The 114,276-nt window shown below is 37.8% G+C and overlaps 4 protein-coding genes across 6 annotated transcripts in view; 2 read left to right on the forward strand and 2 right to left on the reverse strand.

The window, feature by feature from the left end:
• Positions 1-8,419: 8,419 nt before the first annotated feature.
• Positions 8,420-26,133, forward strand: LOC121376375 (kynurenine/alpha-aminoadipate aminotransferase, mitochondrial-like). Its single transcript, XM_041504220.1, has 11 exons — positions 8,420-8,585; positions 18,246-18,345; positions 18,676-18,744; positions 19,136-19,268; positions 19,685-19,759; positions 20,893-21,168; positions 21,772-21,854; positions 22,829-22,925; positions 23,392-23,518; positions 24,458-24,666; positions 25,631-26,133. Exons 2-11 carry the CDS (start codon positions 18,284-18,286, stop codon positions 25,676-25,678), a joined length of 1,179 nt encoding a protein of 392 aa, XP_041360154.1. The 5' UTR covers positions 8,420-8,585; positions 18,246-18,283; the 3' UTR covers positions 25,679-26,133.
• Positions 26,134-31,537: 5,404 nt separating this feature from the next.
• Positions 31,538-75,241, reverse strand: LOC121375337 (transmembrane protein 232-like). Of its 2 annotated transcripts, none has more exons than XM_041502746.1 (14): positions 75,192-75,241; positions 74,241-74,444; positions 72,290-72,401; positions 69,494-69,599; positions 65,192-65,349; positions 59,344-59,443; positions 58,269-58,438; positions 49,251-49,596; positions 46,375-46,919; positions 43,737-43,971; positions 42,977-43,158; positions 42,094-42,311; positions 40,630-40,723; positions 31,538-33,585 (listed from the first exon to the last, which is right to left on the reverse strand). In XM_041502746.1, the coding sequence occupies exons 2-14, from the start codon at positions 74,375-74,377 to the stop codon at positions 33,331-33,333; spliced, it is 2,658 nt and encodes an 885-aa protein (XP_041358680.1). In that variant the 5' UTR covers positions 74,378-74,444; positions 75,192-75,241; the 3' UTR covers positions 31,538-33,330. The 2 variants fall into 2 exon arrangements, with proteins under 2 accessions (XP_041358680.1, XP_041358679.1); XM_041502745.1 differs by having other exon boundaries at positions 43,737-43,974.
• A 1,352-nt stretch (positions 75,242-76,593) lies between these two features.
• Positions 76,594-91,236, forward strand: LOC121376462 (complex III assembly factor LYRM7-like). Of its 2 annotated transcripts, none has more exons than XM_041504336.1 (5): positions 76,594-76,730; positions 82,629-82,701; positions 85,427-85,497; positions 86,730-86,811; positions 90,793-91,236. In XM_041504336.1, exons 1-5 carry the CDS (start codon positions 76,713-76,715, stop codon positions 90,882-90,884), a joined length of 336 nt encoding a protein of 111 aa, XP_041360270.1. In that variant the 5' UTR covers positions 76,594-76,712; the 3' UTR covers positions 90,885-91,236. The 2 variants fall into 2 exon arrangements, with proteins under 2 accessions (XP_041360270.1, XP_041360269.1); XM_041504335.1 differs by lacking the exon at positions 76,594-76,730 and adding an exon at positions 76,778-76,917.
• A 6,555-nt stretch (positions 91,237-97,791) lies between these two features.
• LOC121374773 (carbonic anhydrase-related protein 10-like) overlaps positions 97,792-114,276 on the reverse strand; it is a 44,056-nt gene continuing 27,571 nt past the window's right edge. Inside the window, exons 6-11 of the mRNA XM_041501881.1 lie at positions 105,392-105,487; positions 103,446-103,512; positions 102,510-102,664; positions 100,218-100,346; positions 99,786-99,825; positions 97,792-97,970 (exon numbers count right to left, since the gene is read on the reverse strand). Of these exons, the coding sequence (XP_041357815.1) occupies positions 97,792-97,970; positions 99,786-99,825; positions 100,218-100,346; positions 102,510-102,664; positions 103,446-103,512; positions 105,392-105,487 (666 nt within the window). The remainder of the gene's footprint in view (positions 97,971-99,785; positions 99,826-100,217; positions 100,347-102,509; positions 102,665-103,445; positions 103,513-105,391; positions 105,488-114,276) is intronic.

Genomic DNA, 114,276 nt, shown 5'->3' on the forward strand with positions numbered 1-114,276 from the left:
CCCTACGAGACGAAAATATACGGTTGTTGTTTTTTCTTACTCTATATAAAACAAGATAAAAATGTGGCTTGTGCCCACTTCACTAGAGATTTCCCTCCCTCCCCTCCCCCCTCAACTACAGCTATCGTTCCAACCGGCCTGTGCATGCGCGCACACGCATACATAGGCATACATACATACATAGATACACACACACATACATACGTACATACATACATACATACCGAGGCCAGGAAGGATTTAATTATCCCCTACGCCAGTGCGTTAATATATATGTAACGGTCAACCTCGACATAACATACAATATATAGATATATATATTCATACATCAATACATACATGTATGTATCAGTGGCGTAGGGAAGGGGGTAATGCCCTCTCTCCCCCCCCCCCCCCCCCCCCCCCCCGTTCCAATATAAAATTCTGGCTACGCCAGTGGTATGCATGTACGTACGTAAATACCGAATACCCTTATAACCGGTTTAGAGGGGTTTCATTGTATGGCCAAGCCATATAACCGTAAATAAAATGTGTTGAGTGCGTCGTTAAATAAAACATTTCCTTCATGATATGGTTTACAATACACGGTTAAATAATTATTGTATTATTTCATACTGTCTTTATGGTATAGGATTTTATATCTGAGGGGGCCAACCAAGCTGTCAAATACCACCCCCACTCCCCTCCCCGAAAAAAAGAGAGTTCCATGTATTTCAAGTGGGCGGCAGGGGACATAATATGCCGCCTAGCCCGAACAGACAAAAAGAAAGATGTTTTATTTAACGACGCACTCAACACATTTTATTTACGGTTATATGGCGTCAGACACATGGTTAAGGACCACACAGATTTGAGAGGAAACCCGCTGTCGCCACTACATGGGCTACTCTTTCCGATTAACAGCAAGGGATCTTTTATTTGCGCTTCCCACAGGCAGGATAGCACAAACCATGGTCTTTGTTGAACCAGTTATGGATCACTGGTCGCATACACATTGAGGAGGGTGGTGGGGGCTAACTGAGATCGAGGGCGCAAAGCAGTTTCAAACTAGATGTCCTAAAATGCGATTTCCTGCATTCTATATGTAAAATTCATCTCGTCCTTAAGATTTACTACCAATCATATTTTTTATTCAGAATTAATCAACCGTGCCTGCTAATAATATGGTTAAGCTTTAATATTTAGATTATTAAGACTTAAAAAAAAACGTTTCTCAAGAGGTTCATCTCCTTTGTGAAACTGGTTAATTTTTCTAATTCTATAGTTAGTTCGTTTTCACTTTTTTTTCAAAATTTCTTCTTTTCACTTTTGGCGAGGGTGGGAGTATTCATATGAAATGGTTTTACGACGAATCATTAATAATAACGTTTCCCATAATAACTGGTCATCATCACCAGGGATGGTACATATAAAAGATCCCTTGCTACTAATGGAAGACTATAGTGGGTTTTCTCTCTATGATTGTATCAAAATGACTATATGTCTGACATCCAATAGCCGATGATTAATAAATCAATGTGCTCTAGTGGTGTAATCTGGTAAAATGTGTTTGCATGAACTGCACTTTTAGTTATTGCCATGTACTTCAGTCTTGTTGCGCTCGTAGAATTAGCTATAAATGAAAAGTCTGTCGGTGTAAGTATAAAGTAGAATTTATACTTCACGCCGACTTTTGTTGGTGAGTAGTTGACTCACCCATAGGGCCTCGGCTCGCCACGAGTCCAAAATATTGGACTCGTGTACTTGAGGGTCAAATTCGACCTCGATCCGTGTACCCGACACTACTAGATGATAATGAAACTAAGTAAAATATATGTATCTTAATTTCAGCGCAGAACATGAATCCGAAATCATGCTATTGAATTGCATTTAAAAACTGGTTGATGCGTTCAGTATTGTGACGGACGGACGGCCAGATTAAAAAGAGAAACTAGTGCATGATCATATACTTATTGTGTTACTTGTATTACTGGTTAGTTACTGCTGAAATTAATGCTCTACATTGTCTCATATGCACGGGTCCTGTGAACGGACTCGGGAGTCATGCTAGACTCGACCCGTGCCCGAGTACTCGTGAAGACCCTACTCACTCAGTCCTGCTTCTTTTCAAACCTAATCCCCATTTTAGCGCGTTTGTTCAACGCTTTTTAGTTTATCTTATTAAAGAAAAAATTAATTTCAGTTGTGCATGATGTCGACGATCAAAGTATAAAGCGTTTTACAAAACGTCACTTTATTAATAACTGGGATGGTATTTTTGTTTTTTATTTTTAATACTGTAATGTTTATTATATTTGTTTTATATACTGTGTATTAATAATGTGCCATGATTGTGGACCTTTAATAACTATTCTCTAGTATATGATCACTTCTCTTGTTTCAAATACTGGTTCCGTATAATCGCTCGAAATCTGCCGTGACCTCTCCCTACTTAACCGTATTTTCACGAGCTGCGTGAGTATGAATACTGCGACGACCCAGGAAAACTGAGTGTCTGGTAAATGGTCAGTTTACTAATGAAGGCAAAAGATCACCAACAAATGTTCAACTTCATCCACATTTATTAATAACAAATAGATTTTAACAGGTTAACAACTTGCTGATAGCATACTTCAGCATATGTATATATATTTACCTTAGTAGTTATATAATTATTTAATAGCTCAATTATTCCAGGGTTAAATAACTAACAATGTATTCTGCTCAATGTATTTAACAAGTCAGGTGAACTCCTTAAAGACTGAGCTTAATCATCTACCTTCACTAATTAATTAATGAACTCAACAGACTGTGTCTCTCAAATACAAATAATGGATTTTGTACTACTTTAAAGAGACATTCCTGAGTTTGCTGCAATGTTTAAGATGTTATCGACTAACAGAGACTTTTTAACGATTGTAATTAAATATCAAGTATATTTTTCTGCATAAAATATTAGTGGCTGTATATTAAACATGTTTCTGATCGTTCTAATATTTGTAATGGGTTAAATTTCGTTTTATTTCCGAAATTTTTATTATTTACGAAATTATTCGAAGACGAAACCCAGTTTGGGCATCTTACAAATATTAAGACCACCAGAAACACATTAAATATACAGACACTGATATTCTAAACAAGAAAATATATTTAATATGTAAGTTTAATCGTAGAAATATTTTATTGGTCGGAAAGCATCTTACAGTGGGGCAAACTCAGGAATGTCCCTTTAAAATCTTCCAACAGAAAATCCTTCACTAGAAAAATGCTGTAGTCTACAAATAATATCTCAAATTGTTTAGGTAAAATACTAGTGCATTAGCACTTACTTTACAGGTAAACACAATACAAACAATATCCATTGTTTACCTAATCTGTATACTTGCACTTGCCTTATATCATGCGTGCACACTATACTTAATACTCTTATAATTAAACTATAGTCAATCCCACAGAGAACTACAAGTTATTTATTTCCAAGCCGACTGATTTCTAAATTGCACCAAAAAAAGTGTTATTTCGAATACACTTTTACTTTTCTTCTTACGTCAAACCAAACTAAACTTATTTACAAGAAAAGTAGGAGGATGGGAAGGACTATAGACTTTCATATTCTAATCACGTATTTCATGTTCTGGATATCATGCACATGAATTCGTTATCCGCCATATTGTTTGTTGTTATAGTATGTTACTAGACACTGTCTAAATATGACAATAATGATAACGATATTTTGCTGTAATGATGGAATACCTTTGAAAGAACTATTTAAAAATAATAAGTTGCCTCTAACCACCTAAAATGGAAATTTTCTATTAAGGGGAAATAACTATGTTTAGCAAAAAGTGACAGAAGACCTAAATATTTGGCACAGTGAAATATTTTAAAATTTAATCCTTATTTTGGCTTAAAATACCTTTATTAGCATTTACTCTATAAATATTTACACTAAATTCTAAAACCCCCCAAGATAATTCCAAATGGGTTTTTTTTTTCAAATGTCAAATAAGGACCATTCACTTGCCTCAGGTATATGGTACATGAATTCAGTACCAATATATCCATTTTAATAATTTTTCTAAATTAATCAAATCAGTGTAATTGAATATTATATATATGTTACAGTCAATCTGTGAAACTAGTCATTACGCGTAATGTCTAAACAAATCAGTCATCTCGCGAAGTGCCTGTGACCATCAGGAAATACTCGAAATGACTGAAAATTCCAGGCATTTCACGAAATAACTGAAAATCATGGCCAGCCATTACGCAAAATGATTAAAGTGATTCAAGTCTTTATTGTTGACACTTGTATACAGGCTTTTGGTCTTAAATATTGATAAAATCACATTTTAAGAACAAACAAGGATAAGTATATTGATTATACGATTTAAAATACTACTTAATATTAATTACTTATTATTATACAATAACTTAATATTCAACTTTTGCTATAGTTTCAGATTAAAGAATCTTATAGAAAATATGCTAAATAGCACTTGAATATTATTAACAAAAGGTTAGCGTGCTGCTGAGGTCACTCATCACGTGCTTGATATATCCCTTCTCATTGGTGCCCCATCTATTCTCCAGAGTGACACCGTAAATGAATTTACAGCAGATGTTATCAGTGAACTGAAAATTGTGTAGCCCAGGCTGGTTATGGTCCATGGTAAACCTCGGCACCCTCAAAGTCAAGGGTCTGTGGAAAGGGCAAATGGTGATACCAAGGGTATGCTTGTAGCGTGGATCGGAGATAATGGCACAAATGATTGGTCAGTGGGCATAACATTTGTTCAATTCCAGAAGAATTCAAGTTATCATTCTGGAATCTAGTATACACCATATGCTGCCATGTTTGGATATGAAGCCAAAGTTGGCTTAACATCATCGTCTTTGCCAAGTGCGGATTCAAAGTGAGGATGATCTTATATCTGCCGTATCCAATTTACCGACCGTCCTAGAACATACCACTGCACCTCGTGCTGCTGATGTACACGAATCAGTACCAAGCATCTGTCAGGAACCAGTACCAAGCAGCAGTCATGAAGTCATGCCAAAACCTAATCAGGAACCAGATGAGTGGGACAGTGAACCTGATCCTGATATGCCAGTGCTCTCAGCCACGATTGATTTAGTTTCAGATTCAACACTAGAATATGGCGGTCCACCTCTGATGAGTCCTGCTCCAGTTGCTGTCCCGGTTGATTTACTCAAGGCTCGCATACACAATACCTTAAATGAGAGAAATGGTGCGAGTTCCTCCCAGATGACTCAGGCTGAGCGTATGGTCAAGAGAGGTAGACTGGAGCTAATAAGTGGACAAGTGGGAGACAACGTAGCTGTATCTTGTGGATAGGGGACGCAGTGATCCACGAAATATTCTCGGAATAATCATACAGAACGATATGTATTGTGTGAAAGCAGGGATTCTAAAAGGGAAGTTTACACGCAATCAATTTGATTTGTGCCCCCAGCGTTTACTTACTGATGCTGATGTAAACCGTACAAAGTCAGTGACCTTACGCCAAGCTGTTAATCACGAATCCAACTGTGGTGGACACATATGTTAGGTGTAACTGCTGGTCTTAAGAGATGCGAGTCCAATCGATACAAATGTTTCAAAACCAAAATTCAATGTTCCAGCCGTTGTCATGGTAGCCTTGTGTGCAAAAACAAGTGACCTTTCTATACCAATATGTTACTTTCATGGTTTGACACTGACTACTTGGTAACATTCAACTTCATCTTCATGTACAACTTCTGAAATCATTTGATTTGAGTTTAAATAAAGCGTTACATTAGGACTTGAGTGGTGTGGTGTTATAGATAGCACCTTAGTCATTTTGCGTAATGGCTGGCCATGATTTTCAGTCATTTCGTGAAATGCCTGGAATTTTCAGTGCACTTCGCGAAATGACTGATTTGTTTAGGCATTACGCGTAATGACTGGTTTCACAGATTGACTGTAATATATATATATACATATATAAAAATCAACCACGGATCCAGGGGAAGTGTTTTAACGGGGTGTACACTGTATACACCCCCCCCCCCCCTCCCCACAAACACACACATATAGACACACTTTAAAATGCCCGGAAAATCCGTTTAGTATTTAATTTGTTTTAATAGTGTGGCAAGTGCAAGGGAGTACAAGCACCCAGATCGGGGTCGTTAGTGGCCTGGGGCGGTTTCTAACGCTACTGTTCACAATAAAAATGATCATTGTTAATGATGTCAGCTCGTTGTGTGACTGTGTATAACTTTAAACACTTATCTTCAAAATTTGTATTCTTCTGCAATGCTTTTTAACAGCTCATCAAACACACCCGTCTTTGGAAATCGTGACCGCCACATAATATATATTTCCTGAGGTAACGCAAAATGTCCCCTTGTACTCTATGTGCTTGAAACCCGCTGTCGCCACTTCATGGGCTACTCTTTTCGATTAGCAGCAAGGGATCTTTTATATGCACCATCCCACAGACAGGGTAGTACATACCACGGCCTTTGATATGCCAGTCGTGGTGCACTGGCTGGAACCAGAATTAGCCAAAGGGGCCCACCAACGGGGATCGATCCCAGACCGACCGCGCATCGAGCGAGCGCTTTACCACTGGGCTACGTCCCGCACTACTATAATAAAGTAAATAAATAAAATAATAATACACACTCACGCACACTCACACATACTCACACATACTCACACACACTCACACTCACTCACTCACACACACACACCCATACACACTCACACATTCACACACACTCACACTCACTCACACACACCAATACACACACACACTCACACTCACACACACTCACACTCACACACACACACACTCACTATCACACACATACACACACACACACACTATCACACACAGACACACACACTATATCACACACACACACACACACACACACACACACTCACACTCACACACACACTATCACACATACACACACACACATACACATACACACCCTCACACACACACACACACACACACTCACACACACACACACACACACACATTGACACACACTCTCACACACGCACACTCACACACACACAGTCTCTGTCACACACACACACACACTCACACACACTCACACTCACACACACACTCACTATCACACACATACACACACACTCACATACACACACTCATACACATACACACACGCACTCATACACATACACACACGCACTCACGCACACACACACACACACACACACACACTTCGTAAATGTCAGATGTTATTTCAAATGAAGTTGTATGTATCTGATATAAATGATAGTGAAAATAAAATAAATAAATAAATAAATAAAACAAAACAAAAACGTTAACTTTATCATTACATCTCTAATGAATGTGACAGGTCTTGGTGATCAAGCTATTAAAAAACGTTAAAAGTTAGCTTTACTTAACAATACCACTAGAGCACATTTATTTATTAACCATCGTCTATTGGGTGTCAAACATTTGGTAATTTGAGCACATAGTCTTAGAGAAGAAACCGCAACATTTTGCCATTAGTAGCAAGGGGTCTTTTATGTGCACCATCCCACAGACAGAATAGTACATACCACAGCATTTGATATATTAATCGTGGTGCACTGGCTGGGGCGAGAAATAGCCCCATGGGCCCACAGACGAAGATTGATCCCAGACCGACCGCTCATCAGACGAACGCATTACCACTGGGTTACGTCCCGCCTCTGATCAAACTAGTTGGCAACTTTGACATTCACGATCACGTCTAACCTTGGTCAAAAGGTTATGACACGGACCACTCGTACTATTATCATATGTCACGAATAGTCAGTCCCATTTAGGTGAGGTGCGTCCAGAATAGTTTGCTGGCAGTGAAGTGCGTCTCAGTTATAACAATTACACAGGAAAGAAGGAAATGTTTTATTTAATGACGCACTGGACACATTTTAATTACAGTTTATATGGCGTTGGACATATGGGTAAGGACCACACAGATATTGACAGAGGAAACCCGCTGTCGCCACTTCATGGGCTACTATTTTCGATTAGCAGCAAGGGGTTTTTGTATGCATCATCCCGCAGACAGGACAGGATAGTACATACCACAGCCTTTGTTACACTTTGTGGAGCAAGAACGAGAAATAACCCAATGGGCCCACCGACGGGTATCGATCCTAGATCGATCGCGCATCAGGTGAGCGTTGTACCACTGAGCTACGTCCCGCCCCAAAGTGTTCACCACTTTCTCGTTGGTCGCCTGAAATGTACTTTGTCCACACTGATTGGTCACATGTTTCGTCATTCACTGATATGTCACTATAAACAAAATCGTACTTTTGTCTAATGAATCATTTAAAATCCTATATTTGGTTTGTGTACAAGGAATTTCTGTTCAATTTTCATTTGTTCTAGAAAGTAGTACCGGTACATTCGGAAATAAATTATATTAATTTATAGTCAGGTGTTTCCGTACACTATCGTTACACGTGATCGAAGGAACACTAGAAGTTCTTTCCACTGTCCGGCAACTTCGCTTGATAGCTTAATGTGTTAAAGCTCTGGTCTGTTCAAACCGGTTCTTGTGGGTTCAAGATTTGCAAGGTAAGTGATTAATTATAAAATTGTTAATGAATCATATTTCTTGATTTCTAAAAAGCTTTTGATGTTGTGGACCATTCAATTCTGATTTAAAAGTTAAACATTTATGGCTGCAAAGGGAATTCTCTTATTTTTTTCCAATCTTGTATGAATAACAGAACATGGCAAGTCATTTTGGAAAAACATTTCGAAAATAATAAACGAACTCTATTGGCAACAATTGTGGATGGTGTAACCGGGGAAGAGAATATTGTAGGTTTGTTTAAAGAACATTATAAAGAACTTCTAAATGTTGTGACGGGTCAGCATCATCGAGCATATATATTGCTAATGATTCAAGTTATGTTGCTGAAATGAACGTGAATCCCAATGAGGTAATGGAGTTTGTTTTTAAACTTAGCAGTGGGAAATCAGCAGGGAATGACGGCCTCTCAGCGGAACACCTCCAATATGCGTCCAAGAGATTATTCGTTCTATTGTCAGTTTGTTTCAGTGACATGCTTGTACAAGGGCATATATCTAGTAGTATGACAGATGTTATTCTTGTTCCTATTGTGAAAAATAAAACTGGAGACATAACAGATAAAGGCAATTACCGTCCAATTGCATTAGCAACTGTGATATCAAAAGTTATGGAACATGTACTGTTATCACGAACAGACCTTAGTACATCGGACTATCAGTTTGGTTTTAAAAGTGGGACATCCACCGATATGTGTTTATTTGCTTTTAAGGAAGTTATTAACTTTTACATTTCACAAGGTAGTCCTGTGTATGTTTGCTTTTTAGATGCGAAAAAAGCCTTTGACCGAGTAAATCACTGGACATTATATATGACACTTTTGAAGAAAGGCGTGCCTACTTTTATAGTTCGCTTTCTCAAAGCATGGTATTTAACCTAATTGTTTAGTGTAAAATGGGGTGCATATATTTCCTGTACGTTTAATGTAACAAATGGCGTCCGTCAAGGTGGGGGTAATGTCACCCTTATTATTTAATATATATATTGATGACCTTAATCTACAGTTGTCAAAATGTGCAGTTGGGTGTAATGTTGGTGGGGTGTTTCTAAATAACTTCAGTTTTGCTGAAGATATGTCACTTCTTTGCCCATCTATTTCTGCATTAAGAAAAATGTTAACGATTTGCGAGAAATTTGCAGAAGATTATGATATTATATATAATACAATGAAAACTGTTTGTATATGTATTGAGCCAGAAACTCTGAAGTTGATCAATGTGCCTTCGATATATTTGTGTGTTGATGTATTGAAATTTGTTGACAACTATAAATATCTAGGTCATATTATATGCAAAAACATGAACGACGATAAAGACATTAAACAACAGTATAGAGCCCTTTGTGTATGTGCAAACATGTTGTTGCGGCGATTTGCAAAATGTTCAGAATCTGTTAAAACGCAATTATTTGTGAGTTATTGTAATAATTTGTACGCGGGTGCATTATGGGTGAAATTTACACAGGATACCATGAAGGATCTTAGTATATGTTATAATAATGCACACCGATGGATGATCGGACAACGACGACCATACAGTGCCAGCAAGATGTTTGTCAGTCATCGAGTAAAAAGCTTTGGCGCTTTACTTCGCTCAACAGCATATTCGCTGAAGAGCAGAATCGAAACAACTTCAAACGACCTACTTGCCCACCTGCGGTCTACAACTGTGTACGTCAAATCTGTATGTGTAAATCGCTGGCACAAGCTGCTGTATATTATGTAATCAGTTTTGTATGTGATGTTTATATATGTTCTATGGATCTCTGATCTGAAATAAAAATCTATTATTATTATTATTATTATTATTATTATTATAGGAATGGTAACATCAAAACCTAAGTGTATTATTCATGGTGTTCCACAGGGTTCATTACTAGCACCTCTTCTTTTTATACTGTACATAAATGATCTTCCCCTATACATTGGACAGTGTAAGTATGTATGCCGATGATTCAACAATGTTCATGTCAGGGAAAACAGTTAATCAAATTCAAGATAAACTGCAGCAAGCTCTGAATAGTGTAGAAAAATGTTCATAAACACAAAAAAGATCAAATATTTGACTATAGGAACAAGACAAAAAGTTACAACCCAAAATGATATTTCTCTTATAATAAATTCAGAACGTCTGCAACACACTGATTGTGAAAATCTTTCAGGATTCAAAGTTGATAATAATTTAAAATGGACAAATCAGGTTAAACATGTGTGTTCCTTGATCTCTAAACGTGTGTATATTTTATCGAAAATCATTAGGTATATAAAGTTAGATGCAAGAAAACGTTTCTACAATGGGTATATTTTACCACTCATTACTATGTAATTTTGGGAAACTGTAATCAGGATGGATTAGAATGTTTACTAAAATTGCAAAAGAGAGCTGCAATGATGATATCAGATGTAGATCATATTACTCCATCTGCCCCACTATTTAAACAGTTAAAATGGATGACAATGGAAACACGAATCCACTATCACAAATGTTTACAAATTTATAAATGTCTATGCAATGAAACCCCAAACTATCTTTCAAACTTATTATATATATATATATATATATATATATATATATATATATATATATATATATATATATATATATATATACTACTACTACTACTACTACTACTACTACTACTACTACTACTACTACTACTACTACTACTACTACTACTACTACTACTACTACTACTACTACTGCTGCTGCTACCACCACCACCACGACTACTACTACTACTACTACTACTACTAAGGTTAAAGTCTGTTTTGTTTAACGAGACCTCTAAAGCACATTGAATTTTTAATCATTGGCTATTGAATGTCAAACATTTGGTAATTTTGACATATAGTCTTAGAGAGGAAACCCGCTATATTTTCCATTAGTAGCAATGGATCTTTTTATATGCACCATGTAGCTTATGTCAAAGAAAAATTTGATGTTATATATGTAATTTAAAGTAATGGCAAAATATTTCGTCTAGATTTAGTGATTTTTAAAAAACAAATACTTACCATCATAAGGCAGTGTGCTTAGTAGATATCAGCTAAAGTCATGAGAGAGAGAGAGAGAGAGAGAGAGAGAGAGAGAGAGAGAGAGAGAGAGAGAGAGAGAGAGAGAGAGAGAGAGAGAGAGAGAGAGAGAGAGAGAGAGAGAGATTTTATTGTCAACATGTAATTCAATTATCCAGTGACCTGGCCATTGGATTAATTTATAAAACACATCGAACCCGAGTCTGGGTCTGACGAGTCACCCACGAGATTGTTCCCCCACCCCCATCCAGATATCGTTCGTACGGGCATGGTTTTATATTGTAGTAGTTGACTACCGAAAGCTATACAGCAGCTAAGCAAAATGAGATTCAATGCATGCATCGCTATCATCTTCGGGTCACATTGAACTGTGATTGGATGGGTCAGTGCAAGAATGTCATAAGGGCAGTATTTTTTATTATTCGGTTTACGAACCCGCCGACGTATATTTTAATCAAATAATAAAAATAAAAAAGTCGTATTTTTCACTTTTATTTTTTATTTTTTTGCCGACTTCCACAAATAGCTCTAAAGAAAAGTGTCTATTTTCCCACAGAAAATGTGGGAGCTTAGAGGTGCTTTGTCAATCTTATTTTGTTACAAAGAATCCATATCTATCAAAGTAGCCATATTTAAAAAAAAAATCACACCTACTGATATACCCAAAACAGGTTGGTTTTTTGTGGGTTTTTCCTTCCTCCTACCTTTGTGCACAAAAGTTCTTGTTCGTAAACCTAAAAATAAAAAAAATACTGGCCTAACTATAAAATAAAATTGTTGTACATGTTTTTACGTTAGTTTTATATTTTTGTCAAGTTGCCAGTAAAAATTTCTCTTTTTTTCTAAAATATTCTATCATTTAATCATAATATATAAACATATATACAATATGTAAATTCTAAACTTTACTTAGTTAATTCTCGTTTTCTAAATATAGACATTTTGAAGATATGCCATTCTTGTAGGCCATTCAGCGTATTATTGTTAGTGATGACTGCATGTTTCTTTAAATAACTCACAACCTGATATGAAAAAATTATATTCAGGTATACGTGTATATAAAAATATGGTTTTCCTATCGGACGGCTCTGCCTTGCAATTCAAACAGAAGTACTTGTTTTCGAATCTCATCATTCTTTAACAGCAATTTCACATTTGAATCAGATGGTTGATGTTTTAACATTGCTTGGAAATGAAGCAATTGAAAGGATAGTTGATGAAGTAAACAGACTTGACTTGACTAGGAGTTTAACGTGTCCATATTGTTTCGAACACGCCTTTCCCGAGTCCGGCCTCCTATAAGATCGGGAGTCTGACTCGGGACAGGAATCACCTAACTACTAAGGCCAATTTAGAAAATTTGAAATTTAACGCCAAAAGAAATAAATAGGGAAGTGAGGGTTAATAAGTTTTGACCGCGTCCGTAAAACAAAAATATCCTATAAACTACTTAAAAAAGAAATTAAATTTGACGCAATTTTTTATGGGGTGGCCTAAATATATTATATAATTTTTACTATAAATAAATATAAATTTGTACCCCAAGAGGTTCGGAGGAAGGATGAGGAGGTTGACCCAAACCCCCAGAAAAGTTGGTTAATAAATTTTGAAGAATAAAATTACCAATCATGTTTCGAACATTTGTGTGACCAAATGGAGGCCGGGGGCGAGGGGAGGCCAGACCCTACACAAAAACCTAAGGCTAAACCGCCTACGCCCTATGGCCCCCCAAAACCTAACCTTTGGTATCCCCCCTCCGCAAGTAAACAGAGCCGTATTAGTGCACAGCCTGTCAGGCCGACTAGGCCCAGACCTAGGACGCTACATTTTAGGGAGTGGCAAAATCATTAACCAGACATTCTTTACTTCAAGTAAAGGTGGTCTGATTGATCAGTCAGTCAAATACGTAAGTTCGTGTTGAATTTCACCTTGTTAAAGACACTAACATCGAAAGGAAAGGTTGGCCTGGTGAGATAATGGGACGGAGGTAAAATATCTGCAGAGAAATCAGATAGTCTATATCTATTTGAAAATGCCATTTATATTCTGCCACAGAAAATACTGACTGTCATTTTACACTTTTTTTTTATGAAAACAGTCCGATGAAAACAAGTCAGTCAAAACAAAGTATATCTTGGTTGGTTTGTTATTGGTCAAATATGATTTTCAGATACCCAAATTGTTCTTCTGTGGTCTGAGGCAGATGATGGTTATATGTAGACATATGTATCTTTATCATAAAAGGTTGAGCAGTTTGGAAGGTACATATTTTTTTCCAGAATCGAAGGGTAAATGTTAGGTAGATATTCATTAAAAGTACTCTGGGTAATACTTGATCCAGCTTTGGACAATTAATATCGCTTCATATTCGTTTGTGACATCTAAGCTGGGGTTTTAAACATAAAATTATTCATATATGGTAGGCTACCATAACCTACTAGATATAATATTATATAGTTATATATTATATTAAAATTCATTAAATGTCATTAAACAAGGATTTCTTTCCTTTTCTCTTTAGTAAGTGACCCTATTACAGAGTGTGATGACCTCTCACTGTGTTACATTGAGTGATGACCTATCACAGTGTTACACTGAGTGATGACCTCTCACTGTGTTACATTGAGTGATGACCTCTCACTGTGTTACATTGAGTGATGACCTCTCACTGTGTTACATTGAGTGATGACCTCTCACTGTGTTACATTGAGTGATGATCTATCACAGTGTTACATTGAGTGATGACCTCTCACTGTGTTACATTGAGTGATGACCTATCACAGTGTTACACTGAGTGATGACCTCTATACACTATCACAGTGTTACATTGAGTGATGACCTCTGACTGTGTTACATTGAGTGATGATCTATCACGGTGTTACATTGAGTGATGACCTCTCACTGTGTTACATTGAGTGATGACCTATCACAGTGTTACATTGAGTGATGATCTATCACTGTGTTACATTGAGTGATGACCTCTCACTGTGTTACATTGAGTGATGATCTATCACAGTGTTATATTAAGTGGTGATATATCACAGTGTTAGATTGGGGTGACTCCATTGTTAGATTGAGTAATGACCTCTCACAGATTTAGATTGAGTGTTGACCTATCACAGAGTGTGATGACCTCTCACTGTGTTACATTGAGTGATGACCTATCACAGAGTTATATTGAGTGATGACCTCATCACTGTGTTACATTGAGTGATGACCTCTCACTGTGTTACATTGAGTGATGACCTGACCTCATCACAGTGTTACATTGAGTGATGATCTATCACTGTGTTACATTGAGTGATGACCTCTCACTGTGTTACATTGAGTGATGACCTAGCACAGTGTTACATTAAGTGGTGATCTATCACAGTGTTAGATTGGGGTGACTCCATTGTTAGATTGAGTAATGACCTCTCACAGATTTAGATTGAGTGTTGACCTATCACAGAGTGTGATGACCTCTCACTGTGTTACATTGAGTGATGACCTATCACAGTGTTACATTGAGTGATGACCTCTCACTGTGTTACATTGAGTGATGACCTATCACAGTGTTACATTGAGTGATGATCTATCACTGTGTTACATTGAGTGATGACCTCTCACTGTGTTACATTGAGTGATGATCTATCACAGTGTTATATTAAGTGGTGATATATCACAGTGTTAGATTGGGGTGACTCCATTGTTAGATTGAGTAATGACCTCTCACAGATTTAGATTGAGTGTTGACCTATCACAGAGTGTGATGACCTCTCACTGTGTTACATTGAGTGATGACCTATCACAGAGTTACATTGAGTGATGACCTATCACTGTGTTACATTGAGTGATGACCTCTCACTGTGTTACATTGAGTGATGACCTATCACAGTGTTACATTGAGTGATGATCTATCACTGTGTTACATTGAGTGATGACCTCTCACTGTGTTACATTGAGTGATGACCTAGCACAGTGTTATATTAAGTGGTGATCTATCACAGTGTTAGATTGGGGTGACTCCATTGTTAGATTGAGTAATGACCTCTCACAGATTTAGATTGAGTGTTGACCTATCACAGAGTGTGATGACCTCTCACTGTGTTACATTGAGTGATGACCTATCACAGTGTTACATTGAGTGATGACCTCTCACTGTGTTACATTGAGTGATGATCTATCACAGTGTTACATTGAGTGATGACCTATCACAGTGTTACATTAAGTGATGACCTCTCACTGTGTTACATTGAGTGATGACCTCTCACTGTGTTACATTGAGTGATGACCTATCACAGTGTTACATTGAGTGATGACCTCTCACTGTGTTACATTGAGTGATGACCTATCACAGTGTTACATTGAGTGATGATATATCACTGTGTTACATTGAGTGATGATCTATCACAGTGTTATATTAAGTGGTGATATAACACAGTGTTAGATTGGGGTGACTCCATTGTTAGATTGAGTAATGACCTCTCACAGATTTAGATTGAGTGTTGACCTATCACAGAGTGTGATGACCTCTCACTGTGTTACATTGAGTGATGACCTATCACAGTGTTACATTGAGTGATGACCTATCATTGTGTTACATTGAGTGATGACCTCTCACTGTGTTACATTGAGTGGTGATCTATCACAGTGTTACATTGAGTGATGACCTATCACAGTGTTATATTAAGTGGTGATCTATCACAGTGTTAGATTGGGGTGACTCCATTGTTAGATTGAGTAATGACCTCTCACAGATTTAGATTGAGTGTTGACCTATCACAGAGTGTGATGACCTCTCACTGTGTTACATTGAGTGATGACCTCTCACAGTGTTATATTGAGTGATGACCTATCACAGTGTTATATTAAGTGATGACCTCTCACTGTGTTATATTGAGTGATGACCTATCACAGTGTTATATTAAGTGATGACCTATCACAGTGTTATATTAAGTGATGACCTCTCATTGTGTTACATTGAGTGATGACCTATCACTGTGTTACATTGAGTGATGACCTCTCACTGTGTTACATTGAGTGATGACCTCTCACTGTGTTACATTGAGTGATGACCTCTCACAGTGTTATATTGAGTGATGACCTCTCACAGTGTTACATTGAGTGATGACCTATCACAGTGTTATATTAAGTGGTGATCTATTACATTGTTAGATTGGGGTGACTCCATTGTTAGATTGAGTAATGACCTCTCACAGATTTAGATTGAGTGTTGACCTATCACAGAGTTAGATTGAGTGATGACCTATTGCAGTGTTAGACTGAGTGGTGATCTATCACAGTCTTCGATTGAGTAATGACATATCGCTGTGCTAGATCAGGCCTCTAGGAATTGAATATTTGCGTAAACATTTATCAGTTACGCAAAAATAAATTCAGGTGACCCTTTTTCTTTTTGCGTAACCCATCATGTCCATGTAAATAATGTGCTAAATTTAATGTGTCAACGAAAAATAGATTATGCTAAAATATATTTGCGTCAACGACGCGCGAACGAAACGATCATTCTCGCAATTTTCATAGGCCTGTAGATTGAGTGGTGATCTATTACAATGTTACACTGAGTGGTCACACCGCTAGACTGAGTGATGTCTCCATTTAGTTTGAATACCCGATATTGTCTGACCATTTGGGTATTTTTAACCACAGTCACACACCTATTACTTTACTTTAATTTCGCTATTCATAATACCTTGAAAAATCTTATTTTGCAGTTGACTGGATCAAAATGAACTACTCAAGGTTTCTAAATCCTATTAGTCTGAGTAGGAAACCATCACCTCTCAGAGTACTGAGTAAGTTGTGTGTTCTTAATAGATAAATTAAGTAACCTTGATGGTTAAAGGGGCAGACTCTAGTTTCAGCCTGTCAAAAATGGACACCAAGTAGGCCTATAGTTAATCTAGAAACGTGCAACACACATTTAGATATGATTATAACAGAGAGTAGCTAAAGTCTGTGATGTTTAAACAGGGAAATACCGTCTAAAAATAGCTAGACTTGTCTCGATTACCATTATTTGTTAGACGAACGTGCGTTTTTAAAAACTAGGGTATGTCGCATTAAGGAAAACATCACCAATCGGAGTATTGAGCAAGTAGTGTGTTCCTGATACAGAAACTAATAGGCCTTAGTGGTCAAGGAAAACATTGTCACTCAGAGTAGTAATATTAATAGTGTGACCCGTTAGGCATAAAATACCGGCCTCGGTGGTGTCGTGGTTACGCCATGGGACATAAGGCTGGTATGTACAGAGTTCGCAGCGCGGTACCGGCTCCCACCTAGAACGAGTTTAACGACTCAATGGGTAGGTGTAAGACCACTAAACCTTCTTCTGTCTCACTATCCACTAACTAACTAACAACTAACCCACTGTCTGGACATAGCTGATATGTGTGCCCAGGACAGCGTGTTTGAACCTTAATTGGATATAAGCACGAAAATAAGTTGAAAGAAGAAGGCATAAAATACTAATTACATCCCCATTTGTTCAGGTTTGGGTTTTTTGTTTACAGTTGTTTTGGTTTTGTTTATTGCAAACCATAATAAAATTGTTTAACCAAGCTGTGTAATAATACAGATGAATAAAATTAGTTTTGTTCCACAGGTGAAATTGTGCTGAAGTCACCAAAAACGTTGATCTCCATGGCAGGGGCGTGGCCAAACCCTGAATTTTTCCTGATAAAAGACATTTCATTGACTCTCAAGTAACTGCTTTTATTCATACATGTTGTGACCATGATGTCACAGACATTAAGGTATAAATAGTTTAGTAATAACAAGTTGAACTAGTTTTCTTCAACAGTTATAGATATATATATATATATGATTAAAAACAATCACAAATATATTCACAATGGCAGCAAACAATTAAATTAATTAGTTGAATAAGAATTATCTTTGATATATACATAATTTTAAATTTATATTTCAAGGTCAGATCATAGTAATGTGTTCCTATTTATTTAATTTAATTATTATATATACTGATCAAGACTATTAATAAATCTTTGGGCATATTTATTATACATTTTCAGGGATGGTTCTAAGCTGGACGTGGACAGGTCGTTGGTAACCAGAGCGATGCAATATTCGTCCACATCAGGGTAAAATTTACTACTGTTCATTATGGTGTCCTGGTTCCCTTTTGTATTGCCAGCCCCATCCATAGTTATTTTAGGTTATTATGGGACCAATCTAAGCAGTCAAACGGGACCATCATTAATATTATTATTGCCCCAGAGGTCACTAATGCAATCACTTTGATATACTGACAAAATACGATGACGAAGCCAGATGACATAAATCACGGGACTCCACTCGTTTACGTCAGACTTGATATACGTGTACATGTTTTAGGTTATTAGTTTCATTACTTGTTTTTGTTGGATTGCAGGATAAATAAAATAACTGGTTATATTGGCTTTATCCTGCACAGGTAAAAAGGAAAATAATAACGGCAATTAAAAATATAAAATAGTACCTTCTTTATTATAGATTTCCTGAACTTATTAAGTGGGTTAAGGATCTGCAGGAAAAGGTTCACAAACCGCCAACTTTGGAAATCACAGACGAGAATAAGCAGTTGGACATCATCATTACAAACGGAAGTCAAGATGGAATCTGTAAAGTAGGCAGAGGATTCTCCATATATTTTCACTTTAAAGAAACTCTGTCATAGTTATTTGGTGCCTTGCTTATAGACTGTTATTCTGTTACATTTATATGTGAATAACAGGGGGGAGATACAGTAACTGTTTTTGGTATATTAAATCATGAATTATACTTTGTGGTTATGCATTCAAAACATGTCGTTTGTTTATGTTAAAATTAATAGTATCGGATGTTGTTTAAAAATTCCGGAATGTAAGAAGCACAAAGGGTATGGATAATATGTTGGGTGGGTTTTTTTCAAAATAGAAAGTATACATATGTGTGGATGTGGACAAATTAATTTTCTAAACTGTAAAGGATGTGTATATTGGTGAAGCTTAGCATGCATGTATGTACACGTATAGTGATCTATGACTACTGTTCTATTTCCAGACACTGGAAGCCTGCGTGTCAGCTGGTGACAATGTTCTGATAGAGGTTCCTACATACGCGGGCACCCTTGCCATCGTAAGATTGTTGTTGTTACTTGCTGCTCATCATAGCTTACAACTGACATATCAATGAAACATCCAAATAACCATGTCCTCCTAGTGAAAAACCAAATATTTGGAGATGGGGTTAAAACTGATTGTTGATACATTCAAATGAATACAATTTCTCAAATAAAGATATGAAATATGCCTATATTATGTCTGGTGGACGTAATGGGTTGTGTCAGTTTTGTCTCATTCCTGCTTATGTTTCAACACCTTTCTTCCCTCCCCATGTTGCATAGTAAACCCATATGCAAATATTTACTACTGACCCATAATGTTCAATTAGCAATCTTTTCACTCAAAAACCCCACCCCCAAACCATCCCGTCCTGGATTGTTGAGGTGTGCACACCCTCAAACCCTGCCGTATTTGTAAGTTTGAGACGTGCACTGTCCTACCCATGTACGATGTTCTATACTGTTACGGTGCTATTGTCTTCTGTGGATGTGCTTGTTTGTATAACATTAGGGGCGGGATATAGCTTAGTGGCGTACAGAGAGCTCACCAGAAGGTACAGTCCATCATAAGGATCACACAATCGCTGTCGATTTGCTCAGGTCTTTTCCGTGTCTGGTACATCAGAGGTCCTGTCTATAGAACTACATCTAAGAGACCCCTTGTAGGAATGGTCCATTGGTGGTAGATGGTTTTCCTCTTCCTTTTCAAACTGATGACATTATCACTTTAGATACCAATAAGCCATATTTTGTTTAATCTGAACGACAAAAACTATAATACAAGGTCAGGGCCGTATCTCTGCACAATGCAGTCGAATGGGCATTTGGCAAAATAATGGTTGATTCCATGAATATTTATCTAGTGCCTCGTCTATAGGAGGACAGCCATTCTCGAGGAGATCCTGGATGAAGTGCTGAGGTGTTATAAAATAAATATTCTATTCCTTTCCAGGTACATGTTTGCTAGTTTAATATTTAAAACCACAAAGGGTCAGCTGGCAGGATTCGAACCTTTTGCACCGATTTGTATGGCATTTGACAGCCCGCGACTTTAACCGTGGAAGCCCAATTGATGAAGTGTGCTGTCAAACACTGTTCGAAATTAATGTAAATTACTATTTATGAGTTTTAAGTTATCATCTTTCAGCTGAATCCGCTTAAGCCGAAGATTCTTCCAGTGGAATCTGATAAAGACGGCATCATTCCTGGAAGTATTCGCAGACACTTATCAAAGTGGAACCCAGAGGATTCCCAAAACCCAAAGAGCAGCATTCCCAAAATATTACATTGTGTGCCTAATGGTGGAAACCCCACAGGAAGTCAGTTGACGTGGGAACGGAAGAAAGCTATTTACAAACTTTGTCAGGACTATGATATCATCATTATGGAGGACGACCCGTATTTCTATCTTCAGTTCAGCAAGGTAAGGACGCAACATGTTTCTAATCCATTATAATTAATCCTTACTATCTTACAGGGGTGGGGTGTAGTTCAGTCTTGAGAGGCAGGGATTGTAGTTCAGTCTTGGGAGGCAGGGATTGTAGTTCAGTCTTGGGAGGCAGGGATTGTAGTTCAATCTTGGGAGGCAGGGATTGTAGTTCAGTTTCTGAAGAGAGATGAATCCCAGTCTAAGGGTGGAGGATGTGGCTCAATGGAAAAGCAATCGCCAGAATTTTCAGTGGGTCACTAAGTTGATCTTGCTTGGTGAACCCAGTCTGAGTAGAGATCCCCCTCATCTTAACCAGTGCCTCACAACTAAGCAGTTATACCAAAGACCATAGTATGCACTGACCTGTTTATTAGAAAGTGCATATAAAAGGTCTCTTGTTGTCTCTTGGTAGTTGTATCTTATGTTGCCATTATGAGTTAAAAAGATCGAGGCAATATTATATTAGACATCAAATAGCATACTTTAAAATGTTAGATTCGGAATACATTTTTCTTATAGAGGCATTTTCGTAGAGTATAAATTAGATCTGTTTGAAATTAATTTCCATTTATTGTATCAGGATTCACATTTTTGCAGCCCTATGTTCCAAGTTTTCTGTCAATGGATGTAGATGGAAGAGTAATGCGATTTGACACATTTACAAAAGTAATGTCATCAGGGTAGGTATTAACAGTACATGCAGGCTTCTGAAAATTGCGAGAGCCGTCGTTTCGTTGCGTGTTGCTCGTGCAAATATAATTTTGCATAACCTATTTCTTGTTCGCGCAAAATTTGGAGCACCATTTACATAGATATAACGGGCTACGCAAAAGAGAAATGGGTTACCTAGATTTATTTCTGCGTAACTGATAAATAGATCACGCAGATTTTGAATTCTGAGGCCAGAGTACATATACATGTATATAGGCTGTGTAAATAACTGCACTTTAGAACACTATAGGGCAGAACGTAGCCCAGTGGTAAAGCGTTCGCTTGATGCGCGGTCGGTCTGGGATCGATCCCCGTCGGTGGGCCAATTGGGCTATTTCTCGCTCCAGCCAGTGCACCACGACTGGCCGTGGCCGTGGTATGTGTTATGCCGTCTGTGGATAGTGTATATAAAAGATCCCTTGCTGCTAATCGAAAAGGGTAGCCCATGACGTGGCAACAGTGGATTTCCTCTCTCAATATCTGTGTGGTCCTTAACCATATGTCCGACGCCATATAACCGTAAATAAATGTGTTGAGTGTCTCGTTAAATAAAACATTTCTTTCATTCCTTGAAAGGCAATATGTAACATGACCATCGTAAACGTGGTTTTCATATTACCTGTACCGGGTTTCTTAAGTTGGTTTTATTGCAATTTGCACCTGAAGTATTGTTCAAATAATGTAGTTTTATTAAATATATGTTTTTTCTTCATTTTGTTTTATTATACAGTGTGTCTGAAACAAGCATTTCGTTTTTTAGTCTGCATTTTTAGGTGTTTTAAAATGTATTGCTCATGCACAATATCCTGGAAATTACAATACATCGTAACATGTATATTTAATATGATTGTGGTATACTGCAGTTTGTATTTTGATGCTTTATTGAACTCTGGCACAAGGGCTACTTCGATCATTAACCTAAAAGCCGTGTTTTCACTCACAGGATGCGAATTGGGTGTCTGAGTGGACCGAGGGCTTTGGTGAACAAAATCATCCAGCATCAACAGGTGTCTGCAGTTCACTCCAGTGGGCTCTCTCAGGTGACGTTAAAATCATTTAAGTCAATTTAAACATTTATAAAGTTAATCAATCAATCAATTTAAAATCTGTATGGAGATAGAGCAGGCTTTCGTTCAGTCATGTGGTTGAACAATTGTTGTTTAGCGGGGGGGGGGGGGGGGGGGGGGGGGGGTTGTATTGTTGTTTTTTGTGTTTGTTTTTTTGTTGTTGTTGTTTGTTTTCTGTTGGGTTTTGTTTGTTTTGTTTTGTTTTGTTTGTTTTTTGGGGAGTTTTGGGGGGTATTCTAACCGTTGCTCCACAACTGGTATATCAAAAGGACATGGTATGTGGTGAAAGTGCATATAAACGATTCTCTGCAGCTATTCTGTAGGAGTAGCCTATCTTGCATCAAAGGTTTCCTCTCAAACATTCACGTGTTAGTCATCAAATATCTCTGGTTTAAATATGCTGTGGTGTCGTTGAACATTCTCTTGTTTGTGTATATAGGTGGCGCTGTTTACCATACTCCAGGAAATGGGTCACACTGGATTTCTACAGCACTGTGACAAAGTGGCAGACTTCTATAAGAGGCAGCGTGATGCTTGTCTAGCCGCTGCTAACAAACATTTGTCAGGTAGGCCTACACTTTTCAATCTAAGCTTGTTAGTTTATCTGGTGTGGTTTTTAGTCTATCAGTATTAGTTTATCAGGTGTGGTTTTTAGTCTATCAGTGTTAGTTTTATCAGGTGTGGTTTTTAATCAGTGTTTGTCAGTTTATCAGGTGTGGTTTTTAATCTATGTTTGTCAGTTTATCAGGCGTGGTTTTTAATCTGTTTCTCAGTTTATCAGGTGTGGTTTTTAATCTATGTTTGTCAGTTTATCACACCACAGGATATTTACTGGAAAAAAACAGCATGGTTTAAATTTCAATTTGTGATTATCATGTTAACATTTATTTTCTTGTTTTAGTCATGTTATTTACTGGAGGCTAGAAATTAAACACGTATATTTTTTCAAGTATGGCAGTAACTTAAGATAACTTTTAATGTATTTTTCTTGAACTATATGTCACCGAAGTCCAAGGTGGTTTAGAAGTATTTCCATTGTATAATGATACAAAACCAGTTTGCCAAGGCTGTAATGTAACAAGGCCTTTGAATCTTTTCAAAATAGTGTTGTGTGACATATCACTAAATAAGGAATGTTTTAGCCAATGTTAATGCAAAATCAGTTGTTTTTACGCCCATGCACAATAATGGGTTTTTTTTTACATTATTTCTTTTATAAATACAACATTTTAATTCAATTATTTTTCAAAACTTAACAGTGGTCGTAATTTCGCCCGGCCAAACGAAAGTTTGCCAGTTGGTCGTAGCTTTATAATTTGACCCAAACAAGACGATTGAGGTCAATCAAAAACATTCCGAACCCACCCTCCAACTACTCTGGCTCATGTCATACTTGTCGAACAACCCTAAAATAAGCAGCAATTCTTCATGTTTACAGTTAGTAAATGGTGGTTTTATTAAAAATATTATGAAACATATTTTAAGAAATATTTTCCTTGATAAAGGTCTTGCCGAGTGGGTTGAACCTTCTGGTGGGATGTTTGTGTGGTTAAAATTACCACAGATCAAGGACACATATAAGTTAATATGGGAGAAAGCTAGAGAGAAGGAGGTGCTCTTCGTTCCAGGCAACGCGTTCATGATTGATTCGAGTGTTCCGTGTCAGTACCTGCGTTCTGCATATTCGCTAGTGTCTGCTGAAGACATGGACAAGGTATGCTGTGGTTTGGTAACACAGGCTAACACAGGCTAACACAGTCGAGTCCTCTTAATAGCCTATCAGTTTATCTGGCCTTCCGATTTCACGGTAACGGTCGTTTCCGGTACCGTTCGGTAAAATCACAGAACCGAAATTTCGTTCCCCATGATTATTATATGAGTACGACTATTCAACGAAAATGATATATATGATATACATGTAGGCCTATATATAAACTTGTTTTCTTTTATCATTTTTATTTATATGTATATATATATATATATATATATATATTTAATTAAAAAAAAAAAATTATGGGTTCCCATGATCACAAGCCACAGAACCGAAACAAAAGTGTTTCCCGTGAAATTTGAAATTCTATGGCCTGTTTTATGGTCATGTATATTATATTGTCGCACAGAACCAGTTATAAACCATTATAATTTATAGTACCTAATCAAATAGACTTAGAAGCTTATAGGACTACATATCTATTTTATCTTTAAATTTAGCCATACATTTTTTAAAACCTTTTCTTTATCAATTTTGTTTGGTTAAAATGGTCAAATTATATGTGAAATGTATTTTTGTTTTCTCTGGATCGTATTATTATTTATTGTTTTTGTTGAATGTTATACATTTGGACCACAATTAATTTTTCTCAAACAGATGACCAATGTAAGTTATGTACCTTTTGCACCAGATTTTAATTTATTTTGAAGCGATCATTGTCATTTTACACAGTCTTCTGAAGTTGCCAGCAACTAGGGTGAATTATATATTACACTCGGGGAGGGGAAATTCATAGTTTTTAGTTGGGTTGGTCCCCCCACCCCACTCACTTCCAATTTAAATGGAGGACAAAACTAAATCCATAATCATCAAGGTTATTAATAATCTAACTCAATTTTCAACATTTACTAGACATAAAATAAATGTTAAATTTTTTTTTCCTATTTATCTTTTCGTTTTCTTTCAGGCCTTTGAACGTCTTTCGGCAATTATTAAGGAAGAACTGAAACAGTAGTGAATTAAAATACATGTTTATTACACACTTAAGAGACAGATCACGGCTTAATAACATCACTGGTCACTGAAATGAGAAATATGATTTTGAGCAACATACATCATGCAAGTCATCACGTTATCATGCTGATTGTTGACACACAAATCTGCTGAGAAAACCGGTAGTCAAATTCAAGTTTAACTTAGCCATGCTACCAAAATAGTGATAGATCTACATAAATCATATTAAATTAATAATGGAATATATTTTCCAAAATCACAGATTCTGATGATTTGGCGAACAATAGCTTAAAGCCTGAAAGTGCATGTTAAAGATTACATTATTACTGTTAACCAATAGTAGTCAAAGTGGCAGCAGCAATTTGCCTCGCTATACATCAAACAAAACGTCTATAATGTGCTGAGGTGTCATTAAACACACCTGCAACAAGTTAGCACTGGGATACGAATTCAGCACCTACCAGTTTTAAACGTCTATAATGTGCTGAGGTGTCATTAAACACACCTGCAACAAGTTAGCACTGGGATACGAATTCAGCACCTACCAGTTTTAAAGATGAAGTCCTGAAGGAAGGAAATGTTTTATTTAACGATGCACTCAACACATTTTATTTACGATTATATTGCGTCGGACATATGGTTAATGTTAATTGTATAAACTTGTATGCAGAGATTAAACGTTCGACCTTTGCCCAACAGTTTCAGATTTCTTATCACCCAAAACTGTGTAATAGCCCAAAATATACCCCCCGCCAGACTATACCCGGGGTATAAACTGGACTAGCCCAGAATATACCCCGGGGTATAAAACAGGCTAGCCTAGAATATACCTCTCTAGTCTGTATTTCAATGTCCAAAGGGTTTTTTTCCATCATAATTTATATATTTTGGGCTAGAGAATATCGAAATATCTTCTAAAATGACTAATCTGTGATAGTTTTAGTTTTATGAAAGCAATAGTTGCTTTTCTTTTAAAGCATTTATTATTATTTATTTATTTTGTATACAGATTAGTAATAAAAAATTAGGGTTAGGGTTAGGGGTATAAAACAGGCTAGCCTACTTTAACCCAGGGTATAGTTTGGCGGGGGGGGGGGGGGGGGTATACTTTGGACTGTTACACCTGATATGAATAGAACTCTTTTCTGGATTGTGTTATGTTCACCACTGTTTGTATTTAGTGAACAGGGTACAGTTTCACTACACATCGTAAGCCTCGTTTTCCACGTTAACGTAAATCTACGACTAAACCACAATTCGTATTACTGTTATAGTACAACAACTACAGTTAGAAGTACACATATTTAATTTCATTTCGTCCTCAAAATGCTCCATCATCTGTAATGATGTAAATTTCTTCCTGAAATATATGCCGAACACTTGTAAATGTATGTCTTATATAGCTGCTAGTCGCAGACGTAAACTTACGATGTTTTGTGAAATTGGCCCCTGAACGGAGGGGTGGTATTTGTGTTATTTTTACCAATTAATATGTATGCTGCTATTTAATTTTTACTCAGTATTTCTTATTTTGTTTTTAATTTTTAACTAATGTTTGACGGTAGTTTTAATGACAAGTTGATTTGTACAATAAAAACAGTATTCTTTTTTTTATTTTTGAGATTTTGTTTGATTTATCAGTTTGCAGTAAATTGTTCAGTATGAAGGAAAAGTACTAGTATTGTTTGAAAACTAGCTAATCTGATGCAGTGTTTGTGAGCTTAAAGTTTCCAAAGTAGGGGAATGAAATTTAGTCAAAAAAACTAATTATTCTGATTCACTTTGTAGCTTACAAATTATTTTCATTTACAGTTAGTCCAAATCTTGAAACCACTGATATTCACATATACTTGTATCAGCTCGAAGAAGAAAGGAAATGTTTTATTTAACGACGCCACTCAATACATTTTATTTACGGTTATATGGCATCAGACTTATGGTTGAGGAACACACATATATTGAGAGAGGAAACCCGCTGTCGCCACTTCATGGGCTACTCTTTTCGATTAGCAGCAAGGGATCTTTTATATGCACCATCCCACAGACAGGATAGCACATACTACGGCCTTTGATATACCAGTCGTGGTGCACTGGCTGGAGCGAGAATAGCCCAATGGGCCCACCGACGGGGATCGATCCCAGACCGACCGCGCATCAATAGAACGCTTTACCACTGCGCTACGTCCCGCCCCTGTATCAGCTTGAAGCCCAAGTGAATAGATACATTTCTGTGACAATGTGTAAAGACACAACACTGACATCCCACTTATTAACCATTAGCATAGCTCCTCAACAGACGGCCCATATAGCTGACGTGTGTTCATCTTCGTTTATTTTGTGTCGAGAGAAACAAACGAGGTATATCGGCCTACAGAGCTCTGCTGTTTAATTTTCAATATTGTCAGTAGTAGATAATTATAATTTATCTTTATTAGTAAAGACAACCCCAGAATATCCCTGTGTCAAGTTTAAGAATTATTGAATTAAAAGTGTATGAGACATATTTTGAGATTTGTAAAATATTTTTAATTTTAAATAATTTTTATGAAATATTTATCTTTGTTCGTTTTTTTAGACTTTCTCTATAGGATAAAGTAGACTTTGAAAATTATCTATGTTAAATTTGCATTTAATGTTTTAAAATTTAATACAAATTCAAAAATCTCTCTGTACATATTAGTTTGTGAAGACTGCCCCAGAGAATCATAGTACTAAGTTTTAGAACTGTTCGATAAAAACTCTAGAAGATGAACTTTTAAATGTTCAATCTGGTTCTATTTTTATTTTTTTTAATAAACATTTTAAATGCTAAATTTCTAAAATATTTATTAGTTTGTGAAGACTGGCACTGAGAATACTTATTTACTAATTTTCAGAACTTTTAAGCCAAAACTCTACAAGATAACTTTTAAATTTTCAATGTTAAATTTCTCTTTAAAATGTTTAATTTATATATTATAGGGGACCAGTTTCGGTGAGCATAAGCATTCGGTTCTAAAGCATATCTATATTTATAAACAGACAGTTATTATCCAAATAGCTACCTTTTTATTAGTATTTCTACGCTTCAAATGAGTACTAAACTGACCGCTATGTAGCAACGGTTATCGCACGTGCGTCAAAAACTAGCATGCGCCAGGCGTAAATATTGTTAACTGCGTTGCCCGTTTCGGTGACTGAAACATTTAGTGGTATAGCTTACAGCCAAAACTTTCCAACATAAAACTTTTCAGTGTTTTATAAAAACATGTATGTTGTTAAACAAAACATGTACTTATAATAATTTATAAAATTATTTTAAATATTTTAAGCCAAATTGCAAAATGGAGTCCTCGAAAACCAATGTTAACAGACAACATTTTTGGAAAACGAATATAGCAGTTCTGATGTCATGCAATCATGTTATAAGCTGAGAATATGAATGGTTATAATGGTAAAAACTGTGTGGTTAAAAAATATAAACTGCATTCTGAATTTTAATAAATATATAAACAGACCTCCAGAAATATATTTATCATAGAACATATAAGGACTATATATTTTCGGCAAGTATCTGTAAAGATAGTTTTGCCAGCGGACGCCGTGACAGTCATGTGATTTCAGTAACTAGATAGCAGGACAGCGGAGTATAGACGAAAATGGTTTTAAAATTAAGTTTTCTGCGTTTATGGGTGGATTCATTTCAATCTTGCTTTCTTTTCTCGTTTTAACTTTATTTTTACGAACATTTCTATGAATGTGACAGACATGCAAAAGTCAACGATGTCAGATAACTTCAAATGTAAGTACTATTGCACACAAACGACGCAATGGCCGAAACAGGGCAATGGGTAATACAAATTCACAAATTCAAAATATATCTCAATTAGTTTGTGACGCGTGCATAAGAGAATCGTAGAACCAAGTTTTAGAACTATCCAATAAAAATTCCAGAAGATAAGACTTTTAAACTTTCAGTATACATTTTAAAAACATTTAATTAAAATTTAACAGTTTAAAATGTTTTAAAATATCACTTTATTACTTTGTGAAGACTACCCCTGAGCATATTCATACTAAGTTTCAGAACTATCTAATCAAAACTCTAGGAGAAGTTAAACTTTTAAATGTTCAATGTTAAATATTTAATAAAAAAAAGCACAAATTCAAAATTTCTAAAATATATCTCTATTTGTTTATTGAAGAAGACTACTCCAGAGAATTACAGTACCAAGTTTCAGAACCCTCCAATCGAAACCCAAGGAGAAGATACTTTCAATTTAAATTTTAAAATCATATACATGTAATAAAAAACAAAACTCAAAATTGAAAATTTCCAAAATAGCTCTATATTAGTTTGTGGATTGTGCCTCGGAGAATCACTGTACTAAGTTTTAAGACAATTTATTCAAAACTGTAGGACTGACAGATGAAAAAAAAATCGGTATTAGTAAAGCTTCCCTGACGAAAATCATAGAAGAGCTATAAAAATAACGGCCACTGTCGCCACACATGCAGGCCATTTTAGGAGGATCTCCCTTTGTCCAATCTGCAACACACTGTTGAACAGTGATTCTAACTTAGTAATTATGTTTAGGTCCAGTGCTGTATTTGGCCTTGACCATCTTCAGACCTTTTTGTTTTCATTTATTCACTTTTTAAAAACTTTTTTTTTTGTATTATTTTATTTATTATTATTATTTATTTTTATTATCATTATTTTATTTTATTTTTCTATTTGTTATTTACTTCCTTGTATTAATTATTATTTCCTTATAGGGGTAACGAGTTTATTAGTCATAACATATTATTTGTATTCTTGTGAACCGGGATCTGTGACGCAGTGGTTAAGCCATCGGACTACAGGCTGGTAGGTACAAGGTTCGCAGCCCGGTACCAGCTCAATGGGTAGGTGTAAGGCCACTACATCCTCTTCTCTTTCACTAACCACTAACCGACAAACAACTAACTCACTGTCCTGGACAGGCAGCTCAGATAATGTGCCCAGGACAGCATGCTTGAACCTTAATTGGCTATAAGCACGAAAATAAGTTGAAATGTATTCTTATATATTGTTTATCCTATAACATTAATGTAAATGTAAAGTAGTGATACCTGGGCAACACTGGCATCACCGTATTTCTTTTCTGGGGATAATATACTAAACAAATCTAAAAACGTTTCAAAAATATTTGAAATAGTGTTCCAGACAGGCTATTTCTGCTGTAGGAAATGACTTAACAATGTATACTTTCCCATAGAAAGGACAGTACCATGTCACTACCTACTGTATACTGTATCAGTCGTGGGGCACCAGACATTGTTCCACACACACACACACACACACACACACACGCACACAGTCCATAAAGAGCATTCAGTCCTGTAACTCGTCAGACCTCGGGCAAGCACTCTAGAACTGAGCTACATCTCACCCACAATTGTGTTCTGGAACAGAACTGTAGCATGATTGTCCCTTAATTGTGTTCTGGAACAGAATTGTCCCTTAATTGTGTTCTGGAACAGAACTGTAGCATGATTGTCCCTTAATTGTGTTCTGGAACAGAACTAGCATGATTGTCCCTTAATTGTGTTCTGGAACAGAACTGTAGCATGATTTTGTCCCTTTATTGGAAAAAAGAACAAAAATCAGTTAATAAATTTAATGGTTCCTGAGAACATTTAACAGATTTCCCACAACATTCTTTCAAACGTCCACACAGGAATATACTTTCAAATGTCTACAATGAATAATTGGTTCTTGACTTCATAAAACACAAAAAATACTTTTCCATTTTTAAATCAAACCAAACCATATTACTGTTGTCATCATCATCATTATTACTATTATTGTGTAATAAAAGAAACAAAACAATAAGACTTAACAGTAACTCTGTTTATTACAAAGAATGTGACTCGCAAACAATTATAGCAGTGCTTTTACATCTAGACACGTCATTGACATATATCTAACTTAAATACAAATAACATGTTCCAAACACTGAATAATAACAAGAAGATATGTTAAAGAGGAAGCAAAAATAGCAATGTTTAATTCTGGAGCATCAGTTGATTATTCCTTTTGAAAATTGTACATGTACAATGGACAAAAATGCTTACAATTTTTGCACTAGATGTTTTAAATATTATTCTTGAATTAACAATTATTACATGCATTTAGGTATGCTACTTTATGAAGCATGAGGGTCAGGAGCTATTTCATTACAAAGATTAACAACAATTTAACTACGTTTTTGGCAAAAGCGGACACTAGCTTCCTTCACTTCTGATAGCCTGCTCAAATAAAAACCCGATAAATTGTTATTAAATTAAAATTTGTGTATAAGATCAAGGCAAAATAAACAGTTTTGGCGGTCTGCAATCATAAATCGAGATAACAACAATGTTTTTAAGAAGTCTGTATTCTGTCTCACCAAACTGAATGAAGGTGGGATTTTTTTTACTCCCAAGGTTGTTTTGTTTTACCAAAATGGTGGAACTGAAAATGTTTTACTAAATAGGGCAAAGTATTTAAGTCAGTGAAGCATCAAATCATAAAATGCTCTCTGAATATACATGAGTATCTTCTACATGTGGAACCCGAATGCCTTATTTCTGAATATTATAAATCTTCATATAGTACACGTATTATAAGAATGAAAATGTTTTACATATGTTAAAATTTGTTAATGCATTTAAGGAATGTCTGTTAATTCTTTTAGGTTCATTCGGGTTTGAAGGTTTGAACAAACAAAAAAACACGTGCAAATTGGCAAAGCATATACAAGACAATATTTTATTTTGAATTCTCTTGGGGGTTTCTTGAACAATAACATTCAATAATTCTATGTAGCAAAATGAAATTATTTCATGTTATGTGACTTCCTCAAACTATTTCAATTTTATGCTCATCGAGAAATGAAGAACTCAGAAACAATGAGATGTTTTTTATTTAAATGAATGTAAGGGGGATTTATTTATTGGTATATGTATCAACTGCAGAAAGAATACTAGTATCACCTAATCTAAATGAAACATTGACCACAGAAAAGTTGGAAGAGTCCGTTTTAGTTTCACAACTTCAGTGAAAGTCCATTTTATTTTTAATAAACAAACTCACCATAACACCCTGTAGCTTCAGAGGCTCAGTGCAAACAAACTGTATATTGGTAAATATCTTTATTATGAAGTGATTTGGAAGCAGTATCACAATACAGATTCCTAAATATTTCATGTGCACAAAAAAGTATAATCCTAACTAGTTTTTAGTGACAAGCTTGCACATAAAACCACACAATCAATGGTAATTCATGCAGGATGTCTCCACAACTACTATCTACTTGGCTATAGGAAAGAACACCAGAGTGGAAAGGTAATTACATAACAATTGCAGCAGGAATGGATTCAGGGGATGAGGGTGTAAAAATGCCCCCACATCCCCAAATCAAGTGATTAATTGTTTGTCTAGATGGGCAGGGAGAATGCTATATCTGGGTTTTGGGGGTTTTCTGGGATAAATTGTTACATATATAACACGGATGTTAATTTACTTTGGAACATTATAACTGGTAGGTGCCCTTTTTACAGTTGCACTCCATCCTTTGAAAAATACTGCATCCGCTCCTGTGCAGAAAGATGCACAAATGTAATCAGTCATAACTGAAAGTACACTGCCTAACTTTCAAGTGTGTCATTCAATGACACAACTGGTTTGTCAGCTGTTACGCTCTGCTGGTCTCTCTTGATGGATTCTTCTGGGAAGGACTGTTCTGACACATTGACCAAGTTCTGCATGGCTGTTTTGAGTTTCTTCTCGCGATTGGTGGCCATCTCCTTCTGTTGCAGCTCCTCTGATTTCTGTTTCTCCTTCAGCCCCTCCTCTCTCTCCTCCTCCTCCTCATGTAGCTGCTGCTGGAGCTCCTTTCTCCACTGAAAAAGAAAAAAACACACTTAAAGGTGCAAAATCCTTCCTCCATTAAAGGACACACACTTAAAAAATGCAATATCCTATCTCCATTTAAAAAACCCCACTTAAAGGTGCATTTGACTTCCTCCACATACTTAAAGGAATACTAAAGCAAGGCTTTTGGACTGATGTGCATATTCAACGATACATAATGCACATTATTGCTTAATATCAACTAGTATAATCACATAGTTAATTACTAAAACGGTTAAATGTGACGGCTATTATATTTAACGCGCGCAGCCATTTTGTACCATCCCAGTGAATACGCCCTCTGGTGAGTTGGTGGTTACGTAATACCTAACGTGTCACGTCAGGAATTAGTCTTCGAACTGAAGAAACAAAACATACCTGATTTTTGCGGATGCATCGCAGTGTTCTGTAATAATATCTATCCCAGCAACACAGCAACATGTATATGTGGTTTATATTTCAGTACAAAATAAACCAGCATTGTCAGAGTGTTGAAATAACTATTATATTTTGTATATAAATTAACCCACGTACTGAAATAATACTCAAAGTGTTTTCTTGTTTAATTGGTCTTTTCTTTCCGTGGCCTGTACCTGTGGCTCTTGTTTGGCAGGTGTATATTTAGACGGTCCCTAGACACTGTGTCTAGACACACTAAAAATACGTGCCGCTTTTATTAAGATCACAGGGTATTGTGTGATAACCTCAAATCGTAATGGACTTTACCAGTTTTATTACTGTAAGTAATTTTGTAAAATCCTTGATTAAGTAGACTTTCCCATCTAAAATCACAAAACTGACCAATTACGTAGTCCCAGAGAAAAGAAAATTATCACTTGGGTATCGTGAGTGGTCATTTTTACTCGAACATATCCTACCAATAGGCCTAATAATATTCATTTTTTCTTTGGATTTTTTAAAAGAAAAAAGTACTATAACTCCATTTCGTTATATTGATGCAAATTAAAATATATTTAGTTAAATAGTTTATTATACTATCAAGTCATTTATGTGGTTTTACAAGTCAGGTTGATGAAAGCGAAGCGCCTTGTTGTAAATTAGTTATTTTCTTATTTGTATAATAAGATGTGTTTATACACATACACCAGGTTACCATTTACTACCCCAAGTACAAATTACAAACAGTACTTAGAACGGCTGTGTCTACAGTATCTAACAGGCTATTAATAGCACATGTTAAGCCTACAGTATCCAAGGTTCTCACGAAGTGAGCTCTGTGCAGAGCTATTAATAACTCATCCCTGGGACATCTTAGTGGAGCCTGTATCACGATTGGTTGCCACAGTCACGTGACTGGGCAGTTTCATGGTTTTCTAAGGGTCGGTGCTTGTTACTTTGTGCTTGTTACTTTGGGCGGGGGCTTACACATAATTCCAGCCTTTTTTGGCCGACTTTCAGTTTTATTGTAGTGATCTGTTGTCAGTGTTTATAAATAAAGTTGTTGTCTGTGCACAAAACGATGCTGTACAGTGCCATACAGTAACAGCCAAACAGCTTTCACTATCTACTAAGGGAATATTTCGTTTTGATGCTATGTTACTTGTTTGCGATGTACAAAACGTGAAAACTGAAATCGAGGATAGTACGGAGAGAAGGCCGAAGCGAAAGGCGGCCAGTATTGCAAAGGGGAAAATATTGAGTATGGTTTCTAGCAATTCTCCTCTCACAAGATCAGGTAACTGACTCGCACACTATGTGGGAATATCTGAATGAAACATTTTTGGAAAATGTTTCTGGGTTCTCCACTCCAGTTTCACGTAAAGTATCATTTCTTGTGGGAAGGACAAGATTGCGACAAATAAGGATACACAAAGCAAATGGTTATTATGCAACAACAGATGACGGCAATGCAACAGCTTCTAATGCAGAGCAACACAAACGTTAATGCCACGGTCAACATTACAGGAGCACCAACATTAGCGACAGCGTATGAAGAGATGTCAAGTGGAAACCCCCCAACTACCAGCATCAGCATGAACGAGGAAGTGCCTATAAGTAGTACGAGTCGTGGATAACATACAAGCATTCCGGATATGTGGAAAAGGAACATGGGCCCGAACGGCATACCAGCAGACCTTATTCCACACATGGATATAGTGTCAGCTTCGCTAAGAAAAGCTATCTTGGAAGGTAAGCATATAAATATGGCTTCCCTTCTAATTCCTGGATTGGAATTTGACAAACAGGATCAGAGGTTGTCAGAACATTTAACACTGTCAGAATTTCTCACAGCGTATGGCAAATATAAAAGAATAATGGGAGAGGTGTTTCCCCAAAGGCGCAATGAACTTGATCACTATGAAAGTTTGCTGGTAGACATTCATAATACACATGGCAAAGTATATTATGATTACCATCAGCTGTTCTCTACAAAATGTGCAGAGACATTGAGACTGACTGGCATAAAAATTAACTGGTCACTTTTGGATATCAAGTTGTATAACAGGGTGACATCTGGTCAGAATCAAAGCCTGTGAACTTTGTTCAAGTTTGACACACACAACTTGGCAATGTGAACGATCAACAAATCACAAAGCTAAAAGTCACATGTATTTTGAGAAATCAGTGAAAGATACTGATAGACGGGGCAGAAAAAGAATGTACTGGGGTGATAAAGAAGTATGCAACAACTTCAACGGGGAAACATCATGTACACGCCAAATCTGCCCTTACCTGCATGTATGTGCAAAATGTAAAAAGCATGGACATGGTCGCCATGGTTGTCCAACCAGTTCAGTGGCAGCTACAGCACAGAAATGACCAGCAGCTGTTTGTGACAGTGGGCATGTTACTTCTATGTCACCTATCGATGTCAACAGACTAAATCTAGAATTAAGACACCATCAAAATACCAAATTTGTTCAATATCTTTGCAATAGTTTTGTGTATGGTTTTGACACTTTGGTCAAGGAATGCAACATCGGTCACAAAGAATGCAAAAATTTGCAATCAGCCATGAAACAAAGGGAAGTAGTTACAGAGCTTATTTCACAAGAAGTAGAGAAGGGTTTTGTAATAGGACCCTTGGTAAATCCACCTTTCTCACAGTATAGAATTAACCCTATAGGTATTGCCGAAGGGAAGTACTCGGGCAAGAAAAGATTGATAGTTGACCTCTCTGCCCCTCATGGCGATGCAGAACATCCCAGCATTAACGAATCAATAAATAAAGATGACTGCTCTTTGGAATACGTGAGAATTGATGATGCAATTAAAATAATTCAAAAATGTGGAAAGGGGGCATGGCTTTGTAAAACAGATATATCGGATGCTTTCAAATTATTACCCATCAAACCAGATCAGTGGCATTTATTTGGCTTTAAATGGAACAGTAAATATTATTTTTACAAACGACTGGCTTTTGGGTGCAGAAGCAGTCCCAAATTGTTTGATCAGTTGTCGGATACTATCTGTTGGATTGCACACAATAACTATGGTATTCAGCACATACTTCACTTGTTAGATGATTTTCTCACAATTGAGCCAGCAGATGCTATGGACGAGAGAACTATGGCTCTTTTGTGCACAGTGTTTCATAGGCTCAATATTCCTCTTTCAAAACCCAAAACAGTGGGTCCAACTACCTGTTTGGAATACTTAGGGATAATTCTGGATACACAGACTATGGAAGCTCGTTTACCAATGAACAAAATAAACAGAATAACTGAATTTTTGAAGCACATATACAACTCTAAATCTTGTACTAAACGTGAACTTCTTCAGTTGTTAGGTCATTTGAATTTTGCTATGCGTGTGGTGGTGCCGGGCAGAAGTTTTGTATCTTATCTCATTTCCTTATCAACAACAGTACAACATTTACATCATCATGTACACATTAACAATGAATGCAAGCAAGATATAGATATGTGGTATACATTTCTAACAAACTGGAATGGCATTTCAGTATTTTATGATCAATATCTAACTCAGGCACCAGATATGGAACTATATACAGATGCAGCGTCTACCATTGGTTTCGGTGGATACTTCACAGGGAAGTGGTTTGCCTCTGCATGGCCAGAAGAATTAAAGAAAATGGTGTTAAAAAATGAAACAACCTCAATGGCCTTCTTAGAATTGTATCCAATTGTAGTAGCAGCCATCTTGTGGGGAAAACTGTGGTGTAAGAAAAAAGTTTGGTTTCATTGTGACAATTTGGCTACGGTTCATATAATTTCTAAAGGGAGGTCAAAATCACCTGTGATAATGAAACTCATGAGAAAATTAACTTGGCAAGCTTCAATTTACAACTTTTGTTGTTATGCTAAACATGTACCAGGCAAAGATAATTTAATTGCTGATCATTTGTCTCGTCTTCAGATAAGCAAGTTCAGACAAGCAGCACCACTAGCTGACGGCCAACCACACCTGTGCCCAGAACCCTCGCAGGTAATGTGGCATTGACAGAGGCAGTCGATGAACTATGGCAGGGAGCCATATTAGAATCAACACACAAGATATACAAAGTAGGGTTTGATGCATACAAAAGATTTCTACATTTGAGCAGTGTGACTTGGAATGACACCAAACTACCACCCATTTCAGAAGATATTCTGATATACTTCATCACTCATTGTTATTCATTTTTAAAACTAAAATTAGGAACCATCAAATTGTACTTGTGTGGGATTCGATACTATTTTCTACAACATGGACACAATCCGATCATTACTCCTGAAGGGAATAACCTGCATAGGATGCTAACAATTTTACAAGCTGTTAAACGAATGCAAACGCAAACAACACGTCCAAGACTTCCTATTACAGGTCAGATTTTGGTAAAGATGTGTTCGAATTTGGAAGCATTATTCTCACCATTCATGGCTACTATGTTGAGAGCAGCATTTACTACAGCATTTTATGCATTCTTGAGATGCGGAGAGTTTACAGTGTTAAATAAATACAATTCAAATGAGAACTTGTCTTTTAGTGATGTGGTGTTAGATTATGCTGGTGGAAAAGTAACAATAACACGTAAGACATCTAAAACAGACCCAGGAAGACGAGGTGTTAAATTGTACTTGTTCAAAAATGGATTATCTATATGTCCTGTTGAGGCAATCAAAGCATACATTGATAGCCGCAATAGGCAAGTAAATACAATTTCCCCTAGTGACCCCTTTTTCGTGACAGATGCAAGCCAGCCTTTATCAAGGCAGACATTTATCAATCATATGAAATATGTGCTGAATGTGTTGAACATTGATTCCAAACACTATAATGGGCATTCCTTCCATAAGGGAGCAGCAACTTCATGTGCAACAAATAGAATGGAGGACCATTTAATTAAAACTATGGGCAGGTGGAGTTCAGACTGTTATAGGAGATATATCAACATTGATAGCAATACTCTTACAGCTGCTCAGCGGTCAATGTCAGCAAACTTGTAAATGCATTATTCTCTTAGTGTACCAGTATATGAACAGACAGTGACTTAAAGTAGCATGTTATTTGTAATATGATTTGATATGTACAGTGTCTACAGGTACCTACATGTACAATGTACATACACTAGCAGTGTCATATAAACAATTATATTTCTTAGTTATATACATATTACTTTCTTAGTTATATACATATTACTTGGGGGCAGTCGGCTTACACATAATTCCAGCCTTTTTTGGCCTTTCACATACTTAAAAGTATTGTGTTTTACCCCCAAGATTCAGTCACATATACAATGTATATATTATTGCGGGTTTATACATCTATCGTTATCAACCTTCAGTGTTCATGCAGGGGAATACCCCTTAATGTGTATGCTAACAGGAAGCTTGCAGCCCGGTAGTGTAGCACTACCTACTACAGGTAGTCACAGGCAACTATCAATGTAGTGCACACCTACTGCTGTGGGCTTGTGGGTTTTTGTCACGGGTACAAATTTGATGTCACATATTTACTCAATATTTCAGGCAATATACAATGTAGGTGCTACTGTCGAAGTTCACACCAATCTGTAGTACATGCAGGTACATCTTGTCAATAACAAGTAAACTAGTATGGGGGTGCTACTGCTGAAGCTAGCTGAACCGCAAGCCACAGCTGCCGCTGAGGTCATACCAATCCGTAGCTCAAGGCTGCTGCCGATGCTCTGGCTGAACCGTAGCATTTTCACACCTTGCTAGTCACATTATACTTCCACAGGCACCTGTCACTGTACTTTATTCCACATACAGTACACGTGATGGAAATGATGTACTTAGTGCTGACTGACCCCCAAGGCCAAATGTTATGTATTTTATGTTATGTATATTGATAGTATTATGTTCATGTGTAGTTTTTATAGTCATAATAGTATTGTTTTCATATAATGTATAGATACTATGTTGTAGTACTTTTAATTATAGTCTGTGGACAATTTCATTCATCCCGAGTTGGTGTTGTGTATAAACATTTGTTTACACTGTGCATAATAGAGAAGCTGGACCTGAGCTGACGTCACTTCGCCCCAAGCTGTACCACCAGTCATCACAAAAACGAAACAAAATGGCTGCCCCCAGTTAGCAGGAATAATCACGTTTTTTTATTAATTCTAAAATTATGCGTTTTTCATTTGTTAAAGTGTCAGTATGTGTTGGTGGTCCGGGTATGCATCTTTCCAACACATAAGGCTCTTGTTGGAGTTTAGTCAACCTTTAAAGGTGAATAAATGTTGCTCTATTAAACCACACTTAAAGTTGCATTATCCTTTCTGCACTAAAACACACAAACACATAAAGGAGCATAATTAATAATTTTTCCACTATAAAAGGTGCATTATTATTTGTTTATCATTTTCATTATAATTTTCCCACTAAAACAAACACTTAAAGGTGCACTATCCTTCCTCCACTGAATCAAATAAACACTTAAAACTGTTTCTTAGTACATCTGACAATTTCCTATATTCAACAAGCAAACATGTTTCTGTAAAACAATTTAGTTTCAAGCTTGGATGAAAAACATTTACTCAGCTAAGTATGTTGTATAGAAGTAAGAATGCCCAAGAAGTCTGTACTCAAAAACATACAAACCTGATCCTCAACAATTCTCCTTAAGTCAAACATTGTGCGTTTGTGGTAGTCTATGGGTGGCTCATATAGAGCTGTGGCCAACATGATTTCATCTCTGCAATACAATTAAATAAATTTAAAGTACCGTATTTAAAATTTATATAATCTATTTTTTATGTCATCAGATCATTATCATATTCATAATTCTAAACATAAATTCTAAGCATAAAGTTTGATCAATAACATTATGATTCTATTATTAATACTGACACTGGTAAAGCGGCATTCTCAATATGCGATTAGTCGCTCCAACTTGTTACATGCTATTTGTCGGCCCTACAAAAATGGGAACATATAAGAAGTCATTCCAATTTAGGTGTTCTCACATTACAGTTTCTTCACATGCAAATAATCCCATAATGTTAAAGACGTTTTGTTTAACGACACCTCTACAGCACACTACATAATTAATCATCGGCTGTTGGATGTCAAACATTTGGTAATTCTGACAGTCATCAGAGGAAACCTGATATATTTTTCCTAATGCAGCAAGGGATCTTTTATATGCACTTTCCCACAGACAAGGAAAGCACATACCACGGCCACTGACCAGTTGTGATGCACTGGTTGGAATGAGAAAAAAATCAGTTGAATGGATCCACTGAGGTGGTTCGATCCTACGATGCAAGCACCTCAAGGGAGCACTCAACCAACTGAGTTAAATCCTGCCCCAATCCCATAATAAGAACGCCCCTTAAGACAACTTATGATGTTTGGTTACTGATATTTAATACTAATAACAGAACTTAAAAATTGAACTATGGCTGCCAAACTAACCCTGGGAGAAGATAAATATACACTTAATCAATAATGAAGTGTAGAATCATTCCACAAGTAACACAGATAAGCAGATCTTTATAAATAAAAAATGGCACAGCCGGAAATGGGGTTATGCCAAAATATTTACAAAATGATTTCATGAAAATTGAAAAGTAAAATAAAGATGCATTGTTCACTCAGTAAATGTTATACATCCAGTAAATTGATTATATAATTTAAAAGTGCATAACTGATGAACATTCGTGTAATTTATGGAGGTATGTGTAAGAGCAAAATTAGAAACTTCCACTGTTATATGGTTTACTCTATTCTGATTGGATGAAGTCGCCAAAAAACTAAATGTTATCCTTCAATAAACTTTTAAAAAACTACATCATTAAATAAAACGGACATGGTTTTTTTGTAATTATAAAAATAGTTTTTCAGTTTTTTGTGAATGTAATCTATGTATAACAATCACAAATTTAGTATAAAATCACTTTTCTACACTATGCGATTTTATACAATTTGTGACTTGTTATACACCGATAAATTCACACAAAAAAGAGAAACAATCAGGAATGAAAGTTAACTGTCTTTCGACGAAATTCCGCCTTTTTGACAAGGGCCGCTTTCATCCCTGAACAATTTTTATTTGAGCCTCACTTGAGAGACGTTCTCATTGGGTGTCTTGCTGTGTACGTGGATGTTGTGTCTTGCTGGACAAACACTCGTCTCCTCGGTTTTACAGGAGTCACCGGTTCAACCGGTGGTGGTAGAGGGGGCAGGTAAACCGCCGCCAGTCCCTCTGCAATACGTGACCCAATAGTGAGAGGAGAATCCCGCATAGAATGTTCTACCAAGCATCGCAGATCTGTGTTTACCTATAAGAAACAAAATAAAGTTACATCCGTATTCATTGATAAAACAATAATAATCAAGTAATTCAGTGAAAATATGATATGATTAATGAAACAAAGATAAAAGAAAAATATCCTACTTCATAAGTCATTTAGTTAGCATGTGAGTCACATTCACACAAAAATAACACTTCTGTGTTCGCTTGAATCAAATATGTTTTTCATTTCAGTCAAGTGTTGTGTTTGTTGTAGTCATATATTTTGAAAGCAGTTTGATAACATTTCAGAATATTCACATAGTGGTGTTCCAATAATATATTATAATACAAATATTTATGGGTTAGGATCAAACATTTTTGTGATGATAGATTCTGAAATTATTATTCCTACAATCTAGATGTTGAATTTATTTTTATGCATACTTCAAAAAAAAGAAAAAGAAAATGAGTAGGTATTAAGGTACAGTTAGCAAAGCAAAATTTGAAGGGTATATCCCTGTGAACATAATAAAAGGTGTTTAGGTGTGTAGTTTTAATAATTCAAATCCTTCTAAAGTTCATATAATTCTAACCAATTGTATGATCTAAAATTGATGAGATGCTGTAAACCATTATAACCGATGATCAATGATGAAAATTCAACCAATTCCCAAACTTCACGTTTCTATTATTTCTCTTATGACCCTGTACCTGCCCAACTTTGAGAGCTTCAAGGACTCTGTCATCTTTCTCTGTGGAGTGAGATTTCAGCAGAATACTCCAGGCTCCGTTCCGGAAACCTTCCTGAGCTTTGTTATCGGCAAGACATCGGCAAATCTTTACCATCGACTTGATCGCCCCATATCGAATACGCCAACTCCAATCATTAGGACCTATAGAGAAATGGACAACCCAAAACTAACTAACAAAGACAGAAAGGAGAAAATCCTCACTATTCTTTCTACAGGTCAGTAATAGCCAGTGGAGCTGGGAGAGACCTAGCTTTGCCCTCAACTTTAAGACAATAAAATGTAAAACAATTCTACTGGATTAGGCCATTAAACAATTTTTTTTTTTTTTTTAATGCCATCTTCCCACCCTTGTAATGTTTTGTAATTCAAGGATCACTCCTAATTCTAAAATTACAATCACAAATGCATATCTCATGATACCCAACCCCCACCCCCCACCCCCCCTTCCTAAGAGCATTACATAATTAATAAACAGACCATATCTCATAACAATAACCTTTAAAGTATCCAAAAATTGTCATTTAAAACACTGCTAATTGGTACCAGGGAATTGTGTTTGAAGCCATCCAAATATAAACACTTTGCATGTTCATATTTTACAGACAACAGCAATGGCTAGGTTTTTAGTTAATACTAGTTATCTAGACATTAAACTTCAGATAAACAATATAAAACAAATTAAATTTTTAAATCTCTGTAATTATTGATATGAAACTAACCTCCGTCCTTGACCTCGTTGAGAGGGTGGAAGAAGGCGAGGTCGATAAGACCGGCGCTGGGCAGTGGCACCGTGGTGAAGAGCCGCCTCACGGGATCCATCAGATCCTTGTTGTGACCAACCAGGGCCATCTTCTGAATGGTGGCACTTGTCCCGTGCAGGCAGACATCACACAGGATGTCGCAGTATGTGATAGCCACCTCCCAGTGCCAGCCGCTGATTCCTGACATCTCCGACTGCTGGGATATAGACAACAACAATCATTTATAACAGACTAGCATACAGGATACCAGGCATCTCAGACTGCTGGGATATAGACAACAACAATCATTTATAACAGACTAGCATACAGGATACCAGGCATCTCCGACTGCTGAACACAGACAACAACAATCATTTATAATAGACTAGCATACAGGATCCCAGGCATCTCCGACTGCTGAACACAGACACCAACAATCATTTATAATAGACTAGCATACAGGATACCAGGCATCTCAGACTGCTGAACACAGACACCAACAATCATTTATAATAGACTAGCATACAGGATACCAGGCATCTCAGACTGCTGAACACAGACAAAAACAATCATTTATAACAGACTAGCATACAGGATACTAGGCATCTCACACTGCTTAACTCAGACAATAACAATCATTTATAACAGATTAGCATACAGGATACCAGGCATCTCAGACTGCTGAACACAGACAAAACCAATCATTTATAACAGACTAGCATACAGGATACCTGGCATCTCACACTGCTTAACTCAGACAATAACAATCATTTATAACAGACTAGCATACAGAATACCTGGCATCTCACACTGCTTAACTCAGACAATAACAATCATTTATAACAGACTAGCATACAGGATGCCTGGCATCTCACACTGCTTAACACCGACAACAACAATCATTTATAACAGACTAGCATACAGGATACCTGGCATCTCACACTGCTTAACTCAGACAATAACAATCATTTATAACAGACTAGCATACAGGATACCTGGCATCTCACACTGCTTAACTCAGACAGTAACAATCATTTATAACAGACTAACATACAGGATACATGGCATCTCAGACTGCTGAACACAGACAAAAACAATCATTTATAACAGACTAGCATACAGGATACCTGGCATCTCACACTGCTTAACTCAGACAATAACACAATCATTTACAACAGACTAGCATACAGGATACCTGGCATCTCACACTGCTTAACTCAGACAATAACAATCATTTATAATAGACTAGCATACAGGATACCAGGCATCTCCGACTGCTGAACACAGACAATAGCAATCATTTATAACAAACTAACATACAGGATACCTGGCATCTCAGACTGCTGAACACAGACAAAAACAATCATTTATAACAGAATAGCATACAGAATTCCAGGCATCTGTAATATTCAATTAATAAATAAATAAATGAATGTTTAACAACACCCCAGGACAAAAATGCATATCGGCTATTGGGTGTTAAATAAAGGTAATCATTTATAACAGACTGGCATAGAGGGATGTAATCACCAGTAAAGGATCACTTCGGGTGTGGCTGTTCTCCTATAAACTAGGCACTAGACAGAGATTCATGGAATCAACCCCTATTTTGACATATGCCAATTCTACTCTGATCGCGTATTACAGTTTTGTGGTTCAGACTGAGGATGCCACAGTTGTATCTAATTTAAAATAATGGGGGGGGGGGGGGGCGTAAAAATGGAATCTGAGTATTATAGTCTTCTGCAGATAGACAAATGGGTGCACTTCAAAACTAACAGAACATTTTTTTATTTTCTGGGGGTCGTAACAACCCCTCTTTAAGTAAGGCCGTGGATATATCTCCAACCTGTTTGTGTATCAACATGGCTTGAACTGATAAAAAATTTACATATGATTTTATTTCATTACAGGTTTTACTGCAGTATTTTCAGTGTTAATGTCACATTATCAATGTTATGCACAATTATAATTTTTGTTGTTATTCCCACAATTAAAAAAACAATACTGCCCATTCTCTTCTCATCTGAATATATTTCACATGAACTATTGTTCTATTCACAGGTTTTAAATGCATATAAATAGACAGTCAGTTACAGTAAACCGTTACACATTCTAAAAATATCCATTGCAAACATCAGAAAATAATGAATTTCAATTGATGCATGCAAATATAATTAATAAACAAAACAATTGATTACTTATAGTCCGTCCAACAAGGAATACCTTTTTTCATACTATGGAATTTACAAGTTATGTATAGCCAACTGATTTGTAAAGTGCATACAATTTAAAAAAATAATAATTCAAAAACACTTTTACTTTTCTTCTTACATCAAACCAAACTGAAATTATTGACAAAATTGTTACAGAATGATGGGACGCACTAGAGTTAAAAAATCCTATGAATGAATTCCAGTTACCTAAGAGTTTGAAATAATGTCTCCAATATATACCCACTAAAATTCTAATACAAACTTAGTTTACATTACTTTTTATAGCTCTATTAAAGAAAAAATAACACTGCAAAGACAGCTCACAGAATTATGTAAGTAAAACTTTTTTCTTTTTTTAAAAAAGCTTTAACAACATAATATCAAAGTATATAACAACTCACTGGCATGTTGGTGAATGTCGGAACGGAGCTGGCATCCGACCCTCGTCCACTCGGGAGGTCAGTCCCGGCCTCGGCCTTGTTCCCCGTCCCCGGCACCCCCTGGTTATAGACACTCGACTTGCTCTTCATCGAATCCACACCGCTCGCCTTTCCTGACATCCGAGATGACGTCTTGTCAGTCTGCTGACCTTCCTGACCACCCGACATCTCTCTGTTCTCATTCCTATCCTGCGGTGACCCATCCTGAGCGAAGTTCAGCTGGAACTCGTGCGACTGTTTGAGCGGGGGCCTGTGAGGTCGCATCTCGTCGAAGTACTGCAGCGACCGGTCACTGTATCTCTTCTTGTCAGGCGAGTCCGGCGGCCATGACAGGTCTGTACTGCTCTCCGTCGTGTTGTCCGACTGCTGCAGCATCACGTGTTTCCGCGGACTCGTGCTGTCCTCACTGCGCTCGTAGATGTCACTCAGAGATTGCTTCGAGCTGAACGGAGTTCGACACTCGGACTTCTTACCAGCTTCACCTTTGCTGGAGAAGCTTATTACATCTGTAAAATAGATGTAGCTACTGATGGCAGATGGTATAAAGTTAATCTCATACCCAGTGCATGGAACAACTAGACTCGGACTTCTTACCCGGTTCACCTTTGTTTCAGAAGCTTATTAAATCTGTAAAATAGACGTAGCTAATGATGGCAGATGGTATAAAGCTAATCTCATACCCAGTGCATGGAACACCTTATGTTATCCAGGGTATTACATCTGTAAAATAGACGTAGCTAATGATGGCAGATGGTATAAAGTTAGTATCATACCCAGTGCATGGAACACCTTATGTTATCCAGGGTATTACATCTGTAAAATAGATGTAGCTAATGATGGCAGATGGTATAAAGTTAGTATCATACCCAGTGCATGGAACACCTTATGTTATCCAGGGTATTACATCTGTAAAATAGACGTAGCTAATGATGGCAGATGGTATAAAGTTACTCTCATACCCAGTGCATGGAACACCTTATGTTATCCAGGGTATTACATCTGTAAAATAGACGTAGCTAATGATGGCAGATGGTATAAAGTTAGTATCATACCCAGTGCATGGAACATCTTATGTTATCCAGGGTATTACATCGGTAAAATAGATGTAGCTAATGATGGCAGATGGTATAAAGTTAGTATCATACCCAGTGCATGGAACACCTTATGTTATCCAGGGTATTACATCTGTAAAATAGACAATCATTTGTCTGTGATGCATAAGTAAAGTTTGTTTTATTTAACGACGCCACTAGAGCACATTGATTTTTAATCTTATCATCGGCTATTGGACGTCAAACATATGGTCATTCTGACACTGTTTTTAGAGGAAACCCGCTGTCGCCACATAGGCTACTCTTCTTTACGACAGGCAGCAAGGGATCCTTTATTTGCGCTTCCCACAGGCAGGATAGCACAAACCATGGCCTTTGTTGAACCAGTTATGGATCACTGGTCGGTGCAAGTGGTTTACACCTACCCATTGAGCCTTGCGGAGCACTCACTCAGGGTTTGGAGTCGGTATCTGGATTAAAAATCCCATGCCTCGACTGGGATCCGAACCCAGTACCTACCAGCCTGTAGACCGATGGCCTGCCACGACGCCACCGAGGCCGGTGTGATGCATAAGTGCAAGGGCTGTAAATAACTTTTAATCCAAAAAGGATGTTAAAATTTGCTTAAAACCTGGTTTTTGAGGATATGTAAGAAATAGAATATGTGTCTGTTAAGATACCATTTATTTTACAACACGATGTTTAAAAACGTATCAAACCCAGTTTTGCTCATTAGATACATTTGAATACAACTCGTAAGGTAAGTGGTATCTAACAGCCACTCATGTAGTATTCTCTCTGTAGCAACTCATGGAAGATGGTATACAATTAATCTTATAGGCTACTTGGTGCATAAAAAACCTTAAGTTATCCAGGTTATTCATTATCTTTAAAAGTATGAGTGTTCGAGAAACGTGATTAGGTATGTCTGTAGGTGGTGGTGGTGGTGGTGGTGGTGGTGGTGGTGGTGGTAGTAGCGATAACAGAAAACTGGAAGGACATTACATAGAGTACCTGGCATGGAAGCTGTACTGGATTAAGCAGCTTCTGAGATCATGGCAAAATGGTAGTATATTACACATACACCACTCTCATATCATAGTTTGACAGTTACAAAAATAATAAGTTGATCTCCAGGATCCCTGTAAGTGCGGGGCTATTAGCATTTGCTAGATCTGCTATTTTAATCCAGCACTGCATGGAAGAGGTACAGTGCAATGATATCACAGGCCTACCCAGTATAGCCTATTCTTCAACACATGAACATTATTGTTTGACATTCTTTGTACATGCTTTTTATCAGAAATGCTTAATTTTCTAAATGCAGAAAATTTATGTGTATTGTATTACTAGAATGATACAGAACCAATGCTACGGTAAAATATCAATGGATAGGATAGCATAGGAAATGTTTTATTTAACGACACATTTTATTTACGGTTATATGGCGTCGGACATATGGTTAAGGACCACACAGATATTGAGAGAGGAAACCTGCTGTCGCCACTTCATGGGCTATTCTTTTCAATTAGCAGCATGGGATCTTTTATATGCACCATCAAACAGACAGGATAACACATACCACAGCCTTTCATATACCAGTCATGGTAAATATCAATGGATGATTATTTATAACAGAGCTCTGTGTATAAATAGTATAAGCTTTGCTATCGCTATTTGTGAGATCTAAGACAATATTTCAAATTAATTCAATTTTAGAGCATTGCATTTCAATTATTTCATTTTGAACTACAATGCCATCACGACACTGTGGTTCCTCATTACCGGAATCTGTTCCGTCACTCATGTGCGGAGCATCCTCGGTCACCCTGATCCCCTGGGCGAGGCATTGGAGAACCTTGAGGGCATCAATATTGGATTTAGCAGCTTCAGCCAGGATGGGAATCGCGATGATGCCGTCCACCCAGCTCTCGTTGGCCAGACCGAGACCACACTGTGACAGAGCCCTGAGGGCGTCTTCAAACCCCCCGCTCAGCTGGTTGGTGCAGCGCCACACATCCAGGGAGTGCCACAGGGTGGGGCTCAGGTCGTGCACACTGCTGCTGATAGCACCACTCCGACTAGACTGGATGTCGTCATGGGCACGCTTCTCATACAACTCCTTCGTGGCCTAAAATTTAAAAAAATATTTTTTTAATAAACATTGTATATTAAAAAAATTCCAATTTTTGGAATGAGATTTGTGAACAGGCAATCAACTAAAATTAAAGAGTTTTATTCAAGAGTAAGATGGTGGTGATTCACTGTAGCAGAACTGCTTTTCTTAAAACAGAAAGAAGCTCTCACACTCTCTCTCTCTGTCTCTTCATCCTACACCCCCTTCCGTTCTGCCTCTCTCTGACAGTTTGTCTCTTCCCACCTCATCATCTGTTTGTCTCTATCTGTCTCCATCTCTCTGTCACTCTATCTTTCTCTGTCTCTGTCTCTGTCTCTCTCTCTCTCTCTCTCTCTGTCTTCTATTTTCTCTGCATCTCACACATACAAACTACATGCACGCACGCACACACTGTTACATAACCACACACACACGGACATACAGAGGTAAATGTATGTATTAGATATATATTTACTTACATCACTGATCTCTTTAAGGTTGTGCTGGGGTGGAATCCGGTCTGCATCTCACACATACAAACTACATGCACGCACACACTGTTACACACACACACACACAAGGACATATAGAGGTAAATGTATGTATTAGATATATATTTACTTACATCACTGATCTCTTTAAGGTTGTGCTGGGGTGGAATCCGGTCTGCATCTCACACACACAAACTACATGCACGCACGCACACACTGTTACATAACCACACACACACGAACATACAGAGGTAAATGTATGTATTAGATATATATTTACTTACATCACAGATCTCTTTAAGGTTGTGCTGGGGTGGAATCCGGTCTGCATCTCACACATACAAACTACATGCACGCACGCACACACTGTTACATAACCACACACACAAGGACATACAGAGGTAAATGTATGTATTAGATATATATTTACTTACATCACTGATCTCTTTAAGGTTGTGCTGGGGTGGAATCCGGTCTGCATCTCACACATACAAACTACATGCACGCACGCACACACTGTTACATAACCACACACACAAGGACATACAGAGGTAAATGTATGTATTAGATATATATTTACTTACATCACTGATCTCTTTAAGGTTGTGCTGGGGTGGAATCCGGTCTGCATCTCACACATACAAACTACATGCACGCACGCACACACTGTTACACACACACACACACACAAGGACATACAGAGGTAAATGTATGTATTAGATATATATTTACTTACATCACTGATCTCTTTAAGGTTGTGCTGGGGTGGAATCCGGTCTGCATCTCACACATACAAACTACATGCACGCACGCACACACTGTTACATAACCACACACACAAGGACATACAGAGGTAAATGTATGTATTAGATATATATTTCCTTACATCACTGATCTCTTTAAGGTTGTGCTGGGGTGGAATCCGGTCTGCATCTCACACATACAAACTACATGCACGCACACACTGTTACACACACACACACACAAGGACATACAGAGGTAAATGTATGTATTAGATATATATTTACTTACATCACTGATCTCTTTAAGGTTGTGCTGGGGTGGAATCCGGTCTGCATCTCACACATACAAACTACATGCACGCACGCACACACTGTTACATAACCACACACACACACACGGACATACAGAGGTAAATGTATGTATTAGATATATATTTACTTACATCACTGATCTCTTTAAGGTTGTGCTGGGGTGGAATCCGGTCTGCATCTCACACATACAAACTACATGCACGCACGCACACACTGTTACATAACCACACACACACGGACATACAGAGGTAAATGTATGTATTAGATATATATTTACTTACATCACTGATCTCTTTAAGGTTGTGCTGGGGTGGAATCCGGTCTGCATCTCACACATACAAACTACATGCACGCACACACTGTTACACACACACACACACAAGGACATACAGAGGTAAATGTATGTATTAGATATATATTTACTTACATCACTGATCTCTTTAAGGTTGTGCTGGGGTGGAATCCGGTCTGCATCTCACACATACAAACTACATGCACGCACGCACACACTGTTACATAACCACACACACACACACGGACATACAGAGGTAAATGTATGTATTAGATATATATTTACTTACATCACTGATCTCTTTAAGGTTGTGCTGGGGTGGAATCCGGTCTGCATCTCACACATACAAACTACATGCATGCACGCACACACTGTTACATAACCACACACACACGGACATACAGAGGTAAATGTATGTATTAGATATATATTTACTTACATCACTGATCTCTTTAAGGTTGTGCTGGGGTGGAATCCGGTCTGCATCTCACACATACAAACTACATGCACGCACGCACACACTGTTACACACACACACACACACACGGACATACAGAGGTAAATGTATGTATTAGATATATATTTACTTACATCACTGATCTCTTTAAGGTTGTGCTGGGGTGGAATCCGGTCTGCATCTCACACATACAAACTACATGCACGCACGCACACACTGTTACATAACCACACACACACACACGGACATACAGAGGTAAATGTATGTATTAGATATATATTTACTTACATCACTGATCTCTTTAAGGTTGTGCTGGGGTGGAATCCGGTCTGCATCTCACACATACAAACTACATGCATGCACGCACACACTGTTACATAACCACACACACACGGACATACAGAGGTAAATGTATGTATTAGATATATATTTACTTACATCACTGATCTCTTTAAGGTTGTGCTGGGGTGGAATCCGGTCTGCATCTCACACATACAAACTACATGCACGCACGCACACACTGTTACACACACACACACACACACACGGACATCCAGAGGTAAATGTATGTATTAGATATATATTTACTTACATCACTGATCTCTTTAAGGTTGTGCTGGGGTGGAATCCGGTCTGCATCTCACACATACAAACTACATGCACGCACGCACACACTGTTACATAACCACACACACACGGACATACAGAGGTAAATGTATGTATTAGATATATATTTACTTACATCACTGATCTCTTTAAGGTTGTGCTGGGGTGGAATCCGGTCTGCATCTCACACATACAAACTACATGCACGCACGCACACACTGTTACACACACACACACACACACACACGGACATACAGAGGTAAATGTATGTATTAGATATATATTTACTTACATCACTGATCTCTTTAAGGTTGTGCTGGGGTGGAATCCGGTCTGCATCTCACACATACAAACTACATGCACGCACGCACACACTGTTACACACACACACACACACACACACACGGACATACAGAGGTAAATGTATGTATTAGATATATATTTACTTACATCACTGATCTCTTTAAGGTTGTGCTGGGGTGGAATCCGGTCTGCATCTCACACATACAAACTACATGCACACACGCACACACTGTTACATAACCACACACACACACGGACATACAGAGGTAAATGTATGTATTAGATATATATTTACTTACATCACTGATCTCTTTAAGGTTGTGCTGGGGTGGAATCCGGTCTGCATCTCACACATACAAACTACATGCACGCACGCACACACTGTTACATAACCACACACACAAGGACATACAGAGGTAAATGTATGTATTAGATATATATTTCCTTACATCACTGATCTCTTTAAGGTTGTGCTGGGGTGGAATCCGGTCTGCATCTCACACATACAAACTACATGCACGCACACACTGTTACACACACACACACACAAGGACATACAGAGGTAAATGTATGTATTAGATATATATTTACTTACATCACTGATCTCTTTAAGGTTGTGCTGGGGTGGAATCCGGTCTGCATCTCACACATACAAACTACATGCACGCACGCACACACTGTTACATAACCACACACACACACACGGACATACAGAGGTAAATGTATGTATTAGATATATATTTACTTACATCACTGATCTCTTTAAGGTTGTGCTGGGGTGGAATCCGGTCTGCATCTCACACATACAAACTACATGCACGCACGCACACACTGTTACATAACCACACACACACGGACATACAGAGGTAAATGTATGTATTAGATATATATTTACTTACATCACTGATCTCTTTAAGGTTGTGCTGGGGTGGAATCCGGTCTGCATCTCACACATACAAACTACATGCACGCACACACTGTTACACACACACACACACAAGGACATACAGAGGTAAATGTATGTATTAGATATATATTTACTTACATCACTGATCTCTTTAAGGTTGTGCTGGGGTGGAATCCGGTCTGCATCTCACACATACAAACTACATGCACGCACGCACACACTGTTACATAACCACACACACACACACACGGACATACAGAGGTAAATGTATGTATTAGATATATATTTACTTACATCACTGATCTCTTTAAGGTTGTGCTGGGGTGGAATCCGGTCTGCATCTCACACATACAAACTACATGCATGCACGCACACACTGTTACATAACCACACACACACGGACATACAGAGGTAAATGTATGTATTAGATATATATTTACTTACATCACTGATCTCTTTAAGGTTGTGCTGGGGTGGAATCCGGTCTGCATCTCACACATACAAACTACATGCACGCACGCACACACTGTTACACACACACACACACACACGGACATACAGAGGTAAATGTATGTATTAGATATATATTTACTTACATCACTGATCTCTTTAAGGTTGTGCTGGGGTGGAATCCGGTCTGCATCTCACACATACAAACTACATGCACGCACGCACACACTGTTACATAACCACACACACACGGACATACAGAGGTAAATGTATGTATTAGATATATATTTACTTACATCACTGATCTCTTTAAGGTTGTGCTGGGGTGGAATCCGGTCTGCATCTCACACATACAAACTACATGCACGCACGCACACACTGTTACATAACCACACACACACGGACATACAGAGGTAAATGTATGTATTAGATATATATTTACTTACATCACTGATCTCTTTAAGGTTGTGCTGGGGTGGAATCCGGTCTGCATCTCACACATACAAACTACATGCACGCACGCACACACTGTTACACACACACACACACACACACGGACATCCAGAGGTAAATGTATGTATTAGATATATATTTACTTACATCACTGATCTCTTTAAGGTTGTGCTGGGGTGGAATCCGGTCTGCATCTCACACATACAAACTACATGCACGCACGCACACACTGTTACATAACCACACACACACGGACATACAGAGGTAAATGTATGTATTAGATATATATTTACTTACATCACTGATCTCTTTAAGGTTGTGCTGGGGTGGAATCCGGTCTGCATCTCACACATACAAACTACATGCACGCACGCACACACTGTTACACACACACACACACACACACACGGACATACAGAGGTAAATGTATGTATTAGATATATATTTACTTACATCACTGATCTCTTTAAGGTTGTGCTGGGGTGGAATCCGGTCTGCATCTCACACATACAAACTACATGCACGCACGCACACACTGTTACACACACACACACACACACACACACACGGACATACAGAGGTAAATGTATGTATTAGATATATATTTACTTACATCACTGATCTCTTTAAGGTTGTGCTGGGGTGGAATCCGGTCTGCATCTCACACATACAAACTACATGCACACACGCACACACTGTTACATAACCACACACACACACGGACATACAGAGGTAAATGTATGTATTAGATATATATTTACTTACATCACTGATCTCTTTAAGGTTGTGCTGGGGTGGAATCCGGTCTGCATCTCACACATACAAACTACATGCATGCACGCACACACTGTTACACACACACACACACACACACACACACGGACATACAGAGGTATATGTATGTATTAGATATATATTTACTTACATCACTGATCTCTTTAAGGTTGTGCTGGGGTGGAATCCGGTCTGCATCTCACACATACAAACTACATGCACGCACGCACACACTGTTACACACACACACACACACACACACGGACATACAGAGGTAAATGTATGTATTAGATATATATTTACTTACATCACTGATCTCTTTAAGGTTGTGCTGGGGTGGAATCCGGTCTGCATCTCACACATACAAACTACATGCACGCACGCACACACTGTTACATAACCACACACACACACACGGACATACAGAGGTAAATGTATGTATTAGATATATATTTACTTACATCACTGATCTCTTTAAGGTTGTGCTGGGGTGGAATCCGGTCTGCATCTCACACATACAAACTACATGCACGCACGCACACACTGTTACACACACACACACACACACGGACATACAGAGGTAAATGTATGTATTAGATATATATTTACTTACATCACTGATCTCTTTAAGGTTGTGCTGGGGTGGAATCCGGTCTGCATCTCACACATACAAACTACATGCATGCACGCACACACTGTTACATAACCACACACACACACACGGACATACAGAGGTAAATGTATGTATTAGATATATATTTACTTACATCACTGATCTCTTTAAGGTTGTGCTGGGGTGGAATCCGGTCTGCATCTCACACATACAAACTACATGCACGCACGCACACACTGTTACATAACCACACACACACGGACATACAGAGGTAAATGTATGTATTAGAAATATATTTACTTACATCACTGATCTCTTTAAGGTTGTGCTGGGGTGGAATCCGGTCTGCATCTCACACATACAAACTACATGCACGCACGCACACACTGTTACACACACACACACACACAAGGACATACAGAGGTAAATGTATGTATTAGATATATATTTACTTACATCACTGATCTCTTTAAGGTTGTGCTGGGGTGGAATCCGGTCTGCATCTCACACATACAAACTACATGCACGCACGCACACACTGTTACACACACACACACACACACACACACGGACATACAGAGGTATATGTATGTATTAGATATATATTTACTTACATCACTGATCTCTTTAAGGTTGTGCTGGGGTGGAATCCGGTCTGCATCTCACACATACAAACTACATGCACGCACGCACACACTGTTACACACACACACACACACACACACGGACATACAGAGGTAAATGTATGTATTAGATATATATTTACTTACATCACTGATCTCTTTAAGGTTGTGCTGGGGTGGAATCCGGTCTGCATCTCACACATACAAACTACATGCACGCACGCACACACTGTTACACACACACACACACACACGGACATACAGAGGTAAATGTATGTATTAGATATATATTTACTTACATCACTGATCTCTTTAAGGTTGTGCTGGGGTGGAATCCGGTCTGCATCTCACACATACAAACTACATGCACGCACGCACACACTGTTACATAACCACACACACACACACGGACATACAGAGGTAAATGTATGTATTAGATATATATTTACTTACATCACTGATCTCTTTAAGGTTGTGCTGGGGTGGAATCCGGTCTGCATCTCACACATACAAACTACATGCACGCACGCACACACTGTTACACACACACACACACACACGGACATACAGAGGTAAATGTATGTATTAGATATATATTTACTTACATCACTGATCTCTTTAAGGTTGTGCTGGGGTGGAATCCGGTCTGCATCTCACACATACAAACTACATGCACGCACGCACACACTGTTACACACACACACACACACACGGACATACAGAGGTAAATGTATGTATTAGATATATATTTACTTACATCACTGATCTCTTTAAGGTTGTGCTGGGGTGGAATCCGGTCTGCATCTCACACATACAAACTACATGCATGCACGCACACACTGTTACATAACCACACACACACACACGGACATACAGAGGTAAATGTATGTATTAGATATATATTTACTTACATCACTGATCTCTTTAAGGTTGTGCTGGGGTGGAATCCGGTCTGCATCTCACACATACAAACTACATGCACGCACGCACACACTGTTACATAACCACACACACACGGACATACAGAGGTAAATGTATGTATTAGATATATATTTACTTACATCACTGATCTCTTTAAGGTTGTGCTGGGGTGGAATCCGGTCTGCATCTCACACATACAAACTACATGCACGCACGCACACACTGTTACACACACACACAAGGACATACAGAGGTAAATGTATGTATTAGATATATATTTACTTACATCACTGATCTCTTTAAGGTTGTGCTGGGGTGGAATCCGGTCTGCATCTCACACATACAAACTACATGCACGCACGCACACACTGTTACACACACACACACACACACGGACATACAGAGGTAAATGTATGTATTAGATATATATTTACTTACATCACTGATCTCTTTAAGGTTGTGCTGGGGTGGAATCCGGTCTGCATCTCACACATACAAACTACATGCACGCACGCACACACTGTTACACACACACACACACACAAGGACATACAGAGGTAAATGTATGTATTAGATATATATTTACTTACATCACTGATCTCTTTAAGGTTGTGCTGGGGTGGAATCCGGTCTGCATCTCACACATACAAACTACATGCACACACGCACACACTGTTACACACACACACACACACACGGACATACAGAGGTAAATGTATGTATTAGATATATATTTACTTACATCACTGATCTCTTTAAGGTTGTGCTGGGGTGGAATCCGGTCTCCTTCTTTCACCTCACCTGGCTCGATTAACGCATCGGCCAAAATAATCTTCCCTACTTCAATAATGAACCTCAGTGACAGCAGGGCATTTGGGTACGGATTATAGGCTTCCTGGCAGTCTTGCAAACCTGAACAGATTTCAAGATTCATATTATGACTTTTAAAACAAGAAATTTATTTTAATGATTTTTAGGTTAATGGTCTGCGTTTGGACATTTATCACAATACAGGATAATAAGCTTAAAAACAGTCGCATAGAAATTGTTTGTTACATAGAAGATATTTCATGTTTTTTGTCAAATAAAATTATGATTTATATCTCATCGAGTGAAGTTTACAATCATACCTCACGAGTCGTGCTTGTGTGACAAGTGTGATATGATTGCAAAGTTCACTCGATGAAATATAAATCATATTTGACAAAAAAACATGAAATTTTCTATTTATTACATAACTTTTGGCAATTTACCTTTATTTTTAAAATGCCAGCAGCAAAATAGTTCTGGCATTCTTACAGTGAAGATAACACATTCTACAGTGACGATAACACATTTTAGGCTGAAATAGTGAAATTTTCACGCTAAAATGTGTTAATGTTACAGAATGACTAATAACACTTTTATTTCACTGATATTTTAAGATATTTCACTAATTTCACTAAATGTTATATAATAATATAAAACATTAACCAGCTTGGTGGTAGTATTGAAGAAGTTATTTGTCAAGATGGATAACGAGCTAATTATTGTGGCTGCTATTTCAGATCATTACAAAAAAACAAAGACAAAGTAAGAGACTTGAAATAAAAGAAACACAAGCATATTCAATCACTTGTCACTAAATCTGATAAAACAGTAATTGTAGTGAAGACCATAACTCTACACAATGCAGAGCCAAAAGGATGTTTTAACTAAATCTTCACTGCATGAATCACTGAAAGCAGTGGTGATACCACGTGTTCCCAACATAATTCCCATTCAGTCGGCATATTTTAATTTCCTTGATCCACTAAGATATAAAGCTTGTTTCATACCATCCAAGTAAGTGAAGAGTCTGTTTTTGAAGTCTGAATGGCCCTGTAGCTGCCCAGCCATGTGGTGGTAGAACAGTCGTGTGAACACAAGCTGGCCCATCTGAAAGTGAATGTTTTAAACATTATGGCTCTACTATAAATAACAATTAAAAAATATATCAATAGATATTTATTATTAATATAAAAATGGTTACTATATTACAACATTCTAAAAATGTAGACACATCAACATTAAAAAGAACTAAAAATCTCTTCTTTTTTTTTTTTTTAAATCAGAAACCAGTTTCAGATATGAAAATGATACTTGACATAAATGGAGAAAACTTGGAGTGTTTTCTCTTTTATAGATACATTACCTGTCCTCAAACAAGGGCACCTCCCCCCCCACGCAAGTGGTCTGGTCCGAACATCCCAACAGCCAATGGGATGGCCTAAATTCTTCTACTGCATACTGCTCTCTAGTTCCGGTCACATGACTGTAACTTCCTTCTTTTTCCATGAGCGCATCGCACAGAGAACAGGAAGCGGGGAGGCCCGGGCGGGATAAAATCTTGAGGACAGGTAATGTATCTATAAAAGAGAAAACACTCCAAGTTTTCTCCATTTCTATAGACATTACCTGTCCTCAAACAAGGGCAGCATTCAACAGATGGTGGTGGGTGCCGAGATCCGTAGATGCGTGTGATAACTCCCCAACCGGAAAGAGGCTGACTAGTGGAAGAATAAGGCCAACCTTGGCAAGCTCTCCTCCTAGGGATGCCCGTCACAGACCAATGCAGGTGATGTTAGTAACAACAACCAGAATGGTGGCATCCGTCAGCAGTGGCAGGTACGGCTCCCAGAACAAGGACCAGGAGGCGGCTGCCACATCTCATGCTGGTTCTGACAGAGTGGGAAGTCGTAGCCACCAGGGATGCAGGTGTTAGGTAACCCTCACGTATTGAAGTGTTATTTTTGTAATAACAAGCGACAACCTAATGAGGTGCATCCGTCAGAACATTGAACAGAACAAGACCCCCGAGTGTTTTCTGTCTAGTACACCAAAGAACTGTTAGTTCAATAACGACAACAAATAACCACATGCAGTGCAGGGTAAAGGTTATCGAGACAAAAGTGGATGGTATAGTCTTGGTATGGTAGACGTGGATGGTATAGTCTTGACGTGGGATAAAGCAACAGATGATCCCAGTCTGGCAGCGGTAAAGGATGTGGATCGGCAAGACGTATTAGATCTGGATACCACATCCTGGATGGCCACGCCAGAGCAATGAGCAACAGGCAACAATGGTACAGCTGAAACCTCTGAAGCACCCTTGGAAGGAGGATTGGTGGAGGAAAAGCGTATGCGTCCATCTGTCCCCAGCTGATGGCCAAGGCGTCGAGATCCAGAGCTTCGGAATCTGGCACCGGAGACACGTAAACCCTCAGATGATGGTTGAATCGTGTGGCAAAGAGATCGACGTTTGGTGTCCAAAGTCTGTCGCATACCCATCGAAACGCTTCGTGATGGAGCATCCATTCCGTCGGCTGTGGAGACGACGTCCGAGACAGTGTGTCGGCTAGTACATTGGAAACCCCTGGAATATGGCGAGCCCGAAGTTGCAACGGAATCTCGTCGACCAGCTTGTAGAGATGATAAGTCAACTGCAGCAGACTGCTGGAGTGGGTTCCGCCCTGACGGTTGATATAAGCCGCTGCAGTGGTACTGTCTGTGGCTACCATGAGAGAGGCGCCTGACAGCATCTCTCGCCAAAGAAGGATGACATTGTAACTGCCAACATCTCCAACAGGTTGATGTGTAGATCGGCTTCATCTGGAAACCACAGCCACCAACAGGGACTGGACTGCCAAGGCGACTGGTAACCGGATCAGCAAATCTGCGTTATTGTACTGAATGCATGGATTCAGAAACAAACTGGATACCGCGACCTCTAAGCGTCAAATGTTGCGCCGACGTCAAAATTACTCTTGCAATGAAACTTCATGAAACAGTAATAGAGTGATTCAGGAATCAAGACATCGGAAACAGCGACTCCGTGATACAGGCAAGAGCCAAGACAGCGTAGCAACTTGCTACGCTATATGCCCGATATACCTGGAAGTGAAGCAACGCAAAACAGCAACCAGCTAAAATCCACGGCCGTCACACCACCTGGTGCGAAACAGCAGCAGAGACCATCTAGACAGCATCGGTCACGAACTCTGGCGGTAACAACAGTGAACATCAGTGAGTTGATAAGCCACAATGAGGTTGCATAGTACCAAAGAAGAGAGTACCGTGTCAAAGTTCGACATGCACCGTCAAATATTTACGGAGTAAAAGCAGCTGTGGGTGTGATTGGTAGTAATATGTGACATTGATTATTTGTGCAAATACTATTATCCATTGACAATAAATAAATACACTTTTATTTGTTATACAGTTGTTATGCAGTATATACCAGAGGTTGAAACTTAATGCAGGGTACCCCCAAAAATGGAACTGCAATTTTCAGCAAAAATGACGGTTGCTATTAAAAACATAAATTAAATCTCTTAAATGATACGTGACCCCCCATTTTCTTGCAGCTAGATTAGATGTGAGGAACCACACTTTCTATTGCTGTACTTCCTGGGTGTGTTGAAACGCTGCTTATATCAGTTTTATTAGTAAACGTTAACATTATCGGCAATAGGAATTGATTTGGTCTAATGGAACCATGAACCATAGGAAAACGGTGACGGTAAAACCCCGTACCACGTGATGGCAACTGGATAACTTCCGGAATCAGCGGAAGTAGCGACTGTCTTGCATCGCCACCGGATATAGAGAACGATCTGCCGAATGTCGCTGAACCTTCCTCGAACAAGAGAATATCGGTGCACGGGATCTCAACACAAGTGACCGGACCAGTAGACTGTCTTCGTCACCAACCCGGAACGCTTGTAACGTCGAACCCCTTCATGGCAAACAGCCGTATGTAGACCACAGGTCTGCCAAAATTACTGGCTTGTGCTGAAAGTCAAGAATGGATCGCTTCAGGCAAGTCGGTTGACGATAGTGTGCAATCGTAGTGCACATAGACGTCACGGAAGATATAAGGTAGACCAACATCAAAGTCGACGGCTAGAACAAGGCATATCCTCTGGCATCCTGCACATGAGGAGTTATGGTCGCCAGGATAACATCAAATAGGACAGCATGTACAAACATGTACGCTGAACTGAAGCCATCGACAGGACGTGCCAATCTGTAAGTTCTAGGAAGACGTATGGTCCCGCCGGAAACAGCGTCATCCAAGGCCGGCACCACACCGTTGAAGGATAGGTTGAAGACGAGATACGTTCGTTGTGACGAATGGGGAACGGCACAAACGAAGTCTAGTCAAGTAAACCTCGACATCGGATCAGTCCTCAAACGGAAACCTTCTAGAATGGTGCCAGTGGACTGTGCAATGACGAAAGCATATACACCGCAGCGAGACAATCAGTCACAGCCATGTGGGTCACTGCGTCCGGATCTTCTATAACGGAAGGTGCCGACGCATCATCTGGAAAATCGGTCAGTAACCTGGCACAGGCACTTCGATCCAATGTACTGGCTGCAATCGGAAACACGGATCGTGGACGGTCCCGTCAAGAGCCGGTGTAAACCCTGAACGCCGAATCAGCTGCCAACTGGTGTGGACTGTACGATGTACACGGACTGGCAGGAGCTGGTGGAACCCTGGACGCTGCACCACTTCGATCGATCACGGGACGACGGTACCGAACGGTGAGCCGATGACGCAATCTTCCAGTTCGTTACAGGGCTCCGTCTGCTTGCTGGAACAACGATCCGCACGGGCCGGTTACTGGTAGCCGTGTAAACCGACGAGGGCCTGTGGCAGCCAACGATCGAATGCCGACATCTGCCGGTGGAACCTCCGTGGCGATCATCGAAACCGGACCCTTCTTGGCTAAAACCGGTGGATGGGCCAGCGGCGGTAGCATATCAGATATGACAGCCCCTCAGTGACAGGTGGTCCGCCGCATCCAGATCTTCCAGCACCGCAAGAACCAATATATCATCAGAAAAGTAACGTAGCACCCGTGAACAGGCCAGTCGCTCTGGTCATGGCCCGATGGAGATACCGGAGAACCGGACCGTGGGCGGTCCCGTGTGGATACCAAGGAACGGATGACCACATCGTCGTTGGATGTGGCAAGGACGGCAACATGTCGTAGACGGCCGCCAAGCAATCCCTCAGTCATATGGTCCGTAGAGTCGGGCTCTTCAATGACAGATGCCACAGGCGCTTCATCACCTCGTAGAACTCGAGTACAGGCCAATCGATGTACCGTAATGGAAGCCGCCGATTAAACCGGACCGTGGATGGTCCCGTCTAGATCCCTCGGAGGCCTTGGAAGCCACATCAACTGAAGGTTGGCGCTGACGATCTGTGGAACCCGTAGGGAGCCGTACAGGTCGTGTGGAGCGGCTACGGTCCCGGCTCCGATGCGCCGAAGAGGACTTCCCCGCCGAAGAACGGTGAACCTTGTAATCCGTGAAGCGTCTATCTGAATGAGCCGGCTTCTTAGAGGGCTGCGTAGGGACAGCAGGCCTGTCATCCGAAGTCTTAGGTATCGGTGGAGCTGAAGAAGCCGCACCCCATGAAGAGGGGACTGGAACAGGACCTGACCCCGAACCCGCCGGTTTGGGTAAGGTCGCCATTGTTTCTTTCAGCATGGTCGGTAGAATTGAACGTAACACTTCCGCCACGGAGTCAGCAATCGAAGGCGAAGATTCCACCTTCTTGGTCCTCGCTGACACCACCTTCAGGTAAGCCGCGAACTCGACATCAGACAAGCCCGAACAAATGGTCGCATCTTGGAAGTGAGGCCACACGGAACACAACAACCTGGACATAAGTCGTGTGGGTCGCCGCCGGCAGTAAACTTCTTGCAGCGTAAACACGCTCGAACTAGTCGCTGAACATTATCAGATATGATAATAGTAATTTTTCAATCTGTGAAAAGAAAGAAAAACCAACCATAACACAAACACAAAGCCGGTAAATAAAGACGCCATTTTGCAAATGGCGTCCGACACGACAACCGGCGATATAACAACATTTCATGTAATTAACACTTGGCAAGTCAAGCGAAATACGCGAAAGACATACGAAAATTAAGGTGAAAAACATTTCACCCAAACACAAAGTCAGTCAACAAAGACGCCATTTTGCAAATGGCGTCCGACACAACAACCGGCAATATAAACAACATTTCATGTAATTAAACGCTTGGAAAGTCAAGCGAAATACGCGAAAAAAACAGACGAAAGCTAACGAAAACGAAGGTGAAAAACATTTCACCCAAACACGAATACAAAACCAAAGGTCTTATAAAAAAGTTGACTCCAAACAGAGCCAAGCAAAAGGACGACCAGACCCTTTAGCGAAGAGAAAAAGAAGGAAGTTACAGTCGTGTGACCGGAACTAGAGAGCAGTATGCAGTAGAAGAATTTAGGCCATCCCATTGGCTGTTGGGATGTTCGGACCAGACCACTTGCGTGGGGGGGAGGTGCCCTTGTTTGAGGACAGGTAATGTCTATAGAAAATCAAAGAACTGTGAGCTTTTCAATTAAAAGAATAATGACAGGAACATTTTGATATTGCAAAAAAATTCAGAATTCCGAAAAAATATTTACACAGGCTTTTTATAACATAACAAGCAATTATTAATTGCTATATTTACAGGTATGTTTGCTCATTACTAGCTCTGATTCTGCAGATACCGGGTACCGTACTAATTAATGTTTGTTTTCAGTATCTATACTCAAAGTTTTGTTTAAAATTTGTATTGCTATAATTTTGCCACCACTTACAGTAAGAAGTTTGATTTCGCTGGTGCGGAGGTACGGTTGTCGCACGGCCTCAGTTCGCAGCCAGTACAACATAGTCTCAGCGAGGAAGAACAGAGCCGGGATGTGGTATTTCTCTACAGGGGACACATCCAGGGACACAATCAACACGTCAAGGCAATCTGAGGACAATAATAAAAACTACAGACATCTGAGAGCACCTGTAACACTACCAGCTTACAGCAAAATGCCAATCCTTCAAAAACAAAAATTTCTATTTTTATTTTCACTTGTTACAATCTACAATCAAGTTAACCTACCTGCTGACTGACTACATAGACCAGGAACCAAGTGAGATTTAATTGTTGCAAGAGTTCCAAAAGGTTTGAGGTGGTTGAGGTGTAGAGGGACCCCAAATGACTACAGAAACCCAATTCTTAAGTAAATATAGTGCGGGAGTAAATAGGGGGCACTACTGAAATTACCCCCAAAATGGGATTTAATTGTTGTGAAAGCTCCATCCAAAATTCCTTTGCTACTTATTAGAGGACATCTCACTGAGCCCAAATTCACAACTTAAGAAAAAATATTTTGCGGGTAAGGCTACTTAAGAAAGACTCTAATTAGTGCTAATTAGGGATTTAATTGTTGTGAAAGTTCCATCCTTGGAACCAAATGTAAAATGTAGAGTATGCTAACCCGATTCAGAATTACCAATTTAAGAAAAAAATATTTCAGGAAAGTGCACTTAAGTAGAGGTCAAACGCTAATTAGGGATTTAATTGTTGTGAAAGTTCCATCCGAAATTCCTTTGCTATTTGGTAGAGGACATCTCACTGAGCCCAAATTCACAAATTAAGAAAAAATATTTTGCAGGAAAGGCTACTTAAGAAAGACTCTAATTAGTGCCAATTAGGGATTTAATTGTTGTGAAAGTTCCATTCTTGGAACCAAATGTAAAATGTAGAGTATGCTCACCCGATTCAGAATTACCAATTTAAGAAAAAGATAAAAAATGTGGGAAAGTGCACTTAAGAAGAGGTCAAATGCTAATTAGTGCTAATTAGGGATTTAATTGTTGTGAAAGTTCCATCCTTGGAACCAAATGTAGAGTATGCTCACCCGATTCGGAATTACCAATTTAAGAAAAAAAATAATGCGGGAAAGTGCACTTAAGAAGAGGTCAACGGCTACTTAAGAAGACTCTAATTAGTGCTAATTAGGGATTTAATGGTTCTGTAAGTTCCATCCTTGGAACCAAATGTGAAATGTAGAGTATGGTCACCTGATTCAGAATTACCAATTTAAGAAAAATATATTGCGGGAACGACAAGATAATGACTTATAGCATCAATGTGAAAGGTGTTTTTTTTTCTCTTTAAACATGGATATGTAGTATATCAATGGATAGCTTTTGGTAAGTATTGTACAGATAAGTCAATATTATGTATGAATATGGTATACAGAGTCATAAAACATGTTAATAGCCATTTTTAATTAAATATAGTTTTAAAAAGTATCTATTTTTCCTTCTAAAAACCTATGCGGATTTAGTTTATATTACCCGGTATACAATTTATATATGCCTAAATTATCTGTATTTCTTAGGTAAATTAAGAGAATATACGACATTTTGTATTATAGTGAGCATACTATATTACCTGCCCTTAAATATTATGTGTGCATTTCAACTAAAAGGTTTCACTCAATATTAACATCATCATTCAATTACAAACGTTTGCATTTTAGGACATATCTTAGGAAATATTTTTGAAATAGCAACATTGGAGATTTAATCGGTGATTGTTGTGGCAGCCATTTTCAAAATGGTCATTTTGGCTGCCATGGAAGCCAGTGTAGGTGTCAGAATTGAACATACGAGTATTTATTGCTATATACACACTTAATAACACAGATTTACATATAAAAGTCCGTTACACATCTTGTAGTTTACTGCTTAATGACAAGTTCATGTTGTTTTTTCTTTAAATAGCTAACATAGTTTATACTAGACTAGTATTACATTTATGTCACTGCAAGAAATGGTGTTGAAATGTTTCAAGGCTTTTCTATTATGCAGAGACATGTCAGTATGTTACACAAGCAAATCCTGGTGGTACAGGGTGTGTAACCACTTTTATGACATACTAGTATTTGCTGTATTGTGACACGCTGCATGGTCGAAAACTATTTGTTATTAACTCTTTTTAAAAAATCTTTAATATATTTTGCCTTGCAACAAGGGGCCATCTATAAAGTACATTTGCCCAGAAAGGGGGGGGGGGGGGGGGGGGTCGGGCATTACATGGGGAGGGGGTACATATGCCAAAATGTATTATTTTATTGGTGTCAGATGGATGCAGTCCATGCTCCTAATTGTGTCCGATGTACTTTTCAGCATCGAAAATTAATTTACACCTGAACACACGTGGGTGGGTGGGTGGGGGGGGGGGGGGGGGGGGGGGGGGGGGGGGGGGGGGAGGAGTAATGATCAAATATACAAAAGGTGATAAAAAAATCCCCAATTTTGAAAAAAAAACCCACTTTATGGATGGTCTCCAATTAGCATTCTGAAAACCCCATTATACAGTGACAAGATGGTGCACATCTCTCAGAAAAAAAATGGTTATTAACATGTGTTATGACTCTGTATACCATATTCATACATAATATTGACTTGTCTGTACAATACTCACCAAAAGCTATCCATTGATATACTACATGTCCATGTTCTAAAGAAAAAACCCCACCTTTCACATTGATGCTATAAGTCATTATCTTGTCTGAATCGGGTGAGCATTTCACATTTGGTTCCAAGGATGGAACTTTCACAACCATTAAATCCCTAATCAGCACTAATTAGAGTCTTTCTTAAGTAGCCTTTCCCGCAAAATATTTTTTCTTAAGCAGTGGATTTGGGCTCAGTGACATGTCCTCTACCAAATAGCAAAGGAATTTCGGATGGAACTTTCACAACAATTAAATCCCTAATTAGCATTTGACCTCTTCTTAAGTGCACTTTCCCACAATATTTTTTTCTTAAATTGGTAATTCTGAATCGAGTGAGCATACTCTTCATTTTACATTTGGTTCCAAGGATGGAACTTTCACAACAATTAAATCCCTAATTAGCACTAATTAGTCTTTCTTAAGTAGCCTTTCCCGCAAAATTTGTTTTCTTAAGTTGTGGATTTGGGCTCAGTGAGATGTCCTCTAATAAGTAGCAAAGGAATTTTGGATGGAGCTTTCACAACAATTAAATCCCATTTTGGGGGTAATTTCAGTAGCGCCCCCTATTTACTCCCGCACTATATTTACTTAAGAATTGGGTTTCTGTGGTCAGTTGGGGTCCCTCTACACCTCAACCACCTCAAACCTTTTGGAACTCTCGCAACAATTAAATCTCACTTGGCTCCCGGTCTAACACCATTATAAGCTCACAGCAAAGAAGTCAGGAAAAATATCTTTAATTATGAGAAAAATACAGTGGTTCTGTCAATAATTTCTAAACATGCATAAATATATATAATTTAACTTCATATCTGAAAATATAAACAATTACTGTTTCATATTTTATATCCTTTTTGAGAGAATATCCAACCTAAATAATTCATTATCATGTCTTAGACATGTAATGTAGTAGGGTCATACCTAGCCTAAATAACACAGGGAGGGTGGGGCACACCGATAAAAGAAAAGAATCAACTCAATAACACAAAATGTCTTCTCAAACTAGACAAAAGCCACTTTTAAACCAAAAAGAACACTTTTGCTCCAGCCCTCTATACTAGGTATGGTCTTTTTGGCAAACATTTTTTAAAAAGGCCAATTAAGGATTGTCTGTTATTTCTTTTACGTTCATCGGGGTATGAACAAACAAAAAATTATCTGCAAACTGTGTGAATCGGCAAAGCCATTCTCACATATGTTTGCGGATGATATTTTTTTGGTTCATACCCAGATGAACATAAAAGAAATAACAGACAATCCGTATAATTAAATTTAAATCATACTTGCTAATAATAATACTAAACCTTCATACTTTATTTTGAATTATTTTTGGTCCTTAAATGATAACGATAAGACAACTTGCCCATATAAAATGACGTCATCACATATGACGTTCCCTGACAACGTTAATTTTCACATTCATTTAGAAAGGAACAAACGTCTGGACCAATGGGACGACGTTATGCTGTAATGAATGTAACGCAAATATAATTATTCAAGCAACATACAAATGTCTGCAAATCCATGTAAGACTGTATTTGTGATATTTTCTAAACACAGTTTGACAACCAACTACCTGGTGTAGCCGCTACATACCTTCCTGTATCTTGCCTTTACACTGAGCCAGCTGTGCCATTTCTGTCCACGCCAAAGGGAGGTTTACATGATGGCCTACTCCAAATTCTTTTAACCCAGCTCGACGCTGAAAAAACACAGGCATAAATATTTCTGATCACTTATGTACTACAAACAAAGCAAAAAACAAAATAACTATTAAAACATCAATAAAGAAACAATCTTGGACTGAAAAAAGTGACTGACTGCACGTGTTACAGAAAACACTATAATTTTTTTAAGTTTGTATTACTTGACAAAGCAGGCTTTAAGCTGTTTTTTCCCAAATCGCCAAATGTGATTTAAAGGAAACATGTCACGTGACCTATATTTGATACCAACCATGTACAATTAATTATAAATTGAATCACCTAAAAAAAAAAAAAAACAAAAAATTAATTACTTAAAATATCTCCGTAAAAAAAAACCCAGATACGAGCTCTTAGCGGAAATTGCCAATCTTTAATGAGCAGGGCAATCACGAGGTCTGTGATGTCAGAGACGCGTCGCTTGATCTGAAGCCTTACACTTAAAAGCATTAGTCCGAACCACTCAGAAAGAATCTAAGACTTGCACAGCTTACCAAAACAATGAGTGTTCGTTCGCAAAAGTTTTTGCCGTATCAATTTGAGCTGTTAGTAAATGAAGAAAGACACACATTTACTTACAACAATGATACTGAAGAAAAAATGGATAGCGAGTCGGAGGGTGGAGAAACCAATGGTGCCAGACCAGACCGATCAACCAATTTACAGCCCAGAGCCCAAAAGTAACCCAGAGACAAAACCAAAACCCGGATGCTGATGCCGAGGTGTATATTGTTCATATTTAGCATAAAGATACACCTCGGTATGATGTATTTAAATATGTAAAAAAAATATAAATGTAGGACAAACATTTTTTTTTTTTTTTTTTTTTTTTAGAAAATATCACATTTTTCATGTTCGGGCTGTACATAATGAAATCTGTATGCACAGTGAAAACAAACGCTCTAATTTACAAGGCGTTTCACTTTCATTAACCTGACTTGTAAAACAACATAAATGACTAGAAAGTATAATCAACTTTTTAACTAAATATATTTCAATTTGCATCAATAGAACGAAATGGGGTTATAGTATTTTTCTCTCTTAAAAACCCCCCAGCATATTATTAGGCCTATTGGTTGGGTGCGTTTAGAGTAAAAACGACCACTCACGATACCCAAGTGATAATTTTCTTTTCTTTGGTACTACGTAATTGGTCAGTTTTGTCATTTTAGATGGGAAAGTCTACTTAATCAAGGGTTTTACAGCATTATTTACAGTAATGAAGCAGGGCGGCTGATAATGTCCATTAACATTGTACTATAGTCGCGACAGGTTATGCCACAATACCCTGTGATCTTAAAAAACTGGCAAGCATATTGTACGTATGTCTAGACAGTGGTAATCACTTACCTGGTCGATACCCTGCAATATACACCTGCCAATCAGGAATCACATGTGCAGGCCACGGAAAGAAAGGACCAATTAACTAAAACAACACTCCGATTCTCAAGTCAGCCCGTGGATTTTGTATTGAACTTCGTGTTACTTTGGGGGATGAGGAACGTTTTTGTGACGTACTCCGCCCGAAGATTAAAAACATTATTTAAAATTATTTTTGTTTTCTACATGTTTTTTTAAAAACATATTTAAATACATCGTACTGAGATGTATCCTCATGCCAAATCTCATGTTTGTATATGCCATATTTAATTACTTATTGACGTTTCTTTCTTCGGACAGTGAATACAGATTTTGTTATGTAGGCCTACAGCCCAAACATGAAAAAAAAAAAAAATCTAATTTTCTTTGAGTTAACATATATAAATACATCATGCTGAGGTGTATCTTTGTGCCAAATATGTACAATGTACACCTCGGCATTCGCAACCGAGTACTGTTTTTGTCTCCGGGTAACGTTCGGGCTCCGGGCTGTAAATAGGCTGACACCAAAGTACTATGCGGTGTTGGTGTCCAATCTTTTGTTTTGCGATAAAATACACGCGTCTTTCTTCGGATACAATCCTTTGAAAAACCATAAAAAGACAATCCCGATCGTTTAAACTGTTTATTTTTACACCCAAAGGCCGCACAGTACGGCATTGTTGGACTGGAAAGATCGTAAGCCCCTTACTCCATATATAAACAGTTAACAACAATGGAAGAGTACAGTGGCTCTGACGTCACTTCCTTTTTTTTTTTCGAACGCTCACGAATAAATATGCATAAATCGTACTTTGATACTGATTAGCGTAATTCCTTCATTTTAAGTTAACTACGCATATTTTATTGTTATAAACTTATTTGTATATTATTTTTATATCATTTTGCTTTTAAAATGAGCTATAATATGGTCTCGTGACATGTTTCCTTTAAATTTGGATTTGATGAATACATGTCATTACCAATTCGCCAAAAAGCTAATTCGAAAACCATGTGTGGTTTATGTATAGAGTTATGTTTTAAAATAATTCTGTTTAGCTAAATATTACATGTATTTGGCCAGCTAAAACCCTACAAAGGCATGTTTCTCACCCATCCCAAACAGTTCCCTATGACTGGTATATCAAAGGCCTTGGAAAGCCTTATGAGCTGTCTATGCCAAAACATCTGTTAATGGTAAAATATAGGTTTCCTCTGAAGACTAGGTGACATCAAAAAGACAATGACCAATCAATCAAGTGATCAGTTCAGTGGTATCATTACATAAAACAATTTTTCTTTTTCCATTGGCGAAACTACTAAATCTTACTTTTGTTCTTTCCAACATCTTGCGTGCCACTTCTTCCAGTTTTTCTATTTCACTTAGATCTTTAGCACTGTTAAATTGTAGCACAAATTCTTCTGAAACTTCCAAGGGGTTTCTGAATATGATAAGAAAATATTTGAATTAAATAATCATTTGAATCTGTTTATGAAGTGTTATATATGCTTCAATTGTTACTTTTGTCAAAGTAGTTTTTATTAATATCATCTCAAGCTTTAAGCAAAGAAAAAAATGAATGTAGTTCATAACAAATTTGTCCAAAAGCTAAAAAAATTATCATGTTTAATTAAGCATATATGCTTTGTATTAGGGCCTCCACGAGTCCAAAATATTGGACTCGAGTACTCGAGGGTCAAACTCAACCCAGATCTGAGTACCCAATACTTACTCTAGATGATAATGAGACTAAGGAATAAAGTCAAACAGCATTATGCATCTTAATTCCAGTGCTGAACCTGAATACTAAATCATGACATTGTATTTCAACTTCTTTCCCTCCATGTCTCATAGCCCTATAATGTAACCAGTGGCAAGCATATGGCAAAATGACATAAAAAAAATATAATTAACTGAGAGTGCTCTTCCTTGCACGGGTACTTGAGTCCTGTGAACGGACTCGAGTCTTGCTAGACTCTGCCCGTGTCCGAGTACTCAAGTATTTGTGGAGACCCTACTTTGTATTGGTATTTGTACCAGTATATTGATCAAAATTTCTCATAATAATATGCACTGACAAATATAAAGCAACAAAATGATCTGTTCTTTACATTTTTCTGTTATGGACTGTATGTTGATGACCATACCAGTCAGGGTGGTAGATCATTTTGCAACAGCAATTTAGTACAAATAGTAACAAATGATAAAAATGCTGATAGAGATCAAGTTTTCAACAGAATTTTGTGGTGACACCGATGATTGCCATCGCAAATTTCAAGGACTATATTTTTGTTTAAAAGTGTCTTTTTGGCTAGCTAAAGAAAACCCTATATTACTTCTCCATAGTTGTTAGGATAGGTCAGGACTGCACAAATTGGAAATGTGTGGAATTAATGGATTACGCTAATTATTTTTTCACAACCTTTTTTGTTTGCATACCGTATTTTCAAATATAAAACATTACATAATTTATTAATATTAATTTATAAATTTTTACAAAAATATTTTAATAAATAATTGTTTTGGGGTTTTTTTCCCTAATTTAATGCATATAACTTTCATCTAAGGTGTTTCATAATGCTTTCCAGACGGTTCATCCTCTGGACGTTTCGTCCACGTACAATTCGTCCACCCACCTCGGACAATTCGTCCACTCGATTACAACATTTAGACCAATAAATCTAAAATGATATTTCTTAGCCATTGAAATTGTCAGTTATTTTTGTGGTAAACTACTATAGTATATGAAACAAACTAAATTTTAGTGGCATTATCAACTCGTTATTGTCTGTCTGTGTCCATTATAGTACTGTATTGATATGTTGTTATTCAAATTGTTCTTCAATTACACCTATAATTCTGACATACTATTTAGAAAACAAAGCTAGTAACTAAACTATAATTTCGTCATTTATGTCAAAAAAAACGTGATGTCATACGAAGAAATCAACCAATAAACAACGATATTATCTCCATTTCGCTACCAAGTTCCAGCCAAGTTCTAAATTAACTATAAAAATTATAGTGGATGAATTGTCCAAGAACAATTTTTGGTTGTAGACGAATCGTTTCGAGTTCAACAGTGGACAAATTTTTAGTGGACGAAACGTCCAGAGGACGAATCATCTGCATGCCTTTATAACCATGACAAGCAACATATCATTTAGCACTGTACAAATTGTCAGTGAACAGGAAATAGGTTCTGCGCAACCCACACAAGAACAAAAACAATCATTCACATAACCTGTGCAGCCCTATAGGTATAGCCCTGATGTCGAACCTGTTAGAAACAACTGCCTTCCTCGTCTTCAGACTCTGGAGATATGACTGTTTGAGAAGTCTCTCCTGCAGCTCCAACCTCTGGCTGTGAGAAATAATTCCAAACTTGTGGACAATGGGAATCTTTGTGATAGGCATTGTGAAGACAGAGTAGTGTTGCTGCTTGTTCCAGCCTTAAAATCAGATCATATCCAGCTCATATCACCTGTTAAATAATATAGAAATTTCAAATCTTTCTATAAAGCATGATGCAAGCCAAATATTTAAACTATTTCATGCCAATAGAGAAAACTTACAGTGAAATGCAAAATGTTAACTGCACCTCAGTAGAATCATACTATGTTTACATACTGGCCTATTTCAGCTATAAAACACTCAGCCGAACTTCAAACCCTGAAAAATACTTTTGGGACTTCTTGACACATGAAAAAAAGCCTAAAATTATTTTTAGTAAATGCATATTTATAGAATGCAAAACACAGATTTTAGTCCAACTATGGAAGCATTTTACATGTAGATCCAGGCTTGTGTGCAAGGAGGTATTTTGGGAGTTACTCCCTCCCACTCAAAACAAATGGGTTTTTTTTTCAATACATTTTCCACAGGAGATCGTCTCAAACACCCACCCCATAAACTTAGCTCGCCACGGTCTAGAGCCCCTGCTAAAATTTCTGCATATAGACCTGAGATCTTCAACTGCATATCTAAAAATACAACCATGGTCAATTCTATAATGTTGCATGTAGTACCATGGTAAATGTATTACTGAATTGTCGAAAACATGATAATAACGAAAACACATAATAAATATCAAATATAAACATTACGACTAAATTACGACACCGATATGCAATGAAGAAATACTGGAGACAAGTTCATTAAAAGCAGAAACAAATTAACCATCTAAAATTAAAAACATAAACTATGTCGAGTTTAATTTTATAAACCATACCAATTTTATAAAAAATAAATGTTTCCTTTTTGTTTCTATGGATGCTCAACTGACACCCTTTAATATTGCGCTAGCTGTTGGATAAAATCCAGACCAAGAAAGATAACGGACAAGTGTACCTTCTACATCCGGAAAGATATTTTGTATGTATTTTTTTATATATATATATATATATATATATATATATATATATATATATATATATATTATTTAAGTATGTTTTTAAAGAAGTAAACTTTCATAAACGTTTTTATGGTAGCATCTTTATATATTTAAAATATTTAAAAACAAGGGGCGGGGGTACAGTAAAGTAGTGAGGGGTAGTAGGCAGATTTGCCGTGTAACACTGTAAGTCAGTGTATTCATATGTAGGCCTACTTGGGTTAGCGCTGAACATGGCTGGACCGTTTTTGCACCACTAATCTGCTTAAAACGGGGAATAAAGCCCAGAAATTATTCCTCTTAGAGTCAGATGGCGTTATTCTGGTTAGACTTTAAATTCTAAATGGTTTACTCCCATGATAATTACATGTATTAGGATTTATGTGTAAAATACTTTAACCAAAAGAATCCATATCCCAGCAGTTTTGATAAATAATAATAATAATAATAATAATAATAATAATAATAATAATAATAATAATAATAAACACGTTTTACAAAGATTATCCATTTCCGAAACGCATCCCGGTTGACATCATTCTTTTTACGAGAGTGCTCGATTGTGCAGTCGGAATTCAATGAGAACTATTCTTTAAAATTCCACCATCAACAGAAGCCCTATGTTTGTTGGTGAAACAATCGCCACCGTTGGTTTTAGAGCTCTGCATAAATATCGGATAATACTGATAATCGACGAATTTACTTATGTTAGCAAAATATATTCGCAAAACATCCGTTATCCCCTTCTCAGATGTAAGCAAATCTCTTATATTACCTCTCCCCAGCCAAACATTGTAGTTAGTTAGACCACACACTAATATTTGCTACCTGCCATTTATGTAGGGTACGGGGTAGGGGCAGACTGATTTTTGCCCGAATTAAACACAAAATGCTAAAATCTGGATAAGGACATTTATTCATTTTAGAATTACTGCCACATGAATCACTACGCATTTTTTTACATGGATTACAATTAATATTGTGGATAGAATGCTAGAAATACATGGTGAAAAAGTTTTATTTTGCCCGAAAAGACCTTGATTTTGTGCCCAAATTTTAGGATTTGCTACAACACTAGGGAGCAGTTAGCCACCGACCCCGACCCCCACCCCTACCCCGCCTTGTACGCTTAGGTCCATCTGTGATTCTGCTCACACCACATCCAGGTCGGAATCCAGACGGAATTTTAACTATTTTGCGTCGCTCTTTTGGGAATCCAATTATTCCGATTTTTAGAATTGCCAAACGAACGTACCCTGCTATACTGTTGCTCAGTGTCTAGTATAAGTAATACCAGTTAACTTTTAAATAGATTTATTTATTGTAGCTTTAAATAGATTTATTTCTTGTAGCTTTAACATGTCCTTGAGAACACGGGTATGTACTACTTTAATATTTACCCCTTCCCTCCTTTTAGTGTGAATTCTTTCAGTTCAATCGGATGTTCTCGTGCGATTTCGACTTATTGCCGAAAATGGCCGAGCAAATCTCAGAAAACCTTCGGGATTATCTTTTGGATGTACTACTACCGGAACGTACATCTTGTGACCTAAAAAACATAAGTGTACGGGACGGGGGTTGAGGTTTGGGGGTGGGACGGGGACTGGAGCAGTTTTTAGAAACATGTTGGGGTTTTGCTTGTTTGTTGTTTTGGTTTTGTTTGGTTTTTGGGGGGTTTGTTTGGGTTTTTTTTTTTTTTTTTTTTTTTTTTTTTTGTTGGGGGGGTTTGGGGGGAGGGGACAGTCTGGAGGCAAAATCCACATTTTTAGGATTTCGTTCTACCCGAGAGAGTCAAAGCTACCACCATGGTTATTCCATGTATGATGATGTGCTGCATCGTATTCCAGTGGAGGCCAACTTTCAAGTGTGTGTGTGTGGGGGGGGGGGGGGGGGTGGGGGGGGAGTCACCAGAGATCATTAAAGTCAAGGGGGTACACATTTGAAGAAAAAGGTTTGTTTTGATTTATTTTTTCTTCATAAATAGTATCTTCATAGCCATTACGTTTATGTGGGATTACTTTTAAAAACACAAAATTGCTGCATCATATTCTAGCGGAGGTCAGCTTTGAAAAGTGTGTATGGGTCACCAGATGTCATTAAAGGTCAAGGAGTACAAATGTGAAGAAAACAGTAAATTTTACTTTTTCATAAATATTATCTTCAGTCATACCTTTTATAATGGATTATTTATAAACACAAACAACACATTCAATTAGTCAAACTATTGCTTTAAAATTTTTATTTGCATAGGCTTCAATACAAAATGTCAACTTTAATGTAATTTTTTTCAGTTTGACTGATCTCTTTTAATCCAAAAAGGTGGTTTAATTTAGGATTTAGTTCTGTCAAAGACAGATAGTCAAAGCTACCACCATGGTTATTCCATATAGGATAATATGCTGAATCATTTTCTAGTGGAGGTCAAGTGGAACTAATTTGAACAAACCCAATAAATTTCCATTTCCTTCATAAATAGTATCTTCGCAGTCATACTTTTGAAATGGGATTACTTTAAACACATATGTACAGCACACTAAAATGGCCAAATTATTGCTTCAAAATGTCAGTTTTGCATATTAATCAATACAAAATCTCAACTTTAACGTAAGTTTTCTCAGCTTGGCTGATTTATTATTTTTATCCTACCATACATGTTTATCACATAAGCAAATTTAATACAAATATTTTGAAATATTTTAAGTAAGTTTAGGAGGTGCAAAGTGACAACAATGTAGGATCAAAGTCTATTGAAATGGTAATTGCGGGTTTGTTATAATAGCTCACTATTTAAACTATATCTGTATAAATATAGTTTAACACATTAAACATTATTGAATATATACTAACTCCTAAAATTTACAAATAGCTGCCATTTTAAAGAGAGTCGCTGAAGGAAGCAACGTGGACACTGCCCTGCGCCGAGATGAGTGGAAAACCATGGATGAGGAATTGATTACATGCCTACTCTTTGTAAACATGTAAACATCGCCTGTTGCTACTTACTGGTTGAATCGTTTAGAGAGATCTTCGGATTTGTTCTTTCAAGGCAGGCGACTGCCCCGGTGATGGCTTTGAGGTCCAATTTGGTAACATAAAGGAAATAAAGGTCGTAACAAGATTTCTGTAGGTGAACCTGCGGAAGGACCATTATAGAGACTGCAAGACACACTTATTGTCAGCTCAGGGTGCCCTATGTAGTCGCTGCTCGTCGGTCGAGTGAGAATGCCGATCTCTTCTCCGAATTCTTTTTGGAAGGTGACCGACTCGTCATAGGGCCTCATGAGGAGGAGGGGTTTTTTGGCCGCTGTTTCCCGTTATAGCGATGGCCGTGCTAAGCATAATATAACCATCTGCATATACCACGGTACCCAGCGGATAGTCTAACGAACTACCGGTCACGAACCTCCACCATTTCGGAAAACGAGAGGGGCCATTATGGCCAGAGCCATCCCACAGTATTTTCCCACAGTATGTTTGGTCGTCTGTGTCAACATTACGTGCCACCACGAACAAATAAAATGAAATACGCAAAATATTACGACACTAGGTGGTGGATCACTCGGCTCTGGGGTCAATTATGAGCAAATCCAGTTGTGTGAATTAATGTAAATTGCAGGACGCATTCAACATCGATACACTGAACACATCACAACCTCGGGTTACTCCTGGGGCCACGTCTGACTGAGAGTCGGCTGAACAGTACGTTAGGATAGAGAGATCTCCGACACACTTGGCTCACCCAAGGCTTAACCTTCACTTGGTGGCATGGAGTGCATACAGCATGCATGTCCAATGCCTAGTGGCCACAAATGCAGATCACCCACTCTTGCTTAACTGACGGGACAAAGCACACAGAGAAAGCGTTGTTACGCCGTCGGCATGTTGCACGCCACGATGATGGAATGGAAAGACTCATTGAGAAGTAGGGTCAGCCATGCCCATCCTTGTTACCTTTCATGGGAAAAATGATGCCCGTTGAAATGTTGGCCTGTGTTTAGACAAGACCACCTGCTGAACGTACATATTACTAAGTGTGTGTGTGTGTGTGGGGGGGGGGGGGGGGGGGGGGGGGGGGGGACTAACAAGAATTTTCTCAATAACGGTAAATAAAGCGAGAAGACCTCAACACCGAATCTCACAAACTTGTACTGCCAGGACCCTTGGTGTTAGGGATGCCAACCGTCGACTGTTCATAACTTGCTCTCTTGTGAGTCATTGTCAGGTCCTCTCCTATCAGGTCAGGTCAGGTCAGGTCATAGGGCTTAACGTGCACATTTAGCGCATGGTGGGTGTCAGGCCTTTATACCGGCGCAGGACTCATCGGCCCCAAGCTTCCTAAGAATGAGATTGTTTTGGGAATGCAGCCCAGTGGGTGGTAAACTTCAACTAAAGCTAAATACAGTTGCAGCACATCATCCTATATGGAATAACCATAGTGGTCGCTTTGATTCTCTTTCTGGTAGTAACAAAATCCTATTTTAAACCACCGTTTTGGATTTCTTTTAAATCTGTTGACTGGGAAAATTGACATTAAACAGGGCTTCTAGATTATGGTAGCCCCACTCCCATGGCTAGTGATATTCAATGTTGGGCTAGTAAATAACTACTATTGCCATGCCGATGGCTAGTGAAAAAAAAACAACGTTAAATGTTGCAGTTAAAGTCTGTTTTGTAAAATATGAATATCCTTCCAACACTCCAACCCCTCAATGCTAGTATTTTTAAGTTCTATCTCTCTCTTTAGGTGACATACCAGATTATTACTATTATTTAGTAAAATTGTATTAAGTTAAAGTAAAGTAGGGCTAGTGAATTTTTAATTGTGGCTAGTAAATTTTAAAAATCACTGATCCCATGGCTAGTGGATTTTCTAAAAATTCTAGAAACCCTGCATTAAAGGTAATATTTTGTGTTGAATACTATGTAAATCAAAATGTTAAAACAATAGTTTAGCTAATTCAGTGTGTTATTTGTGTTTACAAGTAATCCAATACAAAAGGTATGACAGTGAAGATAGTATTTATGAAGAAAATAAAAATTTACGTTTTGCTTTAAATTTAATTTATACCCCTTGACCTTTAATGACCTCTGGTGACCCATACACACTTTTCAAAGCTAACCTTCACTGGAATATGATGCAGCACATCATCCAACATGAAATAATCACAGTGGTTACTTTGACACTCTCTATTTGAAAACCCATTTTTTAATTGAAAAATCAATGAACTGAGAAAAGTTATGTTAAAGTTGAGATTTTGTTTTAAATACTATGCAAATCGAAATTTTAAAGCAACAGTTTGACTAATTCAATGTGTTATTTGTGTTTATAAGTAATCCCACATAAAAGGCTGGACTATGAAGATAATAGTTATAAGAAAATTGAAATTTAATGTTTTGTTTGAATGTGTACCCCTTGACCTTTACTGACCTCTGGTACCCCCACACACTTTTCAAAGCTGACCTGCACTGAAATATGATGCAGGACATCATCCTACATGGCATAACTATGGTAGTTGCTTTGACTCTTTATTTGGTAAACGATATCCTACATTGTGTATTTGAAACCACTTGTTTTATTCGAAAAATCAGTCAAATTCAGAAAATTGACGTTAAGGTTAAGATTTTTGTATTGAATACTATGCAAATCAAAATTTTAAAGCAATAATTTCAATGTGATATTTGTGTTTAAAAGTATTCCCACATAAAAGGTAGGGTATGAAGATAATATTTATGAAGAAAATGAAAATTTAATTTTTGCTTAAAATATGTACCTCCTTGACCTTTAATGACCTCTGGTGACCCCCACACACTTTTTAAAGTTGAACTCCGCTGGGATATGATGAAGCACATCATCCTACATGGATTAACCATGGTGGTAGCTTTGAGAATCTCGAGTAGAACGAAATGGTTTTCTAAGCCACTTTTTGGATTCTGCCTTTAGACTACGGGGGTTGTAATGCATGCATAGAATCATCATTTTGTTCAGTTTACAGACATTAAGGAATTGGAACAGTATTTCTTTTAGAGCCAAACAATCTGAAATTTTTATTTTAACCTATTGCTAAACATACATACACACACGCATACATTCCTGTGATAACATTTGCAGTTCTAAAATGCATGGCATTAGCTCGAGTGTCCTCTAGCCAGTAAGTAGACCACGGTTAGAGGACATTCGAGCTAGCTTAGTGTGGCAATTAGCCTACCTGTCGCGGTCAGCAAATGGTGAAAGAGGTCGTGGTAGTAGCATATATACTCCTATCACTACGATTTACAATAATGCTGCATGGTAAATAGTCGCTGCTTAACAATAACATGTGAGAAGGTAATGAAGAGTCAGTCATTGGCGTACATCCGGTTTCAAAAGTGGGGGGACGCGATCGACAACCATGGAGTAAGTCGTTATGTCATGGTAGTTCTAAAAGGTGGATCTAGGATTTCCAATGTGTGTGTGGACAAGAATTCTAAAATGGATCCCTTGGAGGAAACCAACAACATTTTTTCCATTAGTAGCAAAGGATCTTTTATACGCATCATCCCACAGACAGGATAGCACATACCACGACCTTTGGTATACCAGTCGTGGTGCACTGACTGGGATGAGAAATAGCCCAATAGACCCACCGACAGGGGTCGATTCCAAACAGACTACGCATCAAGCGAGCGCTTTATCACTGGGATACGTTCCGCCCCCTAATAGTGAAGTAGTTTACAGTATTAATGCAATAGGTACATCAGCATTCGATTCTGTATTGCGCTATCGATCTAGGATCGATACCAGTCGGTGGGCCCATTGGACTATTTCTTATTCCAGCTAGTGCTTGACAACTGGTTTAACAAAGGCCAATCAGTGTTTTTGCCAGAAAGACATTTTTGGGTATGGCGCTATGGAATTGAATGCAACCACAGTTAACAAGGGATATGAGGGGCCTCCCCAAGAAAGAAAATGGGCTACGTTTAGGGTTAGGGTTACGAAACCCATGCAGTAATGATAAGAGTAATTAATTTTATTAAAAGGTTAACTTTTAAAAAAAACAATCTGCAAAAATATTTGGGTATGGCGCCATACCCGTTTTACCCTCTGGCAGAAACTCTGCCAATGTATGTACTGTCCTGTTTGTGGGATGATGTATATAAAGATCTCTTGCTGCTCATCGAAAATCATTTCAGCGATTTCCTCATTATCTGTGTGGTTCTTAACCATATGTCTAACGCCGTATAACTTAAAATAAAAATGAGCTGCATGCTTCGTTTTAAATTATTTCCTTTTTGCAGGTTCTTTCAGCTTTTCGCACCTTACACAAAACTAGAATAAAGATTTTTAATGGAGACGAAGTTGCATTAAATGGTAAGTATTGATAGTATATAGCTATTGAATCTAAAATAATTGAACTATTGTCTTTTTCAAGAAAGGTAATCCGTCCAGGAATACTTCAACAGTGTCATTGTATCTTATACCATATACTCAACAACAACAAAAATCAAGTATACATATTTATACATATTGTCCCTCAATGATCTAAAACACATCTGAGCGCATATCCCCTGCTACAGCACATGATGCACCTTCATCCTGTGTCGAAAATGCTGTTGGTGACGTCACGGGCTAAAGGGCAGCACAAATGCAGGATTTTCACATGTTGCAGGCTCTCTGCCAGAAAACATTTAATGGTTCGCAATAAAAACAAACCAGACCATAAGTGCACCTAATAATAACGTTATGGGTTTGAAATTGGACACTGCATTTCACATACTTTGACAAATTTTAAACAGTAGTTTAACTTCTATTACTATCATTTCTCTAAAAAAAAATATATATATACATGTATATCCATTAATACAACAACAAGCATATGTTTGATGTCAAATACCTTTTAAGTTTACTTCGATCATTTTAGTGGTCCTTGATAAAAAAAAAAATCCACATATTAATGGCTAATACATATACTACAGGGATAAAAACCGTCAGCAATTACGTATGTAGGCTAACCGGAACATTATTGAAAGGGGGTGCTGTCGGATTTCTTCCTATAGTGTATCAAGGAGCTGGAAAATGATCAATATAAAGGTACTTAACGTCCAGCATAGGATTCGTGTTGTAATGAGCGGATAACTGATACGTAATTTTATCCTCAGTACCCTCTGGCAGAAACCCTGTGTTGGGAATGTTTTCTTGCGCATGTGAGCCCAGTGTTTTCTTCGAATGTTCAACACTATTTAAAAACAACAATAACATCCATAACATTTTAACAATGCCTGGAGGTTTAATCCAAATGGCCGTGAGAGAGCATTTGAAATGCTCCAAGCAGGCATCAGAATCGGCGACGTTGCCAGACGTTTTGGTGTGTCAATCGACTAAATATCACTGGATTCATCAAAGAACCACAACCCTCCAGTCACGATTATAGCTGATCAGTTGCATATCATTGCCAAAACTAGGAAATCGACCGAGATCATACAACATCTGGAGACGACGATCAGTGATGATGATGATGATAACTAGTTTAACGTGCCCATATACCACTAGGGTTTCGAACACGCCCATCCCGAGTCCGACCTCCGATAAGATCGGTGGCCTGACTCGGGATGTGTGTGTGTAAAAAAAATTACAAGCCAAAAAAAAAAGAAGAAAAGAATTGACTGCTCGGCCGAATATTTATATAATTTGGAGCATTTTAGAAGGACAGTCCAAAAATAAATAAGAGAAAGAAGAGAGGATCGGACTATTTAATAATATTTAAAAAAAAGAGTAATTTCGATATAAAATTTTGAACGAAGGTCTAAATGTTTAAAGTCCAATCTATATGTCCACGTGAGTGGCCTCGTTAAGGCCGTTAGGGTGTGGAGGTTGGCTTACGGCGAACTGATGAGCGGAGAACCGACAAAGGTGGGGATGAAGTGCTTCCATCTCTGGTCGGCGAGGATGGTTATAACACTCCGGTAGTCGTTGCCGAAAAAGGCCTTGACGATCCTGTGGATGGTATGGCTATCCATCTCTCTAACTAGGACCGCTTGTCGGTAGACTCCTTCTCGGCGCTGAGTTAGTACCAACCCCGTCTTGCCGGCTGTAGACTTGATGGTGTGTAGCTCGTAAGCGCTTCCATCAGGCAGTTGTTTCAGCTCTGGTTCCACTAGTCCGCCCATCAGTAATGCCGGATTCGAGGTGTCCCCCTGCACGAACTTCAGGAAGCCGGACCGGTGCCTGTGAAGGTGGAGGCCTTGCCTTGTCAGGCTGGTCGCTCGGCTGAGTGACGGCCTTCCTCTTCGCAACGGCTCCTGCCCGGACCGCCGCCTTCCGAACTGGCAAGACTGGTGACAGTGGCCAGTTACGTGTAGGCGGTGGCGTAGAGGGAGATGGAGGTCCGTCTGCGGGCGTCTCGCACATCGGCGCGTTGAGAGCATCCCTCGGTGTTGACGGCGGGTCCGGATGAGCTGGTCCTTTCGTCTTGGGCCGAGCCGGGGGCGGCGACGCAGAAGGGACCGCCGCTGGCGGTTGAGCCGCCAGTTTTGTTCCCCCCTGAGCCGCTCCTGGCGCACGTTTCTTCTTCCTCCGTCCTCTTCCCTTCCTCTTCTGCGAGTCCGAGTCGCCGTACACCAATGTCACGGTTGCCCGTGACCCAGTGTACGCGACTTGAAACTCCAGCAGCGATCCAAAGCTTGCAATCAATCCCCCCAGGTGTTGGGGGGGGGGGGGGGGCAAGTCGAGAGCACAGGCGACAGCGTCCAGCTTCATCGAGAGTTAGCTTGGAAGTGACGATCAGTGAGGTGATCCATTCTGATACAACCGAACTCATGTCTTTGTCTTACACAAACACGTCCCTTCATAATGGTGCATTCCCCCCCCCCCCCCCCCCCAAAAAATGGCATCTATGGGGTGTCTTATATTAGGTTGATGAAATAAACATATAAGAATAAGTAACTGAACAATATTTCATTCCTTTGCTGATCATAACTGGTGTTAGATTTTTTTAAATGCTCTTGTTCGTGTACTTCGACATGGGGTCACTGCGCACGTCACGTGCACGGTTATTTGTGAGGATATTTAAATCATGTTTACATATATTACATTACAGCTGGACGAATGAAGATTAACGATCAGTTCAAACAGCACAAAAACGAAACTGACGTCGCTCAAATTGAACAGGTAAGACCAAGATTACTTATATACTGAATGTATTATTATTAAAAAAAAAAAATTGGCAATCAGGTAACAGACTGTATATTCGTGTTAAATATTTGTACAACACTATTTGGCTTTTGTTTCCTTAGCGGACGTAACATTTATAACAAATGTTATTGCTGGGCAGTACTTTTTTAAATTAAAGTCTGGTCTGAGCTGCTACAAGCATTACGACATCCAATAGGCATTGGTTATACAGAGGTTTGTGACTGTGCCCGTGAACTGTAATGCTAGGTTTTCAAGCACACCCATCCTGGGTTTAGCCTTTGACATCGTCAGTGACTAAGTCCGGGTCAGGAGGGGGAGGGTACGTTTTAAGTGGGCGGAATTTAGAATACGAATTTAGTAGTTAAAATGGAGAACCGTAACACATTCTATTCATGTCTGGAACAAAAACACTGAGCGCTCGATCGAAAACGTTTAAGGTGATTTGAGCAATTTTGACGGGCTGCCAAAATAAAATGCGTCAGACTGTTTACAAACAAATAAACATACGTTTTTGAACAGGAGCCGAAAAAGTCCGACTAAGCACTTATCTGGAGGGGAAGGTTCGTTGAAATGTTGGCGCAGGATCATGGCCTGTAGTCTTCTTCCCAAACATGATCCTAAGCTTGGGGGAAACTGTGGAGAGGTCGTTGTCTCGCGGGAAGGCCTGTAGTCTTCTTCCCAAACATGATCCTAAGCTTGGGGGAAACTGTGGAGAGGTCGTTGTCTCGCGGGAAGGCCTGTAGTCTTCTTCCCAAACATGATCCTAAGCTTGGGGGAAACTGTGGAGAGGTCGTTGTCTCGCAGGAAGGTCTGTAGTCTTCTTCCCAAACATGATCCTAAGCTTGAGGAAAACTGTGGAGAGGTCGTTGTCTCGCGGGAAGGCCTGTAGTCTTCTTCCCAAACATGATCCTAAGCTTGGGGAAAACTGTGGAGAGGTCGTTGTCCCACGGGAAGGCCTGTAGTCTTACCCAAACATGATCCTAACATCGTCTGGACCGTCCGACCCCACCAGCGCCTGTCTGAAGACTCCATTAACTTGCTTAGTGATGTACAATCCAACGAGTCTTGGGTTCTTGTCAGAATGGAACTTAGCCGCATACTCTCCCCTCCCCAGAGGTTTGTAAGCAATAATATATGATTAATACATATTAGTATACGTATTAGTAACCTGTATTGTACTATCATTCTGCTCTGTTTTATTGTATCAGCTTGTACAATTGGCTGAAGACAGCGAGAAGGTACTGAGGACCACAGTGGTTCAGGCCAGAGAGAGAGATGATGGGATATTTGGTGAGCTTTACTCAATTAGAGTTAGAAAGAATAAAATATGTATTAACTGTTTTAAAATTGTAGTGTATGTGGAATGCAATTTAAAACATCCGGTTACATTTGGTTAATATTTTGTCATTCAGATTTATTGACAGTAAATTTTCTCGGAGTCTTTTTTGTATTATATAGTTTTCAGTAGATACGATCTTGGTTTTGATAGCAGTATTACTGATATGTAGAAGACTTCTCTGTGGTCGGATGATTTAGAGGACATGCGTATACATACATTTTTAATAGCTCACTTTTATGTCATTAAGACTTGAGCAAACATTTTCCATGTGGTCCTTTCCATTGCTATATCACCAGATGCTGTACATACACTTGATGGATAAAGGAAAATCAAACCACAACGTACCTTGCCCCCAATCGTCACAACCAGACATCTGTAGCCCTCAATGTTATCGCACCAATAGATGATGACATGACAATTGTATACGGTCAGCGTCCATTGGCTGCAACGACCGCAACACCACGTTCTTTTGATAAACGACAAATGATTACAGTCTCAAATCTAGTCTTGCTGCTAGATTTATACTCTGACTCAAGGAGACTAGTGGTTGTATCTTGCTGTTATATGGAACATTATGGTTAACTGACAACTTTAAACTGTCACAATATAGAACTCCGTGGTATCAGGGCAGCGTTCAGCCAGATCGAGCATAAAAACGTCCACTAGACTGGTTTAGGCGCCTCAAGTTAAACCAAATGGCCACGTCGGGAACCAGTCAAATAGTTCGCGAACATTAGCGAAACGTTCGCTGGCTGAACATAGGGAAGGTGTTCGCGAAAGTTGAACGTATCTTGCCTCACCAGTGGTATGTGTATGAGCGCAGTCTACAGCTGTCTGTTGTTTCCATCTTAATGTTGAACAGTATGTAAATCGTTTCACCAAAAATATAAATAATTATGTACAAGATAAACAATTTAAATACGGTATAGCGACAGACATCATTTTAGTCGGTGATGGTGGGCGGGACGTAACCCATTGGTAAAGTGCTCGCTTGATGCGCGGTCGGTCTGGGATCGATCCCCATCGGTGGGCCCATTTGGGCTATTTCTCGCTCCAGTCAGTGCACCACGACTGATACATCAAAGGCCGTGGTATGTGCTATCCTGTCTATGGGATGGTGCATATAAAGATCGTTTGCTACTAATGGAAAAATGTAGCAGGTTTCCTCTCTGACTATATGTGAAAATTAATAAATATTTGACATCCAATAGCCGATGATTAATAAATCAATGTGCTCTAGTGGTGTTGTTAAACAAAACAAACTTTAACTTTAGTTTGTGACGCGTCATATCTGAAAATAGCTTCTAATGTTCTTAATAACCCTGTTAAAACACATTTTGTGCCAAAATTATATGACGTTTGAAATCTGCATGCAATAAGCAGTCCGTAACGTATTTCAGAATATGTTATATGTACTAGTAGATACCGAATTAAGCCTAGAGCAGAAAACATAAAGGGAAAACAGACTACTGGAAAGTTAAAGCACCCGTTTTGTCATACAGCCTAGTTAGAAAACTGTTGCCATTTTGAATTGGACTGCATAGATCGAAGTATGAAAGTGAGTTTTACCTCAGTATTTCTTGTTGACTGCAGAGCAGGTGGGATGTTGACTTGGATCATCAGGCTTTCGCAATTTCAGAAACATGTTTGTGGTCGTGATATTAAACCACTCTGGCTTACACACAGTGTTCGTTCTTCAGTCATACTGTTGGTGACGTATTACCTTACATCTCCTGTAGTTAGCATAATTTCGAGCGTACATATATCATATTCCTTAAATTAACAAAATGTTACTTTAATGCAATTCATTATAGATTTTGTAGCAGAATAAAAATAACTTTTGTTTTTGAAAATTATCAATGAACATGATTAAATTACAAAGTTATAGCAATTCTCAGAACAGTGCGTAAAGTGGTTTACATCGTTTCTATACAGGTTGGCCTTCGTGTAGAGAAAAAAATATCTGAGGTAATAAATAGAATAACAAACTCGGTACCAGTTATTATCAAATGTATGTCCCTCGTGAACTAATTTTCATTTGTCGTTAAAGCTCGTTAAAACTGAAAATTATTTGACTCGGGATATAAATGTGATAATAACTGGTAACTCGTTTATTATCCTCTATAACATTAATCCATCCACATTAATTATTTGTACAGTATTGTACTGTCAAACAAGTGGTTCTCATGAATTAACCATTCTGGTCTCTTTTGACCTTCCCTACTATAAGTATAATGACCCACCCTGGTTTTAGTTATCTTCACCGATGTGAGGCCGGCAACTGAGGTAATGACCCACCCTGGTTTTAGTTATCTTCACAGATGTGAGGCCGGCAACTGAGATAATGACCCACCCTGGTTTTAGTTATCTTCACCGATGTGAGACCGGCAACTGAGATAATGACCCACCCTGGTTTTAGTTATCTTCACCGATGTGAGGCCGGCAACTGAGATAATGACCCACCCTGGTTTTAGTTATCTTCACCGATGTGAGGCCGTTAACTCGGGTAATGACCCACCCTGGTTTTAGTTAAATTCATCGATGTGAGACCGACAACTGAGATAATGACCCACCCTGGTTTTAGTTATCTTCACCGATGTGAGACCGGCAACTGAGATAATGACCCACCCTGGTTTTAGTTAACTTCACCGATGTGAGGCCGGCAACTGAGATAATGACCCACCCTGGTTTTAGTTATCTTCACCGATGTGAGGCCGGTAACTGAGATAATGACCCACCCTGGTTTTAGTTATCTTCACCGATGTGAGGCCGATAACTGAGATAATGACCCACCCTGGTTTTAGTTATCTTTACTAATGTGAGGCAAGTAATTGACATAATGGTGCACCCTGGTTTTAGTTGATATTCACTAATCTAAGGCTGGTAATCTTTTTGAATGAATCACTCTGGCTTTAGTCGATCTCCACTAATAACTGGTATCTAAGACTGGTATTTAAGATGAATCAAACACCCTGGTTTTTAATCTTCTTTAAGCTGAACTATATGATTAACTGTTGAGCCATATTCGTCCCTGTAGTGATGGCTAATTTAATATTACCGGCAACACAGCGTTGAGTGTGTGAATCATTCCAGATGGTAACACTTTCACGTCATTACGAGGTCGGATTACATTTCAGAACATGGAAGTCTTGGAAATTCTACAGGGCCGGAAGTTGTTGATTGATGGCATAGGAAAGCATTGCTGAAATATGGCCACCTTGCAATTCATTTATGTAGTTGTAACTGTTGATGGAATAAATGTTTGTGTGTCCGGTTATCAATTAGGATGCGAGTTGATAGGTAATCGATAGCAGTGTTATTATTAATATGTATGGATTGTGTATAGTATTTATTTAGATACCAATTTATGTGGACATCTGTATATTCACTGATTTGTTTGGGGAAAATATAACAGAAGAATGAATAACTGGAAAACGAGTACAATTAATCATTAATATTGCTGACTTGATGATGATGGTGGTGGTGGTAATGATGATGATGGTGATGATGACTTGGTGAAGATGATGATTATGATGATGACAATGATGGTGGTGGTAGTGATGATAATGATTTATACCTACGGATGGAAAGACATCAGGCAGCACATGATGATCATGATAATCATAATTATCTCTAGTCATGAACTTTTGATCACCCAAAGTTTAAGCAAGAGAGGTCAGTGTGTATATCTTCTAATGGAAAGAAATAAGGGAACACATGTAATTGTAGACCAAATGTAATTTACCATTAGCATAATGATGTCTGTATTTCGTACAAAGTTGTAATGTAGGATTGAATGTCAGTAGTGTGGAATTGACATCCAGTAACATGGCCAAGTATGGACTGACGGCTTTAATTGTCACTGTTCGGTATGTTTTTGTTGTGGATGTGTTTGCTATTTAAATTGAAAGACGTCTTCATTTTACTTTCAGAAATGCACGTGACACCAGACACAAAATTTGGCGTTAATACCATTTTTGATCCGGAAGCAGAAATTCCTACTCCGAGGAAGAAGAAGTCTTGATATTTTTATTTATTTATTTACATTATGTTTATTGTTTGTCCAAGACCGGGGTTTAGCACAAGTTTAATTTTAATTATTAGATGGTGTGGAGTGAACTGCGTTTTTGGCATTGGATATTAATGTGATGGTATGCCATGAACATATTATAACTGTTATCAATTTAGCAGATTGTGTTGTCATACAAACTCAGTTCAGTGATGTTTTACTATTACTAATATAATAAAAGTGTATTATAAAGTTTGGCAGGTGTTTATAGGGTACAGCTGTGTCAGAAAGGTATAGTTTCTGTGAGTGGAGTTGTTTTCATGTGAAAGTGTGTAAAATATGTCTTGATAATAAAATGTAACATGTGGTATTGTGTTAAATTATTGTGTTCTTCACCCTTGGTTGTTGAATTAAAAGAAAAATAAATTAAACGAAGGTCAGATAGACGAGAAATGTTGATCGGGTCATCATTACGTCAAATACATTTGGTAACGCCCATGTCTAATGATTTGCCATACTTTTGACTTGAGAATCATGTGGAAACCCTAGGCAGCTCATGAATTTTACCACGAATTACAGATATTAATTGAAAGTTCATAAATTACAGATATTAAGTAACAATTCATAAATTACGATATTAAGTGACAGTTCGTGAATTACGTATATTAAGTGACAATTCGTGAGTTATTGATATTAAATCACAGTTCATGAATGATATATATTAAGTGACAGTTCATGGATTACAGATAGTAAGTGACAGTTCATAAATTGCATATATCAAGTGAGAGTTCGTGAATTATAGATGTTAAGTAACAGTTTATGAATTGCAGATATTAAATGACAGTTCATGAATTACAGATATCAAGTGACAGTTCGTGAATTATAGATATCAAGTGACAGTTTATGAATTACAGATATTAAATGGCACCATGTTCTAATGTGTAGACACAAAGGCACGTCTCCTAACCCCACCTCTAACTCAACCTCCTGGCAAGAATATCAAAGGTTATTTTATGTCGTTAGTGTGTTGCGATTGCGAATTTCTTAAATAGCATCTTTCACCATTTTGTTTTTGTCATCATTAGTTACCTTGTCCTTTGCGAGGTGAGGTTTTAACTCGGTGTTATAACAAGGGTACAGTAGGTCTCCAATAAATTCACCTGTGTAAAATTTGATACTATATACATTCAAGTGAAACGCGTTCAACTGTCGATAAAAATCATTTATTGTCTAATTGTTGCATACAAAAACATGTCTGTTCGTACAGCGGAAAATAAACATTGTACATCAAGCATCAATACTATTATAACTAAAGTTAGAATACACACTTAAAGTCAATACATTATTTATAATATAGCCTACCGAAGATATTGAAATAGAGATCTAATTTTAGTCATAAGAATTTTTAGTATAGACAGGACACTTGTACATCATAACAAAATTAAGAAAAAACGAAAACCAGCTGCGATATTCTACAATTGCATAGCGATGTTTTTGTTGGGAAAGAGTAGATGTGGCCCATGAAAGTGAAATAAATCATCAACACTACAGTTTTCGAGACAAACGGAGCTTGCATTCCACTGAAGCAAACGCTTTGTGAAGATACGAAACGCTCGGCTAGCTTGGATTTTTACGCTTAATACGTTAAATTAATGTGATGCGGCTATAACCAGTCAAATCATCAACGGGTTCTCACGACAAAACAGACTCCAGCTATGAGCAACCAACTGAATATAATGTACTCACTTTTAAAACATGACTGCATAATACAGGTTGCCAATAGAAACGGTTTGCTTGTAGTATGAATTAGCCGCCTTTTTTGAGAGGTAGCGCTTTAACACGCTGCTAACAGAAAACTATTCAGCGAAGGTTCGACTTCAATTGCTTTACAGTCTTAACTTTGGAGTGACAAGTAGTGATGCAGTAGTAATGGTCAGAACTCGTGTTATAGCTGCACACGTGTCCACGGGCGAACTGTGACTAGACATCTTATTGACAAAAACGGACGTGTATCATCGCAAAATTTAGTAGTTTAAAGTATACAAACACATGGACAATATATTATTAAAATATATATATATAATTATGACATACCAAAATGATAACATATCCAAGGGCACAGAGTTGATATTCAAAACGTTTAAATCATTAGAGTAAAGGGTTGAAATTGATTAGTAGTAAAGGGTTGGGAATCAATAAAAAGTAGAGGGTTCAAACCAGTACAGAGTTAAACTCTAACAGAGGGTTCAAAGTCGACATTTTCGGGATTACATCAGTATACACTAGAGGGTTGAAACCCTCATCAGAGGGTCGACATCGGTAGACAGAGGGTTGAAATTAACATTAGAGGGTTGACATCAGTAGACATTAGAGGGTTGAAATTAACAAAACATATAAGCCTAGGGATGAAATAAACAATAGACGGATACTTTTTATTTACTTTCTCTATCTAAAACATAGCATATCCTACACAAGCATTGGGAATATTATGTACATCAGACACATTTCAAATCAGTCGTTTTGGGGCCGTTTACCACGTGTGCGATTTTCGGCGTAGCGCGGGCACGGTTACCAAAAACAGCGCCGCTCAAATGGAAACACTTTTACTGATAACCATTTTAATCTATTTTTGATGCGCCCATTCTTCCACATTCCGTGGCCGTATCCTTCCAATTTAAGAAATAGCTTAGTGGTAAAACGTATACAAACACAAATAAAACAATATGCAATTTTCAGCCAGACTCATTAAATTTGTGTTTTTTATAGGCAGCGAGGGTGGGTGTAGAGGTGGGCAACTCCGAAGCTGGGGTGGCCAGAATATGCGTTTTAAAGGTGAAATTAATAACTTCTCCCCATTCTTTCCTCCCTCGATTTTAGTCACTTCCTGACCTCTATGTATTTGGAATCAGGGATGGGTTTTTCCTCTTATTTTAATCTGCATTCACCGTTAATATACTTCAATTAAAACAGTTGCATGTAGACCCTACTTTACCCAAATATTTTGAATTCAAGCCTGCGTAACCAATATACGAAACAAAGAACTGACAAGTGACAACACTTTTAACCATGGATACAATAAAAGACAGACGTAGCATGCGAATGATCAATTTTAAAGTAATGCTAGGCTCAGACTGCCAACTGCCAGCGGAAAGTTAGCCAACTCGACGATTGCGTTGTAATTTCTCCAACTCCCGACTTATGCCGGGTGCGCTGAGATTAACAACTAATGGGTTATACAAGAATCGAGTTGTAAGAGCGCTCAAAATAGCAACTGGACAGCCATAGACATTGTGACAGCAGAAACGTGGCTAACTTTTTCGCTGGCAGTTGGTAGTCTGTGCCCAGCATTACACACATTTGTTGTATTATTGATGACGAAGCATGAAGAGAAAGCGTTAAAAATGTCGATGCTGCATAGTTAGAGCGGCATGGAGCACGGATTGTAAATACACAAACGATCATCAGCAGTTGACCACCAACAAACACGCCAACACGTATCGAACCCATAGCCCCTCAAAGTGGACATCACTTACACATAATTGTTTACTACCATTACAGAGTTCAACGGATTGCTCATTTACTCATATCGAGTGGATACACAGTTCGTTTAAGACGACAACCTTTTACTTCCGAGTATATTTATTTTAGCACCAATTCATCTTGATTTGTCTGGACTGGTTCCGAGCTATTTCCATTGGTGTCGTCTGAATACCGATGCACTATTTCGCGCGTGCGTAGGAAATGACTCTCATTTAGTCGTTCGCTGCCTCTGGGGTTTGCCATCTTGCTCAGAGACTGGAATGGTGGAAAATTGTCGTCTCGTATTTCTTTCTTAAAGTACCTGCATAGATGAGTGTCGACAGTTTTTTCTCACCAATCAAACACGGTTTAAATTAGCCGCACGCCGGTTATTAAAGACATTTTAACCAGTATCCCGTTTAGGGTATTAAAGATGCAATCTCGAATATATATTTTTTATATAATTTAAGCATCTAGAATACATCATCCACATTATTTTTTATATATATAATTGTATGCCATTCCTCGATACCCTTATAGTCCGGCTCCCAAATACCAATTTTCATAAGAAAACTGCATATTATGAAGATTTTATGAAACTTTCAGGGATTGAAGGTATCATATATGGCTTCAATCTCAGAAGGGGTGCCCACTCATCCGGGCACTATTTTCAAGATGGCCGCCATTTTACAAAAAATGATAGAAATAACCGATTTCAATGATCTTAGTGTCGATTCATATGTTTTTGACAACTCTAAAACTGAATATTGGGTTTGTAATTTCGAAAATCCAACATGGCGACCTGTAGCGGCCATTTTTCAAGATGGCCGCCATTATTTAAATTTTGTTTAATAATTAACCAATTTTCACAATCTTGGTGTCGATTTATATGTTTTTGACCATAGTAAGACAGATTATGAGGTTTAAAATTTGGAAAATCGAATATTCTGATCAGTAACGGCCACTTTCCAAGATGGCTGTCATTTTTGGGGAACTTGAATAACTACTGAGACTGAATGATTCTGGTATCAAACTATAGTTTTTGTTCGAAGAAAACGGCGAACAAGTTGCATTTGAAGATTGGTGTTCGGAAGAAGCTAAACAGCATCCACTGTTCAAGTATTGGCTCATATCACTTCAGCTCTTGAAGCTTCTCTTCACATTTGTCCGCTCGATTCGTCAACGCAACTTTGGTTTGTACCTCACTTCACTGAAGAAGATGCTACCATGGTTTTTCGTAATGGACCACCCAAACTACTCGCGTTGGCTTTCGGTACACGTGAAAGACCTTGTCGAACTCGAAACTACTGCACCTGCCATCTACCGAAGATTTCTCACCAGAGACTTTGCTATCTGTAAAACTCATAGGCCATTTTCGGCGATTGGAATTGGTCAAGCCCATGAGAAAAACAACGCTGTTATCAAAGGTGATGGAGGTGCTATCGGACTTATTGAAGACAATGATGCCTTACGTAGATGGAATATAGCTGGTCCATTACTGAGTGAACTTATCAACGAATTCGAGGTTGATCTCAAAAAGAACTCTGCTCCTGTAAATCCGAAACACCATGAGCAGTATCGACCCTTTCAAACGAAGTTCTTGAAGAAAGTTCAATCTGTACGGGATTCATTCAACGGGTTTGGTAACCCATTCAGTGATGACAGTTCAGAGTTATTCGTCTTGGACTCAAAGGTCGTCGTTCAAGCTGACATCGTGGAAAAGATGAACGGAGCAGAATCAACTGGACTGGAATGTTACAACAAGTTTCGAGAAGAAAGATTTGTTCGGAGATCAGAGCCACTGGATGCACCAATTACTCGGACAAATCTACCACTGCGAGTAAGAAGAAGCGTCGCACAAAGGCCGATGGACATGTCCGTATCCTTAAATTGGATGTAGAGTTGTTCTTCAGATTGTTCATCGTCAGCCAGAACCGTCAGCTAGGTCTAGATACATTCTTTCAGTGTGAAAATCAACCATTTCATCCTGCCTTGTCTGCAGATGGTGATCTCTATCTCGGGCAGAAAGCTGACCTGCTCGGACTGTTGGAAACTTTGCCAGACAATGCTGACAACACAGCAAGCAACCGTGTCACATGTGATGGTTAGATCATTGACGGAGCTGCACTCGTTAACATCTTGCAACCCGGAAAAGAACTGAAAACATTTGACCAGTACTATTCGAACACGTTTGCTCCTCATCTCACCAAACAAGTCACAACAGTTAATGCTACCCGTCTTGATGTTGTTTGGGATACATACGTAAAAGATAGCTTGAAAGAGCAGACGCGACAGAAACGGGGTACAGGGGTGAAGATGGTTGTCCGGTTATCAGGTGCACTGCCTAGAAGTTGGAAGGATTTCCTCAGAAATTCAGACAACAAACAGTTATTTGACTTACTTGCATCCTTGACCGTTGAAAGGATGGGTAGTACGATGGCAGTTGTATCCAATGTCCACAACAGTGTACACCAGTCAGCATCTTCATTAACACTTCCACCCACCGTAAAGCATGAAGAGGCAGATACCAGGATATTCGTACATCTAACAGATATGGTAACAAACAGAATAACCAAGATAGGCATTCGAACAGTAGATATGGATGCGTTAGTGCTTGCTTTAGCTAACTTCAACCAGTTATATGCTATAGGACTACGAGAACTGTGGTTGTTATTCGGAACAGACAAGAACTATAGATATATTCCTGTACATAGAATTGCTGGTGAAATTGGTATCGAAATGTGCTCAGCTCTTCCTGGCTTCCACGCGTATAGTGGGTGTGACACTGTGTCTGCCTTTGTTGGCAGAGGGAAGAAAACAGCCTGGCAAACGTGGAAGGCTTTCCAAGCATTACGACAGCATACCCTACGTGCAGCGTTTCAAAGTCACCATGTTTGGGGGCAGTCGCGCGAAGCTGAACCAACATACCCATGTCCGAAGGAATGGGGATGGCAGAAAACTGATAGTCACTGGGAGCCTAAGTGGTCCACTTTAGATGAACCATGCAAGTCTTGTCAAGAGTTAGTAAAGTGCAGATGCACGAAGGGATGTTCGAGGGCTTGATCCTGCAGAAAAGCTAACTCAAATGCACTCTTCTTTGCCACTGCCAAGGTGAATGTTCGGAGTAAATATGTAAGTTCACACCAGAGATTACCTCCGACAACTAAGCCCAATTTCACTTTCATGGAACACAGTGGCCACCTTGGAAAGTGGCCGTTACTGATCACAATATTCGATTTTCCAAATTTTAAACCTCATAATCTGTCTTACTATGGTCAAAAACATATAAATCGACACCAAGAATGTGAAAATCGGTTAATTATTTAAAATTTCCAAAATAATGGTGGCCATCTTGGAAAATGGCCGCTACGGGTCGCCATGTTGGATTTTAGAAATTACAAACTCAATATTCAGTTTTAGAATCGACACTAAAATCATTGAAATCGGTTATTTCTATCATTTTTAGTGTTCGCACCTCGAAAAACGGTGGCCATTTTGAAAAATGGCGGCCATCTTGAAAGTAGTGCCCGGATGAGTGGGCATCCCTTCTGAGATTGAAGCCACATATGTTACCTTCAATCCCTGAAAGTTTCATAAAATCTTCAAAATATGCAGTTTTTTTCTGTATGGGACCCAGACTATTAGGCCATGGTAATTAATCGACGCCACGTAAAAGTGTAATATTCTCCATTTTAACTCTCAAAAGCAGAGTTTGTATTACGTAGTATTAAAATAACAACATATATTTCTATCTTATAATAACTTATATCGAGGCAGCTGATGTTAATTGTGGATACTGATAACATTAGCTTATTAAATCTGTAGCGGAAAGTTAAAGTAAAGTTTGTTTTATTTAACGACGCCTCTATAGCACATTGATTTTTATCTTATCATCGGCTATTGGACGTCAAACATATGGTCATTCTGACATATTTCTTTTTTTTAGGAAACCCGCTGCCGCCACATAGACTACTCTTTCCGATAAGCAGCAAAGGGTCTTTTATATACTTTCCCAGAGACAGGACAGCACATACCACGGCCTTTGATGAACCAGTTGTGGACCACTGGTTGGAACGGAAAATAGCCCAAAGTGCAAATGTGTCTACTGAGAAGAATCGATCCGATGGCCGACCGCTTCACAGGCGGACACGCTACCGCTTGAGCTACATCCCGCTCTAAAATCTGTAGTGGTGTCTGTATATTGTATTAGACAACAATGTTACAACGAGACGAGATTGTTTCTTTAACACGTTCGTACTTCTGATCACAGCATTGTTTCGTTCCAATTTAGCAGTTATATTAGCCCGAGTTTGGAAAAGATGCTGAAAGATATACTCAACAAAATTAATTAAGGATCAATATATATTTTTAGGTCAAGTGAATTCTAAACCTTGTTTGCCGATATTTTGACAAAGTAATGCACACGCAAAATGCAAGCTTTATAAAGCCAACAAAAAGAAGAATTTTGTACCTTATATAAAAATAATAAAAATGCCTAAAATATGTATGGGCTCTTAATTAATTTTGTTGAGTATAGAATCGATTTTTCTGTTTTGAATCAGTTTGTCCGGGTCGTGTCAGAGCTGTATCCTCGAGGAGAAACACGTCTGTCCTTCCATCTCGTTTGCCGTGCTGGTTGTTTAGTGGAGCAGTCATTTAAGATAAATGGAATTCACTGAAATGGAAAACAGGTCTTGTTACAAACTCGACGTAAAGTGAGACTGATGTATACGCTGTGTCTGCAGTTTATTACTAAGACAAAGAGGAAAAAGTCAAAAGTTAAAGTTTTGTTTGACGACACCTCTAGAGCACACTGATTTATTATTCAGTCATTTGATATCAACCACTTCTGACATGTGGTTTTGGAAGAAACACGCTGCATTGTTCCAGTGGCAGCCAGAAATATTTCCCACTGATAACACAGCACATACCAAGACCTTTAATATACCAGTCGTGGTGCACTGGCTGGAACAGGAAAACCAAGAGAATGGGTCTACCGAGGGAGTTGAACCCTACAACCAATGCGTCTCAGCCGGCGCTCTATAGACTAGATCTCACCCCAGAGAGGAAGAGAGGGTTATTTTAAATATATAGTATAATTAATACTTAATGTTAGGCACGCGAATATATATTTTGTGAAAATATTTAAACTCTAAGTAGTAATAACGTTAGATGGAGTTAAAAAAACCCACCCAAAAAACGAAGAATCGGAGCCGAGTTCAGCCAGACCGAGCAGAAAAACGTCCGCTAGACTGGTTTATGTGCTTCCGTTAAAGCAAATGGCCACGTCGGGAACCAATCAAATAGTTCGCAAACGTTAGTGAAACGTTTGCTGGCTGAACTTAGGGCTGATCACTGTATTATATAAAGTGGACATAAAAAATGGGCTGTGTTTACCTTGATAGTGCATATCTCGTTCCATTGTGCATATACGCGACTGAAAAAAACAAAGAAAAAACAAGATACAAATCGTAAAAATCACTATTACTACAACTTTATTCTGACTAAATGGCATATTATTACTGCATATATCTTGTTTTTAATTAGCATACTTTTACTACAAATTTCTTCCTAGTAAATACCATACTTTCACTATATAAAATATATATTTTAACATTTGTTTTGCAGCGTCTAAAAGTATGACACATTTACAAATAAAGGAGATGCAACAAATTTAATATTGGTAAAAAAATAAATAATAATAAATGAAAATGTTCAAAGAACCTTTTTAAAATTTTGAGAAAAAAAGAGTAATATACTGATCACAAACAGTAAATGCACACAATGACACGGCAAGGCAGGAATCGTGGATTCTTTTCAAGAACTTACTCTTTTTCTGAAATTGATGTTTGTCCTAACCACTCTGTGATTTAAAGGCATCAGGGGACGGGCGTTGATTTCCAGGGGCAGTTCTGGGTTGTTTTCTCTCCCGTTGTACAGCACCCTCAGGGCAGACAACTATCAATTTAAGAAGACGGGTACACAGGAACGTTTTTCCGTAAGTGTATATATGTATATATAAGGTCAGATGAAACATATCCCAAAAGACAGCTTCGACTCGAATTGTTCGTATCCTTGACTAACATTTTATAAAGACGGGCCCTGGTTTTATGGAGAGAGATGGGTTGGGTATTTGAAACATGTCATGCTCACTGGGTAGTAAGCAGAGTCAGTAAATGACGTTGTAGACCTGTAAAATATCGTTTTCTACTCATTTATTCATTTAAAGTTTATTTTCGTTGTTATATCTAATTAAGATTCAAGTACGATGTTCTGGGCACACGCCTAAGCTATCTGTAATTTCTATCTAGGATAGTAGGTTACATTTTAGTTAAAACTCATTCTGGGTGGGAGCCGGTACCGAGATGTTAATTTGGTACTCACTATTCTTAATACCAATTTTTTAAATTATTATGATACTGAGGCTAGTTTTATACTAATGAAGTGAGTAGCCCATGTACTAAAATCTCCGTTTAATGTGAATTTCATTAAGTCCTTTCGGCAGTATAACTTCGTACATAGACTCACGAAAAAGGACAATCAGAAGTGTGGATCTATAAGCATTAACGTTAGCCCGTATTAGTTTCTCTGCAAAACTCAGAATTAAGCTGCAGCGTTTACACACAATTTAACACAATTTCCCGATTCCTTAAATTCATTATTGATTTAAGATTGAATTATTGCCATTTATCCAAACAAATCTCGGATCAAACCATTCTTTCGACCAAGTTGAAGCATCCCCACAATTGAAGGGGCAATTAACCATAGCCCATTGGCGAGGTTCTTTCAAAAGCTCACTTCGATTGATCTGTATCTTCTAACTGGAGAGCTCCAACGCTGCCTTGCTCAGATAAATATGGCGAGCTAATTCTTCGGAAAGAGTCTCATATGACAGAGAACTACCCTCCGCCGCGATGGAGATAATGTCTGAGTAAAACGCCGCTAAATCACCAATGGAGCGAGAAACACTAAACAGTGAGAAACGGGCAGGACGCGAGGACAGCCACTAAATAAAACTAATCTGCAATCGAGGCCGCCATTGGTTATTTGAACATCGAGAGATGAGAAATAGTAACAGAAAACCCAAATCCAGAATAAATGTGAACTTCAACGACGCCACAAGTAATTTGTAATGTATTACTGAAAGTGGCAGTACCAGGTTTAAAAAAAAAAAAAAAGCGAACGGAAAACAATAGGCACACGCACGCACACACGCACCATATATACATGCATGTAATCCGACAGACATTGGTAATATGATGTGGATAAGGTTTGTCAAAAACATTATAATTACACGGAAGTCACGCTTTGAAAACGGAAATTTAGTATTTCAGCATAATATACGTTACCTGCTCTTTAGAAATATTATATTCTTTAATGTAAGTTACGGACCAGTATAAATATGCGCTCTTTACAAATATACAGATGTTTGTTGAGTATAAGCTATGGACAAGTATAAATATAAGTTACCTGCTGTTTAATATAATTACATGTATATAGGTTTGTTGAGTATATATATATATATATATATATATATATATATATATATATATATATATATATATGTTTGTTGAATATATGTTACAGACTAGTCTAAAGATATGTTACCTGCTGTTTAGAAATATATATATAGGTTTGCTGAGTTTAAGATATAGACTAGTATAAATATACGTTACCTGCAGTTTTGAAGTTACAAACTAGTATAAACATACGTTACATGCTATTTAGAAATATACATATAGATTTGTTGAGTATAAGTTACGGACTAGTATAAATATACGTTACCTGCTATTTAACAATATACATGTTTGTTGAGTATAAGATATGAACTAGTATAAGGATATGTTACCTACTCTTTAGAAATATAATTATATAGGTTTGTTGAGTATAAGTCACAGACTAGTATAAACATACGTTACTTGTTGTGTAGAAATATATATAGGTTTGTTGAGTATAAGTTACAGACTAGTATAAACATACGTTACCTGCTGTTTAGAAATATATATATATAGGTTTGTTGAGTTTAAGTCACAGACTAGTATAAACATACGTTACTTGTTGTGTAGAAATATATATAGGTTTGTTGAGTATAAGTTACAGACTAGTATAAACATACGTTACCTGCTGTTTAGAAATATATATAGGTTTGTTGAGTATAAGCCACGTGACAGTCTCCTGGCAGCCAGGTTGGGTCAGTGACCCATCGTACGTGATGTAGTTATCTGTGCTGGGCAGGAGTTGTTCCAGTGCTAAATGGTGGACACGAGCCATTGAACCTAGAAATACAAAGCGAAAGCACGAAAGAAAGGAATGTTTTGTTAGATGAAATTTGGACATTTTAAATTATGGTAAATCGATGCGTAATATATGGATATATCAACACACTTGGTCTAGCTGACGAGAGAGACAAAGAGACAGATCCAGACACATAGGCAGACAAAGAGAAAGAAAGAGGGGAGTGAAAGAGAAACGGGAGAGAGAGTGGGACGGATAGAGTTAAAGTTTAAAGTTTGTTTTGTTTAACGACACCACTAGGATACATTCATTCATTCATCATCGGCTATTGGATGTTAAACATTTGGTAATTCTGACATATAGCCTGAGAGAGGAAATCCGTTACTTTTTTCTATTAGTAGCAAGGCATATTTTATATGCACTATCCCACAGACAAGATAGCACATACCACGGCCTTTGATATACCTACCGTGATACACTGGCTAGGACGAGAGAAAAAAGCCCAGTCAGTTGAATGGATTCACCGAGGTGCTTCGATCCTGTGACGCAAGCACCCCAAGTGAGCACTCAATCGACTGAGCTAAATCCCGCCCCGGGACGGAGAAAGAGGGGTGGGGATCAGAGAAAACAGAAGCTAAGAGAGGTGTGAGAAGGATGCAGATGCTTTTATTTAGCTCCATTTGGTTGTAAGAAGAAAGTATTAGCATTAGATGTGTGCGTTTACACTGTTGATTTGTATTGTCCTTCGTCCAGTGTTAGCTAATTAATAAGATAGGTACGCTATTCTTTAATATTAATATTTGGCATTCTATAAATGATTACCTTTTTTCCGCAGTCGTTTTAATTCTTTGCTTATCAAATTAAATGCTTTATTCGTTTCCTCGGCAATCTGAAAGAAATAAAACAATCGTCTAGAGACTGTTGAAACATGGCGAGACTACAACAACGTTCTAAAATAAACACATTTCTTTTCCCACAAATTGTAATATAATAATCATTTTTCATTCTGTACAATGAACCGATTACCAACTTCATAAACTTATACCTACGTTGGGTTTTTATGTTTGTTCGTTATTGGGTTTTTTTGGTTTTTTGTTTTTGTTTTTTTGTGTTGTTTTTTGTTGTTGCTTTTGTTGTTGTTGTTGTTGTATTTTTTTTTTTTGAGAGGGGATTGTTTGGGATTTGTTTTTGGGGGTGTTGGGAAAGGGGAGGGGGCTATTTGTTTGTTTGTTTGTTGAAGTCGATATGACACCCTTAGTATTTTATAAATATATCAAATTTATATTTTATAGAAACGGAAGTTGTCCATTGATAAAAGCTAACGTCTGTATTTGTATGTCTGTTGTTGTGTATATATACTACTACTTAACTGCCTGTTAGATACCACACACAACGAAGTATTTCAAAACGACCGACAGCGACAGTTTTAAACAGCGAACTGTATTCTATTCTTTATCTAACCCCAAGAACCAGTTTTCAGACAAATTAAAACGACTTTTATTTCATCTATTACGGATGGCGCATTCGCGTCTGTGCCGTTATCGCAGTGTTCCTTTCATTGGGCGACGTGTGATATCGATGTGTGATACCAGAAATTTACATCGTGTTCGTAAAAAAAATAGTAATATGTCATCATAACACTAATTCAGTTTTCAGCTTGTATACTTGGGACTTTCTTGAAAACTTAAAGTTTGTTTTGTTTAATGACACCACTGGAGCACATTGATTAATTAATCATCGGCTATTGGACTTCAAATATTTGGAAATTCTGACTCGTAGTCATCAGAGGAAACCCACTACATTTTTCCTAAAGCAGCAAGGGATATTTTATATGCACGTTCTCACATACAGGACAGCACATACCACGGCCTTTGATATACCAGTCGTGGTGCACTGGCTGAGACGAGAAATAGCCCAATCGGTCCACCGACGGGGATCGATCCTAGACCGACCGTGCATCAGGCGAGCGCTTTACCACTGAGCTACGTCCCGCCTTCTTGAATAGATTTGTAATCAAGAAAAAACAAGAAGAAAAACCCAAACAGCTGAGTATAATTTTGACTTTCAATTTGGACACTTTCATTGAGTTTTGCACAAACTAAAATCCATTGTTACCTATATCTCTTAAAAAGGAATTCTCAAAAGTACAAGTGCCACATTTCGCTATTTTGTCATGTTCTTTTCATAATTAACTGCAAATTAGTCGATCTTACTTAGAATTTTAACATAATTACCTAAAAAATATCAGAATTGAAATGTGCTTCTACACTTCGTAAACAGTGGTTTCCTGAAGAATCCTTGGGTATTAATATAAATACATAACAACTATTAATCGCGTATCCATGGAATAGCATCCAGTTCCCTGTAAATTTGGAGATACTATTTGAATTCAACATTTGAAATCACCCGTTAACCTTTCGGTCAGCTTTATTTGATTTACAACAATATGAATTTATGAATAGTATTGGTAATAGTAGTAAATAAAATTATTTAAAATTCAAGGTATAATCTTTACATTTTACATTAATGAATTATTTAAAATTCAAGGTATAATCTTTACATTTTACAATAATAAATTATTTAAAATTCAAGGTATAATCTTTACATTTTACATTAATAAATGTGTTTGATCATTATGCAATCGTGAGGCTGCACCTTTCATATTTGAACAAATGTCACCTACACTGTCTTGTTTGACGTCGCCATTATTTAATCGTCTACACTGTCCACATATTTTATTTTTAAAATATCACATCATATATACTTGCCTCCATGAACACTGCAACAATGGCCAAACCCTTATTACCGGAAGCTGCGACCGAAGTGTTTGCGTATAAGTCCAAGTTATAGGCTATAACGTGCATCTGAAAACAAAGAAATTAAAGTTATTATATATACAGGTTTGTAAAACAAAAGCAATTCTGTGGTAAGCAGTCACATGATAGAGTATAAAAACACAATCTGTATAGACTGTATACCAACAAATAAAATCTGATAGATCATAAAAGTAGCATGAGAGTACATGCAACATTTCAATCAACATATACACCATAGATATAACTATAGCAATCATAGTCTGAATCAGATCGAAAACAATGGATATTGGACTACGACAAACACTCACTATATTGGTAAACAAATCGGTGGCGGTGGGTTTGTTTCTAGCTTCATCTTCGAACCCTAACTCCGCCAAAAATAGTCATCCCAATTATAGTTGCACCCTAGACGTTTCAAGCACAATAGTACATGGTATTCTGATACTAGTTGAAATCAAACAACAGCAAATCAGACGACAGTACATTTTAGTACAGCAAGTTCTGTCATACATCTCGCCAATGGCAGCATTTGCGTTCTGCTTCAGAATAGTACCTTGAACTTTGACCCAGTGAGATGCTGTTTGATGTATTGCTACCATTAGAGATATGACTGTTTAATGCAGATCGTTTTGCAGTAAGGTGGTATCATAAGACATCCAACCAGTGCACCATAACTGGTCAAAGACCGTGTCATGTGCTTTCTTGTCTGTGGAAAAGTGCATATAAAAGATCCCTTGCTGCATTAGGAAAAATTAGCGGGTTTCCTCTGATGACTACATGTCAGAATTACCAAATGTTTTACATGCAACAGCCGATGGTCAATTAATCAGTGTGCTCCAGTGGTGTCGTTAAACAAAACAAACGTCTTAAGACAACTGCAGGTGGCTGTTTATTGCAGGTTAATGTATATTACATTGTATAAGATGATTTCCAAGAATGTAGAGTTGGCCTCTTAAAATAGGCATCTGCTTTATTTTATTTTTATTTAAAAATAAAACATTGTCGTGACATCTCTAATAGTTTTATGCGACGTTTATCTGCGCACCGAACATACTGAACGTGATGACATGTACATTACATATAAATATGTCCGACAAAACAACATACACATATAATTTCAAATTACCGAGAGCGCTCGATTATTTTCAATTACGAGTGAGCTTTATAAGGAGATTATATTTTATTTAAAACTCAGATAAACATTTCAGTTAAATTGACAGTGTCGTTATTAATCACGCAACTGGTTTATTTCAAATGTACTAAAGTCTCGAAAAATATACGTAAATTTCAATGTTGTAGTTTCATACACTAAATCAACATTATTGTTTATCTCAGAAAATATTCTTAGTGTGTGTTTATGAGATGGCACTTTCCGCGTGGGATTGGGGTTCGGAACGAATTACCCTTAAAATATTTAAGACTTCCTGATTTTCACATTTACGTTTCACTATTTTACATAGGATCACCATATATATATATATATATATATATATATGTATGTATGTATGTATGTATGTATGTATGTATGTAAAGGTTATTACCAGAGTGTTTTTCAGTATCGTCAGTATCATATATTAGGAATAAAAATTGTATTATGCGAGCCTCTGGCGAGCATAATACATTATTTTTATTCCTAATATATGATATTGACGATACCGAAATACACGAGGGTAATAATCTCTTTATCATATAAGTTCAAGCTTAATACAACGTGTTTTTGTAAACTGTACACGCAACTTAAATTCCAGTCCGCCATTACTAGATATTGAAATGACGTAAGAATATGTGGCGCGGTGTATTTTTGAATGGAAATGACGTCGAATTTGAATGACGTCATTTTGGATGTCCTCACATCAAAATAAAGTTATGTCTAACGTTTTTTGTTTTCTGAACGCTGGACAGTTTTCAGTGTCAAATTGCCATTGAAATGTTTTTATTTGATGACTATGAATGCATACGTCAATCATGGAGTGTCACCCAAGTACGTTTGCTTAAATGTCAATAAACCTAGTGCCAAGACCTCGACTAATTTACATCTAATTTGCAAAGTTATTAAATTCTTAAAGTATGTGATCTGAAAAATATCACATACTTTGATTGCACCGAAAATGTAAGATATTATATGATAAATATATATATACATATATACATACATATATATATATATATATATATATAATATATATATAACAAAATTACATTAAAAAAATGATAATAATAAAACTACTACCAACAGTTCAGTTATTTAATAATGACATGTTTCGGCATATTGCCTTTTTCAAATTAACAATAAGATGACGTAACGTCATCCTAACGTCATTCTCATCATGACGTCATTGAGACAAACAGATTATTTTTTATTTTTTATACACTCTCATTTCCATTATTGTAATATTGTTTTATCAATTTGTACAGGATCTGCGTAGATACAACAGTAGTCTAAAAACAGCAGGTTAATGCATTGAAAAGTATCTGTCAAAACAGACATTAGACCACTAACTGAACATATTGAAATTTTAAAGAACAATGTCACATTTTAAATAGAAAAAGGTAATAATAAGTGTATAAATGCATTTTATAGCAATTTTGTTAAATTACTATAAAGACAAGATTATTTAATTAATTATGGAACATTGAAACACAAAGTAATGTCACTGTACTGCATTGGATATTTATAACGTTACTGAATGCCTAAGATGTGTTTACATGAAATATAACGTTATCATTAAGTCCATGTGGCGTTTTGGTTCTCAGTTCGTGTATCCAAAAAGTTTCTCTAACTAGTCGATGATGTTCATCATTGCTAAATACTTGTTCAATAGGCATAAAAGAAAAGTTAGATATGGAATGATAATTCGTATTAAAGTGGGTATTAACCAACGTAGATTTGCTAGGATATAAATTGATGTCGCTACGATGTCCATTCATACGTAAAGACAGCTTACCCCCTGTTTGTCCTACATATTGCATACTACATTTTGTGCAAGTGATAAGATAAATCACGTTTGAAGAACAGCATGTCATAGTATGTTTTATGGGATAAACGCGTCCAGTTTGACTGCTTTCAAAGTGCGTTTTTTCTTTAAGGAATTTGTCATTTTTACATTTACTTTTACCACATTTTAATGCAGAGTGCTTTTTATTATCATCATTAGATTGTAGTTTAGAATGAACAAGCATGTCTTTAAGATTATGTGGTCTTTTAAAAGCAACAATTGGTTTACTTTGTGCTAGTATGTTGAGTTTACTTGACTGTTCAAGAATTCCCCAATATCTGTGTAATATATGGCCAATATTTGGTAGGCGTGGGTTGTATGTTACGACAAAAGGTATCATTGTTTCTTGTTCAGACGTAGATGCAGGAGATTCGATATGTTTTTCTTTGGGTCCAATTGATGTTTTTTCTATAGCATTATTTACAATGGCAGGAGGGTAAAGTCTATTCAAGAAGTGTTTTTTTTTTCAAACTATTTAGTTCAGTTTGTAACGTGTCACTGTTTGAAATGATTCTGGTGTACCTTTTAGCTTGACTGAAAGGAATTCCTTTTTTACATGTCTTGGGGTGAGCTGATTTGAAATGTAAATATTGGTGTGTGTTTGTTACTTTTTGTGTGAACAGTTGTGATGAAAAAGACCCACTATCTGTTTTAATGACATCGACATCTAAAAATGTAACTTTATTCCTTGAATATGTGTATGTAAATTGAATGGTAGGGTGCTGTTGATTGGCAGATTCAATGAATTTATTAAGATCTTGTTCAGAATGGTCCCAAATAAAAAATATGTCATCTATATATCTAAGCCAAAGTAGCGGCGATCTAACACATTTGCTCAGCAGAACTTTTTCAAAACAACCCATAAATAAATTAGCATAACTAGGGGTCATTCTTGTACCCATTGCAGTGCCTTGTATTTGGATAAAGTTTTCACCATTAAATTGAAAATTATTTGATTCTAATATTATTGCAACTAGTTTACTAATTGTTTTAATGGGTATGTTGGAGTTGTAATTATCGCCAGTTAGAGTTCTTTCTATTGCTTCAATCCCTTCATTGTGAGGAATGTTTGTATATAAAGATGAAACGTCCATAGTTACGAGGAATGATTCTTTGGATACATTTGGTATATTACGCAATTTTGTAAGAAAGTCCGATGTGTCACGTACATATGAGTCTAATTTTTCGACGTGTGGCTTCAGAATGTCATCTATGAGACACGAAATACGTTCTGTTGGTGAATTACATCCGGATATGATTGGGCGTCCTGGATATCCCAGAGGGAGGTCTTTATTAACAGTTTTGTGTACTTTAGGTAAAATGTAGAACTGTGGAGTCTGAAGTTCCTCTTGTTTTAAACATTTAAATACATCCTCTGTAATTTCTTTATTATACATATATAAACAAACTTTAACTTTGTTTTGCTTCTAATATTATAAGCTTGTATTAAAACTCCAGATGTGTCGTTGATACTTTAAATACTGTATCTATTTTTTATGCTGTTAGCAATGGAAATGAATTGCAATTACGATCTGCACACCAAAAAAATCTCTGTAAACATCCACAGAGGCTGATAACTTTTGAATAATATTCGAATACGATTGCGTCCTCGTATCACTGCCATTCTTTACAGCGAATGTCAAATTTGATATAAACTATCTTCATCTGCAGCCAATCGATAAGGCGTTCACTCGCTCTAACGCAAATTGAAGATATGTTTTTGTAACGCGGACCAAGGACGCATGCGCACTCGAGGAAATGCACTCGTCATCTGAAGTGCTCGTTGATGATTCAATTTACAAATTGTGTTTGAATTTTTGTTTGGTCTGATAGTCGGCCGATTGCTTTATTGGCTCAACCGGTCGCTCTAATTATTCTGTCCGCGCCACAATTTTGCTGCTTCGAACCTTTCAGTGTTCAGCCATTGCGTGCAAAAAATAAACATTTTAGTGGTGGATTTAGAGGGGACCAAGGGAGACTGGTTGGTTTTCTTTCAGCGAGTTTAAACTGCAATACATGTTGTTTCAAACACCCTAGAAAGTTGTAATTTCACAGAGCAGATTTTTCTTGAATTAATTATGGCTATAAATTATAAAAATACCATACAGACGTATCTGTCATTCTCAGTATGTTTTGATTTGTCACTCTCTTTCTGTCTGTCTCTGTGTGTGTGTGTGTGTGTGTGTGTGTGTCTGTGTGTGTGTGTGTCTCTCTCTCTCTCTCTCTCTCTCTCTCTCTCTCTCTCTCTCTCTCTCTCTCTCTCTCTCTCTCTCTCTCTCTCTCTCTCTCTCTCTCTGTGTGCGTCTATCAGTGTTTGAGTATCAGTCTGTCTGTCTGTCTGTCTATCTATCTGTCTCTCTCTGTCTATCTGTTTTTCTGCCTGTGTGTGTCTGTGTCTGTGTGTCTCTCTGTCTCCGTGTGCCTCTCTCTCCTCCTCTCTCTCTCTCTCTCTCTCTCTCTCTCTCTCTATATATATATATATATATATATATATATATATATATATATATATATATATATATATATATATATATATATATATATATATATATATATATATATATGTAAGTCTCTCCTAGTATCCGAAAAAGGACTATAGTGGAATAGTGACGCTCATTTTTATCTAGACGCCATAACGCAACTCGTCACTTACTGTGTTACAGTCCAGATTATATGATCAGATTTAACCTTTCGTCTGAGATTAAAACAGTAAGCAGTTACATCGGGAACAATTTCCCTTACACTTTCTGTCCTGTCATAAATCTGTAATGAATGTCCCTGTTTTATTACCAGCCTGACATAATTGGTATAACTGCAGACTCATTCAATCTTAAGACATTACTCTTCCGTTAATGTTTCCTTTTGGTTCTTAGATCTGTACAGAATAAATAAAAGAACTTTGTCTTGCCTTCAACGTGTAATACACATCTTATCTAACCAATGACATCACGGTTATATTGGTGGTAAGCCAGGGCGAACTATTCCCAAAGGTAATCGGCCGAATATTGATGGCATTACTTACAGAAAATTCTTAACCCATCTCATAAGGTTGGTGGATTAACTAATATTTCAGAAATGAGTTGTTCAGCAAATGTTCGACCCATAGGGATTTCATTTGTTCTAGGTTTTATGTTCAACCTACGTTTATTAAGGTCTTCAAAAAACGACGAAGCTATCCACAAGGCAAATGACGTCAGATTAAACATGAAAGTTTTGACTCTGTCTGGAGCAGAGATTCAGTTTTGAAAATGTTAATGTTTTTGTCGTTCAAACGACATAATTTTATATACATATTGCTAAATTAAATATATTTAATTAAGGTGCATACATTAGTAGCCAATCTTGAACGAAGCACACACTAAAGGGAAACATTGGTAATGGGATTTTGTAAACTAACTGGACCTATTAAACTCTAACGGCCATGACTCCCAGTTTGTTAAGAAGTGTAAAATAGTTTCTCATGTAACAGCCTTTTTACAATTAAATTACATATTGCTTACAACATGTTGCTTAAAATGTTAATTTTAGAAAATTCAGTGTTTTCTTGGACGTTAAGGCAGATGTCGTAGCTCAAAATGCATGTTGTGCGAAACAGAAGAGGTTCGTACACCTGGAATTAGAATCAGGTATTATAATATTTAATATTTTCATATTTTGCTGCAGGTTTTATTGTGAGGGGGGTTTCTATATTTGTTGTATAAGTACATTTGTCCTCCGCCAGGATTGGTCCCTCCCCTTCTTATTGACAATATCCACACCATTGCTTTTATGGTTTCATAATGTGGCAAATAAATAAAAATAAAATATATAAAACAAAAAACAAATTAATGCGAAAACTAGCTTTCGTCAAATTTTGTAAAAACAATTCCGACTCGGGAGTTGTCTTTCCTCTGAAAGGCGTTCTCGCTCGACAAGCCTTCGAGTGTAATACAAAACAGACGTAGGGACAAACGATTTCATTTCATACAGAAAATTGCATCTCGTCACAAATCAGGGTGCTTGTGTATCATTGGTTTGATCAACCAACATTCACTCCTGTCATGCTCAATTGCCTCTCTCGTACACTGACAAGAGGCGACTGTGTAAGGCCAGAGCGATCAAAGAGCCGCCAAATGCATCTCCGAGGGGGCACGGTGCCATCGATCTGCCTCCAAGTTGTAGTTTCTTATGTGTAATTGCACTCTGCTTTGATTAAATACACCGCAGATTTGAAGATAGCCGGTCCGCGCTTCCACTCGGCTCAAACGTTACAGTTGACAAATAACGAAAATCTAGCGCTAAGTCGGGAGGTCAGCTACTGGCGGGGAATAAATCACCAGTCATACGTATATATCAACTTTACAGCATCGTCCTATTTAATACTGCAATAGAGGAAGGGTTTTCCACGACGCAAAAACGATGTCTTCGATTGGGTACTAAAAAGAGAATACTATATGTATGAGTGCCTGTAAGATACCATTTATCAACGTATCTGGCGAGCGAAAGTTGGATACCTTTTTAAACAATGAGTTATAAGATAACGGACGCCAATGTAGTATTCTATTTCATAAATATTTTTAAAATTCAGGTTTAAGATACATTCAAACGTCTTTTCCAACTAAAACCTAGTTACGGTCCTTGCGTTTTAGTTAACTTATGCGTAACATACAAATCAGTTGCACATCAACCTATACGCCTCAGAGTAATTAATTTCGATTGTACTTTTTTCATTTGATAATATGCAGCGGCGACCTGGTCATCACATAGGAGCAGCCAGTCGTATGTCTTTAAATTGTTATCACACATATATGTGTTATTAGTATGTCGCTGTTGTATCAGCAATAACGACTGATGTGTATGAAATCAAATTCCAGGCATTAGGGATGGAGATTATGAAGTGGGACTGATGTGATGCCAGACAACAACGTTTCATATATATGTGTGTGAAATGTTTGTCATTTTGTACGTATGTATGCGCGCATGTTTAGTATATCACACGTGGTGTATGTGTATAAGTGTGTATATGCAGATTAAAATGTTGCCTATTTTGACAGTAAAATAAATTTGGACTTTTTAATAATTGATGTTTCCTTTAAATTATAATTTAAAAAAAAAAACTCCAGCCAAGACATGAAATACTAAGGATTTTCAGGAACACCTTGTGTCACCACTGTCTTGATTCATGAGCTGTAAATCATGAACTGTGAATCATGAGCTGTGAATCTCCTGTGTTGTGAATCTCGAGGTATGGTTCATAAGTCGTGGGTAATCGTGAGGATCTGGGGTGGGAGAGAGAACTGAAAGGTCTGTGTAACCCAACTTTTGTCCAACCCGTTTAAAATTATTAAGAAGTTAATTTAAAATTGTCTTGATTAAAAATATACAATAAAAAAATTATTTAAAAAAATAAATAAATGAAACCTACTGCCATTAATATTTACCCCTCACACACAATCTCTCCGTTCAACACGATTTCTAACGGATTTCCATACACATCGTTGTGTTGTTTGACAAACAGATACAGTGATATTTTACTGGCAAAGGTCAACACGAATGAGTTATAACAAATCGGAATTGGCTATTTTTTACTTTAGAATACTTCACCTCATCTCTTTCCGAACACGAGTCTCTAAGATGACTCTATGTAGTTGATGTTTACTTACTGATCCGGAATCAATATGAAGTGAAATTAGGAATCGCGGTGTCAGCTCATACCAATATATTATATCTGGATGTAAATAGAATAACAACAGAAAGCTTAACATTGCTTTGTAAACAGTAACTGTTGTTTGCTACAAGAACATATATATATAACTGTTTGAGTGAACTTGTCTTCGTGTAGTTCTATATTATACTTATGTA

Source organism: Gigantopelta aegis, chromosome 6 (genome assembly GCF_016097555.1).
Source record: "Gigantopelta aegis isolate Gae_Host chromosome 6, Gae_host_genome, whole genome shotgun sequence".
In the NCBI taxonomy this organism is placed as follows: Eukaryota; Metazoa; Mollusca; class Gastropoda; order Neomphalida; family Peltospiridae; genus Gigantopelta; species Gigantopelta aegis.

What these genes read in the sequence shown, in the direction of transcription:
- LOC121376375 (XM_041504220.1), top strand. Translation starts at nt 18,284, where the DNA reads ATGGCAGGGGCGTGGCCAAACCCTGAATTTTTCCTGATAAAAGACATT. An exon ending in GACATTTCATTGACTCTCAA is followed by an intron (nt 18,346 to 18,675) that starts GTAACTGCTTTT and finishes ATACATTTTCAG; the next exon opens with GGATGGTTCTAAGCTGGACG. An exon ending in ACAAAAGTAATGTCATCAGG is followed by an intron (nt 21,855 to 22,828) that starts GTAGGTATTAAC and finishes TTTCACTCACAG; the next exon opens with GATGCGAATTGGGTGTCTGA.
- LOC121375337 (XM_041502745.1), bottom strand. Translation starts at nt 74,377, where the DNA reads ATGCCTATCACAAAGATTCCCATTGTCCACAAGTTTGGAATTATTTCT. An exon ending in AGATGTTGGAAAGAACAAAA is followed by an intron (nt 69,600 to 72,289) that starts GTAAGATTTAGT and finishes GTGTTTTTTCAG; the next exon opens with CGTCGAGCTGGGTTAAAAGA. An exon ending in GAGTGACGGAACAGATTCCG is followed by an intron (nt 46,920 to 49,250) that starts GTAATGAGGAAC and finishes TCTATTTTACAG; the next exon opens with ATGTAATAAGCTTCTCCAGC.
- LOC121376462 (XM_041504335.1), top strand. Translation starts at nt 76,795, where the DNA reads ATGTTCTCGTGCGATTTCGACTTATTGCCGAAAATGGCCGAGCAAATC. An exon ending in AGACGAAGTTGCATTAAATG is followed by an intron (nt 82,702 to 85,426) that starts GTAAGTATTGAT and finishes ATTACATTACAG; the next exon opens with CTGGACGAATGAAGATTAAC. An exon ending in GAGAGATGATGGGATATTTG is followed by an intron (nt 86,812 to 90,792) that starts GTGAGCTTTACT and finishes TTTTACTTTCAG; the next exon opens with AAATGCACGTGACACCAGAC.